The 144,179-nt window shown below is 46.0% G+C and overlaps 2 protein-coding genes across 2 annotated transcripts; one reads left to right on the top strand and one right to left on the bottom strand.

Annotated features, from left to right (window-relative positions):
- Positions 1-7,513: 7,513 nt before the first annotated feature.
- sez6b (seizure related 6 homolog b) lies at positions 7,514-87,808 on the bottom strand. The gene is made up of 16 exons (XM_070828634.1): positions 87,793-87,808; positions 87,222-87,704; positions 82,711-82,844; positions 51,355-51,544; positions 34,305-34,490; positions 28,623-28,791; positions 26,797-26,963; positions 25,217-25,411; positions 24,439-24,577; positions 15,538-15,734; positions 12,625-12,819; positions 11,627-11,818; positions 9,903-10,097; positions 8,242-8,277; positions 8,002-8,110; positions 7,514-7,661 (listed from the first exon to the last, which is right to left on the bottom strand). Exons 1-16 carry the CDS (start codon positions 87,806-87,808, stop codon positions 7,514-7,516), a joined length of 2,751 nt encoding a protein of 916 aa, XP_070684735.1.
- LOC139200043 (sericin-2-like) lies at positions 38,683-41,065 on the top strand (the record flags this gene model as incomplete). Its single annotated transcript, XM_070829273.1, has 3 exons — positions 38,683-38,787; positions 39,559-40,126; positions 40,962-41,065. Coding segments are annotated over 3 exons (777 nt in total), but the record flags the coding sequence as incomplete, so codon positions are not given.
- Positions 87,809-144,179: the final 56,371 nt, after the last annotated feature.

Genomic DNA, 144,179 nt, shown 5'->3' on the forward strand with positions numbered 1-144,179 from the left:
CTACACCAGCACAGCTACACCTGCTCAGCTACACCAGCACAGCTACACCTGCACAACTACACCAGCACAGCTACACCACAGCTACACCACAACTACACCAGCACAGCTACACCAGCACAGCTACACCACAGCTACACCTGCACAGCTACACCACAACTACACCAGCACAACTACACCAGCACAGCTACACCAGCACAGCTACACCACAGCTACACCAGCACAGCTACACCTGCACAGCTACACCACAACTACACCAGCACAGCTACACCACAACTACACCAGCACAACTACACCAGCACAGCTACACCAGCACAGCTACACCACAGCTACACCAGCACAGCTACACCTGCACAGCTACACCACAACTACACCACAGCTACACCACAACTACACCTGCACAGCTACACCACAACTACACCTGCACAGCTACACCAGCACAGCTACACCACAGCTACACCAGCACAGCTACACCAGCACAGCTACACCACAACTACACCTGCACAGCTACACCAGCACAGCTACACCACAACTACACCTGCACAGCTACACCTCAGCTACACCAGCACAGCTACACCTCAGCGACACCACAGCTACACCAGCACAGCTACACCACAGCTACACCTCAGCTACACCAGCACAGCTACACCTTAGCTACACCTGCACAGCTACACCAGCACAGCTACACCACAACTACACCTGCACAGCTACACCACAACTACACCAGCACAGCTACACCAGCACAGCTACACCACAGCTACACCTCAGCTACACCTCAGCTACACCAGCACAGCTACACCAGCACAGCTACACCACAGCTACACCACAGCTACACCAGCACAGCTACACCTCAGCGACACCACAGCTACACCAGCACAGCTACACCACAGCTACACCTCAGCTACACCAGCACAGCTACACCTCAGCTACACCTGCACAGCTACACCAGCACAGCTACACCACAACTACACCTGCACAGCTACACCACAACTACACCAGCACAGCTACACCAGCACAGCTACACCACAGCTACACCTCAGCTACACCTCAGCTACACCAGCACAGCTACACCAGCACAGCTACACCACAGCTACACCACAGCTACACCTGCACAGCTACACCTCAGCTACACCAGCACAGCTACACCACAGCTACACCAGCACAGCTACACCTGCACAGCTACACCAACACAGCTACACCTCAGCTACACCAGCACAGCTACACCTGCACAACTACACCTCAGATACACCAGCACAGCTACACCTGCACAGCTACACCAGCACACCTACACCACAGCTACACCAGCTAAAGCTACACCTGCACAGTTACACCTCAGCTACACCAGCACAGCTACACCACAGCTACACCAGTACAGCTACACCAGCACAGCTACACCACAGCTACACCTGCACAGCTACACCACAGCTACACCTGCACAGCTATACCTCAGCTACACCTGCACAGCTACACCTGCACAGCTACACCTGCACAGCTACACCAGCACAGCTACACCACAGCGACACCTGCACAGCTACACCTGCACAGCTACACCACAGCTACACCAGCACAGCTACACTACAGCTACACCACAGCTACACCAGCACAGCTACACCACAGCTACACCTGCACAGCAACACCAACACAGCTACACCACAGCTACACATCAGCTACACCAGCACAGCTACACCAGCACAGCTACACCTCAGCTACACCAGCACAGCTACACCTCAGCTACACCTGCACACCTACACCACAGCTACACCAGCTAAAGCTACACCTGCACAGTTACACCTCAGGTACACCAGCACAACTACACCACAGCTACACCTGCACAGCTACACCTCAGCTACACCAGCACAGCTACACCACAGCTACACCAGCACAGCTACACCTCAGCTACACCTGCACAACTACACCTGCACAGCTACACCTGCACAGCTACACCACAGCGACACCTGCACAGCTACACCAGCACAGCTACACTACAGCTACACCACAGCTACACCAGCACAGCTACACCACAGCTACACTAGTACAGCTACACCTGCACAGCTACACCTGCACAGCTACACTACAGCTACACCACAGCTACACCAGCACAGCTACACCTCAGCTACACCTGCACAGCAACACCTGCACAGCTACACCTGCACAGCTACACCTGCACAGCTACACCACAGCTACACCTGCACAACTACCACCAGCACAGCTACACCTGCACAGCCACACCGGCACAGCTACACCTGCACAGCTGCCAGCAGATTCAAGATGTTTATTATCATGTGCACAGAAAACCAGACAGTTACACTGTACAATGATTCTTACTCTGCAGGTTCCCCTTTCACCAAACAATACAACCTAGTGAACTATAACACACTATAACAACTATAGCAATACACACTAAGCAAGTTATAACTAATCTAAACTTTGATGAAGGGTCTAAATAGAAATGAGTAAGCATACATGAGCCAACAGCAGCAGTGGTCATAAAGTGCACCGTGCATTATGTAAACTTTGGTAGAATTAAGTGTTTCCAGATAAAGTGACAACAGCAGTGAATATAAAGTGCAGATTGCATGTGAACAGAGCTCCCACAGTGGCTGACATTGGTGGATTGTACAGGCTGGAAACGTGTGGTGTTTCCAGGTGGGGCCGATGACCCACCTGCACAGCGGGGAGAGGAGCCAGTGAGAGCAGCAGGGCGGTCACATGCTGTACTTCAGTGTTTACTGAGCAGAGCATGCTGGGACAAACTGCAGAAACACCACAAACACACAGATGATGAAGGATAGAAATGACAGCCGTCACTTTGCACGTGCATGACGGTGACAGCAGCGCTGCTCCTGCTAATCCTGGAGGCTGATGTCAAAGACTGGTGCTGGAGCCACTTCCCCCTGAGGGATCATGGGTAATTTGTGGCCCTGGCCAGCAGAGGGAGGCAGTGACCCGTTGTGTTATTGTCACAGTGGGCACCTCAGGAGGCTGTGCTCATGTGATCGTGTACACAGACACATTAAATGCACCCATGCAGGCTCTCTGAGGTCAGCTTTAATGGATGATAACAGCAGGGACTTTAGAGAGATTTACAGAAGACTTTCACTTCTCACAAGTTCTCAACTAATAAACTTGTGTTAGCAGTTTACCTCCAGGGCTGTTTCATTTCTCAGTGGCCCTGCAGACGGGGCAGCAGTCACCACAGAGCCCGGGGAGCTCGACTGAGTACTTTACTGAGTAAAGCCAAACATGATTTGCATATTTCTGCCCTAGTAGAAAACATGAGTGTGAAACACCGCCAGCGGCTCAGTGATGGTCGTTAGAGCTTCATGTCAGTTTGGCATATCAGGCTCCAGATGTTTTCAGAACAGCTGTTTGAGTGCTGCTACCTTTCTCACATGAGTCTTCCTCCTGCTCTTCCTCCATGCCGTGCTGTGCCCGGATGAGTCCACTGGAATATAGTCCCAGCATCATGTCAGCATCACCTGGACGTTCTCAGCCCAAAACCAAATGTAAAGAGGAGAGCTTGTGTGTGTTATATTAACCTTTATTCTGTATCAGTTGTACTGATCTTTGCTCATTTAGTCCAGGCCTGTTAGTGTCTGAAACATTGGTCATCAGGGATGTTCATGGCTGGTATGCTGTCTCTGTTTGACCCCCTTCAGCGCCCTTTACTGCGGCACAAACAATTAAAAAGGAAGTCAGTCCAACTGTTATTTCCAGTTTGGTGGTCAGCACAAATGTACAACATGACTTTAATCCCCAAAGATTAGCTGACACTTCTAGCTGACACCTGAACAGTCGATGTGCTGCTGGTTAGAGTATCCTAACATATATGATATGACAGTGGGAAGTGTTCCAGCCAACCCCGGCCCCCCCTACAGTCAACGTGGCAGTGAACAGAACAGAAACAGGGATTCGTTCGTGTCGAATGGTGCCGAACATTAGTGGATCAGAATATATCAGGTATGGAGGTAATCTGCAGGTGATCTGGATCAAAACCAGACCAAACTCTTCTATGGATGACACTTCTTTATACAGACTGTGATACATTTACCTGCACGTCAGCACTCACACTTGCAGCAGTTTCCCAGTTAGGCCCAGTGCTGAGGACTGGAGCCGTGCGCTCTGCTGCAGGTCTACGTCCTGCTCTCACACTGCTGCCCTGACAAACACCAGACATCATGTTGAACAGCACTTTCAGCTAATTATCACATTTAATGGGACTGTTTTCAGTGTTTCGTTCCTTTCAGTGAAATTTAATGCAGCGGAGGCCGCGATCACAGTCAGTTCTGGCAAAATGGAATTACTTTTAATGTGACGGCAATTATTGCAGCCTTATAAAGAGCCGTACCAGTAAAAATGATGGATTGCTTTATTTAATACCACAGGATGTCTCAATGTGATTTTCACTCTTTGTCACAGGTGAACAAAACCCGCAAACCACACCTGTGAGAGTGCCGTGTAGTTTTTGTACTGAAGCCTTTAAAACCTCAGACAGAGAAAAATGTGTATATAAAGTATATATATATAGTGCAAAGTGAATTGTAAGCCTTCATGTTAACGAACCAACCGGGAAATTAAACTCAACATTCATCTTTTCTTCATAATCAGTAAGTAAGCAATGTGCAGGTCAGCACACAGGAAAGAGCACGCTGAGAGTAGATCAGAGAGAGACATCACTATGATCACCAATGGTGAGAGTGATGGAGGTTATAACGCTGTGAGAGGGCACAGATTTAACACAGTGTTAGCATCCAGGCTGTCTGTTAGCACCTGTGAGCCAGCAATGGAAGGAGCTCAGAAATCCCACAGGAGAAGCCTTCATGTATTTCAAACTGAGCACGAGCCAAATCACAGTTTCTTCTCTTAAGACCTGTTCTCCAGGTGCCCCTGCACACTCTCAGATCTGCTCTCATCCTATTGTTAATAATAATATTATTGTAGGTGTGTCCCAGCAGTGTGAAGCCATCCTGTCGAAGTGAACTGGGCCTCAGCCACAGAACAAACAGATGAGACGCTCCACTGTTTTTCCTGAACAATCATTTTTATTGAAGATGTTTGTGAAGTAGCTTAATCCGTACTTTATGTAAAATGAATCAAAAATAGGTTGATTATTATTTTTATTGTCATCACACCAGCTTGCATGGATACATATTATCATAGGACAATATATAGTGTATGTTTGAACAACAGTTATGGTCCAGATGTGGACACAGAGGCAGCATGAACAGCAGCTCACCTCGGTGTGCACACTCCTTCTGCTCCACAGGGAGAACAATGAATCATGGGACTGAACTCAACCTGTAACGCTACACCGACGCTGAGAAACCATGAAGAGTCTTTAACTCTGCCTGTGAAACGTTAATGATCCAAGGGGGGGGGGGGGGCGTTGTTTATGGGGAAAGGCTCATTTCTAATATCTATAACTTTATATGTTAACACTACTTTTAAAGAAATGCATCATCATTCTGGGAAATGGTGTGTGTGTGTGTGTGTGTGCAGAGCTAGGCTAACCGTGTCCAGCTCACACACACACACACACACACACACACACACACGCACACACACACACGCACACACGCACACACACGCACACACACACGCACACACACACACACACACACACACACACACACACACACACATGAGTATGACACTGACAGCCTCATGTGACTCTCAGAGAAAAACTCTCAGGTCTGATTTATTTCACACATCGACATGTTTGGGGAAACTGTAATAAAAGCAAATGCTGCTGTTTCCCTGTGAGGTTCACCTGTGAGATCTCCCTCACCAGACATCCCATAAACCCACGAGCACTGTTCTTTGAATGGTGGCAGGAGACATTTAGTGTATAAAGTACATAACGCAACATAACATCTGTGATTATATGCACTGGAGAGCACTGGTTTCCTCTCTTTCTGGGATGGTACGCTGCACTGAAAGTCCTCAGGACGCGAGCACAGAATTAAAAACTGTACAAACTGCTGCTGCTGGACCGTCACTGTTGAAGAGTTAGAAAAATAATCCGGTGGCCCGGCCTTTCCAGGGTGGAGTGGTGTCCTCTGTTGGCTAAATAAAGGCAGGCTCATATTCAGCGTACAGAGAACAGGGTGGAGGCATCGAGGAGTCGCCAGAGGTGTGTGACAGACGTTGAAAAGGCCAGCAGGCTTCAATCTGTCCTTACTGAAGCAAACACACCGGCGTCTTCAGATCGAAACCTCGTATTCTCTCGTTTCCTGCGAAGAGGACAAAGTCAGACGTCACACACCCCACAACAGACGCCCGTCACACACCGGACAGAGGAAAGGTGTTGCTGGACCATGACCTGGCCTGTGACTGCACTGGGACAGCCCCCTCCCAGAGTGAGGGGACAGAGTGAACCCGCCTGCTCTCACTGTTCAGCTTCAGACCTGTGGGGACTTCAGGGCCCCCACGCCCCCCACGATGCCCCTCTGGTGAAACACTCTAATGTGCTGCTGGAGTCAGGTGACGTAGTCCATGTAGGAGTGGTGTCAACAAGAGTCAGCTCTGACTACTTTTAGCTAAAGGACCTCACTACTGTTTCCTGGTTTATTAGTTTGAACGTTTCCTAAAGTTAAACTTGAATTAAATTAGAATGAAACATGTTTCAGGGTTCGGCTGTTGGCTGCCCCCCCCCCCAGAAATATCCAGGACAGGAAGTCACTGGACTCTCTAGTTTCTAACAAACACTACTCAAACAGGAGGACATGGTGCTTTGGGACTATTTTCAGCTGCGGATGAATACACATGCGGTGGTCAGTGTTTCTGGCAGCAGGGTGGTGTGTGTGTGTTCGTGGTAATGAAGGGACATCCAGTACAACAGCAGGGCTCAGGAGGGGGGGGGGGGGGGAACATACAGCAGGCTGTGGGGGGGGGGCATACAGCAGGCTGTGAGGGGGGGGTAAACATACAGCAGGCTGTGAGGGGGGGGAACATACAGCAGGCTGTGAGGGGGGGGGAAACAACGACGGACTCACCTCGTTGTTCTTCAGGTGGGTCAGCATGGGGGAGGAGGAAGGGGAGGAATGAGTCGCTCTCTGATTAGACTCAGTAAACAGAGTTATAGACAGATATACTGCTGCTTAGAGGGCCTGTTAATATAAAGATGGCCGCCTGCTGAAGGCCCCTCCAGCAGGGGCTGAATTAGAGGGGGACCCTGGATAGAGGTGTGTTTCAGCTGATGTTACAGAGGTCACTGTCGCTCACGTGTCTCCTCCACAGGACTTCAGGCCCTGGATGTAACCCTGTCCTTCAGCTGGCCACCGAGGCTCAATTATCACACCGGCTGACTCCCCAGGGCCGAGGAACCTTTGAGAACTGCTGGGTTCCTGTTCACCCCCCCAACCCCCAGCCCTCTGTGCAGAGTGTGTGAGGCACAGAGCAGAATCACACACTTTGTGCAGCATTTCAATACACACTCAAAGCCCCCGTCACTTGGGTGAACCCTAATAATACCAGACGCACCCCCCCCCCCCCCCGGGTTTGAAGCCTGAACTGATCAACACAGACCAGCGGTGCAGTGTGGACACAGACTCTGCTGACTCACCGTTGTGTCGTACGTGGAGCTGTCGAATGCAGACTGAGCAGTGATGTTCTCGTAGGGTAAGCTGGAGGACAGGGACGGCTGCACCGGCTTCCTCTGAGCCCTGAGCACAGACACACACAGTCAGACGGCGGTTCGTCCTCTGCACCTGCGGTCAGCAGCGTTCGTGCAGAGGACGCTCCCCACAGCGCGGGGGGGGGCATCACCTGTGGACGACCGTTCTGCCGTCTGGGTCTGACTGTTTGCTCTGTTTGGGTCACGCTGTGGGCTTGAGGGTCACTGAGGTCAGGCTGGGGGGCCAGTGAGGCTCAAATCCAACAGTGTACAGGTTACAGTTCACAGAAAGCTTGTTCATCAGTGTTTGATCAAATGAAGAGGGGCTGAAGACACATTTACACACAAAGGCATCACATGCCCCCCCCCCCACTGGTCAGTGAACCTACTTTGAGAAGTAGAGGTAGATCCCAATGATGAGGATGAGGAGCACGATGACGGGGATGAAGACAGCTAAAGCTACTTGGGCCCCCTCCATTCTCAGGTCTGCAGTGGACACTGATGGACAGAGAGGGGGGGGGTATAAGATGATGTTCACTGACAGGTGACATGTTAGAGGAACAGAATAAATCATTAATATTCACAGCATCAGCAGAAACACAGGCCGGGCGGTGAAGGTGGTCTCTTACCGTCTAGCCTGCGCTCGGCGTGCTCGGCTGGGCGTCCTGAGGAGGAGACAGCAGAGGTACACTGTGAGCACACAGACCTCTCTGTCCGACGTGTTCAGAGACACTGAGGTGTGTTTGAGTGACTTCACAGTGGGACCAGACTGAATACATGTTACAGTGAAACCTGTGGCTGCTGGGTAGGTGTCTGTCTAACATCAGGAGCAACTAAAGCCACTCAACACATTACAGTCATGTATTAATGAAGTCAGTGTCTTGTGTGTCATTGCTCTCTTTAGTATGAAGCCATGTAATAAGAGGGATAGTTCAGGTTCCCTCTGTGATAACGACCGGCTCTCTGCACTGAGCTGTGACCGCTCACATAGCTCCTGTTAGCTGACTTACTAATTACTGGTTACCACCTTACAGTGAGCTGTAATATGAAGTGATAATCATCCCATAATCATCCGTGTGTTTCTGCTCTTCTTGGTCAGCTCCTCTCCTGTTTTTTGAATTTGTCTTCCAGCCTGTCAAAGTGTTGTGGAGGAGGCTCGAAACGATCCTGAAGATTAAAGACGTTCACATCTACTCAGGCTCCGGCCAAACGCTCTCACTGGATGCCAAACATGAACCACACTGGAGGTTTTCAGAGCTCCTCCACGTTTGATTAATGTCCTCTAATCTTTCCAGCACGTGTTCAGGTTAACATTTACAGCAGCACCCAGCTTTAAAGGCACAATGAGAAAACAAGTAGGAAATATTCAGTGTGTCTATCAGGACACTTTAAAGGGTCTGGCTCTTTATTTATGTGGCTGCAGAGGAGCTGGTTCTGGGAAACAAAAGGCAGCAAAGCAGCCAGGAATTTACATGATTTAACACGGCAGCATCATTTTGTCATCAGCATATGAAAATGTACTGAGAAGAATTATTCGTGACTGCTGTGATTCAATAAAACAAGGAAATATGGGCCGAGTGAAAACAGACGGGGAATTAGTTTCTCTGCTTGTTGCAGAAATGACAAAAGTCTTTTTTCACAACAAAACTATTTTCCTGGTTCTACCTGGTAAAATAACCTGACATTTAGAATCTGTTCCTCACTCAGGAAACACGGAGGCAGAGCGAGGAGCTCCGACAGCACGGCATTCTGGGAACACAGACACAAAACAGACGAGAAGCTCACTGCTGTGTATGAGCAGTCTGACGGGGGTGGGCGGCCGAGGGGGACGGTGAAGACGCTGCTGAAACGCTCGTCAGCTGAGGCCGAAGCTCAGGAGGTAACAGGTAGAGCTGATAACTGACTGGACTAGTTACTGAAACCAAAAATCTAATCTGGTCCATTTCAGCCACATTCACGAGTACACGTGAAAAGTGCAACCTAATATAAACTCAGCTGAGTCTTAATGCTTTGACCTTAACTGAAGCAGCTTTAGTTTCCTGATGAAGCATCTGAATCAGGCCAGCAGGTAAATACGTGAACAACCATTCAAAGTCTATGCAGCTCTTTGAAATCATCCATGTTTAGCACAGCTTTGATGAAAACAGTCTGAAACCAGAGGAGTGGAGCTACAAAACATTCGCTGGTCTGTTTTATTGATGTGTCCCTTTGAGAAGCATCACATCAGAGCCTCTGTGGGACTGAACATGACCTGATGGTGCAGATCACACCTCAGCCTGCACTTCCTCACCTTTGCAGACAGGTGGCAGCCCACTCCACTGGGACGGGTGTCCAGGGACACAGTGGAGGACGGGCTCACCGAGCAGCTGGTGGCCGGTCAGGCAGGAGTAGTGCAGCGTCTCTTCGGCCTGGAAGTGGAGCTTGTTGGAGCTGGGGATCCCAAAGGTGGGGGTTCCCGGGTGACTGCAGGGCTCGAAGGTCTCAGCTGGAGTAGAAGGAGAAGCGGTCACAGGTACAGTGGTGTTAGTGATTCATGTGCTCACCAGTGGGGCCAGAGGAGGACGGCTGTCCTGAACACATGTCGTGGACACTCACAGTCTGCCTACAGGCTCCACCCACCCCCCCACCCCCCCACTGTGTGGTTACCATCAAGCTGAAACCTCCAGGACAGACGGTGAGGATGAGGATGAGGATGAAGGTGGGCTCAGACAAGGCTCAGTAAGATCTGGGGCTCATTTCAAACACTGCGTTTGTTCATCTTTACTGTAGGAGAATACCAGAGCGGGGGGGTTCAGACTTAGTTTGATCCCACTCAGCAGCACGGCTCGGCTGCTGTGCAGGTCAAACACAGTTAAACGTGACTGTGAGACATGTGGCCACTGACATCACGTTAAAACCATGTCACATCTATAAAAACAGCTTCTCCACCACATGTAGCGCAGCTTGAGCCACGGTCCGATCACATGATCAGATGTCAGTCTGACGCCAAAAGATGCTGCGTGTGCTCGGAGAGGAGGAAGGATGTGTGTCCTGATGTCTGACTGACAGTCCTCCTGCAGGCCGTGAAGGCTTCCCTTTTTCTGACATAATTATCATCTCTCTCCTGACCTCCATCTCATGCATAACAATGACCCGGCTTGTCCCCTCCAGAGTCATTTCTGTTGGATTAATTGTTGCCATCGTACAATACGTCTCCACCTGGAAAGTAGGCTAGCAGAGAATGAGGCCTTCATCCAAATGAGGTTAATGCCTTCAAGGCTGCTTATATTTGAACCAGACTGAGGCACTTTGAGCTGGACAGAGTTTCCAGAAACAAAAGGAGAGGCAGGAGGTGGAGGAAGACTTGATACTGCCCTTCACCACAGTTACTGAACAGAGGAGCCCAGATCAGAAGCCTTACCTGATACAGCAGAAACACGTCTAGTAAGATTATCTGATGTTGAAGTGTTGAAGTGAAGCCAGCGACAGCTGATATTCACTTTCCTCAGACCGGACAGCTGGATGATGAAACGTGGCTGATAGAGTGTGAACACTCTCACTGTGGGACGCTGAACCCCTCCTTTCAAAACCAGGCTAATTATCTGCCTTTATTGTTAGTAACTATACATTAGTGCAGAATAAGAGTCTGAGGCCCCCCTGGTGGCCCACAGAGGCTTCAATGATAATATAATATAATATAATATAATATAATATACTATAATATAGTATACTAATATATAATATACTATAATATAAAATAATAATGTATTATAAAATAATATAAAATAATAATATATTATAATATAATATAATGTAATGTTGACTGGTCACATGAAGAGTGACAGGTACCATCCCTGCCTACAGCTCTAACATCCCAGAGGAGCCGACCAGTCACTTCTTTCGGTGGCCAGTTGTCAGATCATCTCAGAAACTTCCCAAAACCAGCCCCCAACTGAGACCTCTCCTTGTTCTGCTGACACATTACAGCGCTGGCTGTCACAGATCTGGAGGTGAGAAGATGGGTCCGCTACGTACGCAGGCATCGAGGCAGCTTCTGGTTCCACTTGGGGCCCGAGGATCCGCGGTTGAAGCAGGTCAGCAGGCTGTTCCCAGACAGGGTGAAGCCCTTGTTGCAGACGTACTGGATGGTTGAACCCACGCTGAAGTGGGGGCCTGACAGCACCCGCCTGCTGTGCTCCACCTTCCCTGGGTCAGGACAGGACACCACTACAGAGAGGAAGGCCTGGTTAGTGTCAACTGTGTCTCTTAGAGGGGGGGAGAGAGGAGGAGGAGGGGAGGAGGAGATGAGGAGGAGATGAGGAGGGGGAGGAGGAGGAGGAGGGGGAGGAGGAGATGAGGAGTGGGAGGAGGGGGAGGAGGAGGAGGAGCAGGAGGAGGAGATGAGGAGGAGATGAGGAGGGGGAGGAGGAGGAGGAGGAGGTGAGGAGGAGATGAGGAGGGGGAGGAGGAGATGAGGAGGAGATGAGGAGGAGATGAGGAGGGGGAGGAGGAGGAGGAGGGGGAGGAGGAGATGAGGAGTGGGAGGAGGGGGAGGAGGAGGAGGAGCAGGAGGAGGAGATGAGGAGGAGATGAGGAGGGGGAGGAGGAGGAGGAGGAGGTGAGGAGGAGATGAGGAGGGGGAGGAGGAGATGAGGAGGAGATGAGGAGGAGATGAGGAGGGGGAGGAGGAGGAGGAGGGGGAGGAGGAGATGAGGAGTGGGAGGAGGGGGAGGAGGAGGAGGAGCAGGAGGAGGAGATGAGGAGGAGATGAGGAGGGGGAGGAGGAGGAGGAGGAGGTGAGGAGGAGGGGGAGGAGGAGGAGGAGATGAGGAGGAGATGAGGAGGGGTAGGAGGAGGAGGAGGAGGAGGAGATGAGGAAGGGGAGGAGGAGGAGGAGGAGGAGGAGGAGGAGGAAGAGGAGGAGGAGGAGGAGGAGGAGGAGGGACCAGTGTTGAAGGTGGAACATCTTCAGAGCATCAACACGTGGGGCCTGATCTCCGTCATGTATCCTCTGGCTGTGTGTCCGTACTCACCTCTCTCACAGCTGGGCAGGTCTCCGCTCCAGGTGAGGTCCCACTGGCACATGAGCAGCTCGGCGCCGACCACCTGGTAACCGGGGTAACACTGGTAGGTCACCACGGTGCCCTGAACCAGCTCAGGGTGGGACGTGCTCTTCCAGCCGTTAGAGATCTCTGGAAGCTCAGGGCAGGTGTCATTACGGGCCACCTCTGTGGGGGGGGGGGGGGGGGGGGGGTCAGACAGAGACAGGAAGAGGAAGACAGGAAGTGAGTGTCTGTGGTTACAGCGACCCTCCTGACTGCCATGTAAATCTGATCATTCATGCTCCTCAGACGATGAACCATCATAACTGTGACGATCACATGGTCTCTCCCTCCCAGAGCCCCCCATGGGTCAAACTGTTCCCACCAGGCTTTAGGTATTTCATCCTGTTAGACTGATTCTCTCTCTCTCTCTGTATATAAATCTTTATTCTGTTTCTCTAACTGAGCTCCAGCCAAAGAACAAACACGTCTGTGAGCGGCTGAGGATGGAACGACGTGACGGACGTCAGGCTATAATAAAGTCCTCCTGGGGGGTGACGGGTCAGTCCCAGGCCCTCTGCTCAGGACGACAGACACAGATATAAAGCTTTACATTCTGTAGCCTTTCCTCCCCTCTGGATTCATTAACTCTTATCAGATAAAGTGTGCTGGTTACTGATGGGGAGGGTCTCAGCCGTCATCACTGGGGGGTTGTCAGGGTCGGGACCGATCGCAGCGCGCAGGTGGAGGGATACGCTGTTCTAGTTCCAGCAGGTGCCTGATGTCTGAGCCTTTGTTCTGTGATGAGACGCTGTGAGCTGTTGTCAGCTGTTTCCTCCCGCCTCCAGTCTGTGTGCTAAGCTAGGCTAACCACACCCCCACTGCAGGTAAGTACAGTGCCCAAAATGTTGAACTATTCCTTTAATCGTACCTCAGAATTCAGTGTGGTCCACACGTATTCATCACCATACTTCGGGACGATCAGCTCAGTTTGGGAGCTCATCATGTTTTTAGTGTCTCACATATCTTTTAATGTCCAACATTTGGAGTATGAGGTGTGTAAACGGCACGCTTCATCACGATGAGACGTTCACCTCATGAAACCTGGCCAACGCTGCAGCGCTCTGTTAGAACCACAGGTGCTCTTCACAGACCACGTTTACTCTACACGACATGAAGCATCACAGGTGAACTGGCTCCATCAGCACATAGAAAACGTGAAGATGGTTCCTCTCTAGAGAGACGGGGGCTGCAGCAGGCCACATCTGTCTTCATGCTCCCTGCAGGGCTGCTGAAGACCAGGGACGGACGGCAGCGGTGGACACAAACTATGGCTGAGATACGGTTAAGGTTGAGTCATGGTTAGGTAGAGGCTGTGCTTATGTCTCATAAAAAGGCCTCTGGTTTCCTGTACGAAGGTCAGACATGTCATCTGTGGCGTGGCTACTTCCTGCACATATGCTGAGCAGTGGATGTAAGTGACGGTGGGGGCTGACCTATGGGAACATAATGGACATTAGAAGGAGCTCTCAGGTCGCGCTCGGACTTGAACATTATGAAAACAGACGATGGAGGAACAAGCAGAGGCAGCGCTGCAGCACTGTTGGTACTTTCCTGACCTTGACATTGCCCCCCCCCCTCTGTGAGGGGTCTTGGACGGTGCACAGACTACAGACCGACGGCACAGTGGTGCTCAGTTGCTCTGAGAGTCTCAGGCTCCACGGCCACTGATGTCTAGACTACTGTTCATGACATGTCCACCCCTGGGGGGTGCTCAGGTCTGTCTCCTTGGTTGTTTCTCTATGACAAACATGCAGGGGAGCCCAGTGTCACTGGGGACGTTAGAGGCACAGAGAAGGTATCAGACTCAGGAAGTCTGTCTGTGTCGGCCTACAGACGGACTGACTCCTTCAGCTCATTAAGTCCCTGCAGCCGTCTGACAGCAGGAGGACTCGTATGCTGATGACTCTGCAGCTCCGATCTCAGCGCTGTTACACTCGGCTGTTCGCTGGTTTACGTCATTAGATGATATGTAGATGACGGCAGGCTGCTGCAGAATCAGCACACACACACCTCCACACGTTAAAACTCTTCACGAGAGAGCCGTCAGATAACCGGGGCTCGTTAATCCTCTGCATAATTACTTCCTTTCCAACTTTGTTTTTCAGAAAAAGTGTGTCTCATGACCACAGAGCTGATGCTGCTGTCGCAACAGTTACTACACCATGATATGAGCTAACTAGTTCACCTTCATTAACTAACTAGTCCACACCACTTCTCTGTGTGCTCACTGTAAAACACTGCCTGAACAAACATGTGGGTCCTTTCTTTTCTGCGTCCTGCCTCACTGTGATTGGCTCAGCTGTTTCTGAGCTATGAGACCAGGCGTGTGATTGGCTGAGAGTGTTTTTATTAATCACCACAGCCTGATCTCTGTTCTGCTTCAGTCAGCACTTTGAGCTGCTGCACATACATGAACCAAACTCGCAGCACAGAGACCTGCTTCAGGGCCTGCTGTCACCTTTTACTATCATCTGCATCAGTCTTCATCATCACGTCTGACATCAGTCACACCTTCATCACTCATCTTAACATACATGTACATATAAATGTGTTTTAGACTGAACAGAGCCAGCGACACAGTAAAATGAAGGAATTCACTGTGTGTTATTAAAGCTGTAGCTTCACACCAGCTCATGATGCAGGAAGCCCCCCCCCCACCCCCCCAGCAGCTGAAAAGTAGACTAAAATGAAAGCTGTTATCTTCCTCTTTGAATTAAATGTCTGATGATGAAATGACTAAACACCCACAAACTTTTATTACAAAAACAACAGCAGCATGAAAAGTGACTCTGACCCACACACTCGAACCTCTACATCACCCCCGAGCACTGGGGGGCTTACCGAAGAAGTGGACTATGAAGCCGTTGCCGTAGCCGTAGACGTTGGTGGCCGGGTCGGACTGGAACTGGATGGTGACGTCTGCGGTGGAGGTGTAGAGCTTAAAGCGGGACTTCGATCCTCCGTACTGCCCCAGCAGTTTGGCTGTCAGGTCGTCTCCATCGTAGAAGGTCAGCAGGTCGTTCTTCCCGACGTTCAGCCTGAAACAGGAGACACACGCAGAGAGTCTCACAGTGAAGTGGAGTCTTTATGGTGTGAAAAGCTCTTCAGCAGCTGCTCTCTGCTCTCACCTTTAAACTCTCTCTGGCAGTGAATGACGTGGTCACAACCTACGGGCCCCACGCCACCTCTGAACACACCCTGCACACGCATACATTACCCTGTGAGAGCCCAGGAGAGGTGTCGGACAGAGCGGGACTCTAATGGTGCACCTCACAACGTCTTCGTGCATTTTTTAAATGACAATAATTGCACAAAAAGGGCCACGATGACACCAGGTCAGAGCGAGGGGACTGATTACCGAGAGAGACTTTTACATCATTCATGGGGGGAGACTGGCTCCTGCCCCCGAGCAGATCATTGTCACCATCACATGATGTGCCTGCAGACAAGGTGAGCTCTTACATTTGAGATCCTATTATTATTTTGACTGGTAAATGGTACAGCTCCTTTCTACATCACAGGACTCTGAGCTGGAGGAGACTGTTGTTTCACACACACTCACACACTGATGCTGACCCCATAGGAGCAGGGGATCGAACCCCCGACCTTCTGATTGAGGGACGACCCGCTCTGCCTCTGAGCCACATTAGTACTTATGTTTAGCTGTTCCGATTACACAGCGTCAGGTCATCAGAAATGACTTCCAGGAGACTGAAACTATAAAATCTGTACTGACTGTCACCACCTGGAGGTTCACTTCCAGCTTTTCACTGCCGTCTTTTACACTCTTTTGTTTGCTCCTTTTACTTTAAAGCTGACGAGAGCACCACTTCTTCTTCTGTTTGGCCCCAGCAGACGTCTCCTCACACTGAACTTGCTGTATGATTGATGATGTGCTGTTCACAAAGGCAGTAAAATCATTCCCCGACCAGAAAGCCTGGATGAATGGAGAGGTGGGGGCTACCTTTTGGTGACACGGACCAACAACCCTGACTGACAGCTGACAGCTAGGAGGCGAAGTGAGGGGAAAAAGGGCCACAGTCATGTGGCAGGAGATCCAGACCATCACAGGCCACAGGACAAAGAGCCAGCTGTAAAGTGCCCCCCTCCAATGAGAGTGAGGCTCCTGGGCTGAAAGAGCAGTGGACTGAGAACATGAGGCCCCCGCCTGCTTCAGCACAGCCTCCATCCTCCCAGTACCTAAAACACCCCCCCCCCCCCTCTAAGGTGGCACTAACCCCTCCTTCATCACACACGTCCACCTGCAGCAGAAAGCTCAGGAACAAGTGTACTCCTGACAGGAACTCAACGAAGCCGAATTCCCACCAAGTTCTTGTCAGCTTGACTGGAACGTTCACAGACTGGTTTGGGATGTAAGACGGACGGGACGGGACGGGACGAGATGGGGGGGCTCTGCAGCGGGTGGTGTACATCATTAGTACCAATCTAGCGAGCATCAGTGATGTCAGAGAGGTGAGAGGTGACATTTAGGAAATGTTTTCATCATGAAGTCACTGACAGCACCCACCACCATGTGACAGGGATCAGCAGAGACGCCCCCCCTCTATGAGCTGGACGGATAAACACACTGTCTGTCAGTTTCTCTGTCAGAGGGCCGTGTTGTTGTGCCGATCGGACCAGAGCCTGTGAAGCTGTTTGAAAGTGTCACCTGGGGCTGAGCTATCTCTTTGTAGACAGAAGATTTAGAGCATGGAAGAAATGGCTTAGCCAGAATAAAGCAGTGACATGCTCTTTGCTGTTGCTAATTAATCACCAGCGGCTCCTGATAAAACTCATTAGCCAGTCTGAGATTGAGCTATTAATCACTATGGGAATGCTGGAAAATCAAAGGTTCAAGAGGCGTGCATGGAATCGACACACGGCAGAAGTTTATTATTTTATTTTCTGTTTCTTTTTTTTATCAAAAAGCGACTGAGTCTGTGAGCAGACCAGAGCTGGGAGGGGGGGGGCTGTTTGTCTTTCCACAGGCTGAACCAGCTGTAGACGCACATTTAGACTCCTACAGTGGAACCGACGTCCCTCTGAACAAATCAACCTCAGACTGTAACTGTAACCCTCTGGTCCCACCAGGCAAGTACCCAGCAGCTCTCTACGGGGGGGGTTGGTCCTGGTTCTGGGCCAAACTTGGGCCTGATACATATTCTAGTGCCTCCCCAGGAGTGAGAGGATTGAATGAATAAATGAGTCCCGACCTGCAGGTTCTCTGGAGGAGCTGCAGAGCCGTGATATCAGCAGGTGTGATACACACACACACACACACACACACACACACACTCACACACACACTCACACACACACTCACACACACACACACACACACACACACACTCACACACACACACACACTCACACACTCACACACACACACACACACACACACACTCACACACACACACACACACACACACACACACTCACACACTCACACACACACACACACACACACACACACACACACTCACACACACACACACACACACACACACTCACACACACACACACACACACACACACACACACACTCACACACACACACACACACACACACACTCACACACACACACACACACACACACACACACACACACTCACACACTCACACACACACACACACACACACACACACACACACTCACACACACACACACACACACACACACACACACACTCACACACTCACACACACACTCACACACACACACACACACACACACACACACTCACACACTCACACACACACACACACACACTCACACACACACACACACACACACACTCACACACACACACACACTCACACACTCACACACACTCACACACACACACACACACACACACACACACACTCACACACTCACACACACACACACACACACACTCACACACTCACACACACACACACACACACACACACACACTCACACACTCACACACACACACACACACACACACTCACACACTCACACACACACACACACACACACACTCACACACACACACACACACACACACACACACTCACACACACACACACACACACACACACACACACTCACACACTCACACACACACACACACACACACTCACACACTCACACACACACACACACACACACACACACACACACACACACACACACACACACACACACACACACTCACACACTCACACACACACACACACACACACTCACACACTCACACACACACACACACACACACACACACACACACTCACACACTCACACACACACTCACACACACACACACACACACACACACACACACACACACACACACACACTCACACACTCACACACACACACACACACTCACACACACACACACACACACACACACACACACACACACACACTCACACACTCACACACACACACACACACACACACACACACACACTCACACACTCACACACACTCACACACTCACACACACACACACACACACACTCACACACTCACACACACACTCACACACACACACACACACACTCACACACACACTCACACACTCACACACACACTCACACACTCACACTCACACACTCACACACTCACACACTCACACACACACACACACTCACACACTCACACACACACACACACACACTCATTCATTCATCCTGACACCATGTCAGCCGGTGCCCAGTCAGTCCTAGGAGGAGACGTATTGACTCCACATGGAAAGTGAGACAGTGGAAGTCAGGGGCAGATCACCTGAGGCTGCTGTTAGTACCAACACATCCCATAAATAGATCGGCACTGTGTTAGTTCACCCCCCAACACTTTCTGACTTCCCTACGCTGTCTGCGGCGCTAAACCCCCGTCCACTGGCTCCTCCTGACGACACAAATCTACAGTTTTATCTCTAAAAAAGAATTTCCTGAGCAGCCTGACAGTTGTTACATTTGGTTGGGACTATTTTCAGCGGCGTATTGATCCACATTTGGTGCTCTACAGAGTATTGCAGGCAGCAGGACGGTGTGAGCGGCTCTGGTGTGCTTTAGGTCACAAAGTGACCTGAGGAACATGACAGCTGCTAGCAGGACGTTTCTTTCAGTAATGAAGCTGCATCGTTAACTAACTCCATGTAGGAGGAGGATTTCCCCCTTGTGGAGGAGTTCTGGTTGGTTGATTGTTTCTCAAACGAGGGCGGGCAGCTGTCCATGCTGATGATACCATCTTATAGCCCCAGGCTGTCCCCCCGCCCTGACTGTCTCCAGCCAGCCTCACACCGCCTCATTTAAACCCAATAACTAGACGACCCAGTAGAGAGACGTGTGAGCTCCTTCCAGGCAGGACGCTCATTTCAAACAGGATCGACTGCAAACTGTGCTGGAAGTGGACGCACACGCCCCCGTCAGAGAGTTTACAGCCTTAATATCTCATTGTCTTATGACTCCTGTTTACTGTGTGGGTGTTTCTGTTGGGCTGCTCGTGTTCTCTTGTTCTCAGGTCTCCGTTGTAGACGAGCAGCTTGTCAGACACACACAGCTCTTATTTCCTCTATATTATTTAGTTTGTTCTGAGCCAAGTACTCTAAATCAGTCTGTCAGGGGTTTTAATGTGTTGATTTCACAGCATCAAACAACGGCTACAGAGAGGAGCTACAGCACATCATCAAATATCCACAGCCACAGTCTATAAATAACTCTGACTGAGCCTAAAATATTCCCACCTCAGAGTTTCAGGGCTCCTGTTTGCTGAACGTCGTCAGCAGAAGGAAGCGTGGCCCTGCAGTCCTGCGGTGAAGCCACGCCGCCTCCTAAACTCTCCCACGTTCCTTTGATTGCTAACGGATGAAGCCTCTCACCTGCTCTCAGCCACGCAGACCGAGAAATATTGTCGTCTGGCACCAAATTTGTTGTGATTAAGCTAAATGAGGCTTTGTGCGGCTCTGCGGTGCATCTGCAGAGAAAAATCAATCCCAGCCTCTGTTCCCTGCCACTAATTTGATTTAGTTCAATTTGAAAAAACAGGGCTGAGAGAGGCCTGGCCCCCGGGACCAGCTGCCATCACGTTTTACCCCGACTGTTCACCTAACAGATCTGCTACCCCCCCCCCCCAACAGTCCCAACACAGGGGGAATACTGTTTGACTGTTTTGGCTGACTTCACCTTTACCTTTAGATGAAACGTGCTTCAGTCCATCATGTGCTTCTGATCATGATGTTATCAGGTACAACAATGTAACTGACATCAACTGTTACACTGGACCCCCCCAACAGGAACCTACAGTGTCTTCTGGCCACATTTACCCTCCACATTACATCATCAAGCACAGCGGCTCTGAGGAAGACGACAGTTTCACCTGGAGCTGTGAACAGCTCACGTTGGACACGACCAATAATTGGATTTTTGCTCTTGGCGCAAAATCAATTAGAAAACTTTCAGTCGCGGCATCATTGCAGCATTAGGCAGCGTGACTACACCTGCCACATCCATTATGCTGTGGGTCAACGTGACCTGCTCACATTGGTGTAATTCTACTGCTGACCAACTCTCCACTTTCTCTCAACAGCCCCACTTTGTCCTGCTTCGTACATCAGGGTGAATATCTGAGTATCAAGCAGCCTGATTGGTCGATCCAGCTGACGGGTCCTGTCCTGTCTGCAGCTCTGTGAGGTTGGGCTCTTGAGCTAAATGCTAACATGCTGGTGTTCAGCAGCTACAGTGGTGACCATCTTCAGCCTCGTGTTTCAGCCCACCATCATCACCAAACAGGAAGTGAAAGGAGTCATAATCCAAAGTGACACAAGTTAAGATGTTATTTCTAGTGACACCCGCTGTCACACCTGTCTGCTGCTTCACCTTGGAACTGAATGCTGGGAAATGTAGGACGTCCTCATGGGAAGCTTCATGGAGGCATCTGAAACTGACATCAGCCTACGACGTAACGACACGTGAGGGGGACTGCTCCTTTAATTATGAACAGTATATGACATCTGAAAATGTTTGGGGCGCTGCAGCGGACAGCAGTCCATGTTCTGAGGCACAGAGGTTGGTTTCATTCATTTTACTTCCCTCATTTTCACTTTAATCACACCTTTCGCTCCCTCCTCTTTCATCTGAAGGCCATCCATAAAAGTGATTTGATACATGCCGCTGATAATGTCCCTCCTGCCGTTACACAGACGGAGCAGCAGATAAGTGCGCGGGGGCACCGGTGTCTGTGCGGCACATGACGAGCCCGTACCCAGGGACCTTGTTAAAGGCCTCATATATCTCTGCACACCGTCTACCCAGAGGGCTGAGGGGGAACAGCTGCTATTGATAAGCTTCATATAAATGCTGAGACACCTGCGAGGCACGTGTTCAGACGGCGAGGAGGCTCTGTGCTGGATTACAGCCACTGTCCCTGTGGAAGTCTCTGTCGTGGTACATTCCCACCAGACTGGACCACTGTGTGCTGACACCTCGACTTTAGTTTGAGCTGCAGACTTTATACAGCCTGGCCCTGTACACACACACATACACACAATACACACACACACAATACACACACACAATACACACAATACACACAATACACACACACAATACACACACACACAATACACACAAACACACACACAATACACACAAACACAATACACACACACACACTCACACACTCACACACACACACACACACACACACACACACAATACACAAATTCTGACCCCATGAGCGTAAACAAGAACAACTCCAAATATTAAACTTCCTCTCAGGCTGTAAACGACCCTGACGGCCGGCAGCCCTCAGAGGTCCCTGTGCTGGAGAGTGAATCAACCCGCTCAGGGCGTCACGTCACCTGTGTCAGGTGAGTCTTCGTCTGGATAAATGAACGCAGTCACATAACGTGATGGCAGTTTGCCTCCATCACCAACACCTGATCTGTCACAGTCACAGGGTGTCCTCTGGGGTTTCTGACTGGGTGTCCAGCTTCAGGAGTCTGTCAGAGGGAAGGATGGCGGCACGGAGCCGTCATGTAGATTTACTGTCTGTCTGCGTCTGTTCCCTCATCTGAATGAACTGGGACTGGATTTAAGTCATGACATGTCAGGAAAGCACTGCACCCTTTTCTTGTTGTTGGCAGCCAAAGCTCTCAGTGCATGAGGAGCCCTTTAGTAGCTGCTGATCCCTGAGAAGAATACCTGCAGGACCGCTCCACTCCAAACTCCCTTTTTGAACTGTTACCTTCTGGCAGACGTTTCAGGACATTACAGACCAGAACAAACACGAAACAGCTTCTCTGCAAGAGCCACAACTGCACTAAACACTGTCTGAGTGGAATCTTGTGAAGTGCCGTGTTGTTTGGGTGTGGATGATATTCACTTATTTTGTACTTATACACTGTTTATTCTATCTATTGCGCTGCTTTCATGTGTGTTTCTTTTCTACTTTTTATGGCACCTACAGGAGGTCGCACCTTTAAGTTTACAAGTACTGAGTACTTGTTGCAATGACAATAAAGACATTCATTCATTCATTCATTCATTCATAGCTTCCTTTTCCGACACGGTCATGACGTGATCTTGATCTACACTTCACCTGCAGTGGTTTCGTGCTAAAATGGCTGTTTGCAGGTAAAAACCTGTGCTCGGCTCTGTACAGACAGCTCAGACTAATGGCTTCATCGGACATGCACCCCCCCAGACCAGAGCAGCAGAGGCAGCTGCAGAGGAGGATTCATCGAGCGGAGCCCCGAGTGCAACTGTAGCCGAGAACAATGATGCCGTGAAGACGTCATGGTCTCCATGTGACCAGAGACGGAGGGTCACTGGATCCTGTTTGGCTGCTATCTCGCCTCTTTTAACCTGACAGTGTTGTACTTGTATGGAGCCCCCGTGGTTAGGCTGGAGCAGGAGTGTAGATGTGATGCAGCTGACGATAAATGTGAGCTTGGAGCTGCTGTTGTTTGTACTGTCCCACCTTCACTCTGCTCTTCCTGAGATCACTGCTCTGCTAAACCAACAGCAGCAATTACTTATGTTGACAGACTTCCTTTCAGAAACCAGAGGAAACCATTAATCATCGCTTCTTAAAGTACAACAGGAGCGCAGGTGCTGTTCAGGAGGGAGGGGGAGACAAAGAGAGAGAAAACACAGAGCTTAAGATGCAACCCATGCAAATGAGCCCCCCCTTTAATTTGCTTGCAAATGGCAAATGATTTTGTGCGGCTGACTGACTTATCGGGCTGTGACACGGCGGGTGTGTTGTTCTCTGTCTTCACCTTGGCTCCGCAATCACAGCAAACACACTCTCCCATGCTGTACACTTGCTCCCTCTACTCCACGCAGGAGTGGGGGGAGGAGTGAGAAGAGTGGTGGTGGTGGTGGAGCGGTTTGAGGGGGGGGGGCTGCCAAACAAACCCTCCCTGATATAATTAGTTTTCTCCGCTGCACCTAATTAACCTTTGTCTGTCTGGCACTTACGCATCTCATTCACAAGCTGAGCGCTCTTTCATTAGCAGCATGTTGTGTTTTTAATGTGTTTTACCAGTCATGGTGCGGCGGCTCTTTCTAATCTTCAAACCGCTTCTCTGCCGCTGTTTGAAGACGGGGGACTGGTGCACGTAGGCGTGTGGGAGATGAAGTGGCTTTAGTGATGATTTGATTCAAAGAGGCTTTGAAATGATGTGGTTTCATGCATACTGAGGGGGGAGGACGGGCGGGGGGGGGGGGGGGTCAGGGTGCACATGTGGAAGGTGGATACGTACACTTGGATGTCCAGCATGATCCTCTTGTCCTCCTCCACATGGATTCCCCAGATGCAGTCCTGGCCTTTATCGTAGGCTTCAGGCCAGTTTGGAGACAGAACCACTCCAGCTGAATCTGTGATCTCACCACTGCACACAGCTGGAACACACACACACACACACACAGATGTGAGGACAGGCAGCTCTCAGTGTGACGTTTACTTCATCACCACACAGAAAAATGGGGCTGACTGTCAAGGTTCCTCTTCAGGGACTCTCTAAACACAAGTGGCCACACAGGAATCAATGTGAGGTCAGTTTATACAGAAGCTTAAAGGTGTACATCAGGAACCGTCTGGTCTAACGATGATAAAACAGGATCTCCAGTCTGAGGTTTGAGGTTTGATGGCTCAGAGGCTGTACACACTGTGGTCTATATGGGCTTTAAAAGATGTCCCCAACATAGCGCATGGACAACTCACCCTGTTTGGTTTGGCCATCATATAGAGACACGTTTGCTGTGTTTAGGCGTCTTGGACACACTTTGATAGATCAGACACCAACAGGGGGACAAGGGGAAGGTGTGTCCTCTCTGAGGAGGACCGAGTGCTTTCCATAGGCACAGAAACTGAATCTGAGCTTCTGATTTAACATCACAGTAACTGTGGTCCACACTCGTCCCTGCTCAGAGTTTCACTTCACTACATGTGGTTTGCTTATTTCACTTGGATGAAAGTGCTTCCTTCTATGTGATGGAGCACAACAGACGGATTATTCTGAGCAGCACAGACACACAGACCTCTGCAGGCCGGCTCGGTCTCGTTCCACTGGGGATTGTTGGGGTCCATGCATTCGATGGTGACGGACCCCTGCTCCAGAGTATAGCCAGGGTCACAGGCAAACTCCACCACAGCTCCCACCGCCCAGGTGACGTCGCTACTGGTCAGGTTACCGTACTTCACGAAGGGTTCGTAGCAGTGGCCCGCTGCAAAGCCTGTGACACAGACACATTTTCAGAGGGGGACGAGTTAGCGTCTCCATAAACGATATGTTACATATTTGTAGACATTTGTTAACAAGCACACAGTGTGTAGACCCCTTCAAGTAACGTCACATGAACACGGTGGTAGAGGAACACCATCCTGCATTGTGTCCTGGACATTTTAGAGCTGGTGTAGGACCAGTTGCAATGAAAATAATCTTTAATTCAGGAATTGCAGAAATTTGCACATTTTTCCTGATGGACACACTTTAGAAGACGGAGTGACGGTTAGAAACGTCTGAGCGAGGGCTCATGGACGAGGTCAGCTGTTCACCACGATGGGAATGTTTGTCAGGATGAAGGAGGGACCATGAGATCAGCTGGGGACACGCTGAACAGCATTAAGTCCTGTTAATGGTCATAATGAGGTCTGCTACTCCTTCTGGACTTAATCCCATTTGTGGCAGAGAAGCGGGGGCCTAAGAAGATTACACTGATTGTATTTCCAAGTGGTCCTCGAGGACCAGAGACGAGCTGCTATTTGATGGTAAATGCTGCAACAAATGTGAGGACTAAAGATAAGAAAAGCTAAGTGATATCTCACCCTGGCCATTAGAGTCCCTGCTCCGTGGAAGAGGACAAAGCATGGATTCTTATGTACGAGGTTCTCAAAGAGGCTGCAGGTTAACACTGTGAGCCTGAAAGACTGTCCTCGCCTCTTTCATAGCCGAGCAGGCAAAGAGTAAAAAGAAACTTTCCTGGAGGAATGCATTGAGAGCCTCCATTGTGTGACAGGAGCAGAGAGGCACCTCTCACACAGTGTTTGGATTCAGCCAATAACATGTCTGTAGCTGGGATGACGGCAGTGAAAAATGTTTGTTAGTTACTTTTGTTGTCTTCTGCACCTCAGTGATCACTGAGGCTGTGATTCACTCTCATAACGTCCCAGCAGTATTTCAGTCATGGTACTAACATGTATGTGAACATTATGGCCCCACGTAGACCTGTTTATCCTGTAAATATCAGTCTGTGATATGTGGCTGGTGTGGTGATGAGCTGGTAAAGTTCAGAGTGACGCACGATATCAATGTTCAGAAAAAGACTTATGAGGAAAATGTGACAGAGGACACAGAAGTGATGAAGACGATGGAGACACAACACACAGCTTCTAGCCTTTCTTTGGAGCTGTGGACCACGTGACACGTTTGACAGCTCTGATGAATTTAACCACTTAAATATCAGTGCTGGGATCTAATTAGTACTGATCTTATAGTGTTTCCACATTTCACTAGATTAAAAGCACTTTGTCTTTGGGGGTGGTGCAGTAGCCCAGAGGACATGACCCTGGGATAAACCATGTCACCGCGCGGCGTCCTTCAGCTGCCTGTCGCTCTTACCTTGGTACCTGAGGGCAGTGCCTGTGGATGTGCCTGCAGTGTCTGTGGTCAGCTCGATGAAGAGATGCCTGGACGTGCTGAGCAGGCCTTCGTTGGGCAGATACTCCACCTCGTATGAATCATAGAGAGCAGCTGCATCGATGCTGTTACCGTTCTTGATCAGCAGCCTAGAAGAAAGGGAACGAAGCACCATTTAGCACCACTCTTCCTGCTGATGAAACCAATGCCCTCGCTGCTTTGGTGTTTAAAGGAGCGTGTCTGATTGTGCAGGTTGAACCCTGGAAAGAGACCTGCAGACTTCATATTAAGCTCCAGTATCCCTGTGTTACTGATGACCCACTGAGGATCATCACCAACTCTCTCTGCCTGCTTTAGCTCCTTCTTTTGGATTTCCAGCAGCAGCTCAGATATTTTCTCAGGAGATGGTGGAGACCAAACCGGAGTATTAGTGCTCATTAATCAGCTCATAATCAGTGGGCAGATCGGTCTCAAGGGCATGCTGTAAATTCCTCTAAATCTTTTCTTGTTTTTGTCGTTTCATCTATACTAGAAATGCAACGGTAGCATGTAACTGTGTGTCACCACCCTCAGTGTTATTTTGATATAATTTAATATAGATCCTATATATATTTATATATATTATAATATATATTTTAAGATTCTACATTGACCAGTCCAGGGTGACCCCGCTCTCGCCCACTGTCAGCTGGGATTGGCTCCTATCGACAAATGTGGTGACTCAAACTGCTCAGCTGGTAACTCGAATAAAGATCTGGACCTGGTCTGAGTCCTATTAATGGTAAACTGGTGCGTCTGTGGGTGAAGCCAGTGATCCATCAAAGACTTGCTGATGAGTCCGGTATCTTCTGGGAGCTACATAGCCAAAGCCATAGAAGTGGTATGTATAGGATGACCAAAAAACAGATGGCTTTTAACAAGAAACTCTTCTCTTAGAGAAGCCAGCTCATTACACCACAACCTTTTACACACGTGCCAGCGCTCCATCTTCTCCGTGTGATCACTTCCGTCTGATCTTTCCAGTTTCCTCTGAGCTGTCCAGATGTCTCCTCGTGTCTCTGGGGTCTATATTTGGAGCAGGAGTGCAGGAGCAGCCCAGAGCAGCTACTGGCTGGTATACAAAATGGATTATTCAGCTAATTTCCCCCCTGTGGCTCTTCCTTTCAGTCCTCTGTAATGAGAGCCCCATGCTGCTAAAATGACACTCTAGTGTCACCGCTATGAGCTGCACTGACAGCCAGTCGTTGCCCTGCAGATTCCTCGGAAACAAGGTGCTCTCAGGAACAAAGCAGAGGGTACGAAGCACAAGAGGCCCGATGATTGAACACAAGTGGGGGAACGTGCACGAGTGGAGAGGACGAGCACGAGACGGCCGTCTGTAACCAGAACATGTACTCAGATCACATAACCAAATGTCCTCAGTTCAGAAGGTCTTGACGTTCAGATTCAGACTGTTGTCAGTGAGTAGACCTGACCATCATATACCACAAACTCTCCACTGAAGCATTCACTGTAGATCATGTTCATGTCAGTGTGAGCACCTTTGAATGAATGAATTTCAAAGCTTGTCATTTAATGTGACGTCAGCAATTCATGAATATTTAATAATATCTACAAAAAGTATTTTTATAATTTTATATACTCACTAAAACACACTGAGCTGATTATGTTTCCTCCCTCAAAACATCAATGAAGATGAAGATTTACAATCAGTGCTGAAAAGTGGAACTGTTAAAGTTCACTGGTTCACTGGTTTTCTGTTTATAATGTCCGACCATCCTCACAGAAGAGCTGAGTGTCCTTCTTACCGATCATCATCCTCAGCCAGCGCCACCTTCTCAAAGTGGATGTGCAGCCTGTGGCCCTCGGGGGCCTCCAGCAGCCAGTGGCAGGTCAGGTTGTTGCTGTAGTTGCTGGGAAAACCAGGAGAGACGATTCGACCGACGGTGACGTTCCTGATCAAACCACCACAGGCGGCTGAGAGAGAAGGAGGAGATAGCAGGATGAAAAATGTCACATTGCCCTTTAACTTACTGAGCACAGATTACAAATGAAGTTTTTGAAACGAACTCTGGTGTCAGTACGGACGATCAGACAGTAATGGCCCCAGAAGGGACAAGGATGCTGTTAATGTCGACGTTAGAGCTGCACGAATCAAATCCGTTAGAAAACTGTTGGCTCAGCAGGAACACATAAAGGCTGGTGGAGGCCGGCAGGGGGCAGGAAGAACCTTCTGGTACCAAGTCTCATGTGGTAAATTCAGTATAATGACCATGTCCACAGCACTGATCCATCTGAACAACAGAGTCAAGTCATCCTCAGCATTCAGCTGCTCCCTCGTTCTCTTTTCATCACAAGCTCACTAATCAGTCTCTTCTTCTCTGCCGTCTCTCCAGGGCTCTTTACTTCCTGTCGATTCAACACTTCTCGCAGGTGTCTCACATTAAAGGTGTTCTAGCAGCAGAGACGAAGCCTTTTAGCCACTGAAAAGGTCTTAATGTGACTTCTGTGCAGGAGGCATTTGGAAGCTCTGACTCCACTGTTGAACTAATGGACTCGGTGCCTTGGAAACTAGACTGAATTTATCCAGACGACAGCTGAACAAGGAAGACGTTCAAAAGTGTTAAAAGCAAACAGCAAATTAAAACATGGAGGCTTCACACTAAAACACAGTCACAAATATAGAAACAAATATTGTGCACAGCAGTGGAAATCAGAAACAGAGGCCCTGTCCTCTCTGGATGTGTAGATATAAGTTTAAACAGGCTTTAAGGCACAACTAGCATTTAAAAAAGACTAAAGCTGTAATCACTGAAAAAAGATCGATGAGATCCATGTTTACACGTCTGCTGCAGCCTGTCAGCAGCTCCTCACCCTAAAGTTCAACCTCCACCTGTTCCTGTTTACATCACCACCACCATCCTAACTGGTTTATATCACCACCTCCATCCTAACTGGTTTACATCACCACCACCATCCTAACTGGTTTATATCACCACCATCATCCTAACTGGTTTATATCACCACCACCATCCTAACTGGTTTATATCATGACCTCCATCCTAACTGGTTTACATCACCACCACCATCCTAACTGGTTTACATCATCACCACCATCCTAACTGGTTTATATCATCACCACCATCCTAACTGGTTTACATCATCACCATCATCCTAACTGGTTTATATCACCACCACCATCCTAACTGGTTTACATCACCACCACCATCCTAACTGGTTTATATCATCACCATCATCCTAACTGGTTTATATCATCACCACCACCATCCTAACTGGTTTATATCATCACCACCATCCTAACTGGTTTATATCATCACCATCATCCTAACTGGTTTATATCATGACCTCCATCCTAACTGGTTTACATCACCACCACCATCCTAACTGGTTTATATCATCACCACCATCCTAACTGGTTTACATCACCACCATCATCCTAACTGGTTTATATCACCACCACCATCCTAACTGGTTTATATCATCACCACCATCCTAACTGGTTTATATCATCACCATCATCCTAACTGGTTTATATCATCACCACCACCATCCTAACTGGTTTATATCATCACCACCATCCTAACTGGTTTATATCATCACCATCATCCTAACTGGTTTATATCATGACCTCCATCCTAACTGGTTTACATCACCACCACCATCCTAACTGGTTTATATCATCACCACCATCCTAACTGGTTTACATCACCACCATCATCCTAACTGGTTTATATCATCACCACCACCATCCTAACTGGTTTATATCATCACCATCATCCTAACTGGTTTACATCACCACCACCATCCTAACTGGTTTATATCATCACCATCATTCTAACTGGTTTATATCACCACCATCATCCTAACTGGTTTATATCATCACCACCACCATCCTAACTGGTTTACATCACCACCACCATCCTAACTGGTTTATATCATCACCATCATCCTAACTGGTTTATATCATCACCACCATCCTAACTGGTTTATATCACCACCACCATCCTAACTGGTTTACATCACCACCATCATCCTAACTGGTTTATATCATCACCACCATCCTAACTGGTTTATATCATCACCACCATCATCCTAACTGGTTTATATCACCACCACCATCCTAACTGGTTTATATCATCACCACCATCATCCTAACTGGTTTATATCATGACCTCCATCCTAACTGGTTTATATCATGACCTCCATCCTAACTGGTTTATATCACCACCATCATCCTAACTGGTTTATATCATCACCACCATCCTAACTGGTTTATATCACCACCACCATCCTAACTGGTTTATATCATCACCACCATCCTAACTGGTTTATATCACCACCACCATCCTAACTGGTTTATATCATCACCACCATCATCCTAACTGGTTTATATCATCACCATCATCCTAACTGGTTTACATCATCACCACCATCCTAACTGGTTTATATCACCACCACCATCCTAACTGGTTTATATCATCACCACCATCATCCTAACTGGTTTACATCATCACCACCATCCTAACTGGTTTATATCACCACCACCATCCTAACTGGTTTATATCATCACCACCATCATCCTAACTGGTTTACATCACCACCACCATCCTAACTGGTTTATATCATCACCATCATCCTAACTGGTTTATATCACCACCACCATCCTAACTGGTTTATATCATCACCATCATCCTAACTGGTTTATATCATCACCACCATCATAACTGGTTTACATCACCACCATCATCCTAACTGGTTTATATCATCACCACCATCATCCTAACTGGTTTACATCATCACCACCATCCTAACTGGTTTATATCACCACCACCATCCTAACTGGTTTATATCATCACCACCATCATCCTAACTGGTTTACATCACCACCACCATCCTAACTGGTTTATATCATCACCACCATCATCCTAACTGGTTTATATCATCACCATCATCCTAACTGGTTTATATCACCACCACCATCCTAACTGGTTTATATCATCACCACCATCCTAACTGGTTTATATCACCACCACCATCCTAACTGGTTTATATCACCACCATCATCATTTGTATTTCTCTGCAATAAATATTTCTGCATGGACTTCTGAATGCCTGATTGTTTGGATGCACTTGAGAATTTCTCAGTTCTCAGACCAAAATATTTTTTTAAACACCTGGAGGACAAAGTCAGTCTGTAGAACCCTGTGTTAAACCAGTTTACCTCCTACCTGAGAGAAAGAAAACTTTCCAGCCAAAACAAGAAAGATTTTCTTTATCTGCTGCTTCCATTATATGCGGTATTCCCCAAGGTACAAGTTTAGGACCTCTTATGTTCTCACTATAGACGCTTCTCCTTGGCTCTGTCTTTGAGAAATACAACATATAAATACAAAAGCAGCCGCTCCAAAGTACATTACTGATCTGCTAATCCTATATTCTCCAAAAGTAACCACAGTATTTAAGACGCTGCACTGAAATAGTCTCCAGTTCCACCTTAAGTACGATCCAACATGATCCACCTCTCTTCGTTTGCTTTTAGGTTAGCCCCGAGGCTTTTGTCCACTCTTATTTCTAATGTCTTCTTACTACATTTTAATCTGTTGTTTATACTCAGTTTCTCTAAACTTCCTATTTCATTACTTTGAGACTGTCATTTTAGTTGTTTTTCCCATTTTCGTCTTGCCCCCTACATATATGTATTATATGTATTATTGTATTATCTTGTGTTTTGTCTCTTATGTATTATTCCTTTAATATATCAATATATTCCAATGCATACCTGTATTAACCCATCTGCCTCACCTGGGAAGCGCTTTGGGTGAACTGCTGTTGTTTTTAAATGTGCTTTATAAATAAAAGTGACTGGAGTTTGATTTTAAATTCAAGATTATGGAGGGAACCAAGAAATGAGGTGAGACATTTTAAGAGATACAATCAGATTTATCAACACATACAGAAAACCCATCTACAGATATAGGTGAGTGTGTGTGTGTGTGTGTGTGTGTGTGTGTGTGTGTGTGTGTCTTTTGTTTACCAGCTGATCAGGTCAAGGTTACTCATGCAGACAAAGCTTAATTAAAGCAGAGCAGGAAGAGTAAACCCTCTGGCATTCTGCCCAGCCCTCAGTAATCACACCTCTATTCACCTGCTACACACACACACACACACACACACACACACAATCAAGATGGCAGAGATATAGATGCGCAGCCACACAAACTCCCTCTTTGAAATTGCTTTCCCTGCGCTGTGAGTCGATCAGAGTGGTCAGGAGTAAAATGGTCACTTATTATTCATCAAGAATCAGTCAGAGCAAAGAAAGAAAAAAACTTTCATCAGCGGCTCTCCTGTGGGAGTGCAGCCTGTCTGTCTCTATGCCTGTCAGGCTAAGGGACCGGGAGGTCCACTAGATAACTCTGGGCAGAAAAAAATAGCCAAACATGCTGATTGTTGGTGGGAATTGTGTGGAGAAAACTGGCACAGAACGGCTGGAGCAAAGCAAACATTCATATTGAGAAAACCTTCAAAAGTCTTCACACAGGCAGAGGTCAGGGCTGAAGGTGGCCACTTTACTGTCAGTACAAAACGCCACAACAGCAGCACAATGATAATGCTGTTATAAAAAGGTTTTATAAAATATATTTCTGGTAGAAATGCACACTTAGTATGTTATTCATGTTAGACATTATCCACAATGATTTTAAGGACTTACGGTATTAATGCAAATGCTGGCAATGCTATTAATAATCATGCTAATAATAATAATGGTAATTCTATTCATATAAATAAAATACTGGTTTCATAAATACAATACATTCTACTTCATGTGACAACTATTAAGTAATTTAAGATACATGGATCACTATTCTAAATGCAATGCTAATAATAATAATCACATATTTGTAGTGATAGACTACATATGCTGTTTTTATAATAGTATACATTACATACATGTGTTTTGTACTGTATGTATCACACATCATGTTAATATGTATTACTATATTAGAGACATTATTTCGTTATTAGTTTTAAAACATGTAACACTGAAAACAACGATAGTTGAATGCTGATTCTAATGTTTCATATTGTAAATATCTACATTTATGAATTATAGAAAGAATGTGAATTTATCACTTAAGTAATATCTATATTTTTACTCTTTGTAAGGTGATATCATTTTGTTATATAACTTATTGTCCATATTATGTTGAATCAAAGGATTAAAATGACATAATGCTAATAATGCTAATAATAAACATTATATTTTGGACTTAATTAAAATTAAAATAGTAAAAGTCACATCATTAAAATAAGAAACTGACTCCAGAAGAGAGATTATCTCCATGACATGTCCCGTGTGGACTGCTAATGGTTTAGTGTTTAAAGAGAATAAACTCATCCAGTGGTTCCTGCCTCTCCAGCTGTGGGGGTTGGGGTGGGGGGGGCTCTGAGCCGGTGGTTGTGGTTACCTAAGCAGTGCGGCTCCTTGCCACTCCAGTAGGGGGTGCTAGCATTGCGGCAGGTCAGCACACCGGGGCCCTGCAGCTGGTAGCCGGTCAGACAGGAGAAGAATGCCTCCCCCCCAGAGTGGAGGCTGCTCACCGACACGTCACCGTAGAGGGGGCGCTGGGGGAAGACACAGCTCAGCACAAAGGCTGCACAGACAGAGAGAGAGGGAGGGGGGGGGGGGGGGAGATAGAAGCACAGTCAGACGGACGGACAGACAGACAGACAGACAGGTTTGAACTGGTTGCTCATGCTAGGCACCAGACACCAACCATGAAGGTGTTTTTTCTGATGTTTTCAGGTGTTTGCAGCAGCATGACGTCTCCAGACCTCTGGGGTTTCAGCATGAGGACCAGAGGTGGTTTATCTTCAGAGATCAGCCCAAACTACCACTGACACAGTGGGAGAAACAAGAGCTTCCCTTTGTAGGTGGACATTATGCTGCTGGTTTCCAGCCGTGGAGGAGCACTGGCACAGGAGCTGCACTGTCATGGCTGCCAAGGTGAATTCAGGATAATGTACCTCAATACTGCAGGAGTGAAATCACTCTCATCGTTCTGCTGCTCTCCCTCCAACACAAACTCTGTCTACATCCACTAATTCCATCTGGCTGCTCTTTCTTCAGGTGCTGAGCTACCTTGAGTCAACACTTCCTGTAAGTGTTTCACATTAAAAGCCTACCTGGAGAGGGGGGGTGGGGCCTTCGAACAGCTCCAAGCCTCTCAGTGTGATACATCTGCACAGGACGTGTCTCACTGGCGGCGCTTTAACAGCTTGAAAAAACAGCTGTTTGAAATGATTAGTCAGTGAGAGCAGAGTTTCTCTAAACTCCTGTGATTTAATGCTGCTCCACACTATGAGTGAGTGAGCAGCAATCAGAGCTAAAAACACTCTGGATGGACCAAAGGCAACGACCACGACTGCTCTGCTGTTGGCACAACATGATGCATCCATGTACAAGGTCCCATGAATGATAGCTGGAGCAGTTAATGCTCACACACACACACACACACACACACACACACACACACACACACACACTATTCTCTGTGGAAAACTCAGTACTACTCATTTGGTGGACCTTCTCTACCTTCTCTAAACTACAGGAGCGTCCATCCCTCCTCCATCGTGACAGTAACCTCCAGAGGTAAATATATCAGAGACCCCCCCCCCCGTGACGGAGGAGACGTCACTCCGATGAGGAGCAACGCAAAGAGACGGCAGAAGATATGAAATCCAGATTCTATGAAAGCATCGGCAACAGAAACGTCCTCTAACCCAAGTGTTCGGACACCTAAAGGTCTGAGCTGCTTTGACCTGCAGAAAGAAGAAGGACCTTCAGTCACTGTCCCCAGAAACTGGTCACACTGGAGAATCCAGGTGTGGTTACACCAGGGACTGTGGGGGGGCAGTCTACCAGAGTGTGTGTGTGTGTGTGTGTGTGCTGCCCTCACCCTGGGGTTTCCAGTAGCACCCTGACTGATGAACTAGTTGAGGGCCTTAACTAACAGCAGCTGGGGGGTGAGGATGACTTCACTACATTGTTGTACACATGGATTAGTGCACTGAATTAAATCCGTGATTTGAAGAGCTGAGTTTGCTTCAGATGAGGACACGGAGGCTTCAGTCTGAAGTATGATGAAAACTGGTGTAAGAAGACGTTGAGGCCAATAAACGACGCTGCTCTGCAGTTTAGCTCTCTGGCTGCCCCCCCCCCCAAAAAAAAGCTGTGAATGCTCATCCTGGCTTCACAGGGCCTCATCTGTGAAGTCACCCCCCCTTTCCAAACCGTCCCTGTCAAACTCATCTTTAATTAGACTGTCTGTCCAGTGGAAAACACACAGTACAGTGACATTTAGTGTGGCTGTGTCCCCCCCCACCAGAGCCCACCTCATCTCTGCCGGCTCTCAGGTGACCAGTTAACTAACGGGCTCTTCCACTGGCACTGATGTGTCTCCTCGGGCCTCCTGGCCCCGGACCAGCCATATTAATAACATATTTCTGCTAAAGACTGGGATCCATCTCGCTGTAATTGTCCTGGTTTTATTGTTCGCCCTCCGATGGCTTGGCAGTGGCGCTGCTATTGATTCTGTCTGTTGGGGACAGCGCTGAGCCTGGAGCGAGGAAATATGTAGGGAGATTAAATAGGCCAATAAATGACAACCTACGACCTCGGCTGCTTCCAACGCTCAGTTAGTGCTGAGGGATGTTTGCCAGCTCTGTAGAGTCTCACAGAAATAGAGATAAGAAGAGCGGTGTTGGTCTTTAAAGTATTTCTCATTAGAGCAGCGTCCCAGACTAGTGGTGCCACGGTAGCAGCTGCTGGAGCTGTGTCCTATCACTCCCTCAGCTAGTCATTACCGTGGTCAGCCGTGGCTATTAATATCCAGGCCAACCAAAAACCGGGGAGCTCGCAGGCTCACTGGAGACTAGAAAAGAGATAAAAGAGCCATCATGGTAGCATTGTGGCATCATAACACTGGTGCTAACAGGGAGCTCTCGCTGAGACAAATGGCCTCGGAGCGGTAAAATGCCTGCTGTATGCTGCATCACTTTGTCTTGTCTTCTCACACCTTCTGGCCATTTATCATGTTTTGGTTTTAATGAAAGCTTATTGATAAGCGCTGCTTTTCTTTCTCTCGTTCATACCGCAGACGGTACAGGCCGGCCGTAGGCGTGGCGTTCAGCCAAAGTCTTCTGGGTCTCATGGACTCTTCTTCAGAGAGAGACGAGCAGTATGAGACGGGAGAGGAGACGCCGAATCGACCTTCATGGACTAGTTTTGATCATCTACGGAACATTCAGCAGGGTTCCTCAGAGTGAGCACAGAAACTGAGATGATGGCATCTGTACACACGTTACATGTTTGTAGTAGTAGTACTGTTGCAGTAGTAGTAGTACTATAGTAGTAGTAGTATCACAGTAGTAGTAGTAGTTGTAGTACCACAGTAGTAGTAGTAGTACTGCAGTAGTAGTAGTACTGTAGCAGTAGTAGTAGTACTATAGTAGTAGTAGATTAGATTAGATTAGATTCAACTTTATTGTCATTACACCTGTACAGTACAAAGCAATGAAATGCAGTTTGGCATCTAACCAGAAGTGCAATTAGTAGTACTGCGGTAGTATTAGTACTGCAGTAGTAGCAGTAGTACTGCAGTAGTAGTAGTACTGTAGTAGTAGTAGTACTGTGGTAGTACTAGTAGCAGTAGTGTTAATGGTAGCAGTAGTATAAGTAGTAGTGTTAATGGTAGCAGTAGTATTAGCAGTAGTGTTAATGGTAGCAGTAGTGTTAATGGTAACAGTAGTATTAATGGTAGCAGTAGTATTAGCAGTAGTGTTAATGGTAGCAGTAGTATTAATGGTAACAGTAGTATTAATGGTAGCAGTAGTATTAGCAGTAGTGTTAATGGTAGCAGTAGTATTAGCAGTAGTGTTAATGGTAGCAGTAGTGTTAATGGTAACAGTAGTATTAATGGTAGCAGTAGTATTAGCAGTAGTGTTAATGGTAGCAGTAGTATTAGCAGTAGTGTTAATGGTAGCAGTAGTGTTAGCAGTAGTGTTAATGGTAGCAATAGTGTTAGCAGTAGTATTAATGGTAGCAGTAGTATTAGCAGTAGTGTTAATGGTAGCAGTAGTGTTAGCAGTAGTGTTAATGGTAGCAGTAGTATTAGCAGTAGTGTTAATGGTAGCAGTAGTGTTAATGGTAACAGTAGTATTAATGGTAGCAGTAGTATTAGCAGTAGTGTTAATGGTAGCAGTACTGTTAGCAGTAGTGTTAATGGTAGCAATAGTGTTAGCAGTAGTGTTAATGGTAGCAGTAGTATTAGCAGTAGCGTTAATGGTAGCAGTAGTATTAGCAGTAGTGTTAATGGTAGCAGTAGTTTTAACAGTAGTGTTAATGGTAGCAGTAGTGTTAATGGTAGCAGTAGTATTAGCAGTGGTGTTAATGGTAGCAGTAGTGTTAATGGTAGCAGTAGTATTAGTAGTAGTGATAATGGCAGCAGTAGTGTTAATGGTAGCAGTAGTGTTAATGGTAGCAGTAGTATTAGTAGTAGTGATAATGGTAGCAGTAGTGTTAATGGTAGCAATAGTGTTAATGGTAGCAGTAGTTTTAACAGTAGTGTTAATGGTAGCAGTAGTGTTAATGGTAGCAGTAGTATTAGCAGTAGTGTTAATGGTAGCAGTAGTGTTAATGGTAGCAGTAGTATTAGCAGTAGTGTTAATGGTAGCAGTAGTGTTAATGGTAGCAGTAGTATTAGTAGTAGTGATAATGGCAGCAGTAGTGTTAATGGTAGCAGTAGTGTTAATGGTAGCAGTAGTATTAGTAGTAGTGATAATGGTAGCAGTAGTATTAGTAGTAGTGATAATGGTAGCAGTAGTGATAATGGTAGCAGTAGTATTAGTAGTAGTGATAATGGTAGCAGTAGTGATAATGGTAGCAGTAGTGTTAATGGTAGCAGTAGTATTAGTAGTAGTGATAATGGTAGCGGTAGTGTTAATTGTAGCGGTAGTGTTAATGGTAGCGGTGGTGTTAATTGTAGCGGTAGTGTTAATGGTAGCGGTAGTGTTAATTGTAGCGGTAGTGTTAATGGTAGCGGTGGTGTTAATTGTAGCGGTAGTGTTAATGGTAGCGGTAGTGTTAATTGTAGCGGTAGTGTTAATGGTAGCGGTAGTGTTAATTGTAGCGGTAGTGTTAATGGTAGCGGTGGTGTTAATTGTAGCGGTAGTGTTAATGGTAGCGGTAGTGTTAATTGTAGCGGTAGTGTTAATGGTAGCAGTAGTGTTAATGGTAGCAGTAGTATTAGTAGTAGTGATAATGGTAGCGGTAGTGTTAATTGTAGCGGTAGTGTTAATGGTAGCGGTGGTGTTAATTGTAGCGGTAGTGTTAATGGTAGCGGTAGTGTTAATTGTAGCGGTAGTGTTAATTGTAGCGGTAGTGTTAATGGTAGCGGTAGTGTTAATTGTAGCGGTAGTGTTAATGGTAGCGGTAGTGTTAATTGTAGCGGTGGTGTTAATTGTAGCGGTAGTGTTAATGGTAGCGGTAGTGTTAATTGTAGCGGTAGTGTTAATGGTAGCAGTAGTATTAGTAGTAGTGTTAATGGTAACGGTAGTGTTAATTGTAGCAGTAGTATTAGTAGTAGTGATAATGGTAGCGGTAGTGTTAATGGTAGCGGTAGTGTTAATGGTAGCAGTAGTATTAGTAGTAGTGATAATGGTAGCAGTAGTATTAGTAGTAGTGATAATGGTAGCAGTAGTGATAATGGTAGCAGTAGTGTTAATGGTAGCAGTAGTGTTAATGGTAACAGTAGTATTAATGGTAGCAGTAGTATTAGTAGTAGTGATAATGGTAGCAGTAGTATTAGTAGTAGTGATAATGGTAGCAGTAGTGTTAATGGTAGCAGTAGTATTAGTAGTAGTGATAATGGTAGCGGTAGTGATAATGGTAGCAGTAGTGTTAATGGTAGCAGTAGTGTTAGTAGTAGTGATAATGGTAGCGGTAGTGTTAATTGTAGCGGTAGTGTTAATGGTAGCGGTGGTGTTAATTGTAGCGGTAGTGTTAATGGTAGCGGTAGTGTTAATTGTAGCGGTAGTGATAATGGTAGCAGTAGTGTTAATGGTAGCAGTAGTATTAGTAGTAGTGATAATGGTAGCGGTAGTGTTAATGGTAGCGGTAGTGTTAATTGTAGCGGTAGTGTTAATGGTAGCGGTAGTGTTAATTGTAGCGGTAGTGATAATGGTAGCAGTAGTATTAGTAGTAGTGATAATGGTAGCGGTAGTGTTAATGGTAGCGGTAGTGTTAATTGTAGCGGTAGTGTTAATGGTAGCGGTAGTGTTAATGGTAGCAGTAGTATTAGTAGTAGTGTTAATTGTAGCGGTAGTGTTAATTGTAGCGGTAGTGTTAATGGTAGCGGTAGTGTTAATTGTAGCGGTAGTGATAATGGTAGCAGTAGTATTAGTAGTAGTGATAATGGTAGCGGTAGTGTTAATGGTAGCGGTAGTGTTAATGGTAGCAGTAGTGATAATATTTGGTGAATTATTAATGACGTTTGAAGCTCCTTTCTCTTCTCTCATAAAGCTGACGCTGTGCTGTTGTCTTGTTCTGACAAAGTTTGGATAAAAACAGAAAATCAAATGGGCTTAATAATTAACAATGAATTAAAAATGATTTATCTGTCAAAGACCTGAATGTTTCATGTGGACAGACTGTGGCTGATATAGCTGAATAGCACATCGGACACTAGATATGGGACACCTCCAATCCAGCCACCAAATGTGAATATTAAAAAGTAAAATGTCAGCAGTCTGGATCTGACCCATCAACAATAAACCATCTTCTGATGAGGAACACAGCTGCATCCTGTCCACAGGACAAATGCTACTCAGACAGGAAACATTGTCCTCCACCTCCGAGGATCACAGGTGAGTTAAGATTCACACATTCCCGTTGGCCGAAGCAGAATACTGAAGTCACTTAAAGGTATCTGATGAGTTCGTCTCATCATATGAATAAAGGGCGGTTACTCTCTCTGCTGAACTCTTCTGGCACATTCTGGATTTCAGGGATGAAATGGACCAAAATCTCTGCTCACTGAGATCTTTTATTGTGACTTGGTATGTAGATTTGTGCACGAAAAGCTCCAGCAGGATGTCTTACTGTAACTGTGCTGCTCATGAGCCGCTAAGCCAAGTGGAGATCCCCAGACTGGCCGGCAGCCTGCTCTGAGCAGCTGCTGCGAGGCCTCGGCTGTATCTAATCGGGCCTCGTGGCCACAGCGCCGATCGCAGGGGAAGAGTGATAATTTGAGATGTTTAATGGTCCCCTGTAGCTGCTGGATGTAAATTGAATTTATTTATGTTGCGGTTGCATTGTGATACGGCTCTGATGTGGAATGGCTGTGCTCGGATCAAACTCGGTCTCTAATCTCATTTGCTCCCTCAGAGCAGTTATTTGTGCTGACCGCTGGCCTCGTGTTGCTGTGAGCAGCTGACACACAGATTAAAGCGGCTCCGTCTCTGGCCTCCATGCTGCAGTAGCTGCTTGGATCTCTGGGCTGAACACAGCAGGCCGTGCCCATGTACACATGCTGACACTGTTAGAACACGTCACATAGTCGCAGAGGCTCGTGTCAGACTGTCAGAGACACTTTCACCTGGAGGGGGATTCTCCACAGACACTTTCTGTTACTGTTTGTGGAGTCTGTGCTGTCTGTAGTCCATGTTTACTGACCAAGGGGGTCAGGGCGTCAGGGCGTTAGGGCGTTAGGGGGTAAGGGGGTAAGGGTGTAAGGGTGTAAGGCGGTTAGGTTTGGCTGCCCCACAGCTTATTGGGACTGTAGTTCAAAGACATGCAGGTTAACTGGTGACTTTAAATGACCAATAGGTGTGTCAGCCCTGTGATTGGCTGATCAGTCCAGGATGACCCCGCCTCTCACCCAAAGTCAGCTGGGATTGGCTCCAGCCCCCCCCCACAACACACAATATGAGAAAAAACTACACCAACAATGTCCTTTACATCTATTTCATTGTGATCAACATATTCCAAAGGGGGAAGAAAGTGGATTGAAGCACCAGGAGGTGAAACAGCAGCCCTGTCCTGTCCCTCTGTGGAGTAACGTCTGACATCTGATATCAAAATAATCATTTTAATAATGACAGAGCAACGAGATGTATCTAAGAAGGAGCCGCCCCCACCCCACCCCTGATATCAGACATGGTTTTAAACAAAAACATCTTCTCCTCACATGCTGCTTTCACTGTATTCCAGACTCTCTGCATTGTCCTAATTTCACTGTGATCCACGGGGAGAGCAGTGTGAGCCTTGACAGAGAAAAACAAAGAGAAAGATGGAGAAGCCCTACAGTCTGTGCTGTGAGGAGGATCCACTGGGGCTGCACCCCGCTCTCCTCCATCCTCAAGAGGCCATCAGCTATGATAAATAGCCAGCAGGAGAGAGAGGATGAAGGCAGAGAAACACACACACGGAGATCACAGACGAAGCAGGATGGAGTGAAGAGCACTGTGGTCTAATCTATGCTGCAGTGAAAACTCAGCTCTCTGCTTTATTCCCGCTCTCCCCTAGAGCCAATGAGCCAAAGAGGGGGCTTCTAACATACAGTACAACCCCCACACCCGCCCCCCACCGCAATCCATTTTCTTTATGCTTTATTGCAGCAGCCTCTCGGCTCAGCGGGGGCCCGTGGCTGCAGGACGTGCACATGTTGTTACAGCAAGATCACCCTGCTATTTCTCTTTCAATTAGCCTCACAGGGTCCGGAGCAGCGGACCTCCTGCCCACAGCTAAATCACCCAGCAGCAGCCACAGCTCTCGTCCTGTCGTGGCCGTCGGCTCTGCGGGCCAATGAAAGGACATACCCCCCGTATGTAACCACGGGGGCCACAGCTAACGGATTTACTGCAGCCCACGAAGCATCGTGAAGTCTGCACCGTCTGATGGACACGTCTGCTTTGGTGTGTGTGTGTGTGTGTGTGTGTGTGTGTGTGTGTGAAGCATTAACTGCTAATGGAGCTGCTAATCAAACAGCAGCCTCACGAGTCTCATGTAATAACCAGAACAAACAAACAAAGGAACAACAGGTCGATAACAGACCGTCGTACTCTCAAATATGTTGCTTTGTGTCTCTCTCTTTACAGAAATCCTGTTTTCACTCACTAATTAATTCCACTTGCTGATAAGAATGGAACTTTTGCTAATGTTTGAAATTAAAAGCTAAGCAGGAAAAGAAGGATTATGTTCTTTGAACCAGCAGAAAGTCTTTAAAGGTGAAACATGTAGAAACTGGGCACCTGCTCTGAAAACGGGGGGCAGAAAATCACCTCCTCCTCCTCCAATAAACCTGCAGCGTCCTCACCTCATCTATTCAAGCTTATTAGTCATTATTATTACTGTCAATAGACATTATTATTACGGTCATCAGTCATTATTATTAGTTATTTCTCATTATTTTTACTGTTATCTGTCACCTTTGAAGCCGAACACATCTCTCCATCACTGAGGGCCTCATTCATGAAACCTGAAACTCCTTCTTTAGGTGTGGAGGACCTCCATCAGCCTGCACTCAGCCCTGAACTCGGCCTCGCCGAACACCTCTGGAGGAAGTTAGTGTACCGACGGGGAGCCGCCCCCCCCCCCACTCATCCAGCATCAGTGCCTGACCTCACTAATGCTGCTTTGGCTGAATAGGCTCAAATTCCCACAAACACATTATAAGATCACGTGGAGAGCCTTCCTGGGTGACTGGGGGCCGTTTGAGCTGTGAAGGGGGGGGTCCCACGGTGCCATGGCCGCCCATGGTGTCAAAACGAGACATCCTCATAGCTCATAGAGGTGCTATGGTCAGGTGTCCGCTGACTTTTGACCAGAGAGAGCAGATCAAATAGATGTTTCCATATGTAGTAAGGTATTTAGAATGAGATTACTGCCGGTAATTACTGGTCAGTGGTTCCTATGGGTGTCTGTAAAATGGGGGCTGTAATGGAAATAAAATGTAAATTTGTACAAATGGTGACTGAAATTAATTTATAGTTGCTGATTGAGAGGAAATTGTGTCTGTGTGGGAGACGGGATGTGGAGAAAAAGACATTAGAGCATTTTGGCCTCTCTTATTACCAACATTAATAAGTGCATTACACTGAGAGCCACTTCACCGCAGCAGGAAGGAGAATCCTGCTGCAAATTAACAGCTGCTAAAGAAGGAGCAGCTACGTCACAACAGTCCTGTATCATCTCTGACATTCACTCTGCTCGTGAGCTCATGATGTCGGCCGTTTGCAGGTAGGCAGGCGGGGGGTCCTCTCTGATCCTGTGGCTGCAGAAAGCAATAAAAAAGAAAGCTGCATTATAGGAAGAGATGCATTCTGGGAGATGTTGTTTAGAGCCAGGACCAAACATTAGGATGTCTCAGGCTTCACTTCTGACTCCCGTCACCTTCTGGTTACATTACTATTGTCATTAGCCCTTTAATGGGCCCCTCATCTTGTGCGCTGCACCCTGAGCAGTACCAGGACACCCTGCACGTTCTTTGGGCTCCTGTTTGAAGAGCCAGTGGTGGGATGAGTGTGTCTGTGCTGGAACATGTTATCTATACGCCTGCATGTTCTCCACTCTCTGAAATGAGCTTGTTCTTTATTTATAGCTCCAGGAGTTCCTTTCGCTAACAGAGACAAACGGCCTATTAGCAGTCCTGCATTTTACATGGACTGATAAAAAATAGATACATCTTCCAGGGTGCCCGGACATCAATAAAGAAGCTGACAGAGGGGCTTCATTTACGCCTCGCTCATCAGAGCTCACTGAGAGTAACTGGGCGTGACAGGCTTGTACAGAACAGGACACGGTGGGAGGGAAATATCCTTCAGTGATGAAATTCAATTTCACACAAAGTCATAACCTCCGCCGTGTGGGACGGGGCCGGGCTTTGAAACGTGGAGCTATGGAGGGATGGATTAGTGCACAGTCACCTCTGCTCTGCTAAAGGCTGCATACAACGGCGGCGGCCCCCCCAGCAGGAGCCCCTCAGTCAAGCTGCTTGACAGCCTCTATTCTAATGTGCCACAGTCAAGAAGAAACCAGGAAATACAAACAAATAAGTTGTGGTGCCGTGACAGCTGGATGAGGCAGACCGCCCTGGCCGTCTCCCACAATAATGAGATTATATGTGAAAGCAAAGCTTGTTGTGAACTGAAGTGTACCATGTGGAAACGAGTGAGGAACTGAGCTGGGCTTATAAAGGCTGGGGAGGAGAAGGTGGCTTGATGAGTGATCAGGAACAGGTGTGTGGAGATTGCAGGTGTGTGGGTTGATGACTAAATGTCAAAACCTCCCATTTCATGTTGCAGGAAACAAGAAACATGAGAGCGAGCAAAAGAAAGTCAACACATCCACAGTGAAGACCTGATCAGATCACCAGCCTGCTCCTCTGCCTCTCCTGGACAGAACAGGGTCTGTAGATAAAACTAAGTCAATAAAACATGACAAAACACATGTTTCTTAACATTATTATAGTCTTCCACATGGAGCTATGCTGTGAGCAGGTCAGAGGAGCATTAGCATCACGCATGTGTCTATAAAGTGAGATTCATCATATCGTTTAGATAATCCCATAAATCAGCTTTATTAATAAGTCACAGTTTTATAATGATCCATCCAGACAGGCTGAGAACCTTCTCCCTCCTCGGACTCAGGTGGAGTCAGTGCTTCGCTGTCAGAAACATCCTCATGAGTGGAATCTGCTGCAGACACACACACAGACTCCTGCTATTATTCTGTCTCTACTTGTGTCATGAGGGCCATTTTGAACAGCAGCATTTCAAACGTTCTTCTGATTCTGGATGTTTATATTTTACCTTTTGGATGTTTTCTGGGTGTGATTGTTCATAAAAGAGTTTCTTTCCCCTGTTTTGTATTCATCTGTGTGAAATAGATAGATGAAGTAGCTGTGACACCTCTAACTGGGTGTTCATGCTCACGTCCATTACTGAGGAAAAGTCAACTCAAAGCTCTGGCTGCTGAACGTCAGCTTGTTCAGCCAGCTTCTATGAGGAAATCACACACTTGTCATCCGTCTTTTAACACTGCAGGAGCTGAACCCCCCCGGCTAATTAAAGATCAGACACATTTCAAAGCCAGGCTTGATGACGCTGCTGCTTCAGCCCTCACAGGTGAAGTCACGCTGCACTGGCTTCTCACTGGTCTCACCGTCAGTGTGTGTGGTGCGGCTGGACTCCCACGGTCACATCCATCTGTAGAAGGATGCTCCACCCTCATCACAGCAGGGCTCTTCTTCCTCGGTCAGAGGCACCGACACTGAGCACACATAGGTGTCTCCTTCCGTCGGTGATGTCTTTGGTTCTTTATTTAACCTCTGACCTGCTGGTGGAGCTCACATCTACAGCCACAGCAGCATCAGGACCTCCATAAAAGTGTGATGAGAACCCCCTGAACCTGCCAGTGGGTCACTACGACCCCTCGTGACCTGTTTCTATTATCCACTAACCTGATAACAGGGCCCCGTCTCCTGACAGCCGTCTGACCTCCACCTCCCAGAAGCACACAGACGGTCAGTCAGCTGGTCCAGACGAACGTGCACGGCAGCTTTGGTGACTTTCTCAGGAAGTGGTGGAACCCAAAACCAGAGCTAAAAGGAGCATGGATACTGGATCCATCAGCTAATCTGTGCCGTTGCTGTGGGCTCTGTGTGAGCGACGTGATAATACTAGTAAGACCTCATAATAATAGTAATGTCAGTGGGGGGGCGCACCCTTTTCCTAAATAGAAAAGCACATATACTGCAGCTTTTAAAAAGGTGGGTGGACTTATTTCCAGACATTTATTAAGACGCACCTCATCACTGTTGGGGGGCTGAGAGTAAACATGACAACATCCACCAGAGGGAGGTTGTGCATCACAGCACACCTGAACCAGACCATCCACCTTATTACCAAATAAGTCAGGGGCCATTAAGCAGCAAAATACATGAAAGAACACCCCCCCCACACACACACACACCTGTTAGGTCGAGATAAGGGGTGAAAAGCAGACCTGAGCATGTGTGAAGCTTTGGAGACAGATCTGTGTGTTCGTCCTGTGTCGTTTGTCACTGCAGCGGTCGCCCCACGCTGTTCTTATGCTTGACAGGCTCGACTGAATGCCCAGCCCATTAGTGTGTGCTGGTATTCATGCTCATTTCTGATATGGCACTAATTTAATGCAGGAAAAAGAAATCAATTCGACTCCCCCCATAATTAATTAAGGGAAAAATCCTGTTGCAATTACATCTCCATAATAACCAAAAGAATACTAGATACATGCCCATTTTAAATGAATTTGTCAGCATGTCAATGGTTTCTAATTATGTGAGGCGCAGACAGAGCCGGCCCGTCTGCCGTTCAGCCGTCAGCTCCACATCCCAGCTCCCCTCAAACGGAGAGTCAGATGGAAGATTACCGAGTGTTTCCCATCCAGCTCTTAAATTCACTTTGCATCGCCCCCATCACTCGGATCGGATTCTGATCCAGCAGATATTGACACCAGAGCTTCATGCCAACATTCAAACTCAATATATTTGTCCATTTTAATCCAAAGACACACAGAGAGTTTGATTCTGGTCGGGGGGGGTCCTCATTACATTCAAAGGACAGTACAGTCTGCCGGGGGGGTCTGTGGGCTCAGACAGTACGCCATCGAGTCAAGCTGCAGGTATTCTGACATAATGAAGCTGTTTTTACGTGAACAACTAGTCTGGTGTCACCAGGCTCTGTGGAGCCTTTTAGCATCTTTCAGCCTGTTGTTTTGGGGCACTTTACTTCAGCCCCCCCACCGTTCTCTGTCTGTCTGAGAACAGCAGTGTCTCTGGGAGTGTGGACAGACAGCGGGTGATGACACTCTGCCCCCCTCCAGTAATAACAGTAATGATAATGACAGCGGCCCCTCGTCACCTCTCGGTGGCAGTGACAACATAAATGTTGTCGATCTAAAAGAAAACGTCTCTTTTGGCAGGTGGCACCAAAAGCAGCCAGTCAGCAGAGCACACGTCTGTGTTTCTGCTCTCTGCTGCTGTTTGAGACGTATTATTACCCCAGTTTGTTACCCCTCTAATGGCCACTGGCCACTTCACTGTGGTGACAGGTCAATATATTTTTTAAGCTGGTAATTAAAAGTCTTGCTGGCAATTTTCAGAATTAAAGTATTTAAGGGGAACTTTAATGCAGTGCAGTGAATTTCCCTTAATTCTCAGAGGAGCGGAGCAGGACCACACGTCGGTCATGTAAGGTGTGTTTCCTTTACTTAATGTTGAACAGTACTGTAAAGCTACCGTACAGTCTGTGGCTCCTACATGTTGTGTAGCTGCAGCCACTGAACCATGCTGGCTGCTAAAACGGTGTCTGCTGAGGGACTGACACGGGAAAATGACTTCTGTGGGTCACATATTGTATGTGGCCTCACACGCAGGATCATAAAATGAGATTTATTATGCAGCCTGTCTGGGTACAGGCTGTACGGAGGCTCCCTGGTACAGAGGAATATTGACTTGGGATGTGGTTAGAATTTCCAAAGGGATGTCATATACATGTCAGAATAGCAGCAAAGTGATGGGAGCATGCTCTGAGCATGTTCTCCCCTGAATACAATCACATATCCGCGGCGCCCGTCCGTCATTCTCCTCCTCCGCCGCCTGGCCTGCACTTTCCTTTCTCTGCCTGGGAACAATAAGTGGCACCAGCAACTCAGTGTGATGAATGCTATCTCAGGCAGCACGCGCTCCTCCACTGCTCAAGCCACTGCAATCCAAATAGTCTTTTTTTCCAGACAAAGAGCCGGGGGGGGGGGGGGGGGGGGGGGGGGGGGATCTGGGAGGGATTTGAATGGTGAAGCACAAAATTGAGTATTAATGTGGAAAGTTTTAGCTGAAGGTGTGGGAACTTTCACTTGTACAGTTGAGTCGAACTAAAGGCTGCAAATGGTTGTAACGTGTTATTATTGCTCACTGACTCTCCGTGTTGTACTCTGGTGTACTGGTAGGATCCTGGTGTCTCTTCCCTGGTCCCCCCGTCTCTCTCCCTCATGTGTGTTTGTCTCCCCATGTCTGTCACCTGAGCGGAGTCAGGGAGGTTACTCCTGGTCATCTACCCACACACCTGTTCCTAACCCTCCGTTCAGCATCACATGTACTCTACATTTAACCACCACTTACACTTAGAAACATACTTATCTCAACTCTTTCTAAACATCAACAGTGTTCTGTGTGGGGCTGAGCAACAAGCAACCTGATGTAGGCCTGGGCTTTCCTCTTGCTGATCAAGCTTCTAGCAGAGCCGAACAAAGACAAGATTGTCTCAGAGGAGAGAATTTAACAAACCAATATGTGGGAGAATGGGGGGGGCTAGCCACTGGTCCTGATTCTCACTTTTAATATCAGTCCTCCATGCACACACACCACACACACACACACACACACACACACAGACACACACACACATGTTGCTGCCTCAGTGCAGTCCTGTTCTTAATATTTTGGTCACTTTAGCTGAAGGAAGTCTGTGACAGACCTCTCTGCAATCACACAGACACCTTCAGTCAGGTTTTGTTTGTCTTTGCACTTGTAGAAATGCATTTTAAAACCAGCAGACATCAACACTGAGCTGGGTATCATTGGTTATGGTCAGCTTTAACTGGCCGCTGTGTTACTGGATCTACGGTGTCAGAGGAACATTTAGAACATTTAGTTTAATCCACTCCATGAAGTAGTTTTAAATAGCTACCATGGCTCACCAACCAGCACCGTCACCTGGTGGGTGGAGGAAGTGCATTTAACCTATTCAGTGTGACCAGAAGCAGCGATGATGCGTTCACTGCTACATGGGCCCATTTGAGCTTTGTTTACTTCCTGTTCCTCATTGATTTACTGGAGTATTTTGTAATATTGGTGCTTTGGAGTCAGTCTTACACAGGGGCCAAATGTTGTGTTCCACTGAGCAACCCTCACAGAAATGAAGGGGCCCCCACCTCCAACGGTGCACCCAGTTCTCTTCATTAGATAAATGGAAAACGAGCTAATCTGTGACTTCCTGACAAACATTGAATCCTTATCTAGTTATATCCTGTTTGAGGAGGAACCAGCAAACACAACACACACTGCTTTTAAGCAGCAGGTAACCATGATGATGCCGTCTAGTTTACAGCTTTGGAAGAAACAAGGAGAGAGGAAGAGATTTCAGGAGTGGAGTCTGTGCTCAGTTTTCATGAGCTGAAATGTGAGCAGCAGCTGAGCTGACCCCTCTCCTGGGGGCTGTTAAAACGCCATCACACATTCACTAAAGCCGTCATGGACTGTTGGTCCAAAGAAACGAAGGCAGCAGCAGAAAACGAGTTGCAGCTCACTCCTCTGTCATTAGCAGGCTGCAGGACGAAGGCTTTTCCCGTCTCTGGGACGGCCCCTGGACAGTAACTGATAGGTGAAGGTGTAGGGGTGGGGGGGTGAGCCCACCACGGGGCTGACAGCAGGTCTCTGACAGAGAGAAGCTCACTGCCACAAAGCACCTGAAGGTCTGAGACAAAACACTCAACATCCCATTCACTGGAAGTGCATGTTTGAAAAGCCTCTCTTATGTCTTTAACATGAAGGATTCTGTTCCAAAATGTTGCTCCTTATTTCTCCAAAAGACAAAAAGATGAAACTGTTGTTGAATCCTCAAACAAACAAACAAACACAAAACGAGGTTTGAGGATTAGCTGGTTAGTATGTAGGAGAGCTCAGGAGGGTCTGAGTAATCAGTGAGGGTGTGTGCTGAGTGTGCACGATGTCGGAGGTGTGAGTGTCTGAGGCTCGGCTAACAACTTGGTTCTGAGCAGAAGCAAACACCAGAGAACATAATCCACCAAAAACAGAGAACAGACAACTGTGCATTTATCTTGGACATCGTGCTGTCGGCCCAACAGGTCAGGTTCACATATATGTGGGTATATATGGAGTCTCCACAACTTCTGCTCATGATAAAACTGTCTGTAAACATGTGATGGAGCTCAGGACCGACTCCATGTCAGCTACAGTGATGCTCAGAAAACAGCAGAACATTTTCTAGCGTTGGATCCTGACTGGTCCTGTTTCTATGGTCCTGTTCACTGAGAGGTGTGGAGTGGTTCTGGATGTGCTGAGGTGGCATCATCATCAGTGTGACCCACGGACCTTTAACTTACTGCTAACATAGTCCTGACTTCGTTATCAACAGTTTATAAAAACTTCACCTGCAGCTCAGTTTTATCTGCAGTCACTTCAGTGTTACGTTCCTGAACACTGGAGCGATCACAGCTTTGTTTGACACGTGTATGACTAAGATGGACACTTGACTCTGATTAGAAAAGAAAACAGTTTCCACGCTGTGCCACGGCATCAATTGGAGTTACCACCATCAATCCATTTCAGTGTCACCTTGGGTTTTCCCTCACAAATCTAGCTTTGCACTGGCCTCACAGGCACAGCATCAGGTGAGTCTTACCTTGGTATCTGAGCAGGACTGATCCAGCCTGAGGCCTCTGGCTGTGGAGGCGGACAGAGATCTGGTTGCTGTGGCTTCGGACTACCAACCCTCTCATCAGAATGGACTCGTTGGCCAGCATGGTGTTCTCCCCGTGGCCCACGTCTTCAAACACCACCTTGTCTCCCTCGGAGAGATTCACGTTCATCACCTGACAGGAAACACACAGGGCATCAGAGCATTTCAAGGATTCAAGGAACTTTATTGTCATACCAGCACACATTTACACATGAGACGGTACAAACTTTCGCTCTCAGGTCCTGATTTAAGCCACAATAAATCTATAAAAGAGTCCCATATAAAAAAGAAGAACTTAAAAGAAGTGTAAGCATCTAAGAAACACAATGTGCCTCATATCAAAAGCAACGCACTGAAGATCCAGATTGTGGCATGTGGAGCCTCTAACTAATGAACTCTGTGATCACAAAGGCCCAGCAGCAGCATCCTGCCACAGGTCCCACACTGGGGGGCAGATTTATGAAGAAACCTGTGTGTGCTGTGGTTTTCATTGTGTGTCGAGTGCCTGATTCATTACAGCAGCACGTCAGGACACAGTAGAGCCGACATCCACACCCCCATGGCCAGAGAGGGAGAGATCATCAGCACAGGTCAGATCTGATCGCACAGTGACCTTGGATACAAAACATTTACTTTGGCCGTCACTGTTGTTTAGAATATTAGAATAACATGATAATATTAGCATCTTTAGCATGGTCTAATACATAATAATACATCAGGAGGCATTAAGTCACTTTAATGAATATGCAGAATATGCAGCATGTGGAGGATTTTAATAGGATGAAGACTAAGAAAGCTCCATCCACTGATTAAGACCTTTAGATGTGACTGAGAGCTCTGGAAAAAAGATACTGAGTGGAATTAAGTGGATGTTTTTTTTTTCCAAGGTGAGGAACGGACTTTACCATGATTAGTTATTTCTAGTCCCATCACCTGAAGGTGTAGCTGTGTGTCTGTGCTTCTTCTTCTCCTGTGTACTGTTGTTGTTGGGAGGGTGTGTAAGCTCGAACACAGAGTGACCACATCAGGATGTTCACTGGCCATAAAAGACGAGTGGGAGTCTGGCTTGAAGACAGAGTCTCTCCCTGCCTATGTAAATCAGATGTAAATTCCCCTATTTACATAATATGTATTTGCAGTCACGGCCATTCACATCAAAACTGCACCCAACTCGCTAACACTTTACAACAGCAGCTCCACACATTATTGTGGATAATTTCAAAAGTGGCATAAAGGCTTCGCACTGAGTTTATCCATTCAGAGTGGCAGCCATTATTGTTGTTACCATTCATCAGCCAGTGAGACAGCAAAGCAGACAGAGTTCTCCAACTTCAGATCAGATAATAAAAGGCTCGTCTTATGAAGGGGCTTCAGGTGCACCAGCCTTCATGGATTCATTCTACATCTGAGGCATCTGTGACCTTGACCTCTGCGCTTCAAGCACGAGCGGTGAGAAGTGTAGCGCAGAGAGTGACAAACATTTATCTCTACCAACAGTCTGCTTTGCATTAAGCTCGGGCACAAATCAAAAGTAAGAAATATGGAAAAAGCCAAAAGGACAAAGCAGCGCTCAGTGATCACACTGCAGATAGGTCTGATAATTGTCAGCTTGTCTCCTCTGCTGAAAGCACGTCTGCTGAGAAATGTCACTTTTATCAGCGTTTATCACAGCAGGTATATCTTTATTCAGGCGTTAAACGGAAGGAGGCGTCTTGTCTTCACGTGGCCCTCCATAGATCATATCAGCTGCCTACTATCTCAGCGAGCAGGGAGATGAATCTACAGCTCTCCTGAGAGAAGCTGCTGAGGGAGTCTGTAGTGATGTATATCCACTGACATAAGTGTCAGTTAAAAGTATGCTCACATTACATGAACATCCAAACTTCACTCGATTGTCTAGAGGTGGAACAACACTGTGAATATACACTTTTATGAGCAGAATACAAACTGTGGAACATTTACTGTATGTGTGTTAAAGTAACTAAATATTATTCACCTTATATATGCTTCATCTAGGTTATATCATCAGGAAACACGCCATATATTTTCATTGTTACGCAGATGATACCCAATTATACTACTACAATTATACTTATTAATAAAGCCAGATGACATTTTCTAACAACATAACTACTCTGGATGGCATCACTCTGGCCTCCAGCTCCACTGTGAGGAATCTGGGAGTCTTATTTGATCAGGATTTGTCCTTTAACTCCCACATTAAACAGATTTCCAGGACTGCCTTTTTCCATCTATGTCTATAAATGATGCAAAACACTAGTCCACACATTTGTCACTTCTAGGTTGGACTATCATCATCTCTTAAAGAGCTCATAGTACCGTACTACCCCACTAGAGCACTGTGCTCCCAGACTGCAGGCCTACTGGTGGTTCCTAAAGTCCTCTAAAGTAGTGATGGAGCCAGAGCTTTCAGCTATCAGACTCCTCTGCTGTGGAACCTCCTTCCAGTCTGGGTTCGGGGGGGCAGACACCCTCTCTACATTTAATGTCTGCTACTAACTTGGTATTGTGCTTGTTCCTGTGGGGAGTCTCGAATCGTTGGATCTCAGTACCTCTAAGACTTTAAAACAGTTTTGACCTGTTGAGTGAGATACATTTTGTTATCACCTGACTATAAAAATAAAAATTGATTTAGTTAATCAAAACCCCCATTTTAGAGGGAAGCCGTAGATGTCAGCATTTCGCCAGTGACGCTGTTGCATTTATTTTAAAGGAATGGTTTGATGTTCCTTTGTGACTTGTTAGCTTAGCTCAGCCTAAAGAGTGGAGGCTAGGTGCTAGCCAGAGCAGATGATGACCCTTTTTATTTGGATTCACTCTTTAGACATGTAGGAGATCCTACAGTCATCAAGTTACTATTTTAGTGTCGTCATCATCGTCATGAAAAATAGATTGAATAGATAGAGTCTATTCAGTCTTAACTGATCAGTTTCTCCTGTGATCTCATATATAAACATGAACGTGATCCTGATAATGATCCACAAATAGATTAAAGAATTTGACTCTTTTGTTTCACGATCATAAAATATAACCTAAAGAGTCTCTTCCACATCGTGTTGCTCATTGCAGCCACGTCCTCCTGCATCCTAAATAAGACTGTGGAGCTTCTTTGATGCCCGGCCGTTCCCATCATACCAGCTGGGACTCATGAGCAGAGCTCATTCTCCTCCCTCGTACCACCACCTTAACATGAGCCAGGATCCACGCCAGGTCACGTGACGACACCGCCACAACAACTAAACAAACTCCAAACACTGATGAAGACTGTAAGATGAATCTAAAAGCTCTGTGGAAAAAAAACAACTTAAATTAAGTTTGTCAGTCCCATGTATCACCCTCATGTTATAATGAGTCATGCTATATGTACTGTAGGCGGGGGGGGGGGGGATTGATGACTGCCATCACTTAAACCCACTCCGTACTGCTTATATAACACTGTGCGTACAGTCCATTATTCAATTACAGTGCACTTGTTTAAACTTAAACTTCACCTGCATCCCACGTACAGTAGGAGCCAATCAATCCTGAGCACAACATGAGTGAGTCATGCTGTAGGAGCAGGCCGCAGCCTCTGCAGCGTGCTCGTGTATAACAAGTCGTAATGTGCCGTTAATGAACTCATGGACACAGCATCAGGATAATAGTGTGCTGAACAAAGGGCATCACCAAGTAATCACATTATGCCTTCAGCTCAGGGATAATAAAACACTTGAGGGAACATTGGGAGACGTAATCCAATTTGCCCTGGCACCAGTCCAGCTTCTGTATAACTGTACCTCACAAACATAATCAGGGGGGTGAACCCATGTCTGCAGAAAGAGTTATTACTCTGACAGCGTAATGGATCACAATACACTTTCAAATCCAAATCACTGGCTCCAGTAAATGCAACTTGAGCTATCAGAGGAAATTAAACACGTTCTACTACGGTGGGTGAGGATGCCTGTTTAGCTGAGACCACAGTGTGATTAGTGTTGACATGTCTGCACACACACACACACACACACAGTAGAAACAGTGGACCACTCATTGGGTCTTTAGAGGACTGCAGCTGACAAACTAAAACTTGGGCCTGATGATGCCACTTGAAGAAAATGACCCTTCAGCCCAAATGTCTGAACCACATCTAACGACAATCCACCCGATAGGTGTAGAGAGATTCCCCCCAAAATCAGGAATATCAACCAAGCTGGCTGAGCCACAGGAAAAGTCAGGACGTCCCCAGACCATGCTGCTAGTGTGGCCGCTAAGGTCATCTTCTGCCACACTTTGTTTCTGTCTTCTGGCTAAAGTCCCTCTGTGAAGCTCTGCTGCTCTACAGCAGCAGGAATGGAAACAAGCTCTGCAGCAACAGTCCAAACACGCCAAACAATCAGAAACCTAAGTTTATGTGAATTATGTTGCAAGAAGACATGAAGCAGTGTCCTTTGTTTCCATCCTTCCCATTCAGTAAGGTCTGGGTGAAGTAAAGAATGTCACAAATGCAGACACAGTAAAGTCCCATGTCAGAGCAGAGTTTGGAGCCTGTGTGGACGGATGAGCGAGCAGCGATCAGCTGATAGGCCGACACACCTGTCAGTGAGGCCGACATGGTCCTACACTTCCTGTCACATTTAGAGGAAGCAAAACTAGCAGACAAGAACTAAACTTCTTCTTATGGGACGCTAGAGGTTTTCTCCTTACAGATGTCGGAGACTCTTCAGCGAAAGGAGGAGCTGCTGCCGTTAGTCTGAACAATGAAGGGAACAAATGAAATGCAGCGGACGGATGTTGGGCCGGGGTCATTCTACGGGAATGAGGAGATGTGGAGGCGGGACGGTCGGGCCCCCGGGGGGAGTGACACAGTGAGAGAGGACCATGACCTGCAGGAGACACACAGCACCTGTGAAATGACACCCGTCATTACTGGAATACATGAAGTGAGTGGATCCCTGAGAACTGAGGGGGTGTCACTGTTACTAACCAACATATTTACATAGCGAATGACTAAATCCTCACAAAGGCAGCAGGAACTAGGGAACAGTGTGGAACAGAGAGGAGCCTCTCTGACATCCATTTACTTTATAAAAGCAACAAATGACAGCTGAATAATTCAACTGACACTCCCTCATTAAATATAAGCCGACAACTTCGGGGGACAGCATGGAGGATGAGAGCAAAACAGGGACAGATGGAACCCTGGGATATGGTGTTGACTAATGGATCAAAGTGTGTGTGTGTGTGTGTGTGTGTGTGTGTGTGTGTGCGTGTGTGTGTGTGTGTGTGTGTGTGTGTGTAGACAAACGCAGCGACACAAAGAGGAAGACGGGGAGAAATGAGGGGGAGATCCGGTGTAATTCAGGATCATGCTGGATGCTGTTAGATATTCTCCTGTTCTCCTCGGAGACGCCTTGTTGATCTTCTGATTGTGTGCATCGCAGACAGAAAGCCGGCTGAAAATAAGATGAGCCTTTCCCTCTAATTGCTTGGCTCCTTCAAAACATCACACTTCCTCCCTTCATCCATAATTTCAGCTCCATAAACCGCCGAACCTGCCCCCCAAAAGAGCCGATCTGTGTTACACATATACTCAGGTAATATCCCGTCCCCAGCATGGACTGACAGACCGTGCAGTCCACGTGATCCTCCAAGGTGATGTATGTGTCTGAGCGCGTGAGTGTGTGTCTGCTAATTAACGGCAGTAATTAAGAGGGAGGTGAGTAAATGATGGAGTCGATGGAACATCTGCTTCAGCAGGAGAAGTGGGTCACAGTGGAGGCAGAACAGAGGCAGACTGAGGCAGACTGAGGCGTCCCTCAGCCCGTCAGAAAGGGCCACTGGTGGGGGAAATCTCTCCCCACCAACTGTCTCTCTTATGTAAGATATCCACATGTTCACATGTTAAGTTCACACTCAAGATAAGATGAGATATTCCTTTATTAGTTCCATCCTTCCACTTACCCCACAGAGTTAATAAAGGTGGTTATGATCATCACATGTGGATAACTGTCTCCATCTCCTGTTCAAGTCTGTATTGTGTGTGTATATAAATCTCTTGTGCAGAGCCGAGCCAGCAGTCAGTGTTTACTACTAGCACAGACTGTGTGTGTGTGATAGATCACATTGCTCTGTGGCATAGAGCTCTATAACTAGTAAAAACAACTAACTAGTGAACTGGGAGACACAAACAGACTCACCAACCAAGGTGAGCTAAAATCCCTGTTTTAGTGAATGTAGTCTGGTGTGTGTGCTGTTTGTGGTTAAACCAAAAGGATCTTCCAGGTCTCTCTCTGTAGGGATCCTTTCCATGATGCTGTCACACACTTAGAATAACACTCTGAGCCTGGCAGTGGACCAAACAAGCCCTCTGACAGAAGGACTGTAACTAGTTCAGGCTCGTTCTGCTGGACCAGTTCAGTCATTGGGGGGGGGGCAGGTTTAATAATACTGGAGTCATCCCTTAAAGGCACTATGAGTAAAATGAGACAATATTTTCTACAAAATGTGATGCCAATAGACTGAAACCTGCAGACAGAAATGCGCCTGTATAGGGCTTTAACATGTGCACCACCACTGGCCAGTACGTCACCTCTCTCCCCTCAAACCATCATCTGTCTCTGAGATCTTCTTTTTGTTAAGGAGGTGCAGGAACATCACCTGAAAGCAGAGAGAGCCAGACGGACGGTTCAGGTTAGACGAACAGCTTTGGAGGAGAAAACAAAGGGGAAATGATCGTCCAGCCTGTCTGTTGTAGTTTCTTGTCCCATCACACCTCACTGCAGTGATGTGGGAGTGCTCCACAGCGGACAGACATGATGGTCACTAACCACTAAACCCCAGTGTTAACGAACCAGTATGAATGTGTCTTCCTTCTCTACGTCAGACACCCCCGCTTTGGCCTTGTGCCACACTGGTCGTGTCGCTTCTGTCAGACAAGCAGCCGTCAGTCCTCATCGCTCTGTCAGTCAGTCCAGTGAGCGTCCTCTCAGATGGGACGGATCATCTCACAGTGGAGGAGTTATCCCGGACTGAGATCTGTCAGTACGCTCTCTTTAAGTGAGCCACATCACCATGGTAATTTGGGTCATGTACATTAGTGGGTCCACCAGGTGTATTTGTCTTTCCTTGTTTTAAATGGATGTGCAGCCGCCTCCAACGACCTCCAGCAGCCTGTGAGCGCTGCCTTTTTTCCATTAGCTGCCTGGTTGGTGTCAGAGTGCAGAACAGTAGTAAGTAACGCACAAAAACACACATAACAAATGCAGTTTTTGGGCTGAGATAGCCTTGGTGATCACTTCTACAATCTAGATCAAGTCAAATCACCCCCACACATGAAGCTGATCTCCTCACTAACTATCAAGTGACCTTTCAAATAACTTTCACTGGGAAAAATCCCCATTTCCAAAAACAGTGCACACACAAAGCAGTGAGGCAGTGGCTCTGTGTGCTCAGAGACCAGCAGAACCACTTTGTTCTCCGTGATGATTTGATGGGAAACGTGATATTTATCATTTCAGATCTACCGTCATTAATGGACCGTTTCCAGGTCACTCTCCCCCTCCGGCTGTAAGAAAGGCTCCTTCTCCTACATTAGTGGACTGTACAGCACTTATCAATAATGAATAAACTCTACTGTTGCATATTAAGTGCACTGGAATTCTTTCATCATTTCCCCAGAGTGATTGATGCAAGAGATGATCAAATGTTCCTGTTTTTAAAGCATGAAATCGTCTCCCAGCCTCGGTGAGGGACGGGCTGGTGTTTCAGTGAAACCATCTGTGCAGCAGTGACCAGCGCCAGAACACACTTAATATTCACTGTGACTACGGCGGCAGGACCGTCGACTGCGGCGCCTCCACCTTCTCACTGTGTTCATGTGTTTTCTCAGCACGAGTCTGCATCCATTACTTCCCATATTTATCCTATTTACTGCATTCAACTTGTCATTATTTCATTTTCAAAAGCCAGACTCAGGCTGGTCCTCAATTACTCTGAAAGGCTGAGAACAGATTTTCTCCATCTGAATCTCACTATGAGCGGCGGGATCTTCACTCTGTTGTCTCATTTCAAAGTTGGAACAGTTTGAGACGGTTCTGCCTTTTCCTGGTATGAAGTGGGCCGTGACTCAGGATTTAGCAGTGTGTTAAAGTTACTCAGACCACACCCCCCCCATCTCTGAGCAGGTAGAGCCTGTGGACACCTCTGACCTGTCTGAAGCTCATTTAATCAGGAATCTCAGACTTTAAAGGTTTTATTCTTTTGAACAGGATCATCCACACAGTTGAAAGGCAGTAAATAACCTCATCAGAGTTACAGAGAGGCCCTCAGTGGTCCTGCTTTGAATAATCTGTGTCCTCATCGCATCAGTGATTCAGCAGGAGGCAGACAGAGCAGCAGCCGTGTGTGTAAAACTAGCAGTAAAACGACAGAGAGGGTGACGCTTGTGAAAAACGATCAGCTGTGTGGGCTGTTCCTCTGCTGGCCATCTGGACCTCTGATATCATCAACCTCATCCCACTGTAACAAACCTGAGATCCATCAGCCTGCACCAGACTCTATGTTCTCCACCAGCTGCCAACACGAATCTGAAAACACTCACAAACTGTGTCGAGTGCTGCACTCCGTCCTCGTCCTCACTTCTCCTCTCCTCAAACAAATCCCATTTCCCAGCAAACTGCTGTGGGTGCTGCACGGCCGGTAGGAGGGCTTCTCCAGATGGAAAACGTGTTGTAGAGGAACTTTCATTGCTCTGTCATGGAACTGTCAGTACGTAGATGGGTCAACCAGAGCTAGATCCTTTGTCTTTTAATGGTAATCTGGTGATCCTGAGGTCCTGAGGCTTTTAATCTAAACTCATAATCTGCAGAATACTGGTGATGGTGAAGGTGAAGCTCTGCTCCGTCACCTCCAACAGGACCACATTCATTCATTTCCATTATAGCTGGTGTTACAAGTTACTGCAGACTATTGAGCAGAATCCCTTTGTGACTTGCGCTGATACGATGTTACCCTGTCAGGCTTTTATCGGATGCATGAACATAGTCTCTTGCCCAAAATGTCAATTAAGGTTCTGGATTCAAAGTAGAAAAAGGACTTTAAAAAGTCACCAAATCATTAAAAAAGATGGTGGGAGCAAAGTCACAGACTGTGGGGGTGTCACCAAACACACCTGCTAGTAAACGTATTTCAGTCACAATCCTCCCTTATCACGCCGTGGATCATGATATCATAGCAGAATTAAAGACAAAGTTTGGACGGAGGCAACGATGCACAGGGCTAATGAGCTCCACTAATCCACCGTCCGCACACCAGCAGCAGAATACTGAGTCCTAATCGAGTGTGTGTGCTTGTTTTACGGCAGCCGGGTGATATTTGCGTGGAATTTAATCAGGGTAAACACATGAAGCATCCATGTGTGGCGGCACTGCGCTCTGCCGTGGCTCTGGATTCATCAGCATGTGTCTACAGGTCTGAAGGGGAAACGTGTCGTACAGTAGCAGCAGATCCAGTCAGAGTCCCTGTTCTCCATCTGTAGATCAGCACTGGTTCAGTGACGCTCCTGCTCCACCCACATAGTGGGTCTTATAGTGATACAGTGCTCCTCCGGCGTGGACAGTCTTCAGTATTTCATTTACATTCTGAGCATTGTTCTGTTATTTCCTACCAGCTGATACAAGTATTTTGTTTGCCGGTCCTGATGAAATCCTCAGCCGAGCAGTGATGGTGCACCAGAAGCAGACGTGCTGCCAGATGGGCGAAGCTAATTTCAAGGTCTGGAAAAAAACGAGGGTCAGGCGCTGCGTGTGCTCGCTGTGTCACCACCATGACAACAGGGCTGCATGTTCGTTACAAACTGTTCTGTATGTCGGTGCTGCACACAGAAACAGCTCCTATAGAGGGTGGGAAGGTTCTCCAGTAAATACAATAATTCCATGACATTTTGGCATTATTCATTTTCAATAACAACAATATATTGTGTCCTCGCAGGCGTTCTGTCAGGGCTGCGGAGCTTTTCCATTGTGGGCTTTTGCATTTGAACAAAATAGTTTTGCAACCAGCACACATGCTAATGGAGGCTACATAAGGTGAGCGTGGCCTTCTCTTTGTGCATGAAAGAAAAACTACAACAAAAAAACTCCCCAGCCTGCTTTCACAGCCCCGTCCTTGAGTCGCCCTGTAGTCTCAGGCTGCTATCACACAAGAGCCTCGGCTGCAAACACAAAAGAGAGAGGCTTGAGATTAGTCTGGCTGTTTGAAAGGAAATTGAACATTGTGTCACACCAACCAGACGAGAGCAGTTCTTTCTCTCTGTTTTATTCCTTTTTCCCCTCAGGACAGCCAGGTAATCAGCGCTTCATGGACAGTTTGAATGCAGATGGGCAGGAGGTCATGTGATCAGAGGAGCGGCCCCCTCAAGGTCGAGGCAGGACGGCTTGTAAAGTCGGCCTTCACAAAGACAAGAGCCACGGCGCTCACTGGAATAAATAATGAAGGAGGGCTTGAAAAGAAAATAAGGAAAACAAAACATTTCTCGCATTAATTTGTGCTCTCAAAAGAATTATTTATGAGTCAATAGTATTGACGTTTGAGGGCCTGTTTATAGGGATGAGTGTGGCACCTTGACGCTGTTAATATATAGTAATGAGTTTAGTGTTTGTCACAACATCAGCCTCACTTCCTGCTGCTACACCAGCACTGTTTGGTGGGGGGGGGGTATGTTAGATAACTATTCCAATCAACACACATCGCTTTATATTTTGGCAGTAATCCTTTACACCGACCATCCTCACCGACGGCTGAAATGATGGCCGCAAGTCATTCTAACAATTCTTCCTAAAGCTCATAGTGCAGAGTGTGTGTGTGTGTGTGTGTGTGTGTGTGTGTGTGTGTGTGTGTGTGTAGAAAGCGCCACAGCTGTAATGTTTCTGTCAACATGATGATGAAAATGTTCACTTGTGGGTTTGTTTTCTTCTCTTATTAGCAGGTGGATCAGACTATGACAGTGTGTACAGTAGAGAGCAGCTGTGTGTGAGTGCAGACACAGGGCTACCAGCTGGCCTGGTTTTACAGCTTCCTTTCTCATGTTTGGAGAAAAGAAGGACACGATTTTAGATTGACGATGAGAGTCAGCCACTCAGCTCTCAGTCTAGTATGTGTACATGTGTGAACTGCTGCTAAATGTGAATTTCCCCACCGTGGGATAAATAAAGGCTAATCTAATCTAATCTACAAGCACAGGTGGACCCAAGAGAGCGCCGCCCCTCTGAACCTCCTCCTCTTCCATGAAGGCCGGTGATGTGGGTAGAGACGTGTGACTGGTGAAGTGTGCACATTGATAAACATACAGACTGTGTATACATGGACATTATACACATTTAAACTAATGAGTGTGTGTTCAGGGGAGAGCGGGTCCGTTGTCCCAGAGCTTATTAGAGCCAAACTAGAGGGCGCTGTTTCATCATGTGATATCAATCAGATGGGGGGAGATTTAGTATTTTTTCATGTTGCTGCAACAAAGCTGCTGTAAGATGCTGTGACATCTGTGACTTCATGGAGCTGTGTGGATGTCCTGGTGGTCCTGAGCACCGTGTGGTAGGATCCTGGTGTCTCTTCCCTGGTCCCCCCGTCTCTCTCCCTCATGTGTGTTTGCCTCCCCATGTCTGTCACCGGAGCGGAGTCAGGGAGGTTACTCCTGGTCATCTACCCACACACCTGCTCCTGATCACCTTCTCCTCCCCAGTCCAGTTCACTTGTTGCCAGATTGTCCGTTCCACATGGTATTCTTCAGGCTCCCAGTTACTAGTCGCTTTGTGGTGTTATTCGTGCTTGTTCCCCTGGTCTCCACTCCGTCCCTGTCCCCCGCTCCACCAGCCTGCCTCCCCCGGTCCCTTCCCCAGCTCTGTTGTGAATAGACGTACCTGTCTCCTAACCTACGTACCGGTGTCCGTGTCTGCATTGTGGGTTCAGCCAGTTCCGTTCAGCGCAGCAGCGTGGGGCTGTACGCAGGGACGGGGAATCTTTTCTGTACATTCACACAAACCCATAGAGCTGCATCCACTTCAACACACTCAACGCTCACCAGCGGGGTGAAATCCTCATTTCCTAAGCAACAGAACATCCACTCACTTTATGGGTCTGCACTTGTCTTGTTTTAACATTCCCCTCACCTATTGCTGTTTCATTATCACCATAATCCCTACACGCCTGTCAGAAAATTGGTTTTATGCAACACGCCTGCATGAGAGGCTGAAAAAAAATCAGTGCGCAGGCTGGAAAAAAACATAGAAAAGGAAACGATAAGCAAGGTGAAGGTGTAAATGGAAAATATATTTAGGCACAGTGCAGTGTACAGTATGTATGAACACAAGCAGAGTGGAATTTACATCCTGGGCCCTGCTTGTCTTTGGAAATGGTGCTGAAGACAATAAAGTGCACAGAGGGAAATAAAATATACAGCAGCAGGATATCAGTGTGATGCAGAACTGAGAAACATGGTGATGCTTCGATAATAGTGGGACTGTTCGAGGAGCCACATGCATGAGAGGTGATACTGTAGCACGATCACCATTCAAAGTAAAGCCAGCTCTGATAAGTGGGTGTCTCTGGTGGACACAGTGTGATCAGACACACTGTGTCCACTTTCCACCAGAGCCTCACACAGCAACATCCCATCCTTATCAACCAATCAATCTTTATTTATAGAGCGCCAATTCACTACAGCGTTATCTCAAGACTCTTTCCATACAGAGCAGGTCTAGACCAAACGACCAAACGATTCAGGAATTCAACATGAAGGATTGAAGAATCCCCACAGAGCAGCTCAGATATTAGATTAGGACACAGTGGAGGAAGAACTCCCCTTTACAAGTGAACAACACAACATGTGAATGAACCAGGAGCCAATCAGGGACTGATGATGATGGTTCTGAATAACCAGCTGTATAAAAGATAAAGACAGTGATAAGAGGAGTTGGAGACGCCACCAGACACCAGGTGATGTCATTCCTAACTAACTCTGTCACTAAACAAATGCTGATACTGCTTCATTACTTAAAGCTGCACTAATCAATATTCTCATGTGAACAGACTAAATGTTTGCTCACACTCACAGACCGTCTCCCTCAGCTCTACGAAGCCTTTCAGCATCTTTCAGCTCCCCGTGTTGGTTTTACTGGTTTAGTTCAGACTGACGGCTCTGATCAGCCCTGTGGTCTGGTCTGATGAAGCTGCTCAACCTGGTGCTGCATTAAACGGACGCACAGTTTGCCTTAAGAGCCGCTCTCTCTGACCTCAGGGACATAACTCGGTGAGCCTGGAGCACACCGACTCCACCCACAGACCACTGCTGTCCACACAGCTCACATCTCCATCTCATCATACACTCACATTATAAATCAGGAACCAGCCGTCCGTCATTCTCCAGGGGGAGCATTCGCCTCAATGTGAACCACAAAGGGTTCCAATCAGGAAGGTGTACATCAATTAGTTTAGTATTCAGACATTCAGCGTGTCCTCAATAACTACCACCAGTATTACTGTGCTGATGTCGTTCAGGTGTTAGTTTTACTTCATGATCTCATATTAAAACCTTATAATATAATATAACATAACATAATATAACATTGATCTTTTTCTGAAATGTAGTTTACCTGACACTCTATGTATTAGTGAGTCCTCAGGTATCAGTCTGATTTGTTCCTTGGTAACTAAGACTGTATCAGTGAGGGACAGGGGTGTTCACTGAGTCTGCTCCACACTGTTCAGTGTGTAAACGGTTATTTTACTGGACGTCTCGAAATCCATTTAGACTCTTCTCATCTGATTTCCAGTCAGTGCTCGAGCAGTAGCAGAGAAATTCTCATCTGTTATGCTGTTTCCCCTCCTTTCTCCGTCCTCCCCCCTCCAGAGTTTGTGTGGGGTCAGCAGAGCTGTCAATAAGATGTTAAATCGAGGCCAGTTTTAATCGCTGGTCCAGCTGGGAGCGGAGAGGAGCTGCAGGTAGCTTAACTGACACTCTCACCTCAGCGTCTGTAGCTCTCCCTTCCACTCAGGGACTCTTTTGTCCCAATGACAATGACCTTTCCCCTGCCAATAGTTATCCTTCAGGACAGGAAGAAAAACTAGATTTTGTTGTTTCACTTTGTATTTATTTGTATAAAAGATCCTCTCGAGACCCCAAAGCCAGCTGGTAGAAAGGAGGCTGGAGTTCCAGAAAGCCGAGGGAGAAGTCAAGGGCAAGAAGGAGAGTGTGTACGCAGGTGTGTGTGTACCTGCACTGAGCTCTGAGCTGTGCATGTATATATGCATGTGCAGGCAGCAGTGTGTGTGTGTGTGTGTGTGTGTGTGTGTGTGTCTTTGTGTGGTGAATCAAAGGCCTTGTGTGCAGGGCTGCACAGAGCTGATAGCTGACCCATCAAGCGTGGCCCAGCTAAAGCAGAATGAAAAACACCCACATCAGAAAAAGCCCCAGCAGAGAGAATTTCTAAAGTGCAGCGCTGCACTGTGCACATCTAAAGGGCTACCTCAGCCACAAACACACACCTCAAATCCTCAGCCAATAATGGACACTTACAAAACAGCGAGCTGAGGCCACAGAGACGGGGGGAGAGAGGGAGGGAGGGAGGGAGGGAGGGAGGGGCGGAACACACTCGTGTCCTTCACTCTTCAGTCTCCAGCCTTTCAAGCTCCAGCAGTCAGACACACACTTGTACTCTATGTAGTCTGGAGGGAAGGCGTAAACCCCCCCACCCTATCTGTGAAGATCACACAGGCGGAGCTCCGAGGACACAGGTTCACTGCTACCAGAGCCAAAGTCCTGAGACCAGAGGCCGGGTTAGCCATCCATGGCCACGGCTTAACACCTCCTAACTAAAGGCAGGGAGGAAGAGGAGCATGGCTAACTAAAGGCAGGGAGGAAGAGGAGCCTGTGTCTGTAGAAACAGTGTGCTGGGTGAGAACAGCTGCCTGGACCTCCCTCCCTCCCGTCCGTCCGTCCCTGAACACAACACTGACATCATCACCATCAGTTACAGACCAACATCATCACTGATTTGATCTTCTTCGCAGCTGAACGTCACTATGAGCTCCCTCCACTATGAGCTAGATGATGGTGCCCCCCCAGCTCATTTTACTTCACACCCTCTACTATGAGCTAGATGATGGTGCCCCCCCCAGCTCATTTTACTTCACACCCTCTACTATGAGCTAGATGATGGTGCCCCCCCAGCTCATTTTACTTCACATACATGAAAAAACCAGAAGCAACGTTGTTCCTGCCGACTAAACACCTGCACTTTGCTGAGGAGATTTGAAGGACAGTAAAGTGTGGAGGGGGCAGGGTCAGATTATCCAACACCCAAAAAAAGCAGCCTGAGCGATATCTGGTCACGTGACATGAGTCTGTGGCTAGAAATACATGTGCTGCAGTCCTTCCAGAAACGGCCCTTCACTCCACTTGTTTATTGGCTGTGACATCGTGCCACTACCACACTTTGTTATCTCTGCTGATGTCGGACTCTGAAGCAGCCGCAGGTCATCAGCAGTCTGACATCAGCCAGCTAAAGGCTAAAAACAGCCAACACACACAGTGTGGCCTTTACATCCACTCAGAAACATTTAGTCTGCTTTAGAGCTGCAGCCTCTGCAGACCAGCGCCACACCTGACACGGTCTGATCCACCAAAGTAACACACAACAGGACACGGATGAGCCCCGGAGTGGACTACGGTGTGAGTTCACTGTTGGACGTACCGACCAGTCACAGTTCTCTGCTGTGCTGTGTGAACGTGCTCATCACAGAAAGGATTCCTAACGTTCCCAAAGGAGCGTGAGGAGCCGTGAAACATGGCTGCATGGAGACAATGGGGGAGCATAGGAAACCTGTACTAATGAGCCGTGTGACATCACATTGTGCTCAATCAATCAATCAGTGTTCATTTATATAGCACCAATTTATAACAGCGTTATCTCAAGGCCTTTGTTCCTGTCATGGCATGATATCATACGTCATTTTTGCTTGTTTCTTTCTTTCATTCCTTCACATTTTGTCTGTTTTTTATCTTTCACTGTCAGACCTGTGCCACTACATTTGCTTTGTCACATTTTGTCATGCATTTTGTTTTGCCTCTGTTAAGCTGTCCTTGGTGTCTACAGTCACAGGAGCTGTGTGAGCGTGTGGCCCAGAGCGTCACCTTAATCTGGTTTAATGAACAAGCAGCCTGGGGGGGAGGAGGAGGTCTCTACGGTTTACTCACTGCACACATCCTGGGAGCACAGAGACACCAGCAGCACAGTCTGCTCTAGTAACAGAGAGTTCATCTCACAGCCAGACTGAAACAGTCTCTGGGGACTCTCTACCTCTGAGGAAAACAAAGAAGTATTGAAATCTAGAGACATTTGGATGGGACGGGCTTCTAATTAAATGACTGGACCAGTGGAAGTTAAATGAAAAGTTAGTTTATGATGATGGATATTATTTCTATTTCATATTAAGCTGGGAGTCGGCCAGTGATCTCCTGAGCTCACTTGACGTGCTGCTGAAGCGTCTCTTCATTCAGCTGATGACAGGACAAAGAGACATGAGGGGCTCAGTGGGTAAATGACTGGGGGGGGCAGAGGGACAGCTCCACCACCACAGACAGAGGAGTGCAGAGGGGGTTTTATTGAATGCTGCTGTCTATAGAGCTGTTTGACTGGTGTTCATTGAGCCGCTCGCTGTCTGAGTGTAAACAGTGGAGTCACGGGGGAGAGGCACAGGCAGCTCTTCCACAGATGAAAGGGAGATTGGCCCGGTTTACTGTGGGGCTCTGTGTCGTGGGAGTTTCAATAGATACAGTATTCTGCTGCAGTGCCTCTCAAACCGGGGGCGAGGAAACCACTGAGGGTCTCTGCACCAACCGCTGATGTAATACATTCAGGATGATGTAACACTGGAGCTGGGGGGGTCACACTAAACACTGTACGCTGTTCAGCCATCTCACTATGGAGGCTGTCTCAAAAATACATGAACACATCCAGCCATTCCTCTCATGCTAGCTGATGTCCGACACGTCCGCTGATCTTCATTTCAAGGTCAAAATACTTTGTTTGCAGCAACCAGGAGCAGCAACCAGCTCAGGGCTCAGGGAGTGTTTGTCAGTCTAAGACAGGCCACGCCTTCCTCGCACCGCGGCTGTTCACAGGTCTGACCGGGATCAAACCAAACCTCCGTCTGTTTGTCTCACAGTCGTCTGTGGGGCCTCCTGTATGCTTTTAGAGGAAGGAGGGATCGGTGTCTTTGAGTTTCACCACTAATTTGTAGGGCAGAGGGGAACAGTCGGTTCTTATCCTTCTGACAAAAGGATGGAAACCAGCAGGTAAATGAAAAAGCTATGTCCAATAAAAGAAGAAGAAAACCAATTCATTCATTCAATGAACGTCAGCAAAATGGACAGAACTGGCTTGTGGAAAAGGTGAAAAGTTAAAAAGAAAAGCCTAAATTTGAACATTAGAAGTGTTTCTGTAGCTGAACGAGGTCATAGAATTTCAAAGTGGAGCAGGCTGAAGAGGATTTGCGGTTATCTGAAGAAATAAAAGGCTGAACTGTGACACTGTCAAAGTTATTTTGATATTGTCACTGATATTGTGGAAAACAGCTAAATATCTTAAGTATGAAAGACAGAATAAAGGTGAATGAAGCATCGATGTTTTCTGCAGAGGCAGTAGTTGACCCGTTGACTAGTAGTAGTGGTAGTAACCATAGCAGCAGTAGTAGTGTGGAGTAATGTACTAGTAAGAGAATAAGAGACGCTGCTGAGCCGTTTCCACACTGACGTCTGTATTTTCATCAAACACAGTTGTTGTTTGTAAGTGTGGACGGTTTCATCACTCGTGCTCTGAGCGACTGTCGGAGTGATTTCCCTCTGCCGAGCTTGAACACCTCACTCAGACGTCCTGACAGCTGCTGCTGATCGGTGCAAACTGAAACTAAATGTGAAAAGAAAATGGACAAAACTGTCTGTGGTTAGTGATGCTGTAAATCTGAGAGCGTAAACAGCTGCATGGGAGCACGAACAGACGGGCTTAAAAACACTGGGGGGCGAGGGGGTCACCTTCACTAACCTACACATTTACACATTCACTGTGAAGCTTCTGTCAGCGAACACTTGAAGCCTTGAAACAGCTCAAAATGACTCACTTTCCTGGTCGAATGTAAAATAAAGGAGAGAAACCTGCTCAGTGACGACTGGGTGACTTATTTTGTCTCACCATATTTATTAGGCCTGACAGTGATACTATTTATTGATGAAATCTTGGTCTTTACGGTGAGAAATAAACTGCATCTGTTATAAGTGTGAGGCCTCCTCTAATCTGTGATGTCCTCCTGACAGCCAGGAGCTCGCTGGAATAGATGGGCGGCTTTTTATTCAGCCTCTTATTGTGAAACACCTACAGGAAGTGTTGCCATGTGGATATGAGGAGGCTCTGCTGTTGTACAGTGCTGATAGTCTGTGATTTGAACAGGGTCTTAAACAGGCACAGGTGGTGAAACAGGGACACAGGGAGAAGCAGGCCTGTATGTTGGGTTAGGGTCAGAGGGTTATGGTTAGAGGGTTATGGTTAGAGGGTTATGGTTAGAGGGTTAGGGTCAGAGGGTTATGGTTAGAGGGTTAGGGTCAGAGGGTTATGGTTAGGGTCAGAGGGTTATGGTCAGAGGGTTATGGTTAGGGTCAGAGGGTTATGGTTAGAGGGTTATGGTTAGAGGGTTAGGGTCAGAGGGTTATGGTCAGAGGGTTATGGTTAGAGGGTTAGGGTCAGAGGGTTATGGTCAGAGGGTTATGGTTAGAGGGTTATGGTTAGGGTCAGAGGGTGAAGGCTAGGGTCAAAGGGTTATGGTTATGGTCAGAGGGTTATGGTCAGAGGGTTATGGTTAGAGGGTTATGGTCAGAGGGTTATGGTTAGGGGGTTAGGGTCAGAGGGTTATGGTTAGAGGGTTATGGTTAGGGTCAGAGGGTGAAGGCTAGGGTCAAAGGGTTATGGTTATGGTCAGAGGGTGAAGGCTAGGGTCAAAGGGTTATGGTTATGGTCAGAGGGTTATGGTCAGAGGGTTATGGTCAGAGGGTTATGGTCAGAGGGTTATGGTCAGAGGGTTATGGTCAGAGAGTTATGGTTAGGGTCAGAGGGTGAAGGCTAGGGTTAGAGGGTTAGTTTTGGGTTGGGTTTATGAGTTTGAGGTAAAATTGAGTAGCACTGGCCCTCTGACCCTAACCCCCTAACCATAACCCTCTGACCATAACCCTCTGACCATAACCCCCTGACCATAACCCCCTGACCATAACCCCCTGACCATAACCCTCTGACCATAACCCCCTGACCATAACCCTCTGACCATAACCCTCTGACCATAACCCCCTGACCATAACCCCCTGACCATAACCCCCTAACCATAACCTTCTAACCACAACCCCCTGACCATAACCCCCTGACCATAACCTTCTAACCATAACCCCCTAACCATAACCTTCTAACCATAACCCTCTGACCATAACCTTCTAACCATAACCCCCTGACCATAACCCCCTGACCATAACCCCCTAACCATAACCCCCTAACCATAACCTTCTAACCATAACCCCCTGACCATAACCCCCTGACCATAACCTTCTAACCATAACCCCCTAACCATAACCTTCTAACCATAACCCCCTGACCATAACCCTCTAACCATAACCCTCTGACCATAACCCTCTGACCATAACCCCCTGACCATAACCCCCTGACCATAACCCCCTGACCATAACCCCCTAACCATAACCCCCTGACCATAACCCCCTGACCATAACCCCCTGACCATAACCCCCTGACCATAACCCCCTAACCATAACCCCCTGACCATAACCCCCTGACCATAACCCCCTGACCATAACCCCCTAACCATAACCCTCTGACCATAACCCTCTAACCATAACCCTCTGACCATAACCATAACCACGTCCCTGGTGGTTCGGCACCACTGACAGAGCAGCTCCTACTTAGAGAGGCTGGACCAGCACTGAGCCCAAGCTCCTCTGTCTGTTTGTCTCCCCTCTGTCCCCTCTCTCTCCCCCTCTCTGTCTCCTCTCCCCCCTCTGTCCACACCTTCCCAGAGTGCAGCAGTCTTCCCCTTTCCATGCTACATGTAACTTTGTGTTAAAAACGTAGCAGTGCAGGGAAGGCATCCTCCTCCTCGTCCTGAGGAAGCCTTCAGTGGGGGAGCAGATGTAGATATTCATGGAGCAGGGCTGTGTGGGGCCTGCTGGGCTGCTGCCTAACAGCGTCTCCTTTCCTCTGGTCAATGAGATCCTGACAGGCTGCTGCTATCTAATCAACCCCTCCACCGTTTTAATCCTCCGGCCCAATCTATTGCCTTCTCCAATTTCCTCCTCTCTGAAAGGCAATCACAGAGTGTAGGGCATTTTAATAGCTATTTGGCAGAATGCACTTGAAGGCACCATGAGCTCAGTACAAGGATCTTTCATTAGATTGTCATCGTTGAGTGATGTGAAGCACTCTGGATGGCACGAGTGCAGGGGCAGGGGAGGGGCAGCGGAGAGGAGGGTAGAGCTGTGACCTTGCTCACATGATATCTCTGCAGATGGATAACTACAGCAGCTGCATCTCTCTGCCTGACTCACTCTGACTCTAATATGACACGGGCCCCAACAACAGTGTCCTCTGTGCCCAGTTTGGGCTGTTGGCCCCTGATGGGCTCCATTACTATTAGTAGGACAAGCTAAAGTCCAAATGCTGCTGCAGACACTGTTCATGTCATGTAACACATATATGTCAGCTGAGTGAAATGTATTGCATAAACTACCCCCCCCTCCATCTACTCAGTTCTTTCTTATAGCTCACAGCTTTGTTGTATCTGGTTCTTCACTCCTGGACTTATTTTGTGGCGGGGTAAGCTCATGGTCAATGGTAATAAAGGTAATAATAGTAAGGTCAGTGATAGGACACAAGCTCCGCTGTCCTTCAGACATTCTGATGAGGTACACCCCCCCCGTCACTGCCTCCTGTGCTAATGATGACAGTGAGCCTCAGATCAGCCACTGTTAGGGGGGGAAATAGGTGGTCTGACTGTAGGTGAGTAGTCAAAGATGAGGCGTGGTACAAACCTCGGATGCTGATGAAGGCGATCCTCCACCCTGACCTCCACCTCCTTACTTTCCACCGCTGTGTGTGAAGGTGACACTGGTCTCTGCCACCGAGTACTTCCGTTTAATGTACATACCAAATGCTGCATAACCACCTCTGAATGTAGTTTTTAGAAAACATTGTGATGGTAGAAAGAAACAGAAAATGACAAGCCACTAATGGCTTTCAATGACTTAACAGCTTTCCTTTTCACAAGTGGATGCTCTGCTGTACACACACAGCAGCAGAATGAACGAGGAAATAAAGTGTGCCCTTTACTGTGCTGCAAACAGAGTTTAGCCTGTGGCTACACTCTTGTGAATTTGTGCTCAGCTATTTTTTCAAAGTGTAACCAATGCAATTAACTCTTTGAAGGAAACACACGTCAGCCTCTCCTTCTCTGAGAGTGCAAAAAGTAATGAATGAGCCAAAGGGTAAAGATACGCATGCTTATGGTAATGACGTTCATGCATAATGTAGCAATGGTGTGCAGCTTCGGTTGAATTAATTATCCTCTGCTTCAGGTATCCTTCCTAAGTATGTCGTTTCTCTCCCCCCGTGTCATTTAGCATGGATTATTAGTCTAGGTGACAACACGATAAACCTACAGGCCTCAGCATGCAAACATGGTTCAGTGGTTTTACAGCAACCGCACACGAGCTCAACCACTCATAACACACTGTGGCAGCTCATTATTATAAGCCAACAATGAAGCAGAGAAACCTAACCTGTGAGGAACATGCACATATTAAATGAGCAGGAAAATACCTAAAAGCGACGTGGCCACTGCTCCCACAGGATGTGAGTGCTATCTATTCCTCTTGGAAGCTGTCTTAGCATTGACAAATGCTTCCTAATCAATCTCTGCCATCAGTCCAGACAGGGACTGAAGATAGAACTGTGCTTTATTGAGCTGAGGTGGAGTCTGGCTCAGCTAAAGCAGTTGAGGGTATTGATCCCTCAGTCGATACCCTGCACTATTCGTGGCCAAACCTTTGCTGACTGTTGTTTGTATCTGTTTCGAGCTCTCTTCAGGGAGATTGCTATTTGGCCTTGGCTCTCATCTTTATATGGTCAGCTGGGATTCGTGCTCCGGCTGCACACACTAGGAAGGTTCTCATTAAACAAGAAGACTGTCAAAGTAATCACAACACACAGTGTCACAGCTCACAGCGGCATCAATAGTGAAGCTAAGAGCACACAGACCAAAGTGCTGTACAGAGAAGATACCCAAACAACTACAGTAGATGTTAACTGAGTGTATTTATATCATGTTGTTGCCACATTCATCCTGTAAAGGTCACTAATTAACTCCCTATGTCTCATCTGTTTAATGTACTGTGCAGGTACACCTCTACACCTCTAACTTCAGGTTAACTAGGTGTCACCATGATAAGGTGCCTCTGTCTCTTGCTGACACACTAGAGCAGCCATGTGACTTAAGGAAAGCCTTCATGATCCAAAAGACCAAAGCTCATTCTGCTGCAAACGTGGTTAAACTGTGGTCAAACCAAGGCTGGAAAACGACAGCGCTGTGGGAGGAGTGTTGAGAGAGAAAGCCCTTGAAGCACCAGCCCTTAGTACAAGAGTACAAGGACAAGGGATGGCAGGCGTGGTTGTTCCCTGCTGCGACTGGCTGTAGAGGCTTCCCAGACAAATCAGCATTGCGGTTGTTGCCGGCTAGAAGCCAAGTGTGAAGGTCGGGTACCACCTGATGACGTCTGCTCCTGGCTGAAGGATAAGGTAACCGAGGAGTGCACCCCAACACGGCTGTGTCACTGGCAGTCCTGTACAAAATGGAACTGCAAAGGCAACAATATGCCGTTTCACCAGCGGTTATACAGCGTAATGTTTAATACCTGGGACCGGGTGCCAAGCAACCAGCACGTGACCCTCTGCCATTATGGTTTTCGTAAAAACAAGGTCTGAGGTGTTTATTTGTGAGTTTGTCATTAAAAGATCTAGCTGGAGGGTTTTGTTGTGTTTGGACAGAACCACACCAGGTGGTTCACTCCCCTTCTAGTCAGTAGGGTGCAGCCACGCTCTCCGGCTGCTGCTGATAGCTTCAAATTTAGCTACAGACTGGAGAGTGGTGTGAATCGTTTCATGTAACTGTAGGTGAAAGAAAAAACGAATTAGCATATTTCCCAAAATGTGGTTTATTTCTGTGCTGAGCCAACCTGCACACTCACATGGACTCAAAACTGAAAAATATAAATCAAACAAGGAACCCTAAAGCTGTATCACAGATTCAGTCAGTTTCAATCAGCACAGTGGAGGAGATGACCTGAGAAGGTCATTAAGAGACATTTCATCATGCAAAAAGTTGCTAAACAAATCAAAAACTAGTAGAACAAATGAAATATGAGTTGAGTACCACATGTTTTAGGCTGTGTCCTTCAAAAGGAAGAGGGCTGGGTGTCTGATACTGTTCCTCCTCCCTGATGGACAAGTGAGACAAGTGAGTTTGATTTCAGGATAAGGGAGACCACAAAGCGCTTGGTCTGGGTCAGCCTCATTGACCCCCCAGGGCTCAGAGGGAAGAGGCCCAGGAATGGGCTCCAGCTTTGACTCCATATGTGCTGGTAGACAGGGACTACCTGATCAGCTCATATCCACTATCTGATCATGTGGCTGTGTGTATTTCTGACTCATCGAACTTTGCTGAGGTGATGCTACTGCGTTCTCAGGTTTACACAGCTTTAAGTAAGTGCAATATTATCATAACCAATAGAACTGATGTTCAATTAAGATACAGGATTATCCTGCAGGAAGATACAGATCAGAATATGTACGATGGATGCAAAAAGAGTTAGTTAGGGACATGTAAACCTAACCAGTCTGATAAACTGGAGCTGTGGTCAGAGCTACCACTGTGCTCCACTGTGTCTCCATTAATAGCTCAAAATCATCTTCATCATATTGATCATTATTGAAAGGTTTCTGCTGTAACCTCTGCAGGACTCTGAGTGAACACTTCCTGACAGACTATCTTCATCCCCACAATAAGAGATGGTGTAGCTGCACGTGCAGATGTTTTCATCGGGGGGGTGAACGTGTTTAAAATGGTGTTCTTTCACAGTCCTGGCACATGTCTCAGATATCAGATGTAATGCCGGCTCTGAGCTGCCACGAGGTCTTATTATGTCCTAAGATAAGAATTGCGACCCCAGAGCTCCTTCACGTTTCTGGGGAGTGTGGCCAGGTGAGGGAGAGGAGATTGAACAAAGCTAACCCCAGGGCTGCCTCGCCGGGGTGATGAACTCCCTTTTCTCGTTTTCCAGCAGCACTTTTCACATATTCTGTGTGCAGCCCCAGCCCAGATTCATACACTGAGAATTCAGCACTTCAGACCCTCAGGACCTGCACAGTGAGAAGTTACAGAGGGATATGAATTTACTGGAATAAGTAATTACCTTCTTACTGATGCATTTCTCCAGACAGCCTGAACCAATCTGCAGTCTATCACAGGACTGAGACACACAGAAACACATTCATTCCTTTGGACAGCCAGGAACGAGGAAACCATACGAAGAGACCAGGAGTCCTCTGTGCTACGGTGCTAAAAATGAGTCAACATAATTCCTCACTGTTATTAAAATATCTGTAAAAAATACATTGTTTTTCTAATTAGATATTACTCTCTTACAATCCAGGTATCCACTCTGATAGAAACTCTCTCCCTGTGATGCTATTCCAATAAAATAAATACAAAAGCCTTATTTCCACCAGACATTATGGACACTTTATCTATAGGTGCAATATAAGCCTAGGCCACATGCATTTAGCTAAGCTAAATTCAGCTGCTTGTTTCTTTATTTATTATGTTAGTTAGTGGTTTATATTTTGTTTTCTTAGATGTTTATACTGCTCTTTTTTAAGTACTTATTATACATTTATTGTGGCTTATAACCTGGACCTGAGTGCAAAAGTTCGTACCATCTCATGTGTAAATGTGTGATGGTATGACAATAAAGTTCCTTGAATCCTACACTAAGGTCTCAGTATCTCTAACAGTATAATAATAACAATGCTTTTGAGAACCTCCTGCACAGGAACGGTCAGTTTTTCATTCTGAGGTCCTCTCGTAGTTATGGCTCATGTCTGTTAGGAGCAAAGGCAGAACTGATGTCACACACTTTAGGAAGGACAGAAGGAAGTTGAGGTGGACGTGACGGGTCAACAAAGTGTTGGACCTGGACAATGAATGTTATTCCAGGATGGTGACCCCCACTGCCAGCCTAAAACAGCCTTAACAGCCACTTAAACAACCTAAAGCAGCCCCCTTAGTCAAGTTATGTATGTGTAACAGGTTGTTAATAAGTGAAACCAGATACAAACAGATCCTCTTTAATTAGCTCAAATCGACTATCTGTTGTAATGCTGAATTTGGTTTCAATGTAACTGCTATCAGATGAGAAACCACTGATTTGGGTTGTTTGGAGAATAAATTACATTGCCTTTTGGTCTACAGGACTTGTTCAGCCGATTCATGTGTTTTCAGCCCTTTAAATGTCTGTCAAACCCTTCATTTGTCATCAGGAGCATGGCTAAACTATGGCTAAACTATGGCCCTAAACTATGGCTAAACTATGGCCCTAAACTATGGCTAAACTATGGCTAAACTATGGCTAAACTATGGCCCTAAACTATGGCTAAACTATGGCCCTAAACTATGGCTAAACTATGGCTAAACTATGGCTAAACTATGACCCTAAACTATGGCTAAACTATGGCTAAACTATGGCTAAACTATGGCCCTAAACTATGGCTAAACTATGGCCCTAAACTATGGCCCTAAACTATGGCTAAACTATGGCTAAACTATGGCCCTAAACTATGGCTAAACTATGGCCCCAAACTATGGCTAAACTATGGCCCTAAACTATGGCTAAACTATGGCTAAACTATGGCTAAACTATGGCCCCAAACTATGGCTAAACTATGGCTAAACTATGGCTAAACTATGGCCCCAAACTATGGCTAAACTATGGCCCTAAACTATGGCTAAACTATGGCTAAACTATGGCCCTAAACTATGGCCCCAAACTATGGCTAAACTATGGCTAAACTATGGCTAAACTATGGCTAAACTATGGCCCCAAACTAATCCACACTTACACGATGGTGAGTGTGAAGCTGTAGATTTTTGCTTGTTTGAAATTGTAAGGCCAAAATATTTGGTGCAACCTGACGGCTGTTCTCAGAGCAGTGATGAAAAATGAAAAGAATGGGGGCACACCAACTGAGCAGCCAAGATGCCCCATGCCATGACAAAATGTTTAATTCATGTCACATCAAAAGAAGTGGAAGAACAGGACGACTTTCAAGAAGTACTCAGAGTTTCTACGCTGGAATCCCCCAAACCAAACGTATTAAAAAGCATTAACAAACAGCGTTCATTGTTCATTTTGGGGTTCCTGGGGTACAAGGGTCCAAACTAGACCCAGTACTCTCTCTTATCAAAGTCCTGCATCACAGTGAAATGTGGCTTATCTTGTACAAAAAGACAATTAAATTAGGTGGCTGTGATCCTGCGGGGCTAATGAAGCCCTCTGAGGTAGATTAATGAGTGCGATGTCTCGATAAGACAAATTAGGAGCCCACCTCTTAGTGTATAAAAAGCTGTGATTGACCTCCCAGGTCCACCTGACATCTTTGATGCATGTCCAGCATTATTTGAATTCCACATTTGTTTCAGTCTGTCGATCCAGGGAGGGGCCCCTTTCATTTAGTTAAGAGAAGCTGATAAGACATTTTAGCCGAGACGCATTTAAAGAGGTCCGTAAACAAACAAAAGGAGAGGACAGATAATCTATGAGCAATTAATTAACCACCGCAGCTCAGCAACATGCCGACACTGGAGCCGTTCTTAATGATGAAAGTCAATGGAAGATGAGAGAGAAGTGGATTTGTTTTATCTCAGGTGTTAGTCAGCTTATGATCTCCTTTTTCTGCTCTTCCCATCTTTCCTGCTCCATCCTCCTCCTCTTATCTTCTGCATGCTCTCCTCCTCCTCATCTGTTTGTAAAACTCTCCCCATCCTTTTCTTTCCTATTTTTTCTCTGAACAATCTTCTTTTCACTCTCCTGTTTTTCTTCTATACCCCCCTTCCCTTTCTTTCTTTTTCTTCCTTTCCATTCTTCTCCTTTAACCCCCTCCCCACTCATTCTCTGTTATCCAAGGGCATCATTTCAAATGGGCGGGGGCTGTAATCAGATCCAATTACCATTTTGTTTCACTTCATCCATCCACACTGACGGTGTGAAATTTAGCCCATTTCCTCTTTTGTTTTTCCCAAATCACTCAGGAGCGACTCATGTACCCATCCAGCTGACTCCCCGCCAACACAGACGAGGCCGTCGCTCGTTTCCCAAGACTAAACCCAAGATGACGTTCAATGACAACGTTTCATTTACACCCAGTGACACCTTTTAAAGACCTCTTTGGTTCCTATTGATTGGCTGCTGGGTGTCAGGAAGGCATTTCTTATCTAATAAGAGCCTCTCCTGTGGCAGACAAAAAGAGAGGAAGGGGGAAGAAGGAGAGAGCTGGAGGTAGAAAGGAACAATGGACGAGGAATGATTACCCTCATCCCAAAGGAAGTTTGCTTTAGTTTGTATCTTCATCTGAGCCGTGGCCCTCAGTGCTCGGTGTGGTGAAACCCCAGAGGATCCTGGGCCCTGCTCCACCACGCAGTGAGTGTGTCCCCACTGTGGGACGAGTCCAGCTCATCGAGGTCCAGGTAGGCCTGCATGTAGCCAGCAACCCAGGCACTAAGTGGCTGTAAGGCTTAGAATTAATAAGCCCCCCCAGGCGTAACGACAAATAACTTCCCCACCACTGTGACAGGAAGTCACCTCTCGCCCACCCCTGTGACCTCTTTACCCTTAGTTTGTGTTTCTGTTCTGTCTGTTTCTCCATCCGGCAGAATCAGAGTCACTGAACAAATCAGATAGGTGGACGGTGATTCAGAGGCTGGGAATCACCGAGGGGGCGTGTCACTTGTTTCACAGACCAAAATCTCTATAAAAAAATGTCCCCCGACTGTCACTGAACTCATCTGACGTTGACTCTCTCGTCCATGTCGCCGCCATGTGTGTGACAACAAGCTTTATGGACACGTCTTTGCCCAGGATTGTGTCTCCCAGGCTGCACACAGGCTGCTGCTGTTGTGTCCCTGAGCCTGAGGGCAGTTTGTCAAAATGCTGAAGTTACTGTAGTTACAGGGAGGGGGGGGCTGACGTCAGCTAACTTTTAGAAACTACACAAGTACATGAAATGAGCGGTACCTTTGCAGAAGCTGGATGATTGAATCCAGGAGGAGGCTGAGTGTGTTAGCTGCTGTCTAATGACCTTCTCCTCTTCCTCAGTGGGGATGCTGGTGAACAGCACAGACAAACTCTCTGCTTTTCACATATTTACAGGTTTTTTTCCTCCTCGTTTTTTGTTGCACACCTGTGCATCATCACTTTCTTATCTTCATTCATGTTCTTCTGTTTGGCTTTACCCCCCTTCATCATTTTGCTGAAAAGTTCTCTGACACTGTTTTTCACCTCCTTTCCTCTCCCTCCTTCTCATTTCCCGTTCTTGCCTTTCCTTTTCTCTCCACGTCAGCGGCAGGAAGCAGCTGGGAGACATCATTGACGATGATTTGCAACCACATATTCATTTTTTATCCTAAATATATTAGGCCAGGCATCTGGAAGGTCAGCGGCGTAATGGCCATTGTATATTTTATGAGCAGCAGGAAGCAAAGCTCTTGGAGTTAATCATGTGGATGAGGAGGTTTTCAGGTAGAGACAAGGGCGCTACTTAAATCATCACATAAGCCTCCCCAAAAAGGTCAGACGCTTCAAAACGACACTGAACGTCCCAGAGTGGATAGAGTGGCTGTAATCATTTGGAGCACCTGCCATTGTCTACGGGCCAAACACATTTGTGGAGGTGACATTGGGCATCTACAGTGCCTCTCCACGGCTGCTAGTGTGTGTCCTTTGGCTGCATGTACACTCGTCACATGCAGAGGAAAAGATGTTTTCTCTTTCACTCACATCTTCAGTGTCTAACGATCAACAGACACAGACTCATTAACAGTTACAGACCTTCATAGAATGACGTGACAGACAAACCCCACGTTTCCAGAACGAGGTCTGTGGCGAAGAGCGGGGAGGAAAGTCGTGGCCGCAGCCTAAATATCAGTGGAGTCGTTTACTGCGACCCGGGGAAATGATATTCCACGCTTATTGGCCACTTCTCCACCATAAAGGACATCGGTCGTCCTTTTCAATTAGACTGAATTATACAAACACGCACTCTCTCTCCCCCCATGTGGCGCCCATTACTGATGCTCCACTGCCCTGGCACGACTGTCAAGAAACATCTGTGCAGCTGTGTTACTTCACTGAATATAATACATGCCGCTTTCAACCCTCCTTGGCTTTTAAGCTGCTCTGTGTGATAAGTAAGTGACCACATATGTGAAACTGTACGTAGGCAAGAGCTGCCAGCAAAGTCTGCAAAGGATTTCTGCTTCTGTTCAAGCACTGAGCTGTGATGAAAAAGACAGTGTTGACTCATTTCTTGTTCATTGCATTTACAACATGAGGTCTATTGGACTGTCGCCGGCAGAGTCTGAGGCTCCAATGAAACCCGTGAACAGCTGTCAAAAGGCAAATGTTTAACTGCTACTGTTTAAAACGATACATTATGCAGCTTCAAGCAAACAGGACGGATATTTGACTGAATAATTCCCACTTTGCTTTAAGTATTGCTTCAAGCATTAGCTTCCACTGAGCCAGAGTCTGTTTCTAATCACACCCAGAGATGATGAGACACACAATCACAGGGGTGTCAGGAACAGATCGACTCATCGCTCCCTGAGATATGATACATGACAGACAAATACTCCAGCCCTTTATCTTGTCATACATGTGAGGTATTTCTGAACTTTAAAAGCATGTTTCAGGTTATCTGTAGCGTCATCTCTAATCCTCTTATGCAGCCCCAGCATACGGCAGAAGGGAGATGGTACATAATGGGAGTGTATTTATTGCCCCCTGTCAGAGCAGCTGTCAGCTCAGTATCTCTGCACTGCTGCCTCGGAGAAAACAACTATTGTGATGACAAATTCAAATGCTAATTGAAGCCTTCAGTTTGACAGTGGGCCAACACTGTGCTCAGCGTTTTACCAGCTTCAACTGGGACAATGATGTGGACACAAATGGACACTGTCACTGTGGATTGATTGATAGCCACAACATGCACAGGGACAGCGTCTGAATGAATAAAAACTGGAATAGGTCTCACACACACACACACACACACTATTGATTATGATGTCAGCATGTCACCCTGCTGGGAGGGCAAACCATTTAATTGCCTAAACAGTGTGTCCATACATTCCACAGCTGATCTGTGGTGTTGTCTGGTTGACAATATGTTTTTGTTAACATTCATGTCTGCCATCTCATTGTTTTGTCTGCTGTATATTCTACGACTCTGCGTCATATTCAGATCATTCTGTTTCCTGTGGCCCGCTGCTGGTCTGTCTACAGAGCAGATAAGGGCTGCCACAGTGAACACTGCTGCAGAGCATCCTGTGCAGATTATTTACTGACTTCTATTCAGTCTTTATTTACACCAAAGACATTGTGGGGGTTTTAAAACACGTAATAATGGATTTTAATGTTCACAGATTATAAAATACAGCAGCACTTTCTGGGTGTGAGACATTTTACTGCCCAACAGCCTCTTCGCACCCCCTCCCCCCCAATCCTGAACCAAACCAGTTGATTCCTGAGTTTGGGCTTACCTGTGGCTAATATTAGCTCACCAGCTCACCAGACACAGCATGGACAGTAACAGGACAACTGGGTTTACTGGAGCCACGCTCCTCCTCCAGCTGCCAGCTGCCCCCCCAAACCTGCAGACCTGACGTGTCCCAGTGAAACCGCACATTCATCCAAATCTGACAGCCTTGACTTTAATACCGATACGATGAACCTCAACAGAAATGACGACACACCGGAGTCACTGGCTTTGTTGGGGTTAAGGTGAGACCACACGGTCCATACACTACAGAAAATGTCACAGCAGTAGGTTTTGGTAGGTGTGCCGGATGGATGGATGCCAGCGCGGCTCTCACCTGAACCTCCACGCCGTAGCCCAGGTAGACCGTGATGACGTAGCTGCAGTCCGTCGTGGAGCGGAAAGCAGAGCTGGACTGTGGAGGAGCCTCTATGTATCCTTCTGGTCCGGTCAGGTTCAGCTGGCAGGGAACTGCAGGGACACACAGCAGCATGGACATGATGACTGTGATGGTGGACACACACACACACACACACACACACACACACACACACACACACACACACACACACACACACACACACACTCAGGTGTGCTACTCAGGAGTGTTACTCAGGTGTATTACTCAGGAGTGTTACTCAGGTGTGTTACTCAGGAGTGTTACTCAGGTGTGTTTCTCAGGTGTGTTACTCAGGTGTGTTACTCAGGTGTGTTTCTCAGGTGTGTTACTCAGGTGTGTTACTCAGGAGTGTTACTCAGGTGTGTTACTCAGGAGTGTTACTCAGGTGTGTTTCTCAGGTGTGTTACTCAGGTGTGTTACTCAGGAGTGTTACTCAGGTGTGTTTCTCAGGTGTGTTACTCAGGTGTGTTACTCAGGAGTGTTACTCAGGTGTGTTTCTCAGGTGTGTTACTCAGGTGTGTTACTCAGGAGTGTTACTCAGGTGTTACTCAGGAGTGTTACTCAGGAGTGTTACTCAGGTGTGTTACTCAGGTGTGTTTCTCAGGTGTGTTACTCAGGTGTGTTACTCAGGAGTGTTACTCAGGAGTGTTACTCAGGTGTGTTACTCAGGAGTGTTACTCAGGTGTGTTTCTCAGGTGTGTTACTCAGGTGTGTTTCTCAGGTGTGTTACTCAGGTGTGTTACTCAGGAGTGTTACTCAGGTGTGTTTCTCAGGTGTGTTACTCAGGTGTGTTACTCAGGAGTGTTACTCAGGTGTGTTACTCAGGTGTGTTACTCAGGAGTGTTACTCAGGTGTGTTACTCAGGAGTGTTACTCAGGTGTGTTTCTCAGGTGTGTTACTCAGGTGTGTTTCTCAGGTGTGTTACTCAGGTGTGTTACTCAGGAGTGTTACTCAGGTGTGTTTCTCAGGTGTGTTACTCAGGTGTTACTCAGGTGTGTTACTCAGGAGTGTTACTCAGGTGTGTTACTCAGGTGTGTTACTCAGGAGTGTTACTCAGGTGTGTTACTCAGGAGTGTTACTCAGGTGTGTTTCTCAGGTGTGTTACTCAGGTGTGTTTCTCAGGTGTGTTACTCAGGTGTGTTACTCAGGAGTGTTACTCAGGTGTGTTTCTCAGGTGTGTTACTCAGGTGTTACTCAGGTGTGTTACTCAGGAGTGTTACTCAGGTGTGTTACTCAGGAGTGTTACTCAGGAGTGTTACTCAGGAGTGTTACTCAGGTGTGTTTCTCAGGTGTGTTACTCAGGTGTGTTACTCAGGAGTGTTACTCAGGTGCGTTTCTCAGGTGTGTTACTCAGGAGTGTTACTCAGGTGTGTTTCTCAGGTGTGTTACTCAGGAGTGTTACTCAGGTGTGTTTCTCAGGTGTGTTACTCAGGTGTGTTACTCAGGTGTGTTTCTCAGGTGTGTTACTCAGGTGTGTTACTCAGGTGTGTTACTCAGGTGTGTTACTCAGGTGTGTTTCTCAGGTGTCTTACTCAGGTGTGTTACTCAGGTGTGCATGAGGTAGTGAACACTGCTGCACAGGTGTTTTCTGAAATAAGGCCCCATGGCGGTGCACCATGAGGGGCCAAGACGAGCAGACCAGAATGCATCAGTGCAGCTCTCCGGCACACACTGTACAGGTACATAGATTGTGCCTCTCTGAGCAGCTCAGCCCTGCACTGGGACCGCTGAGGATACAATATTTCCTGGAGGCCTTCGGGGTTTCTGCTCCACCACCTTCATCCCTCCTTCCTCGGAACGGAAAAGTAAACTTTTGCCAGAGTTGTTCCTTATGAAGAAGAACATCCTCTGTGGTTCCCCTCGGCTCTCGACCTCTGGGAGTGTCCACTCCATCGTTATTCCTGGATGTGTGTGTTACACTGGGCCTGTGTGTGCTGCTGTCTCTGCTTTGACCTGCACACAGATGAGCTGATTAATCCCGTCCTGCTCCCCCTGACCCACAGAGTCCACCAAGAAACCACCGCCACGATATTTATTTTCCTCCTCCCGTCTCTTCATAACCGGCAGTCTGTTTGAACCTCTTGATTAAGGGTTAGTGATGCACTGATGCTCAGCCCCATGGCTGTGCCACCATGAGAGATGCAAATAGAGAGGGTATTAGTAGAGGGTGTGAAGTCCACATGGGTGCACTCAAAAGAGAAGAGAGCATCCTTTGGTAAAGTCTCCTAGGAGGGCGGACCTCCGCAGAGTTCATCAGGAAAATGTTGCGCTCTGATGTCTGAGAGTTACATTAGCTTCAAATGAAGGATTAAAGGAGGTTTCAAACGTGTCGTCTTCCACAGAAATGAAGTGACAAATTCACAAATGCTCCTGTTCTGTTTTGATGTTACAAACAAAATACCTCACATCTGTTAGTCCCACGAGAAAAGGCCGTATTTATCCACCTCTCTGTTTTTTCTCCTCCTAAACACGACGGGACTTTGTCCCAAAGCTGGCAGTTGTGAGAGAAACCTGTTAAAACCTATGAATTGGTGATGACTCTACATTTCACCGTGACACACGTCCACTGAGGGCAGATTTAGAGCCGACAGTGTTAAAGCTCCGGCAGGGTCAGAAATGTCCAACAGGAGCCGGTGAAGAGGTCCCTCCATGTCGAGCAGTTATCTGGTCACAGTTACTCAGCAAATGTGTCTGCTGCAAACTGTCAGAAACAACTGGCTGTTTTCTATAGAAAGCAAACTGCTCCTGGGGGGCATTTAAGGGCCACTATTGTATAATGAGCACCAGAGCATAGTGTGAGTAAATGCTGTGATTCACTGAGATCTGTTGGCTGGATTAATAATGTGTGACTAGAAGGAAATAACCAAGGGAAAATAAAAACATGCTGATTTTAGGGCTTATTTTGTGAAAATGTGTTAGAAGTCCAGAAATAAAAGCAGCGATGAGCCAGATTGTGTACATGTAAAAACACAAGCAGGTACTTACTTAATAAGTGCAACACAAAACACAGGGAATATGTTGAGCCTGTGCTGAAATTATTTATCTAATGAATTCATTTACAAGAGCAGCTCCATGAATTTAAATTAATCTGGAACATATTGCATGTTCATATAAATTATAATATTGTTGTATTTAGATAAAATTGGAAATATGCAAAACAATCCTGTTTTCCTTTTAATACACTTCATGTTAAAGTGTTAATACAACAGTTCTTCAGTTAACCTAAAATAACTATGAACACCTAAACGCAGCATTGGTTTGTGGTTTTCATGAGCTGACCCCGTCTTCAGCTCCTGATTCACACACTCGTGACAACAGAGCAGAGGAGCAGAGGATTTTCTGAACTGAATCAGTTTTCACCCAGCACATCCCAGCTGGCTCACCTCTCAGCCCCCACCGTGACACCCCTTTTCCCAAACAAGACACTATTCCTACCAAACCGCTCACACGGCTGAACGTTCCACTGATGTTCCTGCTGACATTCAGGCGTCCAGACTGTGATTAACGTGAAGCTTAATATCCTGATATCCAAACTGTTTCACAGCAGGTGTGTTTGTTCCTTCAAGCAGAAATGTGTCTTTTCTTCTGGGCAGCATCTCTACCGGCAGACTGTCGGCTGATTGGTGTGTTTCCAACACTCAGAGCTGTCCGTCGGCAGGAGAGAGGCCGAGCGTGCGCCATAAAAACCCAGACTGAGAAACATGCTGTGAAGGTGCTGCACACACGAACAAAGAACGGCCTAAAACCAGGATTTTAGGAAGACGGCACACATTTCATCATGGAAAATACCACGTTTGGACTGAGGCCTAATTCAGGACATCCAAATGGACTGGTTAAGGGTTAGGTTAAGGGGACAGGTTAAGGTGACAGGTTAAGGGGACAGGTTAAGGGGACAGGTTAAGGGGTTATGTTAAGGGGACTGGTTAAGGGACTGGTTAAGGGGTTATGTTAAGGGGACTGGTTAGGTTAAGGGGACTGGTTAAGGGGTTATGTTAAGGGGACTGGTTACGGGGACAGGTTAAGGGGTTATGTTAAGGGGACTGGTTATGTTAAGGGGACTAGTTAAGGGGTTATGTTAAGGGGACAGGTTAAGGGGACTGGTTAAGGGGACAGGTTAAGGGGACAGGTTAAGGGGTTATGTTAAGGGGACAGGTTAAGGGGACTGGTTAAGGGGACAGGTTAAGGGGACAGGTTAAGGGGACTGGTTAAGGGGACAGGTTAAGGGGTTATGTTAAGGGGACTGGTTATGTTAAGGGGACTGGTTAAGGGGTTATGTTAAGGGGACTGGTTACGGGGACAGGTTAAGGGGTTATGTTAAGGGGACTGGTTATGTTAAGGGGACTAGTTAAGGGGTTATGTTAAGGGGACAGGTTAAGGGGACTGGTTAAGGGGACAGGTTAAGGGGACAGGGTAAGGGACTAGCTGTCATGCTGAGGCTGTGCTCCTACCTGGACTCTGCATGGTGGTGGTGATGGTGGTGGTGGTGATGGTGGTGGTGGTGGTCTCCTCTTCATCGCTGCCCCTCCTCACGTTGTATTTCGGTCCAGGGTGATCTGGCCTCACGCCCCCCCCGTCTGGATCCTCTGACAGCGCGCTGCCGACGGGGCCGCTGGAGGGAGACGTGGGGGCTAATGTGTGCATGTCCGGGGTTGTTTGGGCGCTCTCATCTGGAGCCCATTTGCCACCGCCGTCCAGGGGAGTCCCGGACGAGGGGGTGGAGACGGTGGGCGGGGGGTTGGGGTGGGAGCTGAAGCTTGGCTGCGCCGGGGGCTGGGGGGGACTCCTGTAGAGGGGGTGGTGGTTTGGGACGTTGACCGGCGGGGCGGTGGTGACCACTGGGAGCCTCCTGCCCGTGTCCTGGGTGGTGGGGTAGAGGCTGGCGCCGCTCTCTGGGGGGCCCCCCGGGGTGATGGGTGGGCCAGCCTCAGAGGCTGTGGACAGAGAGAGAGAATAATGAAGGCTGATTCATGGCACAGACACTTCTGGCTTCACTTCCTGCCTCCATCACAGCCAGTTTACACTCTGCCAGCCCCATTTTGAGCCGCTTCACGATGGAGAGTGTCGCCACAGCAGGAAACCACCAGTGTCATGACACGTCTGTGCAACAAAGGCCAAGAAGCTTTCAAGCCAAAACACATCAAGTGCAAAAGCAGCAGATTTCACACGGAGACAGGCCACATTTTAATCCTCCTCTTCTTCTGTGCAGCCATAAAATAATTCTTTTCATTACGCTCTTTATTCTTTTCATCACAATTCTTATTTAGCATCTACTGTGAAAGATACAAATGTCCAATCAGACAGTGAATTTGTTTTATTTTCAATCTGTTACAGAAAAGAGACAAACAACCCAGACTATTTATACATGAGGTGATGGGAAACAGGTGGAAACAATCAGGGCGGGGCAGACAATCACACTGGCGGGAAACACACAAGGGCAGGAAGAGAGTTAGATTTCACAATAAAAGAGGAAGTGGGAGTCAAGACTAGGCACCAGTGACCTAGACAAACGACGGGACATGACACTTTACTGTATTTGTGTCATCAGGATCAGTCAGGTAGCCTTCAGAGAAGATGTCGTTGGCCGTCAGGGCCAGATGAAGAGATGAGATGGTGTCTGTTCTTAGTGGTTTGAATTAGACAATCACTTCACGAGAGCACAGTTTGAGCACCACGAACACCTTCCGGTGAGAAGATGCACCGTCAGCACTTCTCACTAGTCTGTTTGACGTCCAGCTCGCTGTCCCGTCAGTGAGCGTGGTCGTTTAGAGAGAGCTACGAACACTTCACATCGCACTAATAATCGAGATATTAAATCCTATGGGGGCCCAAACCATTTCCCTCTGTGCTGTACTGCAGTGTTTCCAAGCAGACTGGACTTGGCCGTGTCGCCATCCAAACTGGCCTCGCGTCAAGAGCCAGAGAGTGTTGGAGGGGGACACTGCTGGTGCTGCAGAGGTCACAGGCCTCTGTTGTCCACAGCTGATGGAGATGGTGGGGGTCCAGCAGGGTGTCGTGCTCCTGTGCACTGTTTATTCTAATGGAGCCGGGCACTGCGTGCTGCACATTATTAGTGATTAGACGTGCTACCCAGCAGTCTGTGCGCCCCCCAGTAGCAGCTCTCCAGCACCGTGTCACACATTCATCTGTCTACAAGCTGCAGTGGTTTTGACAGCACAAAGTAGAACTTCACAGGCAGAGAATACATTTGAAATCCACTCACCCTCTCTATCTGTGCCTGTTCACGGCTGTGCTCCACTGTGCTTCCCTCTGACATGAAGGCACAGAGAACCTGCCTCGTGCCTCTGGATGGAGACGGGAGCACTCCCTCACACAGCTCTGCACTCCCCAAAGCAAACCTCTTCCATCTCCCAAAGCTGGGTGCAGCCATATTTCACTTTTAGCGACACAACAATTCTTTAGGTGGAGCCTTGCATTAGTGCCGTCACACCACCGTGAGTCGGCTGGCAGACTGAAAACAGCAAGTGGAACAACCCAAACAATTCTCGTAAACTGCTCACATCAGTGGCTTCCCCCCCCCCCCCCCCCCCCTAATAAGACTTAATATTCATTCCTGAGGAGATGTGGTGAGCCGCTATAATTCTCTCAGTGTAATGATCAGCGCTCCCCTCCCAAGTGCACCTGTGAGATCTAATCTGAGACCCCTTCAGGAGGCTATCATCCGCTGAGGGAAGTCTTATGTTTCTTTAACAATGCTTCATTTCCACCATAATAGCTCCCACTCTCTGCCGCCTAATAGCTATCTGCTTCAAACAATCAGCGTTTATTGTAGCTGTGCCACTTCCTGCCCAGCACCGCGCCTCAAACACACACACTCTGAATCATGAAGCACAGAATCAGATCTACCAGAAAAACAGTGATTGAGACAGAATCCCAAAAAGGCTGATTGGTGTGTGGACGGCTCTCAGCGAACCAGCAGAAGGTGTGAAACAGGACAGATGCTGCAGGACGAGAGCGCTCTGAACATGTACATCTGTGGTCGAGGCTGGAGGTTCAGGGCTCCTGCGACCAGCACAATAAGGTCAATGATGGTTTTTTTGCTTTTACACACATCAGCTAATTTATTTTAAAAGGCAACTATAATAACGGACTCTTTGTATATTGGAATAAAGCCAAACATTCTTTGGCTGCAGCCACTAAAATGAGACGATTTGTCACTTTTACCTTCAGACAAAAGAAGACATTTTAACATGTCAGCTTGTGCTCTGAGAAGTAAAGACGTTTTCTCACAGTGAAAAGATGAATTGAAAGACTAATTAATTTCAAATGAAACTAAATGTGGGCCTCAGCCTGAGTCTGCACAGAGTTTTGTCACTATCAGACTGTTCTTTGCTGCCTTTTGACTTATTTTCTGTTTTAGTGTCTCTTTGGGAGGATATTTAAGGTCAAAGGTCAAAATAAATCAGACTGACGCTCAGATGTCCCGACTTTTACTTCCCAGTGCGTCTTAACAGCTGGATTCTACAGTTAACATGACGCGGCTTCATAGCAGGCTTTGTCTCATCTTGTGCTTGTAAATGGAGTAATCCAGTTTGTATCAAAGCTTCTGTTTGGTGAGATGAAGATGATGATGAAGATGATGATGATGATGATGACGTTAAAAGGCCTGTGACTGTGGCTTGGTCCATGTTTAACTTGTGTTGAATGTTGTCATGTGACCTGAGGGACGTTGTGTATGATAATCATCATCCCACTGAACGCAGCCGGTTATTTTAATTAGGATTTAATCAATGCAACTGATGAATTAATGAACAAATGTATTAGAATTTACCTGGTATGTGGCATAAAAAGTAATTAGTAAGTCCAGAGAGTGATCAATATTCATAGGAAAATGTACAGAAACTCTACAGATGACACCTTTAATTTGGCAGGTGTCCCTGGGAGTCAGCGTGGACGCTTCCAGGACATGAACTCTGCGCCTCCTTCTTCGTTCCCTCATTAATAAGCATCAGGTGCTCCAGTATCTGATCATTTTACCGTATATTGTTCTAAAGGTGACGCTCACGTGTCTGCACACACACACACACACACACACACACACACACACACACACACACACACACACACACACACACACACAGCTAGGGTCTAAGACTAGTGTGAAACGTGGGACAGAGCTGCCACCAAAGTCCCGACTGAACAGCCTGCAGTCTCCCACTGACCCGAGAAACACGAGCCCCCACGTGTCGTCGTCGTTTCCACGTGTGAGTCGTTCAAACGGCGCTCACTCTCACAGAGTTTATATCGACAGCAGCTCTGGTCGCACTGTGAAGGAAGAGCACATCTGAACCCCCCCGCAAACACCTGGCCAGTCCTCACAGGTATATTATGTTAGGAGATATTCTGGTCATCAGAAGATGATAAGGAGCCTTTAATCTGTCTGTCTGTCTGTCTGTCTGTCTGTCTGTCTGTGGTCCACACAGTAACAGACTTTAAGTGTTGACACCCTCCTTCTGAACCAGGCAGGTAGAAATAAAGAGACCTGAAGAAACCTGCACGTCATTAGTCACATTAGTGCCGACATACATGGAATATATAGTGGGGACACATTACAAAGCCGTAACCCTTTCTATTATAACACAGAGGCTTTATCTCTAGATATGTAATCAGCTACAGTACTAACTACCTGTGGAAACAGCTCAGTGGGGTCCAGGGGTGGTGAAGGGCAGCGGTGTCTCTGCACAGTGAAGTAATGAAGTGAAACGTCTCAGTCAGTGGACGAGGCGTCACACGGCGAGGTCAGAGGACGTCTGCAGCGACAACGGTCAGGAGAGCCTTCATGCCGCTGAGCTGAAATGTTTGCCAGCTGTTTATCTGATATCAAAGCAGCATGTCGAGGCCGTGTTCAGGTGCTACATGTTCATCTCCACAGAGGCTGCAGTTTCCTTGCTTCTGCTTTTCCTTCAGTTCAGCAGCAGTTTTTCTGTGTTTGTGATGCAGCGACAGGACGAATGTGAAAAAGGCCAAAGCCCCTTAAAGTGTCCCACTTTGATGTCTTTTCCTGGGCACTCAAAGAGCCGCGACACAGTTAAAGCCTCCTTCCCCGTGAATAGACTGTGAGCCCAACAGGAAGAAAGGGTCCAGCCTCTGCTTCCGAAGCCTGGTCACTGGATTATTAACCCTCTGTACGCATCATTTACAGTCATCCAGGCTAGAAAGCACCTTTCTGATTTAATAAGCACTCATATGAGCTGCACATGAAAGTGTTTCTGTGCTGTGAGGAGAGAACAGTGAGTGTGGTCGTCCTCCTTACACACAGTGCACATAAATATTTTAGCAACCGGCATCAGTGCAGTGGGGACGGCTGATATTTCCCCCAGGAGTATCCACTTTTATTTGTCTCCTGACTGAACAAAATGGAGCACTTATTCAGTCTCTGTGTGGGTAGCGAGGAGCATCTGGATCAAGCCGTTGTCTTGCTGCAGATGAACTGAAAACAGACATGAAAGGAAGGAGAGCAGCAAACTCTGTCTGTGCCTTTTAATGGGATTTCTTTGATTTCAGCTTCTCCAGCGAGATTGGCTGACCACTTAATGTGTGTGCAGCACAAGAGAGGGCATGAAGCACTGAAAGGGGACCAGCAGGCCACGGCCATGTGCTCCTGACACATTATAACTAGGCTCAAGACCGACTGTGTGTGTGTGTGTGTGTGTGTGTGTGTGTGTGCTTGGAAACATGTTGGCAAATAATGTCTAGATCTTCTCAGCTTGTCCCAATAAAATGAGCAGAACAGACTGGACTAGAGCAGAGGAACCAAAATAAAAGCCTGAGCTGGTCTGAGAAATGAAGTCTTTAATGAAGGGAAGTAATCAGAACTGTGACGGCTCACTTGGTAAATTCAACATAATGTCATGAGTCATGTGACACTGTGCAGCTCTGAGCTCCTCTCATTGAACACAAACACTGTTTTCAGTCACTAATCGTTTGAATCGTCTCTCTTAAGCTACTGTGGATGAAACTTGACACTTGTTTGACATTAAAGCCCCCCAGGAAGGAGGAGACCCTCCTCACTGGACGGACTGACATGTGAAACGTGTGCATCACGTGTTCAAATTCATTTAAAAGAGACGCCCCCCCCGAAATGTATTTGGATTTTTCACATTTCATTTTGTTATATTTAAAGCAATTCTTGTAATGAATTCAACAAGAGCTCCAGCTACTGCATCCTTATACCAAGTAAATCCACATCACAGTTCCTCCCAGGAAACAGAACCTGTGACCTAATAAAGTCAGTCAAACACCGAGTCAAATATAAATATATGCAGTCTGCAAATATTAAGATTCATATAAAAAATCCCCACCATGTTTGTAACGGTAGAATAAACTACCAGAGACCTGATGTCCTCAATGATAACGCCCTCGTTGTCAAAGGAGTAAAAAAGACAAAGATAAAAAAATCTGAATTTTTTAAAATCTATCTAGCAAATAACCTGTTCCATGAAACTGGTTCTCAGGCTTTCAAAGGGAAAGACTGAAATGCTATTTCTATTGCAATGTTATTAATACACTGATGCCAGTTAAATTCATCATCATCAGGTTTTTGTTTTGGAGATGCTACTGTATATTATAAATGGTAAATATTGTGCATTCATCTTCCAGCGCTGTTATTTTGAATGTTTCCCTGTGAACAGAAATATACAGTCAGTTACTCCCAGAGAGGGCTGCTGCTGCTGCTGCTGCTGCTGCTGCTGCTGCTGAAGCTTCATCTCTGTGAGAGCAGCAATAATTGAAAGCAACCTGGATGAGCATATCAATATTTCTATCACCTCCTTTCTTCTCTTTGACATGTGTCGGCTGGACAGTCAGAGGACACTGGGGAGAGATTTTAGTTCAATCGAACTGAAAATGGAAAAGTGGGCAAGCAGAAACCTGATTTTGAGACGTGAGGAGGAACACCCCCCCCCCCCCAGACGTGATGCCTTCGCCAGCTGCTGTACTGATGGACGTCGTGCTGTTATACTGAATTCATCACGACATGCAAACATGTAGTCAGGGCTGAGATGGTATTACCAACACACAGCATCAGCAGAGCAGAAGACAGCAAAGCTTCTCATTACAGTGTGATTGAAAAGGGACAAAATAGATCTCAAAGCTCCGTTAGCTTGTAAGAAGATGTCCACCATGATGGCGATGGTGTTTCTGAGCACTGTGGAAATATCTGCATCTTGAGCCAAGATACTGTTTCAAGGACATGAATGCATTTTAATACACTTTAGCGCTCAATAAAACAAGCTGATAGAAATGAGCTCTGTCTAAAATATGAGCGAGGAATATGAGGAATACATGGATCTACGATGTATCTGACTGGAGAAGGAACAGAGGAATCATTTTCACTGGCCCGTCCGAGTATAAACACGGCATATTTGCAGCATGTTTTGGATTTTTATATGAGGCAGAATTGATTGCGAGGCCGCCGACTCACTCTTTCTGAATACAAACCACACTCTTAATCCGGTGTTGCCTGTAGCAAAATGTTACCCACTTTAAAATTTCCCTCATTGTATTGATCCTGCTCCAAACCCCCGCAGCCAGGGACGCTCATTCATGCAATCTTAATAATAGCAGGTACAGGCCACCGCCATTATATCCAAACACAGCCTCTCCGCCTCCCTGGAGCTCGTGAAAAACTGAACAGCAGAAACATTTCAGCCGTCAGAGTGAGCAGCGACAAACGCTCTTTTATCCACACACGGACATCTGCAGCAATTAAATGACATGAGAAATGTGTTGTGTTCATTACACAGCACGCTGTTTGTCCTCGTTTAAAAAGGAAGAGGAAAACTAAAACATGGCATTAGACTGGCTGCTGTTTCGGATGGTTTATATTTAGAATATTAAATGGCTCCTTATTTGCTTCAGAAAGAACCACAAGTGTTTTTACTGTTAATGTAACTGATACTTTTACAGCATTACTGCTAACAGCTCTTAGTACTTTACTCCATTTCAGGTCACCTCATAATCACACCCCACTCGGTTTCAGACATTTAGCATGTGTCCCATTAATAAGGTTTTATTTTACAGCCTTGTGAATTTAAACTCCTGGGAAATGTAATGTGGATCTAAATGTAAGTGTGCACTTCACACACTTTCATAAAAAGCCTAAAACGTTAGCTCAACATTAATACAGAGTCAAGTCTCCAAAAATAAAGGAATGATAAATGAATATTTACTTGGGTTTTTCTGTCAAGATAAAAATATAATATATATAATATAATATATAATATAAATATTTATTTATTCAGGTTATTATGAAACGTGTCCAGAAACCGTTACACACATTACATTTAGAAATGATTAGAAAATACAGTCCCATAAAATAAACCCTCACCCATTTATCTGACAGCTGTAGCTACCACTAACTCTGTACGTGAAGATTTTACATTAAGCAACAGATAATTAAATATATAAAATGTGATGTATAATTATCAGTGACACTACTATATAATCTGCTCCTTCTTCACCAGCCATAAGATTTGATTGCTGCTCATACTTTAATGGATCTGTGACAGAAATTCAACTGAATGATCATTTGTTATTGTGAATATAATAACAGAAATGAACGGGGCCACTCACATGAACACATGCAGCTGATGATTAATTAGAGTTTAGTTTGGAATACAGAGCTTTAAATGGTGACTTGGTGTTTTTACAGAGTGAAGGACCCGTCGATACACTTCATCAGTTTCTACACAGTTAGAGGACACACCTCTTTTTATTTACACATTAGTTTGGTTCATTTAGCTGTGTATGTATAGAAAATATGATACATATATGATATGCACATAAAACACTATGTCCAGTATGTAGTGTCTATACATTTATGTGAACAGTTCTACCTGTATTTATCTCACACAGTAGTTTTACACCCTGCAACAAAATCCAGCTGGTGGTACAGTAAAGGTGCTGCAGGCTCACAGAAATGCCCACATGCCCTCATTCCTCTGAAAGCTGTTAAACAGTCTCCTTTCCACTCTGACACCTCTGCAAAAGGTCACTCTCTCATCTCCATAATGGCCGAGGACAAAGACGAGGCAGAGTGGATCAATAGGCAGCTCCAGCCCGGATCAGTGCAGATGCATTGATCCGCTGCTCAGAGAGAAGACAAGCAATGCTCTGCGCCAAGAGACTGCCAGCCCTGTTTTTCTGGGAGCAGATGAGAGCAGCAGAGCCACATGTGAATATTCACGACCGCTCTGTCCAGCCGGGTGGCAGGTCTACTAAAGGTCTAAGGCAGGTCTGTTAAAGGTCTAAGGCAGGTCTGCTAAAGGTCTAAGGCAGGTCTACTAAAGGTCTAAGGCAGGTCTGCTAAAGGTCTAAGGCAGGTCTACTAAAGGTCTAAGGCAGGTCTACTAAAGGTCTAAGGCAGGTCTGTTAAAGGTCTAAGGCAGGTCTGTTAAAGGTCTAAGGCAGGTCTGCTAAAGGTCTAAGGCAGGTCTACTAAAGGTCTAAGGCAGGTCTGCTAAAGGTCTAAGGCAGGTCTACTAAAGGTCTAAGGCAGGTCTGCTAAAGGTCTAAGGCAGGTCTGCTAAAGGTCTAAGGCAGGTCTGTTAAAGGTCTAAGGCAGGTCTACTAAAGGTCTAAGGCAGGTCTACTAAAGGTCTAAGGCAGGTCTGCTAAAGGTCTAAGGCAGGTCTGTTAAAGGTCTAAGGCAGGTCTGTTAAAGGTCTAAGGCAGGTCTACTAAAGGTCTAAGGCAGGTCTGCTAAAGGTCTAAGGCAGGTCTGCTAAAGGTCTAAGGCAGGTCTACTAAAGGTCTAAGGCAGGTCTGCTAAAGGTCTAAGGCAGGTCTGTTAAAGGTCTAAGGCAGGTCTGTTAAAGGTCTAAGGCAGGTCTACTAAAGGTCTAAGGCAGGTCTACTAAAGGTCTAAGGCAGGTCTGCTAAAGGTCTAAGGCAGGTCTGTTAAAGGTCTAAGGCAGGTCTGTTAAAGGTCTAAGGCAGGTCTACTAAAGGTCTAAGGCAGGTCTGCTAAAGGTCTAAGGCAGGTCTGCTAAAGGTCTAAGGCAGGTCTGTTAAAGGTCTAAGGCAGGTCTGTTAAAGGTCTAAGGCAGGTCTGTTAAAGGTCTAAGGCAGGTCTGTTAAAGGTCTAAGGCAGGTCTGCTAAAGGTCTAAGGCAGGTCTGTTAAAGGTCTAAGGCAGGTCTGTTAAAGGTCTAAGGCAGGTCTGCTAAAGGTCTAAGGCAGGTCTACTAAAGGTCTAAGGCAGGTCTACTAAAGGTCTAAGGCAGGTCTGCTAAAGGTCTAAGGCAGGTCTGCTAAAGGTCTAAGGCAGGTCTGTTAAAGGTCTAAGGCAGGTCTGTTAAAGGTCTAAGGCAGGTCTGCTAAAGGTCTAAGGCAGGTCTACTAAAGGTCTAAGGCAGGTCTGCTAAAGGTCTAAGGCAGGTCTACTAAAGGTCTAAGGCAGGTCTACTAAAGGTCTAAGGCAGGTCTGTTAAAGGTCTAAGGCAGGTCTGCTAAAGGTCTAAGGCAGGTCTGTTAAAGGTCTAAGGCAGGTCTGTTAAAGGTCTAAGGCAGGTCTACTAAAGGTCTAAGGCAGGTCTGCTAAAGGTCTAAGGCAGGTCTGCTAAAGGTCTAAGGCAGGTCTGCTGAAGGTCTAAGGCAGGTCTGCTAAAGGTCTAAGGCAGGACAACTACAGATCTAAGGCAGGTCTACTAAAGGTCTAAGGCAGGTCTGCTAAAGGTCTAAGGCAGGTCTACTAAAGGTCTAAGGCAGGACAACTACAGATCTAAGGCAGGTCTACTAAAGGTCTAAGGCAGGTCTGCTAAAGGTCTAAGGCAGGTCTACTAAAGGTCTAAGGCAGGTCTACTAAAGGTCTAAGGCAGGTCTGCTAAAGGTCTAAGGCAGGTCTGCTAAAGGTCTAAGGCAGGTCTGCTAAAGGTCTAAGGCAGGTCTGCTAAAGGTCTAAGGCAGGTCTACTAAAGGTCTAAGGCAGGTCTACTAAAGGTCTAAGGCAGGACAACTACAGATCTAAGGCAGGTCTACTAAAGGTCTAAGGCAGGACAACTACAGATCTAAGGCAGGTCTACTAAAGGTCTAAGGCAGGTCTACTAAAGGTCTAAGGCAGGTCTGCTAAAGGTCTAAGGCAGGTCTGCTAAAGGTCTAAGGCAGGACACCTACAGATCTAAGGCAGGTCTACTAAAGGTCTAAGGCAGGTCTACTAAAGGTCTAAGGCAGGTCTGCTAAAGGTCTACTAAAGGTCTGCTAAAGGTCTAAGGCAGGTCTGCTAAAGGTCTAAGGCAGGTCTCCTAAAGGTCTAAGGCAGGTCTGCTAAAGGTCTAAGGCAGGTCTACTAAAGGTCTAAGGCAGGTCTGCTAAAGGTCTAAGGCAGGTCTACTAAAGGTCTAAGGCAGGTCTACTAAAGGTCTAAGGCAGGTCTACTAAAGGTCTAAGGCAGGTCTGTTAAAGGTCTAAGGCAGGTCTGCTAAAGGTCTAAGGCAGGTCTGCTAAAGGTCTAAGGCAGGTCTACTAAAGGTCTAAGGCAGGTCTGCTAAAGGTCTAAGGCAGGTCTACTAAAGGTCTAAGGCAGGACAACTACAGATCTAAGGCAGGTCTGCTAAAGGTCTAAGGCAGGTCTGCTAAAGGTCTAAGGCAGGTCTACTAAAGGTCTAAGGCAGGACAACTACAGATCTAAGGCAGGTCTACTAAAGGTCTAAGGCAGGTCTGCTAAAGGTCTAAGGCAGGTCTACTAAAGGTCTAAGGCAGGTCTACTAAAGGTCTAAGGCAGGTCTGCTAAAGGTCTAAGGCAGGTCTGCTAAAGGTCTAAGGCAGGTCTGCTAAAGGTCTAAGGCAGGTCTACTAAAGGTCTAAGGCAGGTCTGCTAAAGGTCTAAGGCAGGTCTACTAAAGGTCTAAGGCAGGTCTACTAAAGGTCTAAGGCAGGACAACTACAGATCTAAGGCAGGTCTGTTAAAGGTCTAAGGCAGGACAACTACAGATCTAAGGCAGGTCTACTAAAGGTCTAAGGCAGGTCTACTAAAGGTCTAAGGCAGGTCTGCTAAAGGTCTAAGGCAGGTCTACTAAAGGTCTAAGGCAGGTCTGCTAAAGGTCTAAGGCAGGTCTACTAAAGGTCTAAGGCAGGTCTGCTAAAGGTCTAAGGCAGGTCTACTAAAGGTCTAAGGCAGGTCTACTAAAGGTCTAAGGCAGGTCTACTAAAGGTCTAAGGCAGGTCTGTTAAAGGTCTAAGGCAGGTCTGTTAAAGGTCTAAGGCAGGTCTACTAAAGGTCTAAGGCAGGTCTGTTAAAGGTCTAAGGCAGGTCTGCTAAAGGTCTAAGGCAGGTCTGCTAAAGGTCTAAGGCAGGTCTGCTAAAGGTCTAAGGCAGGTCTACTAAAGGTCTAAGGCAGGTCTACTAAAGGTCTAAGGCAGGTCTACTAAAGGTCTAAGGCAGGACAACTACAGATCTAAGGCAGGTCTACGTGAGATCTACAGCAGTACAACAGGACTACAGCAGGATAGTTAGTCTGGTTGTGATTGTTGCTTCACAGTATTCTTTAATACTGCTCTAAAACAAACTGAAAGATGCCATTAATGGAATAAAACAAGTAAAACGTGAAACATGATCTGCTTTACTGTGTACAAACAGAGAACAACCTACTGCTTGCCTGTGAGTCACAGGCTGGCTCTGACTCAGCCTGTCTCCTGCTGAGGTTTGTCATCATTCTAGAAATATTCCACTTATTCATATTTAATTTTTCTGCTTCAAAGTACTTATTGATTTCACACAAATGAGGCAGTTTAACGTGTTTCCAGGGTTAGTTGCAACTCATCAGTACTTTATGGAAAAAATGACAGTAGGTGCAAAACATGACACGTGAGTCCAGTTCCAAGAGCGTGTTTTTACTTTTAACTGACATCTGAATGTGTCTGGAGGGTTTTCTTGGCTAGTCGTTGCGTGAAAACCGCTCGATTATTTCAACATAAAACTGTATTTATCGTTGTAACCTTCCATGGGGTCAGGGGCTTTACCTCCTGGGCTCACAGTGAACCCCCGTCTGCCTCTGGAGAAGCAGCCCAACACAAACATGAGCCAGCAGACGATCACACAGTTTATCCACGTCATCCAAAGCACCTCATGTGGAGGTTAAACTGCATGTGAGCGGTTCACAGGGAGCTATGGCAGCTCCGGAGGGTCACTTCTGAAGAGGGAGCTGAGGCGCACGCTCACGGCCGTGACGCTGCTGGATTTGTGCTTTTTGTACTGTCAGAACTAAGCAATGTTCCCAAATGTCAGCCATTACATAAGTGACTGCTGCGACAGCCAAGACAATGAAAATAGAATGTAAATTGAATTAAAAGCCTTTTAAGAGCCCACGTCTGTCGTCCCCCCCAGTCCTCACTGATGTGATATCTACACATTTCAACTCATGCCCAGATGAAAAAAACCAAACAATCTGCCAGCAGTTAATTGAAACTGTGTCTGTCTTTGTCACCAACTCTGTTCAAATCCTCCTTCCTGAAATGCCCCCCCCGCCCCCCCACACCCCCACCCCCCACCTCTCTGCACATCTTTGCTTGTTTCGTCACAAACATCCACCCTTGAGCTACAGATTAGCAATGCCGGCTCTTTGTGAAGCTGTACAAAGCCTAAGCAATTAAAGGCTCTTCTCTCGCTTAACAAGCTCTAATCCAGACATGCTTTTATTGCATTTGATTTTGCTCGCTGCTTGTGCCAAAAATGCTGAGAGACAGGGACGGTGCTCCTGCTCTAAGTGTAGCAATAATCAGTGAGGATTCAGACTCCGCTCAGGTTCTGGTGCCTGTCACTTTCCCAGCCACGGATGGCAAACAAATTATTGTAAAAAACCAAACAGCCCTAGAGAGAAGCCTGGATCCACCTATCAAACAACGGCAAATGGAAATTGTTTGGCAGCCTTACGCCTCAGCAATGCCAGGGATTGTGATTTAGAGGGAGAGTACTTGCTGAGACAACACAAAGCAGCGCTCTCTGTGCTGGCTATGTCTGACCTAGCATAAATTCATTGGGACCTGCAGAAATGACTGAATGCTAACTGGGAACAGATTGATAACTGGCCGCTGTGGTGAGCACACAGGTGTATGCCGGTAATGGTGAAGTAAAACAGAAGTGGCCATTGCCCGTGTCTGTGTGCACAGATAACAAGCAGGCAGGATTTCTGTTCTTCTGGTCTTCAGCAAAGCCACAGAAACACTATTCACCTGTTTAAACACGAGCTCCAGCTTTGTTCAACACCTCTGCAGAACCATGCATACGAGTCTCTGTGAAACACAAACAGAGAGCATTTCACCCAGTGTGCAAACCTCCAGTCACCAAATCCAGTTTTCTGTGCGTATTGTTCAGATTATACACTTGGGTAATCCAATGTAGATTCCAGCAGAACACTGCGTCACACATATAAAGATCCTGTGCTATCAGATAATCCATTAATGTCTAACATAACACGATTTCTAAAATGGCAGCTTTTGCATAATTCTTGAAGTCAAAGCTCTCAAAAGTTGAACACATGCAGCCTTTCAAGAACTTCAGTGAAATTGCACAACAACCATTTTCTCCTCTAGACAAAGAGAAGAAGATTACAGATCTAACCAGACATTCGATGCCAGCCGTTTTAACTACAGGGACACTTTAGCCGCTACAAATAAGTACTGAGCTTCGACACCCACGTCTGAGGAGCAGTGTGCGGTGATGTAAATAAATATCAAGACTATTCTCATATTCCCATCAGGATGTCTGGCCTGTTTCCGCTGTCAAAGTGTTGCAGACAGTGTAGAAGCACAGCAACGCTGCAGGGTGGCTGATTGTCTGTGATAGAACGTCAGCAGATGATATTCTAGCTCCAAATGAACGAGTGTGAGCGACTTGTAAAGCACCACGTGACACAGCATTGTTCCTCTGACATCTAAAGAGTTTTTAACAGTAAAGCACAAATCACTGCGCTCCATTATTCTGTGATGTATTTCAGGATCAGAAAACAACCTCGCGGCTGTCACTCTGGGTTCAGACCGTCCACACTCACACTTTGACAGCATTTTGGCTCCAGCTGGACGTGAAGAGAAACATTCTGACAAGCAGCAGCTTTAATGTGACTGAAGCTGTTTGTCCAAGTTGGACCTGGGCAAGGTAGCCCAAAATAACAGGGGAGCCATCACTATTCTAAAAGCCTTTTAAGACGAGCAATTACTGTAAGGACGGCTCCGCGCAGCCTCTCCCAGGCTGAATTGGCACTTTGGCAGCCTCAGATGGAACTGACAGATAATTGTTTTGTTTGTTCGACTTTCCATGGATGTGCTCAGTTTGTTACTTCTGCTGGGTGACCATTCGCAGCGAGACTCACAGACGGTCAGATGGGGCGCAGGAGTGTTCGCACTGGGGGCGACAAACTGAAGCGGAGACATGAAGCTGCACACGTGTCACTGCATAAACTAATCAGAAGTTTTTGTTGTTAGCAGCTCCCAGTGCCTTTCAACCCTGTTATTTACTGTCACTGACAGAATGACTGCAGAGGGTGGCAGCCTGCTGTGGGGGTAACATTCATGTAGCGGTCATGTCATTTTAAAGCACAATGGCGAGTTGTGATGGCGCGTTATTCGGCTAGCTGACTGATGTCCTCTGTGCGTTGCTATGAAATCATGTTTATTTGCTATTAAAGATAAACCTTAAACATCAGCTGAGCCACTGTCACTCACAGCGTGATGTTCCTGAAGGCATCGGGTTTTGGGGGAAATGCATCTAGCTTTCTCCAGACATTTTGACCATATCATATGGTCTTCATCAGTTAATCTGTGCCTGCTACTCACAGACCTCTGACCTGAACCGGCCTGCTAAAGAAGACCAGTCAGGGATGTGGCTGAAAGCTTGGCTGAGGGTGAGTGAGTGGAGTCGGGCTGATTTCTTATTTCCACACCTTCCTCACACGGCAACAAACATACGATTAAGGGATTATTAAAGGGTTAGTTCACCCAAACTCCCTGGAAATGCCTTCTCCTGAAGAAATAGTTGTTCTGAGGAAGGTAACAGTGAGGTTTATGGATTATTAGTATAATCCAAGTATAATAAAGTATTATGTATTATTAGTATTCTACTGTGAGAGTGTTTCTGTAGCACTGTAAGCTCTTATTACAGACAGCAGAGAGATGAAACAAAATGAGGGAAAGAGAGATTGAACCACAAAGGTCACCAGCAGGAACAGAACTGGTATGATTTCAGCACGGCCGTGTTTTGTACAACAGCAGCTGGTTGGCAAACGTCACCGGTGACAGAGACAGTTCTTGTGCGTGCAGTCTGACAGCTCTCAGACAAACTTCTGATCAGGACGTCCGATGTAAACTCGCCGTCACTCAGACTGGTGGGTCTCTGCCAGTCTGTCAGCTCCTCGGCTCTGTGCTGCGCTGCCAGTGTCCGGCAGCTACGGTCCATCTGTCACTTTGGATCTGTCCACCTACTGTCTCCATCAATCCTCCGATCCAGCAGCATAACTGAACAAGATGTTCCCTGCTGACAGACTGCTACAGAAAGGCAGTGCTCAGCCTCACTGGAGGGGACGGAGAGAGGAAGAGGAGGAGAGAAGGGCTGCAGAAGAAAATAACCACCAGGAGGAGAAAAGGTGGATGCATACAGGCCGACTGAGACGGAGGACAAGACGAGAAAGAGACAAATATGAATGCACAGGGAAAATTAGGAGGCAAAGTCATTGCTTAGGCAGCGTGGGGAAGCCGGGGGCTAAGTAATCAGCGGCAGAATGCCCTAAGTGAGGAGGAGGTGGTGGTCATATACAAATGAGACGCTGACAAGCTGCAATCCAATTAGATGAAGAAATATGAGGGTGGTGTGCTGAGACGTGGGACCTATCAGCTGCTCGCAGCTTTGGGGAAGATCAAGCACTTCACCATCTTGGCTGCTTACTGCCGGCAAACGTGATGGATCACCTGACACACGGATACTGTGGAGACACACACACACTCACACACACTCACACACACTCACACACACACAGTAAACTCATCACAGCCCATACAAGACATATTTTTAGTGTAATCATGAATATTGGAGTTCCATCGCTGAAGAAGCCATCAGCTTCAGGAGTGATTGGGGAGATTTATTAAACGCAGACACAAAATGAAGGTACAGTGATGATACACACTCGATGCTGTGCTGTAGACAACAACGTGCGTGTCGTAGTCCCTTCATGCTGCACAAGAAAAAACTATTCTTTATGGTGGAGTGCAGAAAAAAGCTTTAATAACTGCAACAAGAGATGAGGTGACAAACTGCACACACATGAGAAAAGCTGCGATTATTATTCCAGGACAGCGGCAGTGAACTGAAAGCCCACAGCCACACCTGCACCTCCGTGAGGCTCTACTCTGAGATAAATGCTAACCTCAGCACGCTAACACTGACAGGCTGCGTTCAAAACCACATCCCATCGTCCTGAGCACTACCTACTGACTGCACACTGTGCACTAAATGAAAGATAAAGTGCGTCATTACCAGCAGACTGTTCACACTGACGGACTCAAGCGACACGTCATCACATGACTTTGTCGACCGTAGCATCACCGGCCTGAGATGCAGCTGAATGAAATTTTGACATTTGAATGACATTTCCTCTTCCACTCAATGTAACATTTTCCCTCTTAGTGTTTTCCTACAGTTCATCTGGGAGCTTTTCCTCTTAGCTGCACCTGAACGTCCTGATTCGCTCCTGCTTAACGCTCACTCGTCCTCGCTGTCTGAACTGAACTGACTCACTGATTGCTGCTAATCTAGTAGAAATCCAGGCATTTCCAGTAACTCAGAGCCCTCATACTCAGTGTTATGGCAGACACTGTATGAATTAGCATGCTAATATTTAGCATGCACACTGTTTGCTCCGGTCGCCATCTTCATTTAGATGCAGATACTTTGACCTGCTGATGGAACGTCTTCATCATGAGTGGGCATGAGTGTCTGCACTGCAGGTGGTGGAGTGACTGATGCTGGCCCCCGTACAGCCACGCTGCTGGAGTGGCTGAAACATGTTCCTTCCTCTCAGTATTAATAGAATACAGTCTCAGCGTAGGCGGGGGCACTGTTGTCTCACAGTAAGAAGGTTCCAGGTTTGAATCCAGGTTTGAACCTTGAACCTTGTCCAAATGATGTGGACAGAATTTTGATGGTGATTTTGATCGATCGGCAGTAATTATGGCTGACCCCCGACACAATTAAATAAAACATACTGTACACAGACTAACCCTGCACTTCATTGTCCTCTTCCTCCTTCTATCCTTCCTGCCATCTTCCAGTGTCCACTGTAGAATAATTCAAAAACGCAAAAAGACACAATCTTCAGAAGAGTGAAAAATAAAAGGATTTGGGGGGCTGGAGTCTGGAGGAGGACACGACTGTGTACAGAGAGAGAAACCCCGCCAAGTTATTCCAAAGAGAAAGAGAGCAGAATTCCATTTGGAGATTCAGCACAGTAATCCCCCGTCCTTCATTCACGGCCCCCACTGGCTCCCCCCTCCAGTCCATAGCATGATAGAGCTGCTGTCATTAATTCTGTAGAATGGGGTGAAGATGAGAAAGGCAGCGAGTCACAATCTTCACAGCCACATATATGGGCTCTGGCCTCCTTTCATCTCCCTCAGACAAAAACACAAAGATACTATCTGCTATGCCTGAAACCCATTTCTCTGTACCATTAGGAGCTGAAATAGGGTCCTTCAGAGGACCTGTGGGGCTGCAATCATCAAAGCCGATGTATGTTACTGAGTGATTCACCTGCATGAGTGTTTTCTGCTCACAATCTGGCTGAAAACCAACGAGTGGAAACTGCATACACAGATTAGCAGACTGGTTCAGATCCAGTGATGGGGATTGGTGTGTTGACTGTCCACTGACACAGACATTAAAGGGCTTTGTTTCCCTGCATTTTCCTGCGTCACTGAGTGGCAGCATTTGAACCCATTTTCAGAAAGCCCTGTGTGAAAACAGCCATAGCTGCTCATAGACTGTACACCTGGTAGGAAACACTAGATGGCTGCTGCATGAAGAACAGACCGAAGCAGCACGTCGGTGCAGAGAACTGCAGAGAAGTGATGTTAATGATCACGCTGCCCACAGGAGACAATCACACCACACTGAAATTTAGATTCTCCTCATCTTCTGTGTGAGGTAGTAAATCAATCTGAAAATTATACCAATGAAATAATGAATTTGCTCAAGGCCCGCTTATAATTTCACCCCCCCCCCCCCCCCCCCCCCCCCCCGCGACTATTTTAGCTCTAAAGACAAACACCAGGACCCTTAAGAGACAAACGTTCCAAACTCTCATCAAAGTAATTCAATAATTTATTAGTTAAATCATTAACAGTAAGACTTACCAAGTGATAATATAACATGCAATATTAAATAATTAGATACAATAATTTAATATAATAAATGGTTAAAACATGAATGATTTCCAAAGGAAACTAAAAATATATAAATGAAATTAAAAGAGTGTTTATTTAGAGCCTTTTTATTCCATGTGACTTTTAAGAGGTCATACCCACTGACACACACACACAGTGCTGGAGCGTTACCGAAGAAATCTACAAAGCATTTCTGTTATTAAATGTTATCATAATGCCTCGCTTCATCTGAATCTGCCCTTTGTTAACACATCCCCTGATTTCTCCCAGTGAGGAAGTACAGTTGATGTGAGTTATTTCAGGCTGCGATGCCTTGAAGGTTGTTTTCTTTCTTTACTGTGAACTACAGAAGCTAGAGGAAAAGAGAAAAGAGAGAGCAGTAACACGTTTCTCCACATGAGCACAACACATAAAGACATGCTCCCTCAAACAGCAGAGAGACGGCGAATCACACAAAATAACCTCTAAACCAACATGTGGCAGGCTCGGGAGCGATGCCACAGTTCCCAGGGAGGGGGGAGAGAAGAGGAAGAGCGGCTCTCGCAGCCTTGAAGCCTGCTCTGCTTCCACTGCTGGGAATGGCGCTGATGCTGCGCCCTGTTCCACATGGCTGCCTGCCTTCACCAAAGTGACAGCCACAAAAATGAGTGTTTACTGCTCTCCGGCGGAGCAAGATAAGCCCACAGATGGGCCTCTCCGCTCCAGCAGGTCGAGAGGAGAGCCATCTCCAAGTGGCAGCGGGCTGGATGGAGGAGATGAGGAGGGCCGAGGTGATGCAGGGGCAGGTGGTGGGGGGGGCACAGATAGGGACATTTAGAAAGCGACTGGCAACATTTGAACCAGTTGAACGTGGTGAGGGGGCATCTGACCGACACGTGGTTATCGTGTAAGAGTGTGCTCTGTGCGGGAAGCTCAGCATTATCTGCCATGCAGCGCTCCATTTCACCTCCTACCAAACACACACACTCCTCACCGTCACACTCTCTCCTTCATAACACTCGTCCGTCAGGGCGGCTCACAGCTGTACAGCTCATTATTTACTCTGCAGTTCAAACTTCAGGCCTGATACACACAAGCTTTTTAACCACGACGCATGCTGTCGTTTCCTCTGAGGTGAGTCACTGTGGACATTTGCATAAAGTTAAACTTTACTCAGCTCCCCGTTGTCGCACTGCTTGGTCCCATTTGACACCCTCCTCCTCACCAGCGCCTCGCTGCATAGCAGCTTTTCACTGGAAATGACTGACGTCCTGCTGCTGCCTGTCTCTTTGGAGCTGCGTGTCCAAGCGTGTCGTCAGGCTGTGAATCCTGGTCGATGAATGATGCCAAATAAGAATAATGGTCTGAAGTAGGAGTGAGATCAGATTCCCAGATCATAATAAAGCCCACAGCAGTTCCAGGCGGCTCTCCGTCATTTCATTCTGCCAGCATTCTTAATTAAGAGACCTGCCTCTTATATGAATTTGAAATGTGGTTATTTAAAATGAAGGAGGAGGAGTGGCACCAGTTGTGACCAGTGCAGCTTTAACCTGAAGCCATCAAACATAGAGGGGACTGTGTGTGTGTGTGGGGGGGGGGGGGGGGGGGGGGGGGCACACTCTCATGTGCTGGTAGATGTTTGAGGAATCAGGCAGTCTGACAAGTGTGAAATTTGAGTGAAGCCAGTGGAGTGGAACGGAAGGACTGTCAACATGCAGTGAGTCAGAGAGCGGAGGCAGCCCAGATGAAACAGTGCCTCTGCAAAGACCTTTGAACTTCAGATGGAACGGGACACTGGCAGCAACAAGGGCACTCAGCGGGAAAATAAGCCCTACGCCGATGTCTTACAAGGTTCCAGTCTCATTTCACCAGCCAGAATGGAGGCGATCCTTGATTTCCCAAGTGCAATTTTAATCAGTGAAGTGTGAGAGAGGGATAGCCGCAGGGATTAATCTCTGGGAAAAACAAACAAGCAGGCTGCTCGTGTTTCTAGGGGTGAATTTAACTATCATCTGTAACTGTAACACAAGTGGAGGAGTTTGTTTAGAAGTGGAATGAAAGGAGGAAGTATCTCACTCCGGCACGATTAAAACACTCCCCACCAAGCAATCTGCATATGAGTGCAGTGACCAGAATAATTCAAATATTTGAATGAGGCGCAAAGAGTGGGCGGCATGTGGAAATTGCTTTTGAATTATCAGGAGCAGAGAAGGGGAAAGAGGGAGGCTTCATTTGCCTTTTGTCTAAGAGGAGCCAGTCAGCAGCGGGATCAAGTGTGCTGCTTCCTGTCTGTCTTATCAGGGCGTCAGACAAAACCCGAGCAGCGCTACCTGACGATTTTCCCAACACATGGGAGATAACTGACAGCAGACAACCGCTGATTCAATCGGAGATGGGCATGCAATCTTGCCCCCTCGAGTCCCTCATCTCGCTGCGACAGGCAGCCACACCGGGTGGAGATAACAAGAGGGGAAAGCAGAGCAGAGGAGCCCTGCTGCAGTCTGGGTGGATACATTTCTCTCAACAGTTCAATGCCGGTTTAATCAGACAGTGAAGAGGTTCGGCCGAGACAAAAAGCGGGAGGAGAAGGAGGAGGATGGAGAGTGGATGACAGCTGCACCAGCTCTGACAACTCAGACAGACAACATGGTAAAATACACGACAACATCTGCAGCAGTGAGTAGCTGCTGTGGAAAATGAAAACCTCCACATCAGTTTGACTCTAATGTCACTTAAATGTGACTCCCCAGCAGCACTGTTAGTGGACACTTTGTGACGCTCTGTGTGTGGTTGTCAGCCCCAGATCCACTGGATCCTACTGAAGATGGAAACCTTTACAGGAGCTCAGAAACAGCTGGACACTGGAGCTTCTGACAAACGTCACTCAGACTGGAGGAAATAGCGTATTTATTGGGGACTATTTTCAGCAGTGGATTAATCCACGTTTGATGCTGGGGGGGGGGGTGCAGGACTGAGTCACAATAACCCTGACTACAGAGTGTGGGTTCATGGGAGCCAGAGCAGCAGTGAGGCTCTCTCATGTGTATAATTCAGTTTTTGGTCAGGAGTGAAGCTCTGAGGCTCAGAGGAAGAACCAAGAACACTCAGTGGGAGAATACATTCACTGTCCGCTTGGCTCTGTGTGTGGGATTTGCTCACAATCAGAAACACATAGAATAGCTCCACATTGGTACTTTAAGCTCAGATAAGCTTCAGAAAGTCACCTTCAAATCTGGTTAGTTAACAAAACTGTATTTGAAACGTGGCACCGCTTCAGTTCACTTAGATCTGAGAGCTACTTTTGGGACTTGACACATTTTCATCTTTTGTTATTAGCACAAATTTTAGGATCGAGCTGCCTGTGTGTGTCTGTATTTATCCGCCCGATGCACCACCTGAACAGTCAGCTGTAGCGACGTACGCACCAAGCACGCCTTTCTCTCAACAACACTTTGTTATTTTCCTCCAGCTTTCCTGCTGTGTTCTCTTTCCAAGTCTCTCCATTCAGTCTGACCGCTGACAGTAAAACACATGGTCAATAGTCATGTTCACATTGGCTGAATCTGTGTTTGCTGGCCTGAAGTTTAACCTCGTGAATCATAAATGCTTCTTTGAATCTGAACAGTATCTCCTGTATTACCCCCAGTCACCGTCAGTCTGTGTTTCTTGCTTTGTCGGCTGTGGTGTCGTGCTGCTTTCGTGGCCTCATTCAAGCAGCACATCCTCACAGCTAAACGACAGAACTGGTCGATTTCCAGTAGAGATGCGACCTAAGTTAACGACGGTCACAGTTTGGTTAGGTTTAGGAAAAGGTCGCGGTCTGGGTTCAAATGTGTACATTATGGAAGTAAGTTTATGTGACATTGTCTTTTGGCTGAAAGCTCTTTAGGCTGCGTCACCTGACCTCCTCCTTTGCTCCTGGCCAGCAGAGGTCGGCTAATTAAAGATGGACGTTTGAACCGCCTGGAGAAAACAACCACTGCCGTGTGGTTTTCTGTAATCTGTAAACGGACAGACAAACAGCGAGAAGCAAGCGATGGTGAACAGTTGAGTTCTTACTGTGTGTGAAGGATGTGGTAGATGAGTAGATGTAACTCTAACTTTGGTAAGAGCTTTCAACACTTAATATTCTTGGCTGTGTTGTGGTAACTTCTCTGTATCTCACGTGGCTGAAACAAACTAGCAGCAGACATTTTACATTCTCACAACATCGCACTGCAGTGCTTCGACTGCGCTGACAACGTCCTTAATTCATGGCAGCAAAGTTTTGGGTCGAGCTCAAGAAAGCAAACACAATTACCAAATCAATTATGTTCCGCTGATTACTCTTGATTTATAATTACCGAGCTCGGGGCCGCTCTGCTTTTTAACATTAATTCAATAAGCTTGTTTGTGCACAGAGCTGGTTTGCAGCGGCTGATTGGCGGCTGGAAGGCTGTGCAGGTGCAGGTCCTTGGCCTCCGTTTCCCGTCTGAGTGACAAGGAGGACTGTTCCACAACCTCAGAGGGACGGGTGGCCGATCTAAGGGGAGCAGGAGTTTCCCCCAGTGGGACACATGACGTGCAGGACAGCAGCGACATGAGAGAGATGAGAATGACAAGACTGGGGGGACAAAACCAGGCCCTGCTGTCTGTTAGTCCTTCAGACCAGCAGCTGATTCGGAGGCGGGGGGCCGTCAGTGGTATTCTCCTAACAGAACAGGTCTACGACACGAGGTGGAAGTTTAATCAGGAAGACTGTCTTCACTGCTTCCCACTCAATCAGCTGGCTGGAGGCAGAGACCAATCACATTTTAGCTCAGCCTCTGTGAGCCAATCATGTCGCCGCCATCAGACTTTGAAACTGTTCCTTTCTCTGCTGCTGTCAGCTGCCATGTCAGTGTCAGATCAATGCAGCCTGTCCGCCCCCACCCCATCACACCCAGGGCCCCTGGGTCTTTCCTCTGAGCTCATCAAAAGCCCCACTCCTCATCACATCCGGCCACATCTTCTCCCCTGCACCCCCACCACCAGTGTCAGGGGGGTGTCACTGTTCAGCTCATGGCATCACTCCCCCCTTAAAGATAACAACGTCACCATGGAGTCCAGTTCACCACAACTCTGCTTCCTTTTGTGCACTTTGTCAAATACATTAATTCAATGTATCTTTAAGTGTCTTTTCTGTCCAGCCCCCCCCCCCCCCCCCCCCGACTGAAATCCAGTTTTGACGTGTGTATAATAAAGGCGTTGAATACATCAGGTCCATATTTATGTCTTTAGACACGGCACAGCTACAGCTAAGACCTGTGAGCCTCATTAGCAGCACCTGAAAGGACTGTGCCCACGTTTCTGCACGGTTTAGCCCGTTAACTACAAAAATATGATTCCACGACCAAAGGGAGGCGAAAAAGGAGAAGCTGCTGCTGAACGATTTCCCCCCCATTTCAAAGTTTTCATTTAACCATATCCTCGGTGTTCCACACAAAGAGGGGAGCTTACTACAATACTACAGGTTCATCTTATGACAACTAGTCTAAAGGTTTTCCAACTATGTGGTTTGGTTTTGATGGCTGATGTGACAGCTCAGGGATCAGGCTGGGCAGAGCTGCACCAAACATGATTGCCAGCTTTGACTACTTGACCTCCTAACTCCCTAATATTGTACCTAAGTCCGTCTGTGCTTCACGTTTGCATGATTTAAAACTCGCTTGAGAGACATATGATGTAATGGAAACGCAGACACAGTGCTGCGTTACAGCAGTGCTGACACAAAGTGTTGGTAATGACTGGAAACATCAGACTGATGGATATAATGAGGGGAAAGTCAGGGTAATAATGCAACACCTGAGCTGCTGAGATGTGACATTTAGAGGTCACCACAGATAACATGTTGACAGTAAAGCTGATGGATTCTCTTCAAGTTCCTGTTTTACTCTCCAGAATGGATCTGTTTCACTTTCCTGAGATTGAAGGCAACACAATAAAAACATGAATAGGACTAGTGTGTGCTATATGGACGAACGTGGATCCGACCCTGTACCACTGAACGCTCATCCTTTTATTCAGACTTCAGTGTCGGTTTGGTGGGCAGGAACGGTGGCTAACCTGTGTCAGGCTCAGTTATAGTCCAGATTTAGAAGAAGTCCAGCATAATGGATGATGCCACGTACATTTGCCCAGCTGCTTTTCTTGCCCCTCTACCGGTGGGAAAAATGAATATGACTGAATATTTGAGGAATAACCAGCCACATTTCCTCCATATTATTTATTTATGTTCTCTTCTGTTTGGCCCGGGGGGGGGGGGTAAAGGGGTGTCACATGCAATAATTTATCAAATACATAATCCCTCAGCAGTGGGGGACAGCCTCACATCGATCACCCACCCTGCTTGATGCCTTCAGACTCTATATTGTTGACTTCATGCAGGCATCAGGTCCAACAAAATAAACAAAGTTTACGTGACTGAACTAACAGCACAGTGCCAAATGATGCTGTTGTTCATATGAGCGTATCCTGGTGCCAAAGGTCAGTCACACCTACAAACATGTGTGTACAAAATGTACCGGGGATCCATGAAGGAGAAGTGGTGGTACAAAGTGGTACGTGTGCTGAGACAAACCTTTCTCTCTACCTACCATAACTTACCATTTAGCTGACTTTACATCCAAAGAGCAGATAATCAGCAGCTCGATCCAGCATTCGGGTGTCATGAGTGCAGGTGAAACTACAGGGTCACCTGGTGGACATCCTGTCAGTAATCAATGCTAATCTTGTTTTAAACATCACCAGCTGACAGCATAAGAGCATAAAACTAGGCACTGTTAGTTCATTAAATCTAAGAACTAATGCTGTTAATACTGTTTTCTCACAGTTGCTTAATGAAAATGAGAATAAATAGTCCTGCTCCTCTGTGAGAAGTCACAGGAGAAGGACAGAGGTACATGACGATGTGAGAGGAGCAGCAGAGCAGATTAGTTACACACTGAATAAATAATTCAGATTGCAGCATCAGCAAAGCAGATTTTTATGAAGCCTCAGAGGACAAGGTGACACCTGTGAGGAAAAACAGCTCTGTCTCCTTCATTTATGGAAAAAAGTTGGTTCAAGTAGATGAATATTTTCATTTTTTACTTTACTGTATTTCTCTGCCAAGAAATATTAAAAAAAAAAAAAAAACATAGAGAGAAAAGAAATATTGATACACAAAGTCAAAATGAGGTCACATAGGTGCCAGAAGGACTGCAAACTTCATACTGCATTATTTTCTCATGACTGTCCTGGAATAGGATGGAAGACAATCACTCTGCAGTGCTGTGTGATGTGGATCAGACTGTGTTGTGGAGTGGAGCTCTTCAGATCAAACGCAGAGAGGGGACATGTGAGTTGATAAGCTGATTGATTTGGAGAGATAACTTGACCGAGAGATGACCCACAGAGATGTGAAACTCACGAAGAAACTCTTTGGGTTTTTATTCTTTTGCCTGAAAAACAAAAAGAGCTTCATCCACAGCACGACTGAACTCTAGACTGACAGAAGATCACCTGTGTTCAGGATTAAGGTAACCTGGTTACACTAAGTACTTCCTCTGGGGAGCATGAATACGCTCAATAAACATCAAAATCATTCCACAGTAAACATTATATATTGTATCTTCGTGTCAAGTTCGACTCACAGGTGGAACTCTCACACGTTTCCCACTGTCCCACACCAAGAACATTTGGATTAATTCATATCGCAGTGTTTCTGCATGGCCCTCATCAGCTGCATCTTATTTCCACTGGCTAAAATATGTAGACCCTTGGTGGAAACATCGCTGTTATGTGTCTGCAGACAGGACAGGACTACCTACGGTTACACAGAACATGATTGTATTTCCTGACGTACATATCAGTACTGATGGCACTAATAAACTCATGAAGTACTCGTGAATTAGTGCAGAGTTTTAAAGGCCGAAGTAAAGTGAGCATGTGTGAGTGGAGTAAGGTTTAAGATGTCTGGCTGCAGTGCTGCCTTCCAGGGTCTGTGGAGCATGTCTATTTTAGAATAAGGCACACTTACAGCTTTGCACACACACATGCACACACAGACACACACTCGCACCGAGGTAATGGAGGCATTACTGTGAGTGATGGGCCACGGCGGGCTCCTCCACTCCATCACCTGCCCATCTCGAAGACATCTCCATTTGCTCACCACACCTCAGCAGCACTCATACAGTGCAGAGGAAACAGAAGATACTTGCAGAGTAAAGTAAAACTCTGCAGTGTCCAGGAGAGCTACATGCATGGCGTGAGCATTCTGTGCTCTGTCGTGTATGTGAGCCGTCCATTTCCAGCTAATCCACTATCATCTCTTTCCTTCAGCTGTGCTCGGAGCTTCATTAGTCACCTGAACGGCAGGTTCAGACATCCACACTGCAGCTTGGTATTCTGGCTGGACACCCTGCTGGCTCGTCTCAAGCCTGCTTGCCATCCTGCTGGAGCTGCCACATCGGTGTAGTGACTTGGCCCTGAAACACTCCTGGCTGTCTTTGCTGACAAGAATCCATCTTTGGTAACACACTGGTATGGAAAAACAGTGAATTAACTACAGCTTTCTCTGCCTCCAGCCACCAGTGAACATTTTATTTTGTTATCATGGAAGATGTGTTTTTGAAATGTGTGACATACAAGTGAAGGCACATTAAAATGGTCTTTCTTTTCCTTATTCAGAGTTACAATAGCAACAGTAAGTCAAAGATCATGATGGTCAGTGAGGTCAAAGGGATTAACCGCCACGTCGTCATTCTTAGCTTTGCACCATTAGCAAGCAAAGCCTCCCTGTGAGCTAACTACACCCCCCAGTTTGGTTTCCATTTCCTGCTGACATTTGACATTACTGGTCACAGGCTTTTGTAACTGCTGCATGACACCTCCATCAGCGTTAGCTTCCTTCCCTAAAGCAGAGAAGGGCTCAGTCATCTCCTCTCACTGGCTGACACATTATCCATGTCGGCGTCACATGTTCTTCAATGTGTAAACATGTAGGCGTAAAAACGATGAAAAATATCGCCACAAAAAGTGAGAGGCTCCACTCGGTCATTAAAATCACTCTGCATTGTCGCCATTGTTTAGGTGTAGAGAGATTCTATATTTACCAGCCAGCAAAGACATCATGGATTAATATTCACTACCTGCTAAAACAGTTCTCTCTGGAAAGGCACAAACTTATTTAGCTGCCAAACTAATGAGGCTCTCTCTCCACATCACTCAGTGTTTGTATTATTAGACATGTAACCCGACAACCAAACTGCCAGGAGTGTTTATCATCTTTCTGCAAAATCCTGGATGATGCTCAACAATTACCAAATTAGACATGAACTCTGCTCTCCAGTATCCACTCCAAGCCACACAGCAATCCAAAATCCAAACCTCCTCACCCTTACTGTTCATTACACTAAATAAAAGACATTGGCACCGGGCGGAATTATTGTGCTGCAGAATTTGTCAGAATTAACAAGATAACATACGAGCACATTCACTGTGTTTTAACACCATTTTTCTAGAATGTTGTCAACACAAACAATCGAATTAAAGGTCTTCTACCGTCAAACTGTAGCTTTAGCTTCCTTCACTTGTGTTATTACATTCATCTCTCATTACATTCCCATAAATACCCTGAAAGCATCACTGGTCTCTGTAGCTGCTCCTCGTGTCCACTGTCTGAGATCCTTATGAAGTGACGCTTCTGTCTCTCCACTGCGCTCTGTAAAACATGCCATCCTGTTCTGTGAGGGTTAAGGTGCTGTAGATGTTCATGCTCCCCAGAGGGTGAATCATACAGTAATGATCTTCTGTCTAATTCCAGCGTTACATGGATCCCATCTGGGCACCAAAAATATCAAAACCTCATTAATGCAGATGAACGAAGCTCTCCTTCCATTTCAATACGGATAAATATTCTCATGCCCCCATGGCTTCTCTCCTTGCTCTGCTCTCAGACCTTCAAACTCTAAGAGTCCTAAAGCTGTTGTGTGTTGTTTGTTCAGTCCAACACTGCAGTTTGGGGCACAATGAGGGTTTTTAATTTTTGTTTGGAGAGGGAACACTCATTCCAGTTAGGCACCGCCGTGCATTTGGTAAAGATCTGGGTTCCTTTTCTCCACGTTGCGTAAAAAAGGGAAGCTCTCAGAATATAAATACGGAATTGACTCACAGCTGAACGTGTCCTTGCACAAATTTAGAATTTAGCCTTGACCCATTGGAGCTGAAAGTAAGTGCATCTGCCCTTCGGAGCGCCCCCGCCTCCACAGACACACTCACACGCCTGTTTCCTGCACCTATGTAATCATCTCCTCCGCCTAATTTCCTGCCAGGACATTGTATTTCTCTCACCTTTCCTGCATCCAACACCATTTTGAGACATTTGAGCTCACTTCAATCATTCCAAATGTAGAAAGAGCAGGTAGAAGCTCAGGGAATACTGCAGCAAGAGCACTTCCAGCGTGGAAAATAATCCAGCAGGTATGGTGACGATATGGTAGCAGGCGTTATGACTGCTTCATGTATAATGCAGCATATGGCCACTTACTTAGAAAGGCAGCCACAAAGCCTGACGGCCGTGCTTCAGAATGTGCTGATGTGTTGGTATGTGAGCGTGTGACGAGTGCATCGTACCTCAACCAGGCATGACGTATTTCTCATTAATGACTTAATGAAGCAGTATACATACGGTGGAGAGACGCTTCTAAAAATACCATTTCTATTCCATGGCGTGAGAAGAAAATTGAATTTCTCTATCGCGGCAAAGAGAGGGCCTTGGAGCTAGCAGGTAATCAACAGTTCCGTACGTTTTCACAGTTATACAGGAAACACAGGAGCCCAAACAGGAGAGGTATTAAGTAAGGCTGCTGTTTTGTCTCAGTAAACACAAGAGGCTTAATGGGATTTCTCTATTATCCTCCTAGGCTAGATACTGCAAATCTCCCACACATCTCTCTGTACAGGTGGAGAATTTTAATGAAAAGTGGGTCGGCTGAAGACGTTTGCCGCAGATCAGATCTGGTCAAAAGCCAAATCTCTGCTGCAGATACTGCTGGAGGGTCAAAGTATCTGTGGCCTGTGCACATGGAGAGAAAAGGTATTTAGCTGAGCGGGGACTGATGGAGCTTTTGATGATGATTCAAGACATGTAGAAGGACAAAAGTAATGTTGTGTTTATCCTCAGTGTTGGGCTGTCACACATTACTGATTAAGCCTTTACAGGTTTTATATTCTTCTACAGGATCATAACTTCACATCCACTTATTAAGCTACATCACAGTAACTAGTCCCAGTAAAGGTGGGAACTATAAATCTCTTCACTCACTTTTGTCCAGACTGAAATATCAAAACAAACATTTGACAGACTGCCGGGACATTTTGTAGAATCTCTGAGCGGCCCCTGACTTTTCTTCACGCACCAGCAACAGGTCAAACTTTTATCCAGGGAGATATCTCAGTGTGCCCTGTGATTGGCTGGCAACCAGTCCAGGGTGGCCCATTACCTCCACCCCCCCACGACCCTGAGGGACAAACAGTATAGACAATGGATGGATGATATCTCGGAGGACTTCAGTGTTGTCTGACTTCACCTCTGCGTTGGCATATTGAGTTCTACTGAAATATTTCAGAAGGTGAAACCTGACAACTTTAGTGATGATCTGACTTTTGATCTATGACCGAGTGCCTGCAAAGCTAAGTGATGTAATGTACTTTTAATGTAGAGGAAGTAAAACGTATGTAACCAGTAACTTCACTAACTGCTGCTGGCGAGCAAAGAGAAATGTATTTGTACGTTGCCAGGGAAGCAGCGTGCAGCCAACATGGAGTCCTAATCAGTGCCACCGGTGACTCCAGCCTATAAAACTTGGCCGCACTAACACTGGTGCCATCCTTAGTTCTTTATGTTCCTTCTGATAACTTAATGCACCTCACCACACCTTCACACACACACACACACACACACACACACACAACATGCACCCCATGCTTATGTGCTGACATGCACACTCTCCTCTGTTGCACGTATCCTTTCAATCAGCTGCATTCAATAAAACACTTGTTTATCTTTAACACGGCGTGTCTCCATTTTTGTCATGGCTGTGACACAATCAGTAAGAAATGATGAGTAATTATATTTTTCAAGTAACTTGTATAACACAAGTCATCATGACCAAGACTTTAGCACCATGCACATCAGCCACACTGACAGACAGGAGATATCATGAGCACGAAGAACATATTTCACTTTAACATTGAGATAAAGTCAAAACAGAAATATCTGAGAGCCGAGAACGGTTGACAAGTTGGATCTCTCACATGAATCCGTTAATCTGTGTAATCTGTCTGACGTTACACCATAAACAACATCTAAATCTGTTTCTATTTCCAATTCAAACAGGACAGTCAGCTGCACAAGCTTTTTTCTAGATATGCCCCCAAAAGAAGTTTAAGCAAACAGTTAAATCCATCCAGGTCATTTGTGAGTTGGTTCAGACTCCATGTTGCCTCCAGCAGCTCGGTGTGCGATTCAGCACAATATTCAGGCTTCTGCTGCACTCTTCCACTTAGATCCAGTCAGTGTAACAGAGAGGTTCAAAAGGACAATTAATAATCAGAATCTAGAATAAATAATTGACTAAACAGATGAATATCACATATCACACAACATAAAGAGTAGGAACGGAACAGAAATGATCTTAGTCCTGAAAGTATCAGTGGGGGAGAAAACCAGACCGTGAGGGGGAAGTGGTGCCACAGTCGGGGGGAACGACAACAACTGAGTCTTCTGCTTATTTCAGTTAAAGAATAACTCAATCCCACCTGAACACAATCAAAAGTCATAAACAAATGTACATTGGTAGGCGTTTAGTCTCTGGATGAAGTGTGATATCTCCACATTAGGAGGCCCTGCTGGCAGTGAGCTCATATAGGATTATTCCTGCTAAAAGGTAATGTTGTGGAGATTAGGAGAATGTCAGAATGGTAGTTTATCTTGAAAGTCTTTGGTGCAGGCTGCTCAGATCAAAGCTCTGTACGGTTGCTGCCATTTCCTTGTTGCACTGGACTACTTCTGGAGGGGCTGCTGTGTTGTAGCACTCTCACCCTGCTGCAGCTACTTAACCCTGCTGGCTTTTCAACACACTAACTGTCCCTCTTCAGCCTGTCACAAATCAGTGGGCGAAGCTTTGGGTCAACCGCTGGCACATCGGGGGGAAATGAGTTAATGCAGTTAATGGTCACCACAAAGTCATTGTCCTCAAAAAGGTCAAGAATGAATCTGTCGGACGGAGGACACACTATGTCGGCTCCCTCCCAAACAAACCACAAGGCCACGACAAAAACCTCTCACATGTAAGTGCCACAGCTCCGTTCTCGTTCTGTCATTCTGTCATTCTGTCAGCTGTGAGGATATTATCAGGATGAGACATCATTGCTAATATTAGTCTGATGGGGAGCAGACGCAGCAGTCAGAGAGGCTGGAAGCAAGGCAGACATTAACGATCACCACCAAAAACCAAAAACTGTGAGTGAGCCACACTTAGACAAAGTAAAGTGAAGTAGAAAGTTGGTCTGTAAACTGGGATTAACGCTACAGCAGACAGTTTAGGTACGAAGTTTACTGTTTGCCCTCATTTTCTCTTGTCAGGAAGATGTAAAAATACGTTTTTTGTTTAGTATAAAAAAATACCAGAATATCAGCAAATGATTTTCCATCTCATGATTAAACTGCATTGTGACTGCATTGCAACAAGACACCCCCACCTCCATGTTTGTCTCACCTGGAGACTTTCTATGGAGCCATATTAGGAGCTCTGTTTGAAATCCAGCCGGTATTATTGAGCTGTGTTTAAGGTATTAAGTAAAGCCCTCTGGATCCGTCCACTGTGCAATGATTCCCTTTAATTAAAGAGCGCACTGAGCCGACTGGAGGTCTCAGGGGAGAGTCCGCTGGTCACACTCTGCTCAAAAAGTCAAACACTGCCACAAGTCGAAGATCCGCTTTAAAGCTCATTAATCTAGCCCAACCTATTCGCCGGGAGTGCCCCGAGGGACCTGCAGGGATTTGGGCTGACCAGTATTCCCCAAAGCAATATTGAATCTGAAATCTTCAGGGAGCAGTAAAGCCCCTCTTGACTCTAATTTTTGCTCCATTAAATCCCAAGGTGCTCCCTGCATTGAGCCTCTCAGGGTACACTGGAGCGATGAAGACTCGCTGGTGAGCGCCGAGCGGTTTGAGGAACGACTCGCTGAGATGAATCTAACCGTAACTAATACTGATCCTTGCTTTTTCTTCTTGCATGGTGAGGAAGACAATGAAAGCTCCACTGCAAGAGACGAATGTAGTTCAAAGTGAGACCACCTCACTTGAATCACTTTTAGTTCTAACAGAAGCTCCAATAAATGATGACACCCAGCTGGGATGGGGGACAACATGCATCTTTCCAAAATGTGAAAAATACGATGTTTAGCGTGTTTCTGAAGGATCAATGCCAAGGAGGGATTGTGATAAAATAGGGCAGAGCCTGAGCACAGACGCATTACAAAGACCCCTCTCCTACTTCTGTCGAACTCCTCTCTGATGCCTGCTGCCACGGCAGATCCACACTGACACTCCCTTTTCCTCAGGCCGTACACAAAACACCCACAAAGGATTCAACTGTGGTACAAGTGAGCGGTCAGCTGCAAAACATATTAATGTTACTGCCCTAAATGTATCATAGTCTCACTTTTAATGTGCTGTGCCTGGTAGGCCGGTTTGCTCTGCTTATGATCAGGAGAGCTGCAGGAGTTTAAACTCCTCCTAACACCGCGGCATGTAGCCAAGGCTGGATGACTAATGGGCAAAATGGGCCACCGCCAAAGGCCCCAGACCAACAGGGCCCCCTGACAGCCCCATGTAGTCTGTGTGGTGATTACTTTGTGGGCATTAGATTAAGTACAAAATATTTAGACATTTTTTTCCCCTGGGGCCTGGATTCCATGCAAACAGGTCTGGTTTTACCTGTCGGCTTGGATCTGGTTGTGATCTAAGTTCAGACGTTTGACTTTAGACTTAGACTTAGACTTTAGACTTTTCTTTATTTGATCCCCCATAGGGGGCAATTTTCATGTTACAGCAGCAACAATTGAACAGGGAGAGTGAAAAGAAGCAATAGTAGAAGAAAAAATAGCAATAGCAAAATAAATATAAATATAAATATATATAATATAAAATATAAATATATAATATAAAATTTCAGCATTCAGTAAATATGAACTATGACCCAAGTCATAGTCTGTCCATTGCCTGTGAATATTCATTGATCTGTTTGCAAATTATTGACAAAATCCTCCTCTTAACCCCAACTAAGATTTCCTCACAGAGAGTGAGCGTCCTGAAAAGGGGTCGTGATGCCACAGCGACATATGTACAGTGCAGTACATTCAAAGGAGGCTGTGCTCAAAGCCAAAACAGTGACTTCACTGCATACGTGTTTGTCTTGTAATATAACAACTCTATTTTTCCCTCAAACCCCATCTAATAAAATAACGTGTCCCTGTTGCCCTACAGCAGCAGCAGCAGCCGATAGGCACGAGTCAACCAGCTCTGCAAATAATGTTGGTGTTTTCAAATGTTTTATTGGGTAGAATACCTGGATTCTTCTTGGTTTTCTCTGTTCTGTCACTGGAGGTAATTTTCCTCCCTCTAAAGCAACAAGGCAGTGAATGAAAGTGTACAGATATGTGGCTGCATGTCTTTTTATATTTACTATCTGATCTATATATCTGCTATATCTGCTCTGCTGTCAGTGTGGATCCGAGCTGCCTGCTCTTGAGGTCAGAGGTTAAGTTAGCCGCTTTTATGTCGTAGCGGGAGGTACGATTATACTAGCCCTGATCTGGGACGTTTGTTTCAAGTGTCAAACAAAATCTGACCTGGTATAAAACATGTCTGACCGCCTGGTGCTGCAACATTTATACTCTGAAGTTCTTCAAAGTAAAAGACAGGCACAGGACTCTCCTGCTGCCATGTTCACTGATGCTGTGCTACACAAACTTTGGTGGGAATCCGCAGCAAAACACATACAGTCACACTGGACAAAGGTGTGTTCTTCGGTCTAACTGTGTCTTTATAGGAACACGAGACACCCCGGCCGGCACGGCAGTGACATCTTTAATCCTAAAACGCTTGGGAGATCTTCTTTTAGTAAGTGTAATAAAAACAAAAGTCTATGTCACATGGCAATGTTATACTATCAAAAAGGAGACCAGAATCTGGGCTCAAAGAACACATTAAAAACCAGAGGAAACAGAGAAAAATGCTCAAACGGACTGGAAAAGTTTTCATATCGACATTTAGCCACTTGTCAGATTATAAATATTAACACAACATGAATTCTGTAGCAAATTAGTGGCCTGTGAATGGAAGTTTTAGGAGATGGGGTGGTTACATTTTGAAGAAACTATATGTAGTTTAGCTCATGAGTATGAGGAGTCCCCATTTTACTGGGGACCCTTTGAATGTTATCATGAAAGACATCTGTTCAGACAGGCGGAAAGGTCAACATCTGACAGCAGACCAGCCTGAGACATCTGAAAAGTGATGGACACTGGTGCTGTGGAGTCTGTCAGACAGAACAGGAGGCTGCGCGGGGGGGGGGGGACAAAGACAGAAATGGCAGGTTAGGTCCGTATACAAGTCATCAAGCCTAAGGTGATGGATAAACACCAGATATGGCCGTCTCCTTCACCCCAGCCCGAGCGTCACTCAGTCAGTCTGTGTGGCCTCCAGGGAGGCTGCGGCTGTCACACAGTCCCTCTGGAGGCCAATTGAAATGGTGTGACCTTGAGAGAGTAGATTGAACTAATGTGCCAGCTGAGGGCCAGGAGGAGATTTCACCTTCCTAATGGAAAGCTTCCCCGAGAGACAGCTGAGTGATGGCTCAGCGTAAGATGCCACCTATTTGGATTAATAAAACATTGAGGCATTAGGAATGAGGCTGATAGCCTCTCCCCCCATGTTCACACACACACTGAGCCTGAAAGATCCCAGAGCAGTTTGTGATGTTACAGTAACATAGAAAATCTAACAAAACACAGAAGAAATTGTTTGTTTTTAAGTCAGCAGAGCTCAGTCATCAATGGTGGAAATCACCAGTGAACACAGAGTGGGAGCCTAATGGGAAAATACAGTGGGACATCACATGTTCTTTAAAAACTGGAGGCTGTGAGTATAAAGGGAGGAGGTCTGAAGTGTCTATCGTTAAAAATGAGAACACAGCAGACAAAAATTTAAGATTCATTAAGAGTCATTACCTAAACAAGGAGATTGTGAAGGCAGCTGTAGGAGGTCCGACTGAAAATAGTTTGCTAATTTTGGTGTTAGTTAGTACTTTAGTGTGAGATCATGAAGGTAAAATCCCAGCTGTGGATCATCAGTCGAGCTTTATTCCTCACTGCACAACTAATCTGGTGGGAACTGATGTGACGTCATTGAGGATGAGTAAACCTCAGTGTCTTTAGCCTATTAGTGTATATTTTGGCACATCTGCATGATAAAGTTGACACTGCTTCGACCACTAGTCTTTCCTGTTCACAGTGCACACACAGTTTCCACCTGGATTACTGTGACACTGAAGAAAAGGTCTGAATCTGGTGATTATCAAACAAGATCTACAGAAATTATAAGAAGCTCATCATTCCATGATTTCTCTCTCTGGTGGACATCACCTGGCACCACTGTAAAGGGTGATCTCCACTGATTGTAGCAAGGCATGTGTGGTATGTGTGTTTTTGGTTTTGACTCTGACAGGAAGCAGTGAACTGTGTCAGTCAGCGGGCCGGTCTGAGGACATGGACATCACTGTAAAAATAGATGGATGATTTCTAAATCTGCTCACAGCACATTACTAAACAAAGTCTCTATATTGTTTAACACCACTACTGTTTACAAGGCAACACCACCTCATAAATGAAATAAGCTTTGTTTCAGTGGTGAACAACTCCACCTCCCTAATCCAATTGTTCAACAGCCCTCAAACCATTTCGCCATATCCGCCTTGCTTCAGGCTAAAGACTTTTAATCAAAATTTTAAGACTATTGATCAGTCCTGAGAATTTCAATTAGATTTATCTGGCTGGCAGAATGTGGGACTACCGCCTGCCCGTCATTGTCAGTGGCTCTTTGTGTTAATTACAACCATGACTTTCAACAATCACATCTGAACATTCAACCTCTAGAAAAAGGAAGATGAACTTATATTGGGATCTTCCACTGTGGCTACAGTGCCCAGGAGAAGCACCGTTCTGATCTGGTTGAATCCCGCTGTAAGGACCAGAAAGGACTTTTAAGTAATGCTGCCATGATTTGGCTCCATAACCAGTCAGGGTAAACATCAGCCACTGATCCAGCTGGTAAACTTCCCTGTCTGCTGGGTAAGCATCTCACAGCGTCAAAGTGTGTGATACATGTTGGCACAAATGACATTAATCACAGACAATCTGAGCAGCTGAAGCTCACATGCATGACTCACCCCTGACACCTGACACCTGTGCTACTTTAGACTCTGACGTGGTCGTTTCCTCTCTGGTCAGAGCCACCTTGAGCCACAGGACGCATTAGTAAAGACATACCAACTAGCAGGCCGAGTCATTAGTCTATTTTAATGATTTCACTGATTCTCATTTGTTCAATACATAAATACATTATAAATACATGAATACAAACAAAATTGCTTTCATCAACAGGTTAAGTTCTCGTCTGTCTCACTTGAATTCAAGACCACATGATGCTGCTTTGAATGATCTTGTAAAGGCCAATATTCAGCCTCTGAGATGTCATGCAGTCTGTGCACAAACACTCTTAATGAAATGTCGTCTGTGGATTATTATCTTGAAGGAAACTATTACATAAAATGGACTTTGGTCACACCCTGGTTAACAGCTGTTGCTCTGACATTTTGTCCTCGCTGAAACTGAAGCTTTAGAGTTTCAGATTTAGAAATAACTTTGATGATAATGACCATTTTCCAACTGGTAGTGTTAGAAATACTTAAAACCTTCTGAAAGACACCAATCCTTGCACAATAAGGAATGAACATTGTAACGAGAAACATTATTTAAAGGCTTGTATCACTCTGACCTTGAAACACTGAGAATATTTCCAATTCCTAACGGGCTTTTAACCCCTTTGGCACACGTTGTTACAATGTACTTCATAAACATGCAGCCGAATATGTTTCAGGTCAGGTTTTAGGCCAAAACACCATCCTAATCCTTGGTTCTCCCAAATATTTCCAAAGCTCTTATTGTCAGAGATGCTGCTTGGAAGACAGTCAAATCCACCAATTATCTGACTGACTGGCAACATTTCAGGCAGCGAGGACATCATTGTCTCAGATTTATTAGAAAAGCCAAATCTTACTTCTACTTGTCCTCACTTGCAAACCTCTGACAATGTGTCTGAGTTTTGGAAAATGATCAAACCCCTGCGAAGTAACTCCCCTGCCCCGCTTCCTCGAGCTGTTTTGAAAATCAAATTATGATAAACAAATCAAGTGTGTGTGGGGTTTTAATGATCATTTATTTGATTTGACATTATGTTTAACAGTTCATTACTACTGTTTAGAGGGCTGGCTCTCCATCAGTACGCCAAGGTGAAGTTCACTGTAAACTGGTCCGTTTAAACCCCTACAAATCAAAGGGTGACAATAAACTAGATCCCTCTTCTCAGTGCTGTTTTAATCGCAGCACCTCTAGCACACTTAGAATTTGCACTTGATAAGATTATAAAATTCTGGAAGTCTGCACAGGTTATCCTACTAAATAAAGGTGGTTATCCTAAAGACTCAAATAACTAATCTCAGAATGGTCCTTCTCAGCAAAAACCTCGTACATTCTAAATTGATACTGTTTCTAAAAAAACATAATTATAGTCAGAACAGTTAGGATTTAGATCAAGTCATGTGTATGTCATCAATATTGTTCTGCACGTTTTATAGACCTACCTAAACCATATGATTCATTTTTTAGTTTAGTACTTTATTGAAAAAACTATGCTCAATTGGAACATAAGTGAATAGAGAATAGTTCATTAAATGGTTTTATGGCGATCTCTAAACTCTGGTTCAGGTCCCCTTAACATTAGTAAAGGTTTACCACAAGGGTCCATTCTTAGTTGTCTTTATTATATATTATATATATATATATATATATATATATATATATATATATATATATATACACACTGTTTCCCATAAAGTTGGAATAATTGTTCGATACCCCCAATTTAGTTAAAGCCTGAATCCACAGTCTGCAAAGGTTAATTGTGGTTTAAGTTTCACTGTGATATGTTTGGAAGAGTTTGATCAATAAAGTTGAGAAGATATAAACTTTATTTATCAAGAATAAATCACATTGTCACAATCATTTCATGAGAAGAGGGAAAAAACATTTTATTCCAACTTTATGGGCAACAGTGTATATAGAATATCATCTCTGCCAGCACAAGTCATTTTTATGCAGATGACATTATTTTATACACCACTAGCTCTTCTCTAAATGCGGCCATTGCAGATCTATAGTCTGCCTTTGATCTGTCTGATCAAAGTGTGTCCACTGGTTTTGACAGGCTCACATTATTATTGAAGGAGGCTGACAATCTTATCATATGACCTGTACGACCCATGAGGAAAACTTAAACGAGGGTCGGCTCTAGCAATTAGGAGCCTTTGGCAAAAAATAATCAGCACCCAAAAGTATTGTACTGAGGCAGTCAAAATCAATAATCCAACCAATCGTCTTTAGTAGTACAGTTTTTCCAATCATCAAGCCTTGTAATTTTTCTGAGAAGAGCTTACTACAAAAGCAGTACAGGCTATTGTTTTTCTCCTTGAACTCATTGGGCTCTCTGCTGACACACTCTGCTCGCTCCTTATCTGACAGGGCTGGCCAATCAGCAGGATCAATAGGTTCTTGGTAGTAAATACTAGTAGGTATACAACTGTGATTTGCAATTATAAAAGTCAATCAATCTTTATTTATATAGCACCAATTCATAACAAATGATAATATTCATAGCAGAGTACGAAGGGTCTATACTTTGACTCCCCTCCCCAGCAGCAGTCCCCTCCAGGTTGTGCAGTGTTGGGCTGTGGCTGTCCCAGATATGTCCCAAGCCATCTAGAAGATAATGTAATAGATAGATGTTAGCCAAAATAAGCATAAATGCATGCAAATACATTGGACACTGCATTTGATTATTTCTATCACTGTAGTAAAGCCCACAAACACTTAAACATCTTTTATGCAAAATGTATTTTTTATAATATGCTATAATATATTTTACCTTAAAACTGTAACTCTGGTTTGTTCTATTCACTAAATCACAAAATGTCCATAATTTTTCAAGTCAGAGAACAGATATCAACAGGTTAATAATGTTTACAAGGTGTCAGCTAGCTGCTGGCTAAGATTAAATAGCTGATGTTAGAGTTGCATGACAATAATGGTGCCATTAAACGTACCTCTGCAGTTTTCTGCTCTGTGTACCTCTTCATCATTAGTTAATGTTTTAGACTGTCATTTCTTTATGTCATCTTCTTCGCGGTCGCTCAGTGGAAGAACGGCGCCACCAGTCGCAGGCCACAAAGCGGCTAAAAAGGGGGGGATCAGGGGGTGCTCCAAACTGTGTGCTTGGTTATGGTGATGTTGTACATATGCATGCCTCTCCCTCCACGTGAAGCCTCTTGACTTTGTGTATCACAGCGTGCTGCGCATACACAAAAGGTGGGATGGTCCTCTTCAACAAGCAGAAGAGAGCAGCATGCAGGCTGTTTATCTGTGTGGCTTTGCTGCAAACAAGGCCTTGTTAGCTCTGCTCGATGGGTCCATGCAAACACAGTGCCAGATCATGGGACATGTTAACATTAGCTGTCACACTGATCGTGGGTTAAATACAATGCTGCACACTGATGAAATAAAAGTACATTACACAAAAGGACATTCTCTCGTTTCACTTGAACATTCTAAAAGCTTGAACTCCAGTATTTGCTTGTAAATGCTTGTGTGTGCAGGTAAAGAGTGTGTGTAATGTATCTGTGCAGCTGTCTATGCTTAAATGTTTAGTTTTTGTGCATAGGTCTGTCTTAAAAAAGAGATCCAACCAAAATGATCAATCAATCAATCAATCGATCGTCAAGCCACAGCAGTGTTATCTCAAGACGCTTTGCATAAAGAGACCGGCTGTTCCAATAAAGGATTCCTAACAGTAACGATGTAAGGTCTACTGACAGAATAGAATCAATGTTCAGGGCTAAGATCACAATATAAACCTCACACCTTTAGCAATTTTTAATATGCACCCAAAAAAAATGTGTATGCCACTTTGCACAAAAGCATCTGCCAAGTGAACAAATGTTACGTAAAAATTGGCCCAGTTATCCTCGAGTTTCTGCCAGAGACAAGACACACTCAGTGGCGACCAGTTGGCTTAGTTTTCACCGGCACTATCACACAGAGGGTGTTGTCATATGACAGGCTGAAAGAAAGGCTGAGTTAAAAAATGTCAGTGGAAGGACGTGAACAAATGAAAATATTTAATGTAGTTAAATAAAGTTCAAATCTTCCAAACTGAGTGCAAATGAAGGGCCACGTACAGCAGAGGCGTGTAGCTCACAACTCAAACACGGTGTGGACACTGCCTGTCAGACTGATAATTCTTCTGTTTACGTAGCTCAGTCACTGAAAAGCGGGACACTAGCAGGACCCCCCGTACGCCCACAGTCAGTCAGGATCGACGCAGACCTGCCCTCATTGCATTTCAATAATTCTGCCTGATCCACCAGTCATTCAAGGAAAGGCAAAGCAACAGATGAAGAACAATGCTGCTGATAGTGACCACATCATTGATTCATCGCTTGTACCTGTAACCTTCATCCACAGTGATAACTCATCATCATCAAACCTCAGTGACTTAGTCTGCAGAGCTGACTCCAGAACAGACTCTGCATCAGAATATAAATGAATGAATGAAAACAACATGAACACAAAAATGTTGCCTCCAATGTTAATAAACATGTGATGATTCATTTTCTGCTCCACCATGTGCACGTCTGCTCTGAAGCATGTGTGTGTGTGTGTGTGTGTGTGTGTGTGTGTGAGTGGTTCTTCAACACAACAAAAAATTAGCTATTTACAAACCAACCAAACTGATAACTGGGACTGTGAGAAATATCTTTTAGACATGAAACAATTAGGAAGTGAGTATCATTCTTAGATTCTTAGTCGGTAAACATGTACCAGCTTTATACAGTGAATCAACATCCCCTCAACACTCTGCTTTCATAACCGTCCCATTAATCCAATGAACCGGATTCAGTGTGCTTCCCATCCAGATTTTGCTAAAACTCCAACGTCCTTGCTGTCAAGGTTGCCCAGAGTCAGCAGAGGTGACCCGAGCAGCACGAGCAGCTGAATCTGCAGCCTCTCTCTCTCTAACTGACACCGGGGTCGTTTCCAGTGACGGTGGAGCACTAAGACAGCAATCCATCAGTGCTAATATGTTTGACTCAACCAATCAATAGTGCCGTACAGTATATGTGAGCTAAGAAAAGAAGCTCTTAAATGAATGCGAAGCAGACAAGAGTATAACTGCCTGGAGCAAAGAGAGGTCTCCCCGCTATTAATATGAGCAAAGCAGACATCTCCAGGAAGAGTCTGTTTAATTTATCTCTTCTGCTTCCAGCCATTATGGACTCCATTTCTAATCTAGAGGGAAATAAAAGTCTGGATAGCGTTGACTGTAATATATATTCAAGATGTCAATAGACAGAAGCTGTTTTCGCAGCTATAACGTTGTAGATCTCAACGCAGCTTTTTGCTCGGGGGCTAGGTAAATCTAGTCCCCCATCAGGGCTGATGATGTTTTCCCAAAACATCCTGCAGTAAAGCTATTTGAAGCCTCTCGGTAATGATAAAGCAAATGGCTAATGGTGATTGTAGCAGCATTACCCGCAGCCCCACCAATCATAATCAAGACGGCGCTGATTAACATGCCGCGCTCCTGCATAAACAAACCCTGGTGTTGGCTAACGACTGAAAGAACTCTGCATTAAATAACAATTATACTCACCAGGGAGGATTTAGCTGAGCTGAGCTCCATGATATTTTCAGAATCTATTTCATTTTATTGTGTTCTTCTTTTACTCTTTTACCCTTTTTGATGTTTAAAATGTCTGAAGTCTTTTGGTTCTCGCCTCAGTTCATGTAAAATAGAAGAGTTGATCTAAAAACTACCACAGGAGCAGCTCAGTCTGGCTGCACTTTTCACCTCGGCTGTGAAAAAGGAATGACCTTTGACCTCACTAGCTCTGTCCTCCATTTCAAGTCAAATAAATTGAACCCAGATCAGAGTGCCGGTGTTACCAGGAAAGACAAGTGGGAAAGATAAAAAGCCTATTCCTGAATCCGTTTGGATAGATGACTTTTAAGTAGAGCTTATTCTCGTTGTTGAAGACTTCACTGTTTCCCAGCATTGGCACCACAAACCGTTCTTAAATGCAGCCCATTCAGCGCTCGCACACTGTCTCTCAGCCCCGGTGTCAGGATCACATCTCTGCCCGTCTGTCTGAGATGATGTTCAAACATGTTAAGAAGCCCATTTGAAAATGAGAATGATCTGTGTTTAAACAAGAGATGAGAGCTGCTTAGTGTGCCAACATGCCAACAGTGCTTACTCTAAGTCAACATGTGTGCACTACATATACACGTTACTAACAAGAAAACAATGCAGGCTGAAAACATGATCAGTTTACAAAACCGAAGTCTTCACACAAGAGACACACACATTTGCAGAAGCTGGCCTTTGAAAAGCAACGTAAGGGAGGGCAGGAAGAGTGAAGGCGTTAGATGAATGACATACTGATGCAGACTAAAGCAGTAGCAATAACCACTGACTTTTCCTACACACAGCTGTGGTACCCTGCAGCAACAATAGTAATACTGATAATAATAGATTACAGGGAGGGAGGACTCAGCTCAAGCTGATGGACAATGTTTCCCAGAAGTCAAATGTTCAATGTTGCAATGCTGACAACATTATCAACACTACTGTGTTGCTGCTGTTTACATTCCTCCAGATGCAAATTGAAAAGATTATTTTCCTGGGTGTATATGTGTGTATGTATACTCTGAAGTAAATAACTACATATTGTAGTTACTCTCGTCCAGACTTTATTATCTATATATGTTCTATCGGTGCGTAGCTTGAAGGGACCGCAGCTTAAATTTCATTCTGCAGCTTTGTGTTTTAAAATGGCAAAAAAATGTTGATACCTTGAGTCTTACTTTGATTTAAGTTAAACTATTGTTTATTTCTATTATTAATTAACTGTAAAATGAAATACTAGCATGAATGTTTGGAGACGCCCACACAGTCCGTGTGCCACAACATAAGACACATGTAAAATACCAGCAATACCAAGAGCAGGCATCTGGTGTTCCCCAGGGTTCTACTCTAGGTCCTTTGCTATTCTCATGCTTTGTACACGTTACATTATTCAGATCTTAGATATTACTAAGCATCTATGCTTTCATGACCCCCCCCCCCCCCCCTTTATTAATTTATTCCTCTGTGCAGCAAGTGAAGAATGCAGCAACAAGCCTTTAATTACATGTAAATTACTTGACCTTATCAGCCCTGCTTTTTATGTGGAGATAACACAGAATCAAATTGAAAAAAACTTGCTGCTTACTGGCAGGTTTTGTGTTGAACTAGCACCCGGTTACATTTGCCCCTTTATTCATCCTTTTACACCCTGAGGTGCTCCAGTATGGATTCATTTGTCCCGACTACATGCTACAGATGATCAGGTTTTATGAGTGTTATGGGACAAGCTCAGTGAGGATATGAAACTCTTAAGTTTATGTGATTTTATCGCCTCTGCTTCACGTAACTGCTCTTGGCATTAGCATTGATATGTGCGTGTTAAAGACAGTATTAATATTATATGTTAACACTGTGATGGTTTGATTGTTTCATTGCTTTTCTATGTTATCCAATGAGGCACTTTTTAATCCTATCATGTAAAGTTCTCTTCAAATACAGCTCATGAGGTGTGGCTCTTAACTAGTGGTACAAAAAACTCTATAATGGTATCAACAACACCACAGTATTTTAGAGCTTTCCACATTCTTCCTGCTGCAAATGATAAGCGATAGTGACCCAGGTGAGACAGATCAGTGGCTTGGCTCTAATGACATTTTAATGGGAAACTAATGGGGGTTTCTGCAGACAGACCTCAGTGGGTTCAGTGTGGGGTCAATGAGGCATGAGAAACAGGCTAATTGCTGCTTCATAAAGGCTGTGTATAAAAACAGTTATTGTTCTGCACGACCCTCTCTGGGAGGTATTTTGCTTGAATGTTTTATGCTCGTTTGTGTCAGGCTGTGCTGGCTGATGCAAAACTAAAGTTTCTAGTTTACACAACAATCCACAAACTCATCCAAAAATCATTTTTAGTGGTTGTGAAAGGCAAAGCCATTCTAAAACCAGCTCGTTTGGTAGCACATCCTTTCTGTAACTCTGTTTTCTATATTTTCACCAATGTCGCTGTAAGCCAGCGTAGAAGCACTTGTTTGATTTCTAAAAGGAACCCACTTGGTGAGGAAAAAATACATGATGATAATGCAGTGTGATGAGGTCAGTGAGCTGTCAAGGTCACCAGAGGTCAGACACAAACTCCCTCCATATCTGGCATGAAGCCTTTGGGGGGGTGGATTATATGATGGAACCTGCTCATGCTTTGTTTGGTTTGCCACTATTCCAGCCATGTTATACATGAAAATAAAACTAAAACCTGAAGCTGTAATGTGTGACAGCAGAATGCTCTTTGGTCGTTATCACTGGATCTCAAGCACAATGCAGTTTTGCTGCAAGGTCAACGTGGACTTCTGGCATTCACAGCACAGCCTGTGATAATCCCCTTTTCTGTAAGAGGTCAGCAGGTGAAGGAGTCCCCAGGGTGCTCTGTGAGTGTGTCTGTGTGAGTGTGTCTGTGTCTGTGTGTATCTGTGTGTGTTTGGGTGGGTGGGGGGGGGTTCAGCATGCTGTTCTTTACTCCAGCCAGCCAACAGTAGTTAGTATGGCTGTTCTGTCTGAAGCTTTAGCTGTAGTGGGGGGTCAGAGGCCAGGCTGTGGTTAATGCTGTTCTAAATTGCCTTTCCTTGGAGATTTGCCCCCATCGAGACACCTGGGAAAGGTGCGAAGGTCACGCTGTGAGGAATGGGGTGAAGGAAGTAGATGGGAGTTGCATTGAGGTGCATACAAGGCCACTTAATATGTCCACCATGCTGACTATCACCCCCACTTACAACCCTTGTGACAATGGACTCAATTCAGCAGGCTGCACTATTATCTCCTGGGTTTCCTTTGGCTCTTTGTGTCTGGTTCTCTCCAAATCAAAGAGTAAAGTAGACGCCAAAGGCCAGACATTTACAGCGGTGAGTACAAAAATAAAATATGTATGTAATTCTACTAATCATACTTTACATATTTATACTATATTTATACTATTTACACTGTCCAACAATGTAATCACAGGATCTTGTGGCGTATTTTCTTTATTTTGAATCCACTCTTGTTAATGTCAGTCTGTCAGGGAAACGAACTCTCTTCTGCATGTGAATGCTGGATAAAGCAGAGAGTTCCCCCAAAAGTCCCTCCATCACTGCCAGTGATGGGAACAGGCTCTTGGTTTATAATTGGTTTGACACCTGATTCGTTAGAGATGGTGTCAGAGGAGAGAAAGAGGAGTTCGACCCAGACTCTAGTTTGAAGGTTAAACTTTTAGTTGACCTCGGAAGCATTTTGAACATCTTTTTAAAGGTTTTGTGTGTGTGTTCAAATGTACTTATTGTTTGGCTTTTTGACTTGATGATACTGACATTCTTGGCTGCTGAGCAACACTGGTGTCTTTGAATTTGTGTTGGTTTGTGTATTTCTGTGCAGCTGAGTTCTATTTCACTCATTTGTGTTGCCGTATACATTTTGTAAGAAAAAGTAATTGCTGCATGGTTTATGTTCCTTCACACTGTAGTTTTTGTTTTGTCGTTGTTTCGTAGATTGAGGCCTAATAATTGACGACTGATGCCAATAAATCTACTAAAGATTTAGAAACCGTCTGACTGCCTGGTCGCAGCTCCTGTGGGAGGTCGGCTGAAGGTGGACTGATGGTCCGTCCCCTGGTGTCATCGTTGTGTTGCTCAGCTGCTTTGGTGCGAAGGTCTTGGGGCACGTCGACCCATCATGAGATGTTTCTTGTACAACAGCTTGGTAACAACTGATTTGTGGAAGCCTACCAACATGCACTAAGTCAGCTGACTGCAGTTAGCACAGAACCAATGAGGAGGATCAGCCGGTTCAGTGCTCTTTCTTTGTTTCAGTGCTTTTTTCCCGTGTCACTCCACTTGACTGCATATATTTTTTATGGATTGAAATAGTCTAATTTATTTATAGGTGCAGTTTTATTAATAATGTCTGGTCTAAATTTCTTGTGAACAGCAGGATTGGAAATACGTTTAAATACATAGTGATGATTCTAACCTACGTTACACACAGCAGGCTGCATGTGGTCACACAAATCTTATACAAAGTTGAATTAAAAATGAGGCAGAGCTGAGTGTAACCTTGCACAGTGTCTATTGGCTCTGTGGACTTGTGCAGTTCTCCCTCCAGTGCTCTCTCCATTCACTTTGAAAGTAACAGAATCAGGTCTACAGTGTTAAATATTTCATCCTACCTTTCCATGTAACTGTTATCTTGCTACTGCAACCATGAAAATAAAGAGAAAGAAAAAGAAGCCAGTGCAAAGAGACACCTGGCTGGCATGCATTTAAATCTTGTTGAGACTGTGGGAGTGTGTTTACATCTCTGCACTGTACGTACTCTGCACTGTACCACATGACTCAAGAGCAACAAGGAATTTAGAGAGCATGATTCTGAAAGAAAGTGACTTTTCACTGAATTTGCAAAGCTGAAGTGATGATTGGCCTTGTGCTGCATTCAAGATTGAAGAATTCAATAGTGGATCAGCTGAAAAGAAGCCCACAGAAAACTATCGCAGCGGTTGACCTCGTAGATGTGAAAATGAATAGCAGACAGTTGCACTGATCCTTAGTGTAATTTGTGGGGGGCTACAAATGCGAGGGTTGAGAAGAATGACACTAAAAGCACCTTCCGTCTGCACTTTGGAGCAGAAGCCATTACTGGCTATAGTGTTGTCAGCCGTTCAGCATCAGCTCCTTTGAGAATGAGCCTTTCAATCAATGTATGAAAAGCCAGTATCTCTGTGGAGAGAATGAGACAGAATAACTCATGACGGGGGCAGCGGCAGCAGTCGAGTGAGTAGGTGTTCAAAAGCAATGCATCTGTCTAGAAGGAATTGTCTCGTTTTTATCCGTGCCATCGGCCTCGCTGCATTGTTTGTAGTAATGATGATTTTCTTGGCTGCTGGCAGGAATATTTACAAGGATGACACTCCTGAGACAAGCTAGCGTGGCTGGACTACATCGTTGGGTTGGGCTGTTTGCATGAGACAAAGAGCAGTGTTATTGTCTGGTTCTGTGTCTGCTTTACATTTGTAGATATCAAGATGATTCATAATTCGTTTATTATAAATACAGCAGCAAGCAGCAGTTCCATAATTTCATGCTCAACAGAAGCAAGTAGTTCTAATGACTCCAAATTAAAGCCACAAGCAGCAACGAGCACGTTTCAGGCTTCACAAAGCAAAGTCATTTCAGCTAGTTTCATTTTGTTTAAAGAGGGACTGAGAACCATCACACACTTGTCTCATCATTACAACATACGCAGTGGAGAAGATGTCCGTCTAATGAATAACATGATGAATCCATCGGGGAGCTCAGTGGTGAAAGATCTACTTCAGCTCAGTTTACCAGTAGGCTTCTCTGGTCCAAAGTCAACTATCCAAAGGGTTTAACTGGGGTTAATGACAGGCTCGTGAAAAGAGAGGACAGAGGTAATGCAATAGAAATGGCTGGTTCTTTTGAGTCAGCTACGGCCGAGTCGTTGGTCATGTTGGGTGGTGGCTATACGACTCCACTATGATGTGACTGCTATGAGATGGACAGAGAAATGTGAAGCTGACAAATGTCACCCAAAGAAGTTGTGATGACACAGCAGTCATACAAGCTTCACAGGCCCCTGATAGACGGGTCAGTGTGAATGTTCAGGAAGTCTCCACTCAGTTTAAGGACTGCTCACCGTTAAACTCAGTTATGACCACGTCCCCCTATGTGTCAGACTGAAAACACTTTGGCCGGCCTGTTCCCAAACAATGAATGAAGATATCTACCAAGATTTATGACGATTGGCCAGTTCCCTGCCAAGCTCCACCATCTGCAAAGTTCTTCGATTGATGGCGGTGATGTTTTGGGGCCGGTCTTGTCCAGTGATAGTGCACTGCTGTATCTCACTGCTTGATAGATGTTATTGTCATCATGTACTCATATGCTCTTGTTTCTGTTGTTCACATTATGCAAATTACCAAAAAATCCATCACAGCTGACATTTCTGGTCCAAGAACCTTTTTTGGGGGGGTATTCATCATTTTTCAAGTCGATCGGACTCATGGTGCAGGTTTGCCGCTTCTCTTTTGGCTGGTAATTAGTATAAATTTGTTTTTCTTTTTTAATTTGCAGGCAGCAACTGATCCCAATGACTTTACATGGAAAATTACACACTGACCTGAAGTCCTAAAAGTGCTACAGACTGAATCATAGCAGCTAATCGTCATCAGCTAATAAAACTGTGTGATGTGGTTAAAAAAGCTACTAAGTAGATGAGAAATGCTGAATAGCACAGAAATAGAAAGCGTTTGGTCATGTAAAGCTCACATGAATGCAGAGATAATTCCTCTCACGTCACTACCTCCTCTTTTAGTCAACACTAACCAGTGCACTTTAAACCATGTAACTGGGACTCCATTTGTCATCATGCCTAATCAGAATCAAAATTACCAAATATGCAAAGTGAGCAACTGCCCCGATGCCCCAGACCCTCAGGGGGGCCCCAAGGCCCCACACAGCCCTTGTGACAATTACTTCACAGTAAATGGATTAACACTAATTAATATGCTCGTCTCAAGTACAAAAAGTGAGAGTGTGTGAGAGTGTGTTAGAGTGAGTGTGTTAGAGTGTGTTAGAGTGTGTTAGTGTGTTAGAGTGTGTTAGAGTGAGTGTGTTAGTGTGTTAGAGTGTGTTAGAGTGAGTGTGTAAGAGTCTGTTAGAGTGAGTGTGTTAGAGTGTGTTAGTGTGTGAGAGTGTGCTAGAGTGTGTTAGAGTGTGTTAGAGTGTGCTAGAGTGTGTTAGAGTGTGTTAGAGTGTGTGAGAGTGTGTTAGAGTGTGTTAGTGTGTGTTACAGTGTGTTAGAGTGTGTTAGAGCGTGAGAGTGTGTTAGAGTGTGTGAGAGTGTGTTAGAGTGTGTTAGAGTGTGTGAGAGTGTGTTAGAGTGTGTGAGAGTGTGTGAGAGTGTGTTAGAGTGTGTTAGAGTGTGTTAGTGTGTTAGAGTGTGTTAGAGTGTGTGAGAGTGTGTTAGAGTGTGTGAGAGTGTGTTAGAGTGTGTTAGAGTGTGTTAGTGTGTTAGAGTGTGTTAGTGTGTTAGAGTGTGTTAGTGTGTTAGAGTGTGTGAGAGTGTGTGAGAGTGTGTTAGAGTGTGTTAGTGTGTTAGAGTGTGTTAGTGTGTTAGAGTGTGTGAGAGTGTGTTAGAGTGTGTTAGAGTGTGTTAGTGTGTTAGAGTGTGTTAGTGTGTTAGAGTGTGTTAGTGTGTTAGAGTGTGTGAGAGTGTGTGAGAGTGTGTTAGAGTGTGTTAGAGTGTGTGAGAGTGTGTTAGAGTGTGTTAGAGTGTGTTAGAGTGTGTTAGAGTGTGTTAGAGTGTGTTAGAGTGTGTGAGAGTGTGTTAGAGTGAGTGTGTGAGAGTGTGTGAGAGTGTGTTAGAGTGTGTTAGTGTGTGTTAGAGTGTGTTAGAGTGTGTTAGTGTGTTAGAGTGTGTTAGAGTGTGTTAGTGTGTTAGAGTGTGTGAGAGTGTGTTAGAGTGAGTGTGTGAGAGTGTGTGAGAGTGTGTTAGAGTGTGTTAGAGTGTGTTAGAGTGTGTTAGAGTGTGTTAGTGTGTTAGAGTGTGTTAGAGTGTGTTAGAGTGTGTTAGAGTGTGTTAGTGTGTTAGAGTGTGTTAGAGTGTGTTAGAGTGTGTTAGTGTGTTAGAGTGTGTTAGAGTGTGTTAGAGTGTGTTAGTGTGTTAGAGTGTGTTAGTGTGTTAGAGTGTGTTAGTGTGTTAGAGTGTGTTAGTGTGTTAGAGTGTGTTAGTGTGTTAGATGTGCCCTCAGTGTTCCAGTTGACATCATGGTTTCAGTATGCATCCTGTCACAAACACAATTTAATCAAATCACCAGTGTTGTGTTGTGTGAAGGGATCCAGCTGGTTGGTCCCCCCTGGCTTTGGTGAGGGAGGGTGACTTAGTGTCTATTTTGTGCATTAAGTATTCATTTTTTATCGATGTTTCGTTTGTTTCAGTGATATAAATGTGGCTGTTTGCACATTTTACTGTTAGTTGTTAAAAGCGTCACATAGCAGCATTTATGTTTGTAGTTTGTTCAACGCTGCTCACAACACTTTTATGTAATAGTCATTTAGAAAAGCATGTGTAGTCGTCACACTGTTGTTGATCCACATTTGTGTGACTCAGCTGAGTGGGGGGGCTGGTTAAATCCTTCCCCGGCCCTCTTGACATGCTGTAGTTTTGTAATTCGGAGCAGTAGATTCTAACAATGATTGTCAGTAGAAGTCAGAATATTTAAAGCCTCACTAATGTGCTCGTCATGAGATTTTCCGTTCCCTGACACTTTTCTTTCTTGTGTACAGCCATTTTGTTTTGTCCTCCTTCCTGTTGCTTTTGTACAGTGTGTAATTCGCAGCACCCACAGAGAGGAACGCGCCAGCCTGTTATTTGCAATGTGGGAGTTTTGAATAGTGGCCTTTGTGGAAACAGGTGCCAGTTACTGTAGGGGGGCAGAGCAATCTAACTCAGTCCTCCTCACGTCCGCCAGCCATTCAGAGCACACAGAACCCCCTGCCGCCTGCAGCAGGTCCTTGGTATGCAATTAAGCCTTATTCAAGAATACAGTATTATTACACTGGGCTGTTCAAAAACGTCTCAGTGCCCCGAAACGCTAAACTGCAAGGCAACATTTGAGAGTAAACAGGCACAGAGTCGTATTTGAGTGTGCAGTCCCGATCAAGGCCTTTCTCCCTAAAGAGAAGCAATACATTCAAAAGCTGACTGTCCCAGCTTTTATTTTGAAAGTGCCTGGGGATGACCCCTCACTTCCAGGTCAAACTGAGCAGGTGAGGCTGTGCTCTCAGTGTGAGTTTGCTCCAACAAACCTGTCCCTGTGTGTTCTCACCGGCTGAGCAGCACTAACACTAAAAGATCTCAGATCTTTCGTCGTCAGGGTGCTTTCGTGCAGTAGAGGATGAACGTAAAAGGCCCACGTTCAAACAGACTGAGGGAAACAAAGAGAGGAGTTGTCGGTGTTACTGTTGTGCAGGGAAACAATGTGAAGTCTGCGTTCTCTGGTATTTGTCTTATTTTGAAGATGTGCTGAGTCTTTGCCGGCCGTTTGTTTGGCTGCAGGCGCTGCTCTGCTGCTCACCTGACAGCTCTAAAGGCAAATAATGATGCAGCTGATTTCCTCCGACAGGACTCTGTGTCTCTGCTCTGCATTTGCATGTTTTATGTTTATTACTGCCGGACTGAGAGCCCGGGGTGTTCTGTCAGTGGCATTTTACTTGGTCAGTTCATTATGTGCACAGCGCTCCCCCACCCTTCATTTCAGATGAAAGTGATTAATACACATTTCTCCTCAAACTCTCCTCCTTAGAACAATATTTCCTTGAATTTATCAAGAGTTATTCTTAAAAACACACAGCACGAGCCCCAGCTCCTCCGTCTGCACTGACACACTCAGCTGCCGACTGAATCATCATCCTAATATCTGTGAAAACTAAAATAGCTGAAGTGGCAAAATGCAAGAAGAAAACACATCAGAGCAGATTCTTCTCGGCTCCCTCGTTTCCTCCCTTCAGATGGTATTGTTTTGCAACAGCAGCTTGTGAGAATCTCAGCTTTCATATCATCTTCAGCTTAAAGCAAATGGCTTGGCTTAGTGCTAACAAGCTACAGTGAGGCTGTGATCATCTGCAGTGCATACTGTACTAATGAGAGCATTACAGGGAAGAAGGAAGCCCCTGGGCCTCACAGATGTCCCCACTCTGCTGTAATCAACAGTACAGTACAGTGCAATACAGTACAGTACACTACAGTGCACTACAGTACAGTACAGTACACTACAGTACAGTACAGTGACCTACAGTACACTACACCACAATACAGTGCAGTAATGTAGAGTGCACTACAGTACAGTACAGTGCAGTACACTACACTACACAACAGTGCAGTGCAGTACACCACAGTACACTACAGTGCACTACAGTACAGTACAGTGCATTACAGTACAGTACAGTGCAATACACTACAGTACAATACAGTACAGTACACTACAGTACAGCACACTACAATACAGTACAGTACACTACAGTGCACTACAGTACAGTACACTACAGTACACTACAGTACACTACAGTACAGCACACTACAATACAGTGCAGTAATGTACAGTGCACTACAGTACAGTACAGTGCAGTACAGTACAGTACAGTACAGTACAGTGCAGTACACTACACTACACAACAGTGCAGTGCAGTACACCACAGTACACTACACTACACGATAGTACTACTACTACTACTACTACTACCACTACTGCTATCCAACTATCCATGTCCGGCTGTATTGACCACATCTGTATGGAGAGGAAATGATTCCTCTACACATATCAACCTCCCAAACACTGCTGTAATAAAAGCTACGTCTTTGATGAAATGCACATTTTACGGAAAGGATCTTCCTCCTGTTTACAACCTGAACACAGAAGATGGGAGTAAAGTAGAGACGCTGCCGGTTACAACAGCTACAGTAGAAGTATAATTGTAGAAAACCTCACCATCCAAGTGTCATTGAGCAAGGCAGGGAAACCTGCTCACTCTGTGTCCTACAGGATGTCTTTACTACTCGTCACAGAAGGTGAGACTGCAGCAAGCTGTCTCTGACTAATCATTTGTAATTTGTGATTTGGTCAAGTGTACATTTGTTCAGTAACATGCACCATTTAGAACTGGCATAGGAAGAGATGTGAGGGAGCTCCTGCATTTTTATCCAGTTTTTACTGCAGAGGAACCAGCTCCAGGTGGGACATTTTCACCAATAACGTGTCTGTGATGGGAGAGCTGAACTTCAACATCAACATCACGCCACATGAACGAGCGTCAGGGAGTGCCGTGGTGGTGAGTCTGACCGGCTGTAATCTATTCAGTCGCTCCATGTTTAGTGGTTTAATGTCTCACTTTTGACATCATGGCAGATTTTTGTCACATGGCAACAGAAAAAGTTAGCCAACGTTAGCATGGTGCCTGATGCATGCTTGTAGGATGAAGTAGAACTAAAAACAGCATGATGACACCTGGAAGCTCCACTCCACAAACAATCTCCCTTCATGCTGTTAACGTATTCAGCCCTCTGTCTCCGACATGACTGCTGACTGATGTCACACACTGTACATCTGACTGAATCCATCGCTGTACATTAGTGGAAACTATGATACTGTAGTGCCATAATCTGTATTTCAATACTGATGCAACATTTTCCTTCTGCTCAGACTGCATCAGATCCACCCCCCCCCCAGTCAGACGCTCACTACGAGGTCGACAGACAGTGTGTTCACATGGGTTAAATTCGACATAGTCCCAGTGGGAATTATTCCACTGCTTTCCTCTTTTGATTCATCATGAAAAAATATGAAAAAAGTAAAGTAAAAAATATAGATTGGAATTTGAACGGGCCGTTCTTCATCGTATGAGAACAACAAGACACAGACTGTGGGTTCAGTCAAAAGTAAGAAAACCTCCTTCACAACCAGTCTAACATCTGTAACAACGATAAGATCCAACAGTGGCCTTTAATAAATACCATCATCCACAAACCCAAGAGCATCGTGGGTTAAACATCAGTAGCCTGACACAGTGAGCGCCATGACGATGGACAAGGAGGACAGAGACTCCAACTACAGAGACGTCAGGGTGAATGTAGATAAGGATGAGGGGAAAACAGCAGTCGTTATCTTTCCTGGCGACCGATCGCTGCATCGCTTTGTTTTATTTTCTCTTCATGAAAAGTTCAGAAATGACTGCCCTGAGGTGTGTGTGTTGTATCTTTCTGAAGTGCAGTGTTGCTTTAGCAGCTTGTAGCTTCTCTCGCTGCCTTTTCAGTGCTCCCAGCAGTCATGATGAGGTGTGATGAGGCGCTGCAGGGCTCTCAGTACAATCATTACGGCAGCTGTAGCTTATTTAACGCTGATGTAAATCTATTGCCGGTTATCCCTCTGAAAGTTACGAAAGGACAAAGCATTTCTCACATCTAGTCATATCAGATGCTACAGTTAATATTCATTTATCGTCACAGGACATGCTTCACTCTCCCAGAAACATGGATGAAGGCACAGCCCCAGCGGAGGAGCAGCTGGAGAGTCTGGAGACGACATCAGGACTTCACTCTCCGTTTTGGCTTTGGAGCTTTTGTGCCCATAAACTCGTGTTCATACTTGTCTCTTAGATCATTCGCACACCGAAGGGGTTTCTTCCAAGTCTGAATTTAATTCAGAGTCATTTCGGTATCTTCTTAGTTAGTCTGTGTGAACCTGTCACTGACCAGCTGCACAAAAGTAAACTTCAGCTGAACACAGACAAGTGAAGTGTATGCACACTGGTTTTTTTCTTTTGCATTTCCCCATCAGATTTTCAGTGTGGACCCTGTGTGCAGCAGCTTTCACACTCAATCAATCAATCTTTATTCATACAGCACCAACTCATCTCAAGACGCTTTCCATGAAGAGCAGCTCAGACCAAACTCTTTAATTAAAGAGAGAGACACAACGATTCAGGAATTCAAGAAGGATCCATCCGTCACCACAGTTTCTTGGAGACATTTTCCAGCAAAACACCAAAACCAACAAGAATCAGCCTGTGATCACTTCCTGGACCGTCTGATGCTGCTGTAGTCACCAGAGTGCTCGTCTGGGCTGCTCACTTGTTCTCACCCCCCTCCCTTACCAAAATACTGGCTTTCCCTGCAAAGAGCTCAGTCGGAGCTGACCAGGCTCCTCCGCTGGTCTTTGGAATACAGATCCAAAGACCAGGACATGAAACAAGGGTTCAAATCACAGCCTTTACTGACGGAAAGGTGTTGCTCATGTCTTTCTCCTCCTCACACACACTTGGCCTTGGATGCACACACACTTAGAAAAAGAGCAGCTTCCTTTGCTGCTGCCACTGAGCATCAGACTACGACCCCCACCCCCCCACCCCCCTCACCGAGCAGCTCTGCGGATGTGAGGCAGCGGGCTAAAAGAGAGCCAAGCCTGTCAGAGCCCTAATCATTGTGGAGAGGCCCTTGGCTCCGTATGCACAGCAGACGCCAGCCCCAATTAGACAGGTGTACACAGGCTGCCAGAGCACGGGAGGAGAGCGGACAGGCTCTATTCTCTGCACAAACACTGGTTCTGCGCCACCGCTGCTGGATCGATGCGGCTCTGGGACTTGGAGAGCTGGACTCGCAGGCTGTGCAGCGGGCGGCGGAGGCTGAAAATAAGCCTGAGAAGGACAGATGAGATGTTGACAGAGGAGGAAATGGGGGATCGTCGGGGAGAGGAAGAGCGGTTGATGCCGATTACAAACGCATCTTGTCAAAGCCGGCGTGCTGAGATGCTGATTCCAGAGTAACATTTTGACAGTGACTGGAGAATCAGATGACATGTGCTCCATCACTGGAAGACTGTGTGACATGAAGAGAGTCACGGGGAGAGCTGGGACAGCTGCTGTAGC

Source organism: Pempheris klunzingeri, chromosome 4 (assembly GCF_042242105.1).
Source record: "Pempheris klunzingeri isolate RE-2024b chromosome 4, fPemKlu1.hap1, whole genome shotgun sequence".
NCBI lineage: Eukaryota > Metazoa > Chordata > Actinopteri > Acropomatiformes > Pempheridae > Pempheris > Pempheris klunzingeri.

Bases quoted from the DNA above. Each gene is read 5' to 3' on its own strand.
- sez6b (XM_070828634.1), bottom strand. The intron at 34,491-51,354 runs GTAAGACTCACC...CTGTCTGTGCAG, and splicing joins AGTCCTGCTCAGATACCAAG to CCTTTGTGCTGAGCTGTGTC. The intron at 7,662-8,001 runs GTAGGTTCACTG...GTCTGTGCTCAG, and splicing joins ATCTACCTCTACTTCTCAAA to GGCTCAGAGGAAGCCGGTGC.